Source organism: Neovison vison, chromosome 11 (genome assembly GCF_020171115.1).
Source record: "Neovison vison isolate M4711 chromosome 11, ASM_NN_V1, whole genome shotgun sequence".
NCBI lineage: Eukaryota > Metazoa > Chordata > Mammalia > Carnivora > Mustelidae > Neogale > Neogale vison.
In genome coordinates, this window is record NC_058101.1 from 151,416,718 (window position 1) to 151,538,613 (window position 121,896).

General features: G+C 44.9%; 2 protein-coding genes across 4 annotated transcripts; one reads left to right on the forward strand and one right to left on the reverse strand.

Moving 5' to 3' along the window:
• The first annotated feature begins 44,814 nt into the window (after positions 1-44,814).
• On the forward strand, positions 44,815-68,173 carry PNOC (prepronociceptin). The gene is made up of 4 exons (XM_044268058.1): positions 44,815-44,844; positions 54,400-54,549; positions 64,684-65,134; positions 67,938-68,173. The coding sequence occupies exons 2-3, from the start codon at positions 54,424-54,426 to the stop codon at positions 65,083-65,085; spliced, it is 528 nt and encodes a 175-aa protein (XP_044123993.1). The 5' UTR covers positions 44,815-44,844; positions 54,400-54,423; the 3' UTR covers positions 65,086-65,134; positions 67,938-68,173.
• A 1,791-nt stretch (positions 68,174-69,964) lies between these two features.
• On the reverse strand, positions 69,965-113,794 carry ZNF395 (zinc finger protein 395). 3 transcript variants are annotated; one of them, XM_044225014.1, is made up of 10 exons: positions 113,779-113,794; positions 85,296-85,542; positions 83,471-83,703; positions 81,532-81,641; positions 77,699-77,934; positions 77,120-77,220; positions 76,148-76,427; positions 74,665-74,757; positions 73,750-73,853; positions 69,965-73,525 (listed from the first exon to the last, which is right to left on the reverse strand). In XM_044225014.1, the coding sequence occupies exons 2-10, from the start codon at positions 85,527-85,529 to the stop codon at positions 73,414-73,416; spliced, it is 1,503 nt and encodes a 500-aa protein (XP_044080949.1). In that variant the 5' UTR covers positions 85,530-85,542; positions 113,779-113,794; the 3' UTR covers positions 69,965-73,413. The 3 variants fall into 3 exon arrangements, with proteins under 3 accessions (XP_044080949.1, XP_044080951.1, XP_044080950.1); XM_044225016.1 differs by lacking the exon at positions 113,779-113,794 and adding an exon at positions 113,537-113,564; XM_044225015.1 differs by lacking the exon at positions 113,779-113,794 and adding an exon at positions 113,374-113,425.
• Between the last annotated feature and the right edge of the window lie 8,102 nt (positions 113,795-121,896).

Here is a 121,896-nt window from a genome sequence, read left to right on the forward strand (position 1 = left end):
TAGTGTTTACATTATTGTTTTCACCTCTATTTTGATGCTTCATTGAACCACTCCCAAGCCATCCATCCTTCTTGGTAAACTAGGAAAATACAACATATTTTAAAGTACAAATACTCCTTTGAATGTTGGTTTTACTGTTTCCAACTGGTTTTGATATAAAATGTTCTTCTATTCTTCACTCCACTGGTTTTCCAGATACTGCAATACAAATTAACTATGATGGGGGTTCCTGGGTGACTCAGTGGGTTAGGCCTCTGCCTTCGGCTCAGGTCATGATCTCAGGGTCCTGGGATCGAGCCCCACATCGGGTTCTCTGCTCAGCAGGGAGCCTGCTTCCCTCTCTCTCTCTCTCTGCCTGACTCTCTGACTACTTGCAATCTCTCTCTGTGTCAAATAAATAAATAAAATCTTTTTTTTAAAAAACTAAATATGATGAATGCAAAAAAACTCAACAAATGTATATAATAACATACCAATGACATGTAAATATATAGACCTAGAAGAACTGAAATCTATTCACTGAAATGTTATAAGAGATGAAATCACAAAATACCACCCATATACAACCTTTGAGAAGGTGAACAATAATGCAGTAAGGTGTCAGTTAAAATCATAAGTGGGCTTATAAATTTGTAAAAAACATATGAATAATATGGCCCACTATTTTTCCCTTTGAAAAAAAATCCCTATTAATCACATGACAGCTGAGCAGGGATCACAATAATCTATAGATCTGGCTCCCCTTTTGATCATTCAGATTACTAAATCAATCATGTTTGTTCCATTTTTTTCAGGTATTCTGTTCACTTTCTTCAGTTTAGATTAATTTTATCATTCCAGAAAATCTTTTTTGGCTCTTTGAACATTCCTTTGCAATATAGTCTAATATCGCCTTAAGACTTATATAATTTCTTTAAATCTCTTGTTTCTTCCTGAGTTTTAATAAGAACCAAGTCAGGCTTTGGCCAGATTTGTCTTCAAGCTACTGAGCCCCTTAAGTAATTTAGGGGCTTTCTTTGTCTATTTGTATCACTTAAAGCAGGTTAGGATATTGGGCTCTTGCCGGCAGTGGGGAGCTGGCTGCTTAGGAAGGAACCAGTTCTTCTGCATGGCTGAGCCAAATGGCCTGGCATGCTGGGACATCTTTTAAGGAGGGCATATGTTATAATGAGCACTGGGTGTTATATGCAAATACTGAATCACTGAACTCTACATACATACATACATACATACATACATACATACATTCTTTATCAGGCATTCTCCTTGTTTCTAAAATTTAAAAATAAATTTAAAATTTTTTCTAAGATTTATTTATTTAGAGAGAGAGGGAGAGAGAGAGTGTGTGTGTGAGCAGGGGGAGGGGCAAAGGGAGAGGGAAAGAGAGAATCTCAAGCAGACTCCCTGCTCAACATGGAGCCTGACGCAGGGCTTGATCTCACCACCCTGAGACCATGACCTGAGCAAAATCAAGAGTCAAATGCTCAACTGACTGAGCCACCCAGGCACCTCTTGATTGAGGCACCTGAGGAGGTACCCAATTTCTCAGAAACTACAGGAGGTAGAGTCCTCACACAACTACGTGGAGAGAAAGCAGTTCAACCAGGAAAAAAGTTCCCTTTGAAGAAGACAAGGATTGATGGAACCAGCAGTCTAAGCCCTTTGGATCAGTGGGCTCAGGCTTTGCTTTAGCTAGAAAGTCTTTCTCACAAGCCCTTCAGCTTTTCTCCAATATTGCAAATAATAGTGTCCCTACCCATACTTTTTCCCATACTCAGGGCTCCAGATGTGTTTGGGATTCCCCTCCGGGGTCCAGAAGTGAAACACAATTTTCTTATTAGTTGATGATCCCAGCAGAGAGAAGGGGACAAAGGGTCATAAAAGTGCACTCCAGCCAACATCTTTCCAGAGTCTTCTGCATCCCATCTTATTTCCATGGAATTTATCTTTCAAATGGTCTCCAGAGACATTTGTCTAACACCTAAAAACACACCCTGATGGAACCCTTCATGATATTCCATCAGCCACAGACAAGGTGCAAGCTCTAGTTTCATTCCACCAAATACGGATACATATTTACACCTGAATAGGATAGAACTGCTTATAGTTCCAACACCAATGTAGTCTTATTGATGCTGTTATATCTCACTTCCAAGTTTTCTTTTATCTCAAGATTAGCTCCGGTGTCACCTCTAAAAAGCTGTCCATAAACCTCCAGTTTGGCTTGAATATTCTTCACGAGTACTCTCACAGCACTTCGTAAATGCCCCTCTCATCATGTTTCCCTCACACCGTACTGAACTTCAGTTGCACTGTCTCCTTCTAAGCTGTTAGCTCCTCAAGATGGAGGGCTTTGTCTTATTCATTTATGTATTTCCAGTGCCTAGCATAATGCTGGCCACTTGGTATGTCCACAAAATATTATTTGTTGTGCTAAACAGTTTCCAGCTGACTGAAATTTCTACTTTTTTTTAAGATTTTATTTATTTATTTCAGAGAGAGAAAGCACAATTTGGGGAAACAGGCTGAGGGAGAAGGAGAAGCAGACTCCCTGCTGAGCAAGGGGCCCGATGTGGGGCTCAGTCCCAGGACCCTGAGGTCATGACCTGAGCCAAAGGCAGACATTTAACTGACTAAGCCACCCAGGTCCCCCTCTGTTGTTTGTTGTTTTTTGTTTTGTTTTGTTTTGTTTTACAATCCTCCCACAAATGTTCCATGATTACTGCTATAGATCAAATTTTTGTACCCCCCAAAATTCATATATTTGAAACCTGATCCCCAGTATAATAGCATTAGAAGGTGGGGCTTTTGGGAAGGGATTAGGTCATGAAGGCAGAGTACTCATGAATGGGATTAGCACCATTATTAGAGAGATCCCAGTGAGTTTCCTTGTCCCTACGGCCAGATGAAGACATAGCAAGACTGTTACCTATTAACCTGGAAACTGTTTCTCACAAGACACTGAATCTCCTTGTGCCTTGATCTTGGACTTCTAGCTTCCAGGACTGTGAGAAATAAATTTCTGTTGTTTATAAGCCATCCAGTCTATGATATTCTATTATAGCAGCCCTACAGGACTAAAACAATTACTTAATGAATTAAATAAATGTATTTAATGTGAAGCTCACATGATAATAAATAATTTTCTATTATTTTACATGTAATGTTAGATTTCAAGAGCCATTTGAGATTGGACTATTACTCCAGTTTCTGCATATGAATATTTTGGCCAAAATGAAACCAGACAGCATATCCAATACTTGACATTTGTTCATCTAGACCAGAAGAACTCATTCATATTGTCAATCTCACAAAATTCTATAACAAACCATGTGAAGTAAGCCAATACATGCTATCAGCAGTGAATGACTCTCAGTCCGGCAAAACACTTGGCTGCTTTGCCAGAGGATTCCTTCAACCAGACCACAGTGTCAGTTTCTCTGAATATTCCACATTTTTCAGTCCATTACAGTACACTATTCTTGAAACCCCTTTTTTCCAGCCTGATTAACAACTGCCACATCACCACCATATAATTTCCATGACCTGTCTCCTATAGGGAATTAGATTTGTCATTAATTCTCATTGTTCACTCATGCTGAGGTGAAAGCAACTTGGGGAAAAAAAAAACAACACTTTAGAAGAGAATATTCATTTCCTAAGTCTGAAGGAGAGAAAGAAAGAAAAGCAGCATAGAGTGAATTTTAAAACTTAACCAAGAGGATAGATTTTATATCAGCATGATGAAGAGCTACCATATTATTCTCTGATTTTTCAAAAGATGAGGATTCAGCAGTATAGACACCACCACTGCAGGCCATTGTCAGAGAATATAATCTTGAATCACATACTCAGACCCTTTTAGAAAGCCTTGTTAAGAGATGTGATGTTTAAAGAAGGCTTAGAGTCATCCAAAGCTAACTTCAGTCTACCTATTGTTCAGGTCAAACCAGCAAAAGGCTTTCTACTCGGCACCCATTAACCTGAGCTACAGAATCATCTTCACTGAAGTGCGCTTAAGTGTTTTAACATCAACTATTATTGAGCATCATTACAAGAGGTGTTATATGAAATGTGATTCTTCTTTTTGTTAAAATCTTGTTATTAAGGAAATTATTCAACTTTTCTAGTAACAATGACAACAATAAAAACCCTGTATGAGAGGGCGCCTGGGTGGCACAGTGGGTTAAGCCGCTGCCTTCGGCTCAGGTCATGATCTCAGGGTCCTGGGATCGAGTGCCACGTCGGGCTCTCTGCTCAGCAGGGAGCCTGCTTCCTCCTATCTCTCTCTGCCTGCGTCTCTGCCTACTTGTGATCTCTCTCTCTGTCAAATAAATAAACAATAAAAACCCTGTATGAAGCCTGAGAAATTCATGAACCAGAGAAGACTAGAGAAACCAGATCCCCAAATTCAATGTGATATTCAAGATTGAAACAGAACAAAAAAAAAGAAAAGAAAAGATACTAGGAAAGTTAGGAAACTTGGAACTTGTTAGTTCAAGATTGAAACAGAACAAAAAAAAAAAAGAAAGAAAGAAAAGATACTAGGAAAGTTAGGAAACTTGGAAAGTTGGTGAAACCCAAATAAACTCTGGAGTTTAGTAAATAGTTATGTACTGTGAAAATGAATATAGGAAATCTCATTTAAAATGGAGTCAAGACGTGGATGGAACTGGAAGGAATTAGGCTTAGCGAAATAAGTCAATCAGAGAAAGACAAGTGTCATATGATCTCCCTGATATGAGGAAGTGGAGATACAACATGACGGGTTTAGGGGATAGGAAAAGAATAAATGAAACAAGATGGGATCGAGAAAGAGACAAACTGTAAGAGACTCTTACTGTCACAAAACAAACTGAGGGTGACCAGGGGGAGTTGGGTAGGGAGAGAGTGGTGGGGTTGTGGACATTGGGGAGGGTATGTGCTATGGTGGGTGTGAAGTGTGTAAACTGGGTGATTCACAGACCTGTACCCCTGGGGCTAATAATACATTATATGTTTATTTAAAATTTTTTAATATTTTAAAAATAAATAAATAAATAAAATGGAGTCAAGAGGCGAGGAAGGGGAGCTCTCACACCTTTCTACACGTTGCAGCCCTTTGCAGACTCAACAGGAAGAAGTCTATGTTTTACTATCCCACGGGAGGAAGGAAGATTTTCTCCTTGCCTGGCAATAGCCCAGCCAATGAAGAAATTTCACAACTCAGCCAATGAGAAGCTGCTATACTTCAAGCTCCTAGTTTATGCCAAAGAATTTTTTGTTTATAGCAGCCCCTCCCAACATCCCCATTTCCTCTATAGAAGGACATCCTCTTTTGTCCTTTGGACTTGCCCGTGGTTTTTGCTATAGCTTGCTTTTCCTGAACTGCAGTTCCTCTGCTATTCCCAAATAAACCCATTTTGCTGGTAAAACAGCTGGATGTTTTGCTTTTACCAAATAATGGTATCAGAGCCTCCAGAAAAGATCCCCCAACAACTCTGAGGCCAGTGAGCAAAGAGGTGGCAGTATCCACTGAGCCCACTGAGTTCACTTCCTTCTCATAGACTCTTAAATTTGAGGATAATTTTTCTTCTGAATTCAAGCCCTGACCTCTTCGCATCTAAGCTCTCCAGGCTTTATTTTCGGACCTGTTTTGGGGACAGGGGAGGGTGGGAAATTAAGGGTGTTGTCTTTTTTGTGAGTACTCATTTCACACTGTCCTGACTCCTTTGGAATCAGGCTGTTCCCACTGGAATGCTTGCATTTGGCCCAAATGCTTTGGAATCAGGCTGTTCTATTGGAATTATGCTGATATTTGGCTTCACTCCCTCGGAGCCAGGCTGTTTAGTTTTTCTTTTGCTCTAGAGAAAAACCCTGGGAAACCCTAGAGAAAATCCCAGACATCTAAATGCTCTGAGGGCATCCCCCTTCAGGGACATTTGACCAGCTTTATGTTTGAAAACAATGGTCTCTCCTCATGTTCATACTTAACTAAATGGACCAACTCGGCTAAAGATGATTTAGAACTTAAATGACCATTATGGGGAACTTTTGATCTTCCCAAACTTGATTTTCTCAAAATTAAATTAGAAAGCTCCAAAATTTTAACAATGTTTATTTTTCCGATCCAAGAGCATGGAATGGTCTTCCATCTTTTTGTGTCTTCTTCAATTTCTTTCATGAGTGTTCTGTAGTTCCTCGAGTACAGATCCTTTACCTCTTTGGTTAGGTTTATTCCCAGGTATCTTATGGTTCTTGGTGCTATAGTAAATGGAATCAATTCTCTAATTTCCCTTTCTGTATTTTCATTGTTAGTGTATAAGAAAGCCACTGATTTCTGCACATTTACTTTGTATCCTGCCACGTTGCTGAATTGCTGTATGAGTTCTAGTAGTTTGGGGGTGGAGTCTTTTGGATTTTCCATATAAAGAATCAAGTCATCTGCAAAGAGAGAGAGTTTGACTTCTTCATTACCAATTTGGATACCTTTTATTTCCCTTTGTTGTCTGATTGCTGTTGCTAGGACTTCTAATACTATGTTGAACAAGAGTGGTGAAAGTGGGCATCCTTGTCGTATTCCTGATCTCAACAGGAAGGATACAAGCTTTTTCCCATTGAGGATGATATTTGCTGTGGGTCTTTCATAGATAGATTTGATGAAGTTCAGGAATGTTCCCTCTATCCCTATACTTTGAAGGTTTTAAACAGGAATGGATGCTGGATTTTGTCAAATGCTTTTTCTGCATCAATTGAGAGGACCATGTGGTTCTTCTCTCTTCTCATATTAATTTGTTGTATCACATTGATTGATTTGCGAATGTTGAACCATCCTTGTAGCCCAGGGATGAATCCCACTTGGTCATGGTGGATAATCTTTTTAATGTGCTGTTGGATCCTGTTTGCTAGGATCTTGTTGAGAATCTTAGCATCCATATTCATCAATGATATTGGTCTGAAACTCTCCTTTTTGGTAGGGTCTTTGCCTGGTTTGGGGATCAGGGTAATGCTGGCTTCATAGAAAGAGTCAGGAAGTTTTCCTTCTGCTTCAATTTTTTGAAACAGCTTCAGGAGAATAGGTGTTATTTCTTCTTTGAAAGTTTGGTAGAATTCCCCAGGGAATCTGTCAGGTCCTGGGCTCTTGTTTTTTGGGAGGTTTTTGATCACTGCTTCAATCTCATTACTAGATATTGGTCTATTCAGGTTGTCAATTTCTTCCTGATTCAATTTTGGGAGTTTATAGTTTTCCAAGAATGCATCCATTTCATCTGGGTTGCTTAGCTTATTGGCATATAACTGTTGATAATAACTTCTGATGATTGTTTCTACTTCCTTGGTGTTTGTTGTGATCTCTCCCTTTTCATTCATAATTTTATGTATTTGAGCTTTCTCTCTTTTCTTTTGGATTAATGTTGCCAATGGTTTATTGATCCTATTGATTCTTTCAAAAAACCAGCTTCTAGTTTCATTGATACGTTCTACTGTATCTCTGGTTTCTACCTCATCGATCTCAGCTCTAATCTTGATTATTTCCCTTCTTATGTGTGGAGTTGGTTTGATTTGTTGTTGATTCTCCAGTTCTTTAAGGTGTAGAGACAGCTGCTATGTTCTGGATTTTTCAATTTTTTTTTAAGATTTTATTTATTATTTTTTTGACAGAGAGATCACAAGTAGGCAGAGAAGCAGGCAGAGAGAGAGGGAGAAGCAGGCTCCCCGCTGAGCAGAGAGCCCGATGCGGGGCTCGATTCCAGGACCCTGGGATCATGACGTGAGCCGAAAGCAGAGGGCTTAACCCACTGAGCCACCCAGGTGCCCCTGGATTTTTCAATTTTTTTGAGGGAGGCTTGGATGGCTATGTATTTCCCCCTTAGGACCGCCTTTGCTGTATCCCATAGGTTTTAGATTGAAGTGTCTTCATTGTCATTGGTTTCCATGAATTGTTTCAGTTCTTTCTTGATCTCCTGGTTGATCCAAGCATTCTTAAGCAAGGTGGTCTTTAGCTTCCAGGTGTTTGAGTTCCTTCGGAAACATTGTTAAAATGTCTATACTGCCTAGAGCAATCTATACTTTTAATGCTATTCTGATCAAAATTCCACCGGTATTCTTCAAAGAGCTGGAGCAAAGAATCCTAAAATTTGTATGGAATCAGAAGAGACCCCGAATTGCTAAGGAAATGTTGAAAAACAAAAATAAAACTGGGGGCATCACATTACCTGATTTCAAGCTTTACTACAAAGCTGTGATCACCAAGACAGCATGGTACTGGCATAAAAACAGACACATAGACCAGTGGAACGGAGTAGAGAGCCCAGATATGGTCCCTCAACTCTATGGTCAAATAATCTTCGACAAAACAGGAAAAAATGTACAGTGGAAAAAAGACAGTCTCTTCAATAAATGGTGCTGGGAAAACTGGGCAGCTATATGTAGAATGAAACTTGACCATTCCCTTACACTGTACACAAAGATAAACTCAAAATGGATAAAAGACCTCAATGTGAGAAAGGAATCCATCAGAATCCTAGAGGAGAACATAGGCAGTAATCTCTTCTATATCAGCCACAGCAACTTCTTCCAAGATATGTCTCCAAAGGCAAAGGAAACAAAAGCGAAGATGAACTTTTGGGACTTCATCAAAATCAAAAGCTTCTGCACAGCAAAGAAAACTGTCAAAAAAAACAAAGAGGCAACCCACGGAATGGGAGAAGATATTTGCAAATGACAGTACAGACAAAAGGTTGATATACAGGATCTATAATGAACTCCTCAAACTCAACACACACAAAACAGACAATCATATCAAAAAATGGGCAGAAGATATGGACAGACACTTCTCCAGTAAAGACATGCAAATGGCTATCAGACACATGAAAAAGTGTTCATCATCACTAGTCATCAGGGAAATTCAAATTAAAACTACATTGAGATATCACCTTACACCAGTTAGAATGGCCAAAATTAGCAAGACAGGAAGCAACATGTGTTGGAGGGGATGTGGAGAAAGGGGAACCCTCTTCCACTGTTGGTGGGAATGCAAGTTGGTGCAGCCACTTTGGAGAACAGTGTGGAGATTCCTCAAGAAATTAAAAATAGAACTTCCCTATGACCTTGCCATTGCACTCCTAGGTATTTACCCCAAAGATACGGATGTCGTGAAAAGAAGGGCCATCTGTACCCCAATGTTTATAGCAGCAATGGCCACGGTCGCCAAACTGTGGAAAGAACCAAGATGCCCTTCAACGGACGAATGGATAAGGAAGATGTGGTCCATATACACTATGGAGTATTATGCCTCTATCAGAAAGGATGAATACCCAACTTTTGTAGCAACAAGGACAGGACCGGCAGAGATTATGCTGAGTGAAGTAAGTCAAGCAGAGAGAGTCAATTATCATATGGTTTCACTTATTTGTGGAGCATAACAAAAAGCATGGAGGACATGGGGAGTTAGAGAGAAGAGGGTTGGGGTAAATTGGAAGGGGAGGTGAATCATGAGAGATTATGGACTCTGAAAAACAAACTGAGGGGTTTGAAGTGGAGCAGGGGTGGGAGGTCGGGTACCAGGTGGTGGGTATTATAGAGGGCACAGATTGCATGGAGCACTGGGTGTGGTGAAAAAATAATGATACTGTTATGCTGAAAATAAATAAATGGAAAAGAAAAAAAAAAGAAAGCTCCAAAATTAAACACACGCACACCACACACACACACACACACACACACACTCTAAAAGGGATGCCTATTTTTATTGGTACATTGGTACATGCCTATTTTATTTGTACAAATATTTTCAGGATTTTAAATTGCCTCTTTGCAAAATACTATTTCTAAATTAACTGAGACAAATAAATAATCCAAAAAAAGTCAAGGGCGACCTGGATGACTCAGTTGGTTAAACAGCTGACTCTTGATTTTGGCTCCAGTCATGATCTCAGGGCCCTGAGATAGAGCCCTGTGTTGGGCTCCATATTCAATGCATAGTCTGCTTGAGATTCTCTCTCTTCCTCTCCCTTCGCCACTATTCCTGTTCTCTCTATATATTAAATAAATAAATAAATAAATGCTAAGAAGAAGAAGGAGGAGGAGGAGAAGAAGTAGTCATCATCAAAATGGCTCCTGAGGCCTTCCCCCTTCCCTCCAGCAGTCATCCTGTACTCACACCCCATCTCTGATGCCACTTTCTCTGTTTCCTCTGCACTGTCCCACTTCTTCTATAACCCCACTCCTTCATTCTAATCCTTTCACCAAACTTCCCTTTTCCTCCAAAATTCGCTCGGCTTCCTCTTTTCCTGAACCCATTAAAACATGTTCCTTTAGAGTTAAGTCTTCTGCGGATCCAAATAAATCCCAAACTTGTCCTCCCTGGACTAAAGCTGAACTTTAAGTCATCAAGAGTGTCCAAAGGTAACTAAAGACACCCACAGGTCTGCTGAAGAATTCAGCATAGTCAAACTTACCAACATGGTTTCTTAGAGTATATTAATTAGTCCACATGCTTATTCGTAAGGGTCAGGTCAAACATCAGATGAAATTAGCCCCAGTGGGAATATCCTCAAAGGGATTTAAAGAAAATGACCCCTAACTTTTGGCAAGATGCTAGAACACTTGCCAGAAATCTCCAGCAAGCAATTAACATTACCTTGCCCTAAGCCTTGATTGAAACAAAATTCAGGCTTGGACACAAAAGCCTGATGAAGCTTTCATGACAATTACAAATCTAGTCTTCCTTTCAATGTTGAATTCCCTGTGGTAGCTTAGGTCTCTGTCTATTGAGAGGCTAAACCAGGATCTTTGTCTTTTAGTTAAAAGGAAATTCTATCCACTCCAGATTTAGTTAATTTGACAAATCACCCTACCCACACCCTAGATGATTCAACTAAAAGGGAGACCCCAAAATTCTTAATTTTCAATTCTGGCAAATGGAGACCCCAAATAGAGCCAAAAACCTCATGGTCTCCACCATTATTGCAAAAACCACCAGGACAATGGGGAAAAGATTTTTACCAAGTTAAGTGCTCCAGGAGCCTTCAACCCTTAGCCTTTGCAACATCCTCCTAATTCCCAACGATGAAGTCTGAGGAAAAACAAGAGCTTTTCCCAATCTTCCATTTTAATCAACTTGGAGAAAGAACTCTCCAGATTGGGAATTAATCTCTCTCCTATCTCTTGGTGTCTTACTGACACTGGAGCTATATTTTTGGTGCTCAACCTAACTTCTACAAAGCAACCCCTGCGTTGCAGTACTAAAATGGCCCAAAAACTGGAGTTCTCTAATAAACCTCAACAGGTTCCTGTCTCTGAACTTATTCCCTTTGGTTTATGCCCTTTGAGAGATATCCATCTTTTCCCCTTAGTTCCTCTGCCACTATTCATTTCTTGGGTCCAGATTTCTTAGAAAAATGTTGTGCTGTAACTTCTTTCTCCCAAAAGGAGGTAACAATTCTAGAATTTGACAGTAATAATCAAAATAGCCAACCAGGTGAGTTAAATGACCCCTTGACATCTTTTATTCGCTCCATCTCTGACAGCATTATGGCTGAGTCTGGAAGTACTGGTCATTTGCCCTATTAGATCAGCTACTATCCTCTTTCTGGGCAAAATCTTCAACCAATATTCAGCTGCTACTTTACTACCCCGGAAGAAGGAAAGAAGACTTTTTCCTTGCCCAGTAAAAGCCCAGGTTCTGAGAAACTGTCACAACTCAGCCAAAGAAAAGTCACTACATTTCAAACTTCTAGTCTATCCCAATGTACTTTTTGTTTATAATTACCCCACCCAATTCCCTGCTTTTACTATAGATAGTCCCAAATTGCAATTCCTCTACTAGTCCCAAATAAGCCCATTTTCCTGATAAAATAACTGGCTGTTTTACTTTTAAGGTCCACAGTACCAATGTTAATTCCTTACTTTGGGCAAATGTACCATGATTATATAAAATGTGAAAGTTGGGAGAAATTTGAGTGAGGAGACTGCAGGAACACTACCACCTCTGCAACTTTTCTGTATATCTAAAATTATTCCAAAATTAAGTTACATTAGAAAGAAAAGGCTTGGGTAAGAAGTTTTCAGTTTAAAAAAAAAAAATCTCCCAAGAGAGTTCCGTATGCTTCCTTCTTTTCTAACAATAAGTAACCACAATTTATTGTCCTTTTGTTTTTACTTTTGCTGTTCGGATGCCCAGAGCCAAATTCTATGCTGGATTACATCAGCTGCTTTAGTCCTTAGTGCTCTCATATTGTTTTCCTCATTTCCCTTTATCCTGATTTCCCTTTAATATAAGGAATAAAACCTAACCTTATAACATTTTTTAACTGATGTCATCACAAACCACTTCTAATCCTTTTAGGAAGGAGGCTTTGCATTAATTAGGGACGTAAAAATTGTCCAAAGGCAGGGAAGGAAGAGTGTGAAGGCTCAGGAAGTCATGGGTCACGATGAACAACTGAAGGGATCAGCCTCCTTTAGGCAGAAAAAAGACTCAGAGGAAAGATGATGGTTGTCGCCAAATAACTGAAAGATTGCCCTTGAAGAAAGCAGGGAAGACCATGTTTGTGTGGCACCAAAAGGCCAAACCCTAACCAATGGGGTACACATCACTAGAGGAAGACTTAGACTCAGCATAAGGAGGAACTAACAAAGCCAACCAGTGGGGGAGTAGTTAGAACCACTGCCCTACTCAAGGGTGTCTAGATTGTTTTAACAGGATCTCCTATTTTAGAAATCCTACTAAAATGCAATAGGCCTGATTCAATGGATAGCAAGACTCGAGTCTAGACCATCTGCTAGGAATTCCTCTTTGAATAGGTTAAACTAGATCTCAAAAGTTTCTTCCAGCTCCATATTCTGAGGTGATAGAAAAGTAGTTCACACTACAGTTCTGGAATGTGGAGTGAAAAAACAGAACAGTGGGTGACATTCATTAAATGCTTACTCTGTGTTGGGAGCTGATGAGTGCATTTCGAACCCACTACCTCTTTTTTTTTTTTTTTTTAAGATTTTATTTATTTATTTGACAGACAGAGATCACAAGGAGGCAGAGAGACAGGCAGAGAGAGAGGCAGAGAGAGAGGAGGAAGCAGGCTCCCTGCTGAGCAGAGAGCCCGACGCGGGGCTCGATCCCAGGACCCTGGGATCATGACCTGAGCCGAAGGCAGAGGCTTTAACCCACTGAGCCACCCAGGTGCCCCGAACCCACTACCTCTTAACCTTTCAACAACTCTTCAAGCGGGCTCAACAGGAGAGCTTACGTCTTCCTGGCCATGCCTTTTCACACTGCTGTCATCTGTAGCAGCAGCATTTGTAAGCTAGCTGCATCATGATACCCCAAAGGCTGAGTCTAAATAGTTGTGTCAGTTGGAGAGAGGTACAGGTGAGTCAAGTGACCCATTTAATCAATAGCCATGGCCTCAGCAATCAGCTTAATAACCTGTTGAGAAGACGCCAGATCTAACTGTTCAGGAAGGAAATCTTGACGTTAGCACAGCTAGCTTCAATCAGAACTTCCTTCTTTCTGTATTTGGGTTAATACTGTGTCATGCACATAGTGCAACACCCACTAGCTCTGTGACTCTGGGCCAGTCCCCTAACTTCTGTCCATCCCTCACACTCTCCAGAGGGGGGTCAGATAATTCTTCCTAGGATCCTGAATTCTAACATTATAGATGATAAATGGAGGTGAATACTTTCAGTAGCACCCAAAAATCAAACGATGAGCCAAGGATCATCTAAATGTTTTATCTTGAGGTTTAAACTTTTATTTGTAAGCGCTTGTTTGCCCATAATTTTATTGTTATCCTTAATACCCACTGAGAAGCAGTTACCAATGTCCATTTTTAACATCTGCATATTGGGGATAGGGTCCTTGTCCAGTGATTCATCCCTTCTGACCCTGGTGGGTTACCACATGGAGCTAAAGATATAATCTCTTATCATACATACAAGGGAACACTGGAAACACAGTAGCATTGGCCCTGTGGAGAATCAGGACTTTGCGAAGGGACCTTGGTCCCCAAGATGAATAGCATGTAGGACAAAAATAAATGATGCTAAAGTTTCAAGGCAGAGAGTAGTAACAATTATAATGATTTGTCCCAGAGACCCCAGATACTGTGTGGCATACAGAGATCAATCAGATACCAACCCTGTCCTCAATTACCAGCACTTCGTGAAGGAGAGAGAATAGAACCAATAAACAAAGCAAACTGGGCTACATGCAAAAATAGTGCTATGGCAGCAGAGGAGCGAAAAAAGAAAACGAATTCTGCCCAAAGAAGTTGGTCAGCTTTTTTTTTTTTTAATTTTTTTTTCCAATTTATTTATTTTCAGAAAAACATTATTCATTATTTTTTCACCACACCCAGTGCTCCATTGAATAAAGTATCATAAGAACTTGCCCTTAGAGATGGTAAGAGTTCTATAGCTGAGGTTGGAGGGAGGGAGGAAAAAGGGGGTTCTTATCTAGAGGACAAGCTATAAATTAGGACACAGAAGCAGCAAAATTAAAATTATGACTTTCTATAAGACCAGGGAGAGAAAGCATACAGGACCTATGAAGGAAAAAGTAATCTGGAGGGCTTAGTGCTTGCTAAGGAAATCAGCCACACTTGAAGGGGTTGGGGAGATGTGAAGAGGTTGTCAGCCAGAGGGGAGAAATCACAACTGTATTTTAGGAAGACTGCTCCAGACACTGTGAAGAAGTCATAATCAGAAGAAGGAATTGAGGCAGGAGCCCAGGTAGGAAGCCCTAGAGGAGTCCAAATCACATTATTAATGGACTCAATTAGAGGCAGGGCAGTGAAATTGGATATGGTTCATTACGGAGCTCTTTGGGATATTACCAGGGTTTGAGGTCCAGCTTTGAAGGTATTGATGACATTAAGCAAGAGTGGACACATTCGTGCAGCACCTCCCCTTCCCTTTTCTCCTAGCTATGTTCCACCACTTTCCCTCGTGTGCCACTCCCCTGCCCATCAGTCTTTTCCACATGTGGTCCATTCCCAAGAGGCTGCTAGAATCACGCTTCAAATGCATGTTCCCACTGGTTCAAGAACCTCAAGTGGTTCTCACTTCAACCTCTCAGATTCCTGGCAGAAAATGGAGAGGAAGGACTTCTGATTACAGTCAGAAGTGTTGTCCTATTTCATCCATGTTCTGTGCCCCCTTGGGCTTTGCTGACCGCTAAGGTACATTTTCCAGCATATATGAGTGACTGGCTGGGTCCTGCAACTGGTATTTCTTTATGTCATTTGCCTCACTCCCTTTTATCAGTCTACATTCCTCTTCCTCAAAATCCAGCCTGCAACTCACCTCCAGGAAACCTAGGATTAACATACAGATGACAATTATCAACTGGACATGCCCCCACTTTCGGCTTCCTTTCTCCCCTCCCGTCACTGAAGACCAGCCGCACTAGAGATTGCCCTTCCACCAAAAGAGACTTTTTCTACTCTCCCCAACCCGGCAGGAATCTCAGCTCCCTGAATCTCTCCCCAGCAGAACTCCCCATGCTACAGAGGCTTCCATTTCCCAAAGTCCCTGGTTTCCCCTTTATCTTCCACCTGTTCTCAGGGGAGACAGGGGACAGAATGTTCTAGGACGCCAGCCAAGGTTCCCACCTCAACTTCATTTCAACCTGACTGCCCAGAGAACTCGCAGGTCCCAGGATGACCTGCCATCCTTCCCACCAGCAACCTGCCAAAAATAGTGACGATGCCAAAGTTTCTTCAGCTAGAGGAAAGAGGATATTCAGCCACACAGAGAAAGATAAAAAACTGTAGATAAAGGGATGAAGCGCTTGAAATCACACAATGGCACAGCCATCTTTTAATTACCTTGGGAACAGGAGATAAGAATAATGGAAAGCTACAGATAATCCATTCGGTTAAAAAAAAAAAAAAAAAAACCCTTCCACATCAAATGTGCAATTTAAAGTTGATGCTTACAAGACACAAAAGAGGCCAGTGACAGGTTTTCAGGAAGTAAGTAAAATCCAAAGGGCAGGAAAGACACAAAAACGTTGTCAGTAAATGCTAAGGACAGCACACTGCACTTATTAACCACAACTCTACACCCTTTCCCATTAATGGAAGGGCTAAATCTTTTCCAAGTGTGACAAGTGGTGTCTGATCACTCCCTAGGGATTCTCTGTTCTTTAGCCACTTAACAGTCAGAGTAAATTTTCTGTGGTTCCATTTAAAACATTATTCTCCGGGGGGTATTCTAGTTTACTTTGAACAGCCAGTGACAAATATCCCCAACCAAAAGCAAAAATGCTTAATTCAACCCACCATAGGAGGCAGAAAAGTCTGCCTAGCCCAGGTAACTTTGAGCTGGGGAGTGCCTTGCTTGGAGGCTGGCTCCAACTCCTATAGGGCTCTCTCACTTTTGCAGGTGGGAAGGATAAGTCTGGGGAGAGGCAAAGACTTGCCCGGGGTCACACAACTAATGAGCAGCAAGTCTGCGCCAGGATCTGCACCAGATCTGGGTCTCTTAAATCTGAAATCACACCTAATTTAAAATAGAAGTTTCCCCTTCATTTTCTGTTCCTCCTACAACAGCCAAGGGTAGTCATGGACATGCACACCCAGACTCCCTTTCAGGAAAGACTGCTGGTCCAGTTGTGGGAAGCATGGTCGGCACACAGCCTACAGTTCTCAGTGCCTTCAGGGTCTGCCTCAGCTGTAGAAGTCCATGCCACCCAAGGTCACACCCTTCCCAGGGCAGTCTGTATCCACTAAATGAGGCAGGGTATAAAGACCAAGACATTTCTGCCTAACAGGGCCAATGCTGGTGGGCAGGATTCACTCCAGAACTTCCCAGTGAGCTTGTTAGGGTTTTATCAGACCTGCATCACACTGTGACTTCTTCCTCTGCCCAATCTGTCTTTCTTCCTTCTCTTTCACAGATGCTGGTTCCTAATAAATATCTCACACCCTGGACTCCTCTTCAGCCTCTCCTTCTGAAGCAGCCAACCTGCCCCACCTGCCTCTCCCAGCAATGCCACACTCACACTCAACTGGCAACCACCTTGTCCTTGACTTTTATTCATCCCTGACTTGCCCACCCTAATTCTTGGCTTGAGCTATAGGCCACCCATTCAGGGCAGGATTTCTTTTCCCACCCTTACCCCATGTCACCCCCTTCACCTTCAACTCCAGCTCTCGAGATTATGGTCTTCCTGCTTCCAGCCTAGGACAACTGGACAGTCTCTCTACAGGCCTCTACCCATTGACCCAAACCCATTCTGGGGCTTCCACTCACATGGGATGAGCCAGGTTCTGGGAGATGATCAGGCAGTTGTGTGTAAGTAGGCAGGTGCCCCTGTGCCTTATCGTGGGAAGCTGTAGATTACTCATATGCTGATGGTTCTTTTAGCAGTTGTGGGGTTTGCTTTAAGAGATGAGAAGTTTAAAAATTAAGCCAGGATTTTGGTGGAAAAACACAGGACTCTTGGGTGCCAATGAAGTTTGACTATGTGGATAGGGTGACCATATACCCTGATTACCTGGAACATTTCTGATCTACGCCTGTCATCACAGTATAATTATTAGTAGTATTGTTTTTCCACTCCCAAGTGTTTCTTTTTGGTGTTGCCTTTCAGTCTCAAGTGTCCCATAATGTGGTCACCCAGTACATAGGACATGTTGACTTCAGAGCAAGTCTGTCTGGCAGTCTGTCCCCTTCCCCCAATGTTAGACACACTGGGAGAAAGGGATATGGTGGTGGTGTGGGTGGTAAGGGGAAAGAACATTGTCCCAGAGCAGACTTGGGTTTGAATGACCTCTGGGCCAGGCACCAGCTGGGGACCCTATGGATGAGTTCCTTACTCTGTTGCTTTCTCTGAAAAAACTGAAGTAATAAAATATGCTCAGTGTATTATACTTGGCTGTTGAGAGTACCAAGTGAAAAAATAGATAATGCTTTGAAACAATAAGGCCCCACTGGGATGTCAAAAACGGACAAAATACCAACATAATAAATATTTGGTGAATGAATGATCGATTGACTGGCAAGAGAGAAATGTTAGGTATAATGATTATCAATATGTGGTAATGTAAACCAGCATTTTTTTAAGTCAGTGAGCCTCTTGTCAAGAGGTAGAGTCTACTTCCTCTGTCCTTGAATTGGGCTGGACTTAGGGACCCACTTCTAATGAAGAGATGGGCAAATGTGGCATTGTATGACTTCCAAGGCTAGGTCATAAAAAGTGCTTTAGCCTGGCTCTTCCTCTCTTGGGGTGCTCTTCAATCCCAGCCACTATAATGGGAGAAAACCCAAGCAAAATTGAAGAGGCCAAGTCCTCAGCCCCAGTCTCAGTCCTAACAAAAACATTAACATCCGGGCGCCTGGGTGGCTCAGTGGGTTGGGCCGCTGCCTTCAGCTCAGGTCATGATCTCAGGGTCCTGGGATCGAGTCCCGCATCGGGCTCTCTGCTCAGCGGGGAGCCTGCTTCCTCCTCTCTCTCTCTCTGCCTGCCTCTCTGCCTACTTGTGATTTCTCTCTGTCAAATAAATAAATAAAATCTTAAAAAAAAAAAAAAAAAACATTAACATCCTTCGAGATAACTCCAGCTCCAGTCACTATCTGATGGCAACCTTGTGAGGTACCCCAAGTAGGAACCACCTCCTAAGTCCAGTTAACAATAAATGATTGTTTGGGGAAGGAATGGAGGGAGGGAGGAAGGGAGAGAGGGAGGGAGGGAGGGTAAGTGGGAGGGAGGGAGAGATATGAGAAAGAAAAGAAAAAGAGAAAAAGAAACGAAAAGGGAAAAAGAAAGAGAGGGAGGAAGAGAGGGAGGAAGAACAGGAGGGAGGGAGAAAGAAAGAAATGGGCATGTGTTCTGAGTTGCCCCTCTTGATGCAGACTGCCTCCCAAGAATGTGAGAAGGGCCATAGTAGGTTTGACTCTGCCTAAGCAGCTGGAAATTATGGCCCAGACAATAGCTTCTAGGGGAGTGCCACTCAAGGCACTTGGGTTTCTGTAATAGCCAATTATGACTGTCATCTCCACATTTATCTTAATCTTTGAAATTACTTTGTCAGGCACTACCACCTCTTGGGATAATGGTTCCATAAGCTTCTTCCCTATGAAACTCTTCCAGAACTGGAAAACAAATGCACATTCAATTTATCTACCACTCCTACCATTTCAGAACTTAAAATCACATTCACTCTTAAGCTTCACCTTTGCAAGTTAAAGAGTCTAGAATCTCTCATCACATCCCCTACTGGCAAAACAGTTTGGCACCTGAAACATTCAAGGCCTGTGGAGTCCGTGTGAATTCCCAAAGAAATGGGGTATAACTTAGAAATGAATCTGTTAGTATGTGTATGGTTTTAAATGGCTTTGAAGACAGCATGTGGGTTTTTACTTTATTTAAAAGAATGAAATACAGGGACGTCTGGGTGGCTCAGTCGTTAAGCATCTGCCTTCAGCTCAGGTCATGATCCCAGGTGCTGGGATTGAGCCCCGCAACAGGCTCTGCTACCCACTCAATGGGGAGTCTGCTTTTCTGTCTCCCACTCTCCCTCTCACTCCCCCTGCTTGTGTTCCCTCTCTTGCTAACTCTCTGCCAAATAAATAAATAAAATCTTAAAAAAAAAAAAAGAATGAAACACATATTGAAGGACTAGAAAATAAATACATAATTCTCTGAACTGAATATTAAGATTCTTAGGTACAATTTTTATTACATGTCAAAAACTAATTTTGTTCCTTGGGAATATAGCTTCACAATTATAATAGAAAACACCCAGGGAATGTTTGCATGCCATCCTGCCACCCCTGCTCAAAACCTTTTGGAATTACTGTGTCATGACTTACAGGATAGAGCCCACATTACTCAAGTGGCTGGTAGCCATCATCAGCCCCCTATTTTCCAACAAAACGTCAGTTGTGATAAATCCGATCTCCTCACCAACTCCTGTTACGCAGCACTGTGTTGCCTTTCCCTGTTGTGTTTCCTAGCCCTGACCCACACAGCTGGAATTCCCCTTTCGTGTTTTTCTGAATTCTAACTATTTATGAGGATTGGTACTTTATGACTTCCTTCTTTCCTAGAGGTCTTCCAAAGATTAAAAATGGGATTTACATATTTTTTAATTACACAAAACTTATTCTAGCTTGCAATTACCATACGAAGTGTTTTATCTAAGGGCAATGTGTGTCAGATCAAATATGGGATCTTAATGATCTTATTTTTTCCTGTATTTTTGAACACATTACTATTCCATTACCTGGAATTATTGTTACTCATCATCCCTCATCATTACTCATAATTGTTCCCAACTATACTAAAAATAATCATAATTTTTACATGGGCAAATGATGGAATTGTCAAGAAAGATGAACCAGTAGTGAGGAAATCACAATCCTTCAATTTTTCTTACTGCTGAAAGAAATGTATTATCTTTCAAGGGGCATAAAAGTAGGCAGTACATACCATCTTTGTAGTCTGAATTTAGCCTTCACTGAAAACAAATGACAATTCAAAATTTTTCATTTTCTACTCTTAAAGGCAAAGAAAAGAAAATGCACAGGGGAAGACACTTCAAATAGACAACCAGAAGATGAAATGAAAAGAGACAGCAGCACTCTAGACTCTAATAAGAATAGTAAAATTTATCCTTTAAGTGAAATCTCAGACAGTGAGTCCTCAGATGGCAGTATTCTAATTCTAATGATCTTTCTCAAATTAAAGAATCAACATATGAAAATGTATTTTTTTAAGATTTATTTATTTGAGATAGAAAGTGAGTGGAGGGAGGGGCAGAGGGGAGAGAAAGAATCTCCAGCAGATTCCCTGCTGAGCACAGAACCCAACATGCGTCTCCATCCCAGACCCCAAGATCATGACCCGAGCCAAAATCAAGAATCCAATGCTTAACCAACTGAGCCAACCCAGGCACCTCTGAATGATGTATTTTTAAAGACATGATGGGAATACAGTATTTTCATCCAGTTAGTCAATCATAGGAAGGACTTCTTCATGCAATAATTTGGGACAAGTATCTGGCCTATCCCATTTTGCTAAAAGGATATGTGATAGCATTGTTTCGTTTTCAATGACATTTGTGCCTCAAAATTTACTTGCTATGAAGAGGTTTACCATGTTTGGATTCTTTTTAAAAATCTAATAAAGTTGTTTCTCACTATCCCTTTATTTTCACTTCTGTATTCACAGAATGACTTAAAAGATAAATAAGCCATTGAGCCTTCTTGATGACGACTATTTTTCCTTGTATCTTGAGAGTTCAGGTCCTGCTAGAGCTCCACCTACCTTCTGGAACCTTCCCTTCTGTTCCAGCCCACCCTGAACTTTCCCTCTCCAGAATTACTGTTCCAAGAAGCTCCTCCATTGATCGAAGGAGAGTGCAGTGAAAAAAAGTCATAGCTTCAGGGTGCAACACAATTGGATTTGAATTCTTCCTCTCACTACTTCCTATTTGCAGGAACTTAGGGAAGTTTCTTTGTGCCTCTGAACCTTGTTCTCTGAGTCTGAGAAGTAGAGGTCCTATTGCCTTCCTTGAATAGGTCTGTTTTAGCTTGCTAGGGTTGCCGTAACAAAATATCACAGACTGGCTACCTTAAAAAAGAGAAATTTATTGTCTCACAGTTCTGGAGGCTGAAAGTACAAGAGCAAAGTGGCAGCAAGGTTGGTTTCTCCTGAGGCCTCTCTCCTTGCCTTGTAGATGACCGTCTTCTCCCTGGGTCCTCACATGGCCTTTACTCCAAGGGCATGCATCTCCAATGTCTTTTCTTCTTCTTATGGGAACACCAGTCATGTTAGATCAAGGCTCCACCCTTACAACCTCATTTAATTTTAACTACCTCTTAAAAGGCCCTACCTCTAAATACGGTTACATTGTGGGTTAAGGTTTCGACATATGAACTCTGGAAAGACACACCCCATCCAGAGCAGGGTGCCATGAGAATTAGGGAATATGCCATATATTACATACCTGCTTGTAGTGTAAGCCCTGATCATGGCTTTTATTTTTTTGTAAGCTTTGACTTTGGAAGCATCTTCAGAAAACGGCTATCTCAAATAAACACATCGCCAGCCGCATGAGTAGAGGAAGAGCCAGGCCACCTCCTGCAAATGAGGCTACTTTGTTTTAGATATCTAGGTTGCTTTCAATAATTGATCATTTAGGCCACTTGCTTTTTTCTCTTCTCTCACTTTAAATTCCCACTCATACTTTAAAATCACCAATAGAGGGGCGACTGGGTGGCTCAGTGGGTTAAGCCGCTGCCTTCAGCTCAGGTCATGATCTCAGGGTCCTGGGATCGAGTCCCGCATCGGGCTCTCTGCTCAGCAGGGAGCCTGCTTCCTCCTCTCTCTCCCTCTGCCTGCCTCTCTGCCTACTTGTGATCTCTCTCTGTCAAATAAATAAATAAAATCTTTAAAAAAAAAAATCACCAATAGAAGTGAGCCTGTGAAACCCTAGGCCCCCACCCTTTACCCCAATGAAAGCTGAACCCCAGGCCCCACTCTCTCTACCTATGACCTCATTTTGTGGCCCTGGGTGTGCTATGTAATTTCCAGGTCCTGTAAATAATAAACATCTGGTTTTTTGGTTTTTTTTTTTAAGTTTCCTGATGGTTATTGCTAAAGGGCATCTTGCAATCATAATAAGAACCACAAGGGCTGGTCCAGCCACAACAGTGGTTATTGATAGGCTCAGATTAGCACACAACACTGGTACACAGAAGATGCTCGATTTAAAAGTACCTAAAAATAAATAAGTAAGCAAATAAATAAATAAATATATAATTTATATACAACATTTTCTTTACCCATTCTTCTAAGGATGGACATTTAGAGGGGTGTTATTTGCAATAGACAAAATATGGAAGTAACAACCTAAGTGTCCACCAATACATGAATGGGTAAAAAAAAAAGATGTTGTATATATAAAGTGGAATGTTACTTACCCGTAAAAAAAAGAATGCCATTTGTGACAATATGGAGGACCTATAAAGTATTAAGCTAAGTGAAATAAGTCAGACAGAGAAAGACTAATACCATATGATTTCACTTATAAATGGAACCTTTAAAAAAAAACCAAATGAATGAAAAAAAAACACACACAAAATTGAACAAACAAACAAAAAAACAGACTCTTAAATACAGAAAACAAATTGGAGGTTGTCAGAGAAATGATTGGGGGATGAGCAAAATAGATAAAGAGGGTTAAGAGGTATAAACTTTCACTTACAAAATAAATAAGTCACAGAGATGAAAGGTAGAGAAAGGAAATAGAGGCAATAATATTATAATAACATTGCATGGTGACTACACTTATCATGGTGAGCAGTGAGTTGTGTATAGAATTGCCAAACCAATACAGTGTGCACCTGAAGCTAGCATTACATGGTATGTTAATTATATTTCAATTAAAAAGAAGGGAGTGTCTAATTATCATTAAAGTTTTTTGGCTCATAGGTCAATAATTTTTTTTCAAAATCTTCAAACAAGTTGAAGTTGTAATAACTTCAAACAAGTTGAAGTTGTAATAACCATGGTTATTACAGAATCTATTCATTAGACATTCTTGTGACACTTTTTTCCCATTAACCTGCATTTGTTTCCTTACACAAATCTTTCCATGTTTGTCTCTCCTCATTCCCAGTGAGGAGAGTATAAAGTTCTGAATAGTGGGAATGATGCTTTCCACTCATTTGCTATATTAATGAATTTAACATTCTGCATACATTCAGTGCCTAATAAATGATATATCCTTGAACGTGGCTGATACATGGGTAAACACATAGTAGGTACTCAGAACATACTTGGTGATTGACTGTATCAGGGCATCAGGTTGTTTTCACATACAGGGCTCCAAGATACAGGAGACCCCCACATTTGGGGTCTGAAGAATGGGTTTAAGTCTGGACTTTGCTACTGGCTAGCATGTGACTTTAAGCATGTTACTTAACCTGACACTCCTTTGCTCACATGTAAAATGAGAACAACAGTATGTATTTGGCATGGTTGCTTTCAAGTCTAAATGAGATGATGTCTGTGAAATCACCCATCAAGGGATGTAGTGAGAGATCAGCAAATATTAGCCGAGTTTCTGAGAGCCTGTCTGAATGTGGATCCCTAGGGAGGTGAGGGGCCCAAATAAATAAAACTATTGTGCTCCCATCAGCATTTTCAAACAGGTAATACACAGTTCAGATGAAATTCAAAAGTAGGTTTGACGTGGAAAGATGGGTTGGGGATGTCCCAAAAAGGTAACAAGAGGAACACTGGCCTCAATCTTGGTGTCCTGGAATGTTAAACCTTCAGATTTTTCCAGCATCCAAGGGTATCCCTATTCCCACCAGACCCACACACATCCATGCACACTTACATACACATACATATACACACTCAACACACTCATATACTTATAGGCAGGAAGATTTGTTCTATGGGGCCTTACTCCATTTCCCATGCCCTCCATAGTCACTGGGGCCAAAGATGGGGGTAACAGATTCATGTAAAGTCATTTAGATTCTCTCTTTTGGTTGATTCCTGATCTGGGGCAAGGAACTGCAAAATAGTTCTGGAACATTTTGTGCCAGACCACACAGTGTTAAAAGATTAACAGCATTGACTCAGAACATGAAGGACTCTCACTGGCCAAATTTGGAAGCAATCTGATATCCAAAAAGAAAAATTAATGTGAGTGTTTACAATACTTTGAGGTTGGGTTTTTTTTAAGATATACATTCTAAAACACTCTTAAAGAAGAGGCAGGCTGGGAGCCTGGATGGCTCAGTGGGTTAAGTCGCTGCCTTCAGCTCAGGTCATGATCTCAGGGTCCTGGGATGGAGGCCCTCAGCGGGGAGCCTGCTTCCTCCTCTCTCTCTGCCTGCCTCCTTGGCCTGCTTGTGATCTCTGTCTGTCAAATAAATTTTTAAAAAATCCTTAAAAAAAAAAAAAAAGGCGGGCAGTGGGCAAGAGAAGGAAAATAGCAGACAGCTCTTCTTTACAAGAATGCCATTTTAATGGGACGCCTGGGTGGCTCAGTTGGTTGGACGACTGCCTTCGGCTCAGGGCGTGATCCTGGAGTCCCGGGATCGAGTCCCACATCAGGCTCCCAGCTCCATGGGGAGTCTGCTTCGCTCTCTGACCTTCTCCTCCCTCGTGCTCTCTCTCACTGTCTCTCTCTCTCAAATAAATAAAATAAAATCTTTAAAAAAAAAAAAAAAAAAAAAAAAAAAAAAAAAAAAGAATGCCATTTTAAAATAAAGAAGGAATGGTAGAAAATTATTATTTTGCAACTTCCAAAATAATAACTGATTTGGGCAAAGGTCATCAAAAAATATCTGCTAAAACTTGTAAGGACACAGTCTCAAAGTTATCACCCCACAGATTTCTTATTGATTAGAAGGTCAAAATGTATCATTACAATGGAAAGGCTTCACCAAGCCTTATTACTTATATTACTTATTATTCCTTATTACTTATATATTACTTATATTACTTATTACTATATTAACCATGTAACCAAACTTGGTATCACCAGAAGTTCCCTCCTGATGTGATAAAATAAGAAGAACACAGTATCACCTAGATAGCTATTCTACCAAAAAAAATACGTTTAATCTGAATCTAATCATGAAGAAACACCAGTCAAAACTGGAATCAAGGATATTATATATGACAACTGGACAGAATGTTTCAAAGCAATCGATATCAAGAAACACAAGAAGGCAGGATGACTGCTCTAAATTTTTAAATGACCAAAATATGCAATATAATAACTTTTATTGGATCCTTGATTTAAAAAAAAAAATTGTAGGGGCACCTGGATAGCTCAGTCAGTTAAGTATCCAACTCTCGATTTTGGCTCAGGTCCTCATCTCGGGTCCTGGGATTGAGTCCCGCATCAGACTCTGTGCTTAGCAGGGAGTCTGCTTCAGGATTCTCTCTCCCTCTGCCCTTCCCTTGCTCTCTCTTTCTCTCTCTAAAATAAATAAATATTTTTTAAAATTACAAAGGAAAATGTAGGACTCTTGGGAAATTTTTAACATATGCCAGACTTTAAATGAGGTTGTTGAATCGTGGTTAATTTTCTTAGGTCCAATTAAGATATAGTTCAAAAGACCATCTCTCCCTTAGGAGATCATGCTGAAGGATTCAGGGGAGAAGTGTCATGGTATCTACAACATACTTTCAAATGGTTCAGCCAGCCACAGACCTCTCTGGCCAGACCACCTTGAATGTACATGATTATAAATGTTTCACCCAAAAAGCAGCGTGTTTGTGTTTGGGGAAAGAGAAAGCACATGAACATAGAAAAATGTTAACAATTGATTAATTTGATAGAAGGCTTATTGTTCTGTTCTTTGCAATTTTCTATGGGTTTGAAATTTTTTTAATAATAAACGAGATCAATAACCTCTTTCTTGGGTATTTGTAACTGGGATTTAGAAATGTTAGGTCATTCTAGGTTGGTCACTTAAACCTAAAAATCGAGTTGTTGTTGTTGTTGTTGTTGTTTTTAAGAAAAAAAAATTATAGGGGCAGCTGGGTGGCTCCGTGAGTTAAGCCTCTGCCTTCATGGTCTCAGGGTCCTGGGATTGAGCCCCGCATCAGGCTCTCTGCTCAGCTGGGAGCCTGCTTCTCCCTCTCTCTCTGCCTGCCTTTCTGCCTACTTGTGATCTCTCTCTCAAATAAATAAATAAAATATTTTAAAAAGAAAAAAGATTTAAAGGACAAGTCAACCCAGAAGCTGAGGGCAGCCACCTTCTACCACATGCTTGGAAAATCAGAGAAAACAAGCCCCAATCAAAAGATGAAAGAAAGAGATGCCCAGAATGATGCTGAAAAGAGAGAGACCATGTAACCCCAAATGTAGAAAAGACAAAGATCCCTAGAGAGTTGCTCCTTGTTTCCGAAGCTTTGGTTCTTGGTCTCTGTACCCTAGAAAGCTAGCGGCAGGCCTTCCATCAGGTTCTTGGAAGTGTTTCTGTATCCGAAGTCCTCCTCTTTGTTAAAACCAATTTGAGTGGGGCGCCTGGGTGGCTCAGTGGGTTAAAGCCTCTGCCTTCGGCTCAGGTCATGGTCCCCGGGTTCTGGGATCGAGCCCCACGTCAGGCTCTCTGTTCGGCAGGGAGCCTGCTTCCTCCTCTCTCTCTCTCTCTCTCTCTGCCTGTTTCTCTGCCTGCTTGTGATCTCTGTCTGTTGAATAAATAAATAAAATCTTTAAAAAAAAAAAAAACAATTTGAGTGAGGTTTGTGAGGTTTTCTGGCACTTGTAACCAAGGTATGTGTGTGTGTGGTGGGGAGGATGTAGTACAGTTTTATTTTAATTGAACATATTTTTTTGTTGTGGTGGTAAAATACACATAACATTAATTTTATCACATACATAGCCTCCCCCACTATCAACATCCCCTACCAGAGTGATACCTTTGGTATAATCAATGAACCTACTACCCTGACACATCATAATTATCCAAATTCCGCAGTTGACTTTGAAGTTCGCTCTTGGTGTTGTATATTCTATGGGGTTAGACACATGTAAATGCTGTGCATCTGTTATTTTAGTATCATACAGAGTATCTTCACTGTCCTGAAATCCTTTGTGCTCCACCTGTTCATGCCTCCTCCTCCGTCCCAACCCCTAACAACCACTGATCTTTTCACAGTCCCCACAGTTTTGCCCTTTCCAGAATGTCTTGTAGTTGAACTCATAAAGTAAATAGCCTTTTCAGATTGGCTTCTTACACTTAGTATTAAGCATTTAAGCTTCTTACACTTAGTATTAAGCATTTAAGCTTCCTCTGTATCTTTTCATGGTTTGAATGCTTTTTTTTTTTAAGCACTGAGTAATATTCCATAATATTGTCTGGATGTGCCACATCCATTCACCTACTGAAGGGCATCTTAGCTGCTTCAGGTTTTGGCAATTATGAATAAACTTGCCATAAACATCTGTATGCAGGTTTTTGTAAGGACAGATGTTTTCAGTTGCTTTGGAGAAATACCAAAGAACACGACTGTTGCATCATATGGTAAAAGTATATTTAGTTTTGTAAGAAACCACCAACCTGTCTTCCAAATTGGCTGTATCATTTTGCATTCCCACCAGCAATGAATGAGAGTTCTTGTTGCTCCATGTCCTCACCAGCATTCGGTGATGTCAGTGTTCTGGATTTTGACCATTCCAGGAAGAATGTAGTGGCATCTCATTGTTATTTTAATCTGCATTTCATTGATGACATATGGTGTGGAACATCTTTTCATGTGCTTCTTTGCCATCTATATATCTTGGTGAGGTATCTATTGAAGTCTTTGGCTCATTTTGTAATCAGGTTGTTTGTTACCTTATTGTTGAGTTTTAAGAGTTCTTCGTATGTTACGGGTAGTAGTCCTTTATCAAATGTGTCTTTTGCAAATATTTTCTTCCATTCTGTTGCTTTTTTTCTCATTCTTGACATTGTCTTTTGCAGAAAAGAAACTTTTAGCTGTAATGAAGTCCAGCTTACCAGTTCTTTCTTTCATGGACTGTTCCTTTGTACCATAGCTAAAATGTCATCTATATATTGAAGGTCATCAAAGTTTTCTCCTTTGTTATTTTCTTGGAGTTTTATGGCTTTGTGTTTTACATTTAGGTCTACAATGGATTTTGAGTTAATTTTTGTGAAGGGTGTAAGGTCTATGTCTGCATTTATTTTTTTGCGTGCAAATGTCAAGTTATTCCAACACCGTTTGCTGAAAAGACTATCTTTGTTCCATTGTATTGCCTTTGCTTCTTTGTCAAAGATCAGTTGACTTATATCTATGTGGGTTTCCAGATGTATTTTTACTTCCGTTTTTATGGTTTTTTGGGGTATAGTCTACTTTTTTAGCATACTTTCCTTATGGAGTCAGAAAAATGACTATGTTCATTTTGGGGGAAAATACCTCTTTCTATTCCATAAGTTGTCTTTCCATCTCTGGAAATGATTGAGATAATTGTTTGTGTGATGAAACATTCATTTAGCAAACATTTCAGTATGAGAGGATACTATGTTGCTTGCAAAGACTCTGGATAGATCTTGAAGGTCTTCTCACATAACCTTAAGTATTTTCTTCCCATTTTAATATGTAAATGTTACTGTAACAGCATGAAACAAAATTTTGAAAGGAAGGAAAAATTACTATATCAATGATTTCCTTCTTCTTTCCTCCAATCCATATCTATATCATTTATCCAGTTGTAATCATCTGGCCTTCCTTTGACTTCTCTCCTCTGAATATTGTTTATTAAGTTAAAACCCTCTGCAATCTATGAATATTTGGCACATATACTGCTTTGCGTTAATCCTAAATGCCTTTTTCAAGCTTCAAGGGATCCTGCAGCCAGGATCCCATCTCAGTCTCCTCGGTGCCCAGCTCCTAGCATAGCACCTGCCCCTGAGTCCATGTTTTTTGAATGAATGAACCAGAATATGTACAGTTATGTTGGCAGGGAGGGGATGGTCCATGTGTGTTTAAACTGTGCATACACACAAAGCTATGGAATGCAAATAAGCATGTTTCCACCCCAACCCTGAGCCCTGACTCAGAGCCCTCTGGTGCCTTTTGTCTCCAAGCAGCAAGGAATCCAAGCAGAAAATTCACTATTAATGCCTCAATAAAACATTCAGGTCCTGGATGCAGCCCCATGGAGGCCGTGTGGCAGCCTGGAATACAGATGTGCTACCTCAGGGGGGAGTCCCATTCTCATTTAGTCTTATCTGTCATTAGGATAGGAACCTGAACTCCTGGGGCCTTGGCCTGGATAACTCTCACATTGATGGGCAACGTGACAAAAGAAGGCAGAGTCAAGGTTTGGCAAGCACCAGTTAGCTTCTGAAAAATTTCCTCTCCTGGCAATCTGCTCTCAGTTATGTTATTATGTGACACAAGAGGTTAATCACTTACCTTTCCCTCAGAGAAACAATTTCATTATCCTAAGCGACCAAGGGGCTTTGGATTTTTTTTAGGCACTGTGCTCTTGTGATTCAACAAGATATAATTTGCAAGCAATTCTAATGGCACCCGCTCATGTGAATGCTGGCAAAAGCTCTTTGATTGTAATGATGGCAGACAGAGATGGAAGTACCAGCTGTGTGTGTGTGTGTGAGTGTGTGTGTGAGTGTGTGGCCAGCAGAGACCCTGGGTGGGCAGAGGGCATGCAGGAGGGAGAGGTTACAACAAGGTTCTTAGGAAATGTCTTTTAACTGATGCAGAAAAATTGGACTTGGAGATCCATTATTTTATTTTACAAAGGACTAAAATAATTTTCTTTCTCAAAAAAAAAAATCTGTTTCGTGTTTTCCCCTTCCAGAGCCATGTAATGGCTTTGGAAAGATAGTCATCTTGCCTGAACAACAACACAATTTCATGAAATGGCATTCTACAATCCTTAAGCCAGGAACTGTTTGGAGAGAGGGAGGAAGAACGGGCCCTTCTCCAGTAGGCACAGGCTCAGACTGTGCCTGACTCTTAGGGCTCTGATAGTGGTGGTGAAGAGAGAGGTAAGTTGGTCTAGAAACTGGAAATGTCAAGAGATTAGGAGATTTTCATGTGGCATTATTTGCTTAAAAAAAAAATAGGAAGCTTTCAGTGTGATTGCTTGACTATTTCTATGGGGATTCTGAGGTTGCAGTCATCCACACAGAACCAGCCACATGGAGATGGACGAACACCTACTCAGAAAGATATTCTCCTGCTTTCTCCAATCACAAAGTATTTAGTGCCAGCCCTAGCTTCATACTCCCAAAAGACTGTCCTGAGCATATCACCCCTTGTGCAAAAATCTTCAATCTTTTCTGATTGTCAAGGTACCAGTTATTGAGGCCACCATTCAAGGCCTTCTGCTGTCTCTCCCAGTCTGCATGTGCAGCCCCTTCCCCTGCTTCTACAAAGACTCCCCGGCTCCAGTCCCCCGAGCCTGCCCACCGTCTCCTATATTCCACCGTCTCCTATAGTCCCCCGTCTCCACCTATCCCGATGTCAGCCATCTTTCAAGGCGCAGCTCAAATCTTCCCTGGTGGCCAGATCTCTCATGCCATTCCAGCCAACGGAGCGTCCATCACCCTTCAATGCCCACGTGGCTTTTGCCGACACTGTTACAGCCTTATACAGTTCACCCTGGAACAATACAGATTTGAACTGTTCAGGTCCACTCATACATAGGTCCACTTATATGCAGGGGTTTTTGTACAGTACAGTACCATAAATATATTTCTGTCTTCTCTATGATTTTCTTAAAAATAGTTCCTTTTCCTATCGCTTACTCTATTGAAAGGAATACCGTATGTAATCCATATCACACATAAAATATGAGCTCTTTATGCTATTAGTAAGGCTTCTGGTCAACAGGAGGCGATCAGTAGTTTTGAAAGAGTTGGAAGTTACCCGTGGATTTTCAATTCCATGAAGGGGGATGGTTGGCATCCCCACCCCCCGTGTTGTTCAATGGTCAACTCTATATCCTTTTTAGTTCTTGTAGCTCATCTTCCAAGCTAGACTGTGAGCTCTCTGAGTGCTGGGATTTTTATTGTCATTCAGTCTCTTGTCTAAGACCCTGTGCCTTGTGTGTATCAACAAGGAACTGGTGCTCAACCAATGGTGTGTGGGACGAGTTGAGCTCAGAGTGCTTGGCACTGTGCTCAATCGGAGAGAAATAGATGAGAGTATACTTGCTTCCCTTGGGTGGTTTACAGTCCTCCTGGACAGGCAAGATGTGACCCACCGCCCCCACCCCTCCAACCTCACCTCACCAGAGAACTGTGGTGGCAGGGGGAGTCACAACACAAACAGCAAATTAGAATATAAGCAACTGTCCAGAAAAACGCTATGGAAGTGAAGTTCAGGAAAGGAAAAGGCCAATTTTTTTTTAAGATTTTATTTATTTATTTGACAGAGAGAGATCACAAGTAGGCAGAGAGGCAGGCAGAGAGAGAGGATGCAGGCTCCGATGCCGGGCTCCATCCCAGGACCCTAGGATCATGACCTGAGCCAAAGGCAGAGGCTTTAACCCACTGAGCCACCCAGGTGTCCCAAAAAGGCCAATTTTTAACTAGTTATAAGAGCTAGTGGTATTTGAGGGGTGCCTGTGTGGCTCATTTGTTGAGTGTCCAGTGGCTGGCTCTTGGTTTTGGCTCAGGTCATGAACTCAGGGTCTTGGGATTGAACTGGAGTTGGGGGGTTTGGCTCTGCACTCAGTGGGGACTCTGTTTGAGGATTCTCTCTCTGCTCCCTTTCCTGCTCACACACACCCTCTCTCTCTCTCTCAGATAAATTAATAAAACTTTTTTTTTAAAAGGAGGTAGTTGTACTTGAGACAGTCTGGAGGGGTAATCATTATATTTTGTATTTGTGAGGTAACTTAGAGTTTTCAAAGTCTCTTCATTTCAATTAACTGTATAAATTTCACAGCACTGTTGTTAGGTATCACTATGCCCATTTTAAACCCCCCCCCTCCACCGTTAGAGGTTGAATCAGGCTCTCTCCACAAAAAAAAAAAAAAAAAAAAAAAAAAAATCATATGTTGAAATCCTAACCCCCAGTATTCAGAATGTGACCGTATTTGGAGATCAGGTTTTTCTAGGGGTGACTAAGGTTAAAGTCGCTAGGATGGGCCCTGATCCAATAGGGTTAGTGCCCTTGTGAGAAGAGGACATTAGGACACAGACACACACAGAGGGAAAACCATGGGGGACACAGGGAGAAAACAGCCACCTGCAAGCTGAAGAGAGAGTCCTCAGGAGGAACCAACCCTGCGGACACCTTGATTTTAGATTTCCAGCTTCCAGAACTGTGAAAAAATAAATGCCCCCACCCCCACTCCAGTCTGTAGCACTTTGCAGTGGCAGCTCTAGCGACAGCTATCCCCCCTAATGCTCAGTCTTACTGAAGCCCTGCTGTCACTTTCCTGCCCACTCAGATCCTGCTAGGAACCCTTGACATCTTAATTAACATTTCCTTCAAAACAGAAGATAAACAACATGGGCATCTTCTCCTTTTCACTTGAACGTCTGTTTAACTTCCAATCTAATCTACAATTAGTACCGTACTGTGTGCTTTCTAATTCCTAAGTTGTCTGGACTACAATAGTATATGCTGTCCAGGCCACCATTCATTAGCCTGTCTTGTCCTCCAGGACACCTCTCGAGGGCAAGGACATCCAGGCCCTTCCCTCACTCTCACCTCAACTAGCACAGCACTCGGCTGGACATTCTGAGTAGTTCAACCTATGCCAGTGAAGTATAATTGGTTGTTTGCCTTGAAATTATATTTGATTAACTTTTCATTTAAAACTTATCTCTTACTGATCACTAAAATTCAACTTTCCCTAAATAGCTCAAAAGCCCATTCATGATTGGAAGCAAAGTTGTGGAGAAATATGAGTGCTTCTTCATTTTTTTTAAAAGATTTTTATTTATTTATTTGATAGACAGAGAGAGATCACAAGAAGGCAGAGAGGCAGGCAGAGAGAGAGGGGGAAGCAGGCTCCCCGCTGAGCAGAGAGCCCGACGCGGGGCTCGATCCCAGGACCCTGAGACCATGACCCGAGCCGAAGGCAGAAGCCTAAACCACTGAGCCACCCAGGCGCCCCAGAGTGGTTCTTCATTTTAAAAATCCATTTGTCCAGGGGTACCTGGACACCTGGTGCAGTCAGTGAAGCATCCAACTCTTGGTTTTGGCTCAGGTTGTGACCTCAGGGTCGTGAGACTGAGCCCCGTGTTGGGCTCCATGCTCAGCACGGAGTCTTCTTGAGTTTCTCTCTCCCTCTCCTTCTACTCCTCCCACCCCTCTCTCAAATAAATAAATTTTAAAAATCTATTTGTCCGTTATGGACATTGGGGAGGGTATGTGCTATGGTGAGTGCTGTGAAGTGTGTAAACCTGGTGATTCACAGACCTGTACCCTTGGGGCTAAAAATACATTATATGTTTATAAAAAAATAGATATATATTAATGAATCAAATCCAACTATGTATAAAATGCCCACTATGTATTAAATAAATAAATAAACAAACAAACAACATCCATTTGTCCATAGCAACATTTTTCTAGATATGTCTCCAAAGAGAAAAGAAACAAAAGCAAATATAAACTACCCCCCAAAAAAAACACCAAAATACAAAGCTTTTGCACAACAGAGGAAATCATCAACAAATGAAAAGGCAACCTATTGAATGAATTGCTCAAGTATATTCAATAAGGGGTTAGTATCCAAAGTATATAAGGAACTTACACAACTCAACGCCAATAATAATAATAATAATAATCCAATTAGAAATAGAGAACCTGAATAGACAGTTTCCAAAGAAGGCTGATGGCCAACAGACACATGAAAAGATGCTCACTATCACTAATCATCAGGGAAATGCATTCAAAATCACAATGAGATAATACCTTACACTTATGAGAGTGTAAAAAGAGAATCAAAAAGAGAAATAACAAGAGTTAGTGAGGATGTGAAGAAAAAGGAAACCACATTGGTGGGAATGTAAACTGGTATAGCCACTATGGAGAAGAGTACAGAGTTTGGAGTGGCCAGCAGAATAACTCTTTCTGCATTGGCTTTGCCACTTCTGCCCAATAAAGCTAATATCAGGCATGTGTATATCAATATTAGCCCACTTATACAGGCTAAGGTTAATGCCCAATATTTTTCTATCTTTTCCTTTCTTCTTAGTTTCTGATCCCTCTCCCATAGTGCTTCTAATCTTATCATGGTCACTTTACCATACGTTACCCGTTCGTAGTTCAGCCTTTTCAGAATGGGTTGCCACTTTTCCATATTAGGGTGTTCTCCTTCTCAGAAGGGGTTGATACCTTCTTCTCCACGGGTGATTTGATGCCAACCAATGTCATTAGAATCACAAGCTGTAGGAAGAACTGCCACCATGGTGGTGCGCCTCCGACAACCACCCTGGATGCTCTAGGTCAGAGGCACTAATGCCGGAGGGAAAAGTTACTTTTAATGAAACATTCCGAGGAATGAACTCCTCCCTCCTGGCTGCAGATGTGTTAGGGTCCTTCATCAAACTAGCCATAAAAGATTGCAAGGAAAAGGGGAGCTCCAGCCAAGGTTTATTTAAGGAAGTGACAAATATAACAACCAATGGCACCTGGGTCTCACTAGAGAACATCTCAATAGAGACTAGCTATTACACCTGTAATCTGGAAAGGCTACACAATTGGGCAGCAGGAGGTAGAAAATTCTCTTTGTGTCTGACAGGGGGTTACTTCTTTTATAGCTTGTGATTCTAATGACATTGGTTTTTTGGGTGCTACTAAAGGTTGTTCTCCATAGGTTTTGTAGCCTAGTCCTCTGGGTCAGGCACCTCCTTAAAGTTTTTATTAGGGATGAGGATTGGTCCATCAGGTGTTTGTATTACTATTGCACCTTCTCCTTTCCAAAAGATACAGGCAGGACCTTGCCAATTCCCCTTTTGCTTTCCTTGCTGAAGTCTGTAATAACAGAATTTTTTATTATTTTGAGTTTTGTAGATATTTATTTGTTCTTGGTTGTCTGTATTCATCTGGTATATCATTAGTTCCCAAGGTGTGACATCCCCTATTCCCCCCCTATGTTTTTTATTAAGCACTATTAGTGCCAAATCTAATGCGTCCTGTAATGTCTTTGTTTGCTCTCTGAACTGATTAGTCAGTCTTTTTAATTCCTTATGCTTATTTTCTACTATGGCCTGACTTTGAGGATTCCATGGAATACCATATGTGTGTTTTATGTTTAAGTATTGACATATTCCCTCCACCTGTCTGGATGTAAAATTTGGCCCATTATCTGAGTGGATCCAGTTTACATTCCATAGTTTGTATAAATTTAATATGGCTATAGCAATGGCTTTTCCTGATTCTGAGGGCAGGATAACTGCATGCAAGTATCCTGAGGAGCTGTGACAAGCAGTAAAGATTATCTTTTCTCCCATATGCGTACAGTCTATCTGTCACAGTTGGGGGTCTACCCGGTTGATGCCTCTTATTGGATTTGCCCCCTTAATACAATCTGGGCATTGTTTAACTATTTCTTTTGCCACTGTGGTAGGAAGACCATATTTTAATTTTAAATCCCTCCAATTATTATGCCATTTTTCATGTTCTTCCTTTATTTGATTCAGGTTGTCTACCCAATTGAAGAAAATACCTGTGCTGCCAAATCCTAGTTGTTCTCTTTCTGTGTTTCTGTCTACTGTGCCTTGTTTAAGAGGCTCATGGAATAAAGGTAGGATGATTAACTGTGCTATTTTCTGTCCTAATTGTAACGAGATTCCCTTCCTTCCTCCATTTAGCAACAGAACTTGAATATCATCTCTAAACTCCTGATTAATAATTCCTCCTTGGGTTTGTAGACCTTTTGAGCCTAGGGATGATTTTTGGGTTATCCAACCCTAGTATCCTTTTGGGATCTCTATTTCTGTCTCTGTGTTTAGTTTTATAATTTCCCTAGGTAATAGAAATAAATCTTTTGGGGTACACAGATCATAGCCTATATCTTCTGGTCTTTTATCTTTAATATTTTCTCCCTCCACAACAATAGATACTAATTGGCCTGCTTCAGTGTTTCCAGGTACCCCCTTGTGTCCTGGTACCCATCCTATATACCAATTTTTCACAGCTGACGAGATTATCTCCCTCCATAAACTATCTTCTATGGTTTCTGGGTCTGGTCTAGCTCTTAAAATGGAGAAGCAGTACTTGCTATCTGTGATGATGTTAACTTGCGGACCTGAATCTTGAAAGGCCATTTTTATTGCATATTTTTCTGCTTGTTGATTCAATCCTACTATATGTTCTATTCTACTTTTCCCTGTGGATGTGACATATCCTGCCTTTGTTTGTTGTTCCTTTCTCCCTCCATCTGTATAAAAGACTTCCACATCCTCTAAAGGATCATCACTTTGGTTCGCTAGGACTTCCTTAAACATTAAGTCTGCATTTATTAGTTTGACATGGGGAAACCAGCGAAGATAATTGTTGGCTGTACCAATTTTCTAAGGTTCTTTTTTCCATGGGGAGTAGAATAATGGGTTCTACCCCTAATCTGATTTTGCAAATATTCTGAATAGCTATGGCTAATTTATCTAGGATAGATTTCCCAATATCCCTCTTTAATGATTATCTTCCAACCCATAGCATTTGTTTTTTCCCTTGCTCTTCCTGATATATTCCATAATTTATTTCCTGAGAATCCTTTACAATTTTGTAATAAACTTCCTTTTCTGGTATGTAGTAATGATATCCCTGATTTTCTGCTATCTTTTGTTGGGCATATTTTACTTCCTCTAAAGCTTTGGCTGTCCATTCCCTATGGGAGTCTAATTGCATATTGCCTCTCATTAAATTACATAAGTTTTTTATCTTTAATCCTGGTATCATGGAGCTAGCCCAATTGATCTTCCCTAATATCTTTTGCAGTTGGTTTAAAGTTGGTTTTTCCGGGATTTCCAGTTCCCATTTTTGCAATTTCCAGGTTTTAGGTTCTAATTCATACCCCATCCATTTATAGGGGGGAGTTTCTTGTAGTTTCTCCTCTGGGGTCTCAAACCCCCATTGAAGTAGCATGTCTCTAAGATTTTGCACTACCCTTTGATGCTTCTTTTTGCTTAAATCTGATCCTATTAGTAAATCATCCATGTATTGGTATAACAATATCTCGGGATGTTGTTCTCTCCAGGGCAAGAGAATATCTCTGAGGGTACCTTGATATATAGCAGGGCTGTGACTCCAACCTTGTGGGAGACAGCACCATTGGAACCTTCTGGCTGGTCCTTGATTGTTCAAGGAGGGTAGGGTGAATGCTGTGTAAGGCCTAAAATTAGGATCCAATGGGATAGTAAAGTAGGCATCTGCTATATCTAAAACCGTTATACACTTCTTTTCTGGCAACCCTGCAGGGAAGGGAATTCCCAGTTGTATTTCTTTCCCCCTTCAAATCATCTTATTAAGCTCCCTGAAATCTATTAACAGTCTGTATTTTCCTGACTTCTTTTTTTTTTTTCCTGACTTCTTTTTTATGCAAAATATGGGTGTATTCCAAGGGTTATCCCATGCTGCTTCTTCTATTTTCCCTTCCTTTAGTAACTTCTCTATGATTTCTGTAATTCCCTCTAACTTATTCTTGCTAAGAGGCCATTGTTTTATTTGGGGTCCTTTGGTAGGGTCCTTAAGTTGTACTTTGTAGGGCCTAATCTTATCTGATAAATTAGCACATATTAATTTTATCCCTAATTTCTTTAAAATATCTCTTCCTAAGAGATTCAGAGGGACTTTTCCTGCCAAGATTTTTGAAGAAATACTTTCTCCTCCTACTTGAATATTTATGGGACCATATTTTTGAAATCTTTGGAGACCCCCTACTCCAACTATGTTGACTACCTCTAAGCATGGTCCTAGATCCAATTTTCTTGCTTCCTTGTTGCTGATAATTGATGTATCTGCCCCAGTGTCTATCAGCATATGAATCTCCTTTTCATTAACATACACTGGGGTCATAGGCCTACTATTTAGGCTAAGGACAGGGAGGGATTTAGTTTGTTGGTCCTCCCCTCCTGATGGGCAGATTCGCTAGCTTGCATTACTTTCCCAGGGGACATACCCTGGGGGCGCTGCCCTTTTCCCTGTTTGCATTCCTTTTGCATGTGGACTGGTTTTCCACATTTAAAACAAGTCATTTTTTGTTGTTTCTTGGGCGCCCGACATTGCCTTGCTATGTGACCAGGTTTACCACAATTAAAACATTTTCCTCCATCTCCCCGCCCTCCTTGTTGCAGCCCCGCCTGCAGGGCTTTGGCTAGGAGAGCCATTTTGTGTTTATTAGACCCTATCTCCCTACAGGCATACATTTTGTCCTCTAAAGGATCTTCTGGTCTTAGATTTCTCATGGCTGCCTTGCAGTCCTCATTAGCATTATTTATACTTAGCTGCTGTTTTAGGTATGCCTTGATTTCCTGATCTGCTATTTTTTGATCTATTTGGCCGAATAATCTATCTATGAAATCCGGATAAGGTTCTTTTGGGCCCTGTCTGATGGATGTGGCTTTAAGAGCCCCTTTATAGACTCTGATGGCGTCCTGGAAGGCTTCAAGAATCATGTTTCTATATAGATTCCTAGCCATATTCCATTCTGGTCTGGCAGCTTCTTCATTTGTCATGTTTAGACCTCTAATTTCTGCCACAGTTAGGTGGCGAGGTCCTGCTGCACCAGGGCCCGGTGGTGGATGTATCCTCTCATATTCTTCTAGCCTCTCATTCAATTTGGCGAGCAAAAGTTCCTTTTGCCCCGAGGCCCCTGGGACTATGTCTAAAAGCCCATTCATCTCCTGCGAAGTACTACTTGCCATGATGATCCCAAAATATTGGAGAGTTGCCTGAGCAAGAAGTCCTGACTCCTGTACCTTGCCTATCCAACTGCTATAGAATCTGGGATTAAATTGTTCATATTCTTGTTGGCCATGCCTAACAACTACTGGATATGCAGCCTGGACCTTTTGATCATCCTGCTTTGGGGGATTTTTGACATCCTCATCTCCAAAGCTTGGATGACAAACCTTGTATTGCACAAGTCCCTCTGACAACTCTCTTATCTTAAATTTTTTAAGAAGACACCAAATGCAACATAAAGTTTCCAAGCAGACCTTGTATAACCCGTCTGGTTTATTTCCTTTTGCTTCCACCCATCTCTGAATTAGTTCCTCTAGTGTTTCCTCTGTCACCTCCTTAACCGGCGTCCCGGTTGCCTCAATGGCTGTCTTCAAGGCCCAGACACAGTTACCCCTGGTAACTGTCTCTTTACTCCCCAAACATTTTCTTACTCTCGACATTGCCTTGAAGACCTGCTGCAGCTGCTTCTCATCATTCTTACTTAACCCAGCCCCCATGGCTGTTTTTCCTATCCCCTCTTGGGACAGTTTCAGATCTCTGTTTCAAGATCTCGGGGAGTACTCACCACCGAGGCTTTAGAGGCTCGAAGGATGGCTCACTCTACTTTGTCTGTGTTCTCCTGCCTGGCTCGCCAACTGGGAGCTCTCAGCCACTCCCGGAGCTCCCAGGGGAGTGAGCCGGTTCGATGGTGGAAGCCAACGGGTCACACACGATAACTGAAAGCAAAAGCTGTTTATTTAGCGCGTTCCACATAATAGCTAATACAAGACAGACAACTCTAGCCGCGTAGGCTAGGGAGAGGGCCCAGAGTACTCCCGCTCGATCCCCTTCTCAGGAGCACACCATTTGGGTGCATCGACCGAGAGGAAGATCCGAGCGAGAGTGTCCCAAGAGCACACTCTGACAAGCAGAGGGCCAGTGCTGCTTATATGCAAGTTCAGTTTCTACGTCAAAGTCGCTTGCAGTTAAATTGTGGTTTGTTGTACATGCGATGCTGCTCATCTGCTGTTCGTGCGATGTTGCTTGTAGCATGTGCACCATGTCCTGGTGGCCAATCTGCGGTCAGCTATAACATCCTGTGTAACACCTCCTAGTTCATAACAGTTCTTGGAAGCTCTCTGCTTGGAAGCTCTACAACAGTGGGGTTCATGCTCACAGGACTCCCTCAGAAACCGACCTATAAATATAGGGAACAAACTGGTGGTTGCCAGAGGGGTGTGGGGTTTATGGGGGATTGGCAAAATGGGTGAAGGGGAGTGGGAGGCACAAGCTTCCAGTTACACTATTGACTATTGTCAATGGTGTTGTAATAGCGCGGTGCGGTGACAGATGCCAGCGACACTTGTGAGCACAGCGTAACCTACAGAGCTGTCCAATCACATGTTGTACAGGTGAAACTAATGTAACATTGTGTGTCCACTGTCCTTTAGAAAAAAGAAAACGTAAATACTTGAAAATTCTCTGTAGCAATGGGGACACTGTTTTTCTCTTTAGAAAAAAGTAATTAATTAATTAAAAGTCTGTTTGTGTTCAGATTGGCGGGGTTTTAGAATGTGAAGAGGGAAATAAGATGCCGGTTTCCCAGCTGGGACCCTGCTCGCGTGGTTACTAAGGAGACCAACTGGCTACAGGTACTATAATTAATCAGGGGATTCTGAGCAGCCAAACACCTGATGGTGAGAGGCTCTTTACTTTGAGAGGGGAGAATTGCTGGGTGGGTGGAGGTTCCAGGAGTTCAGTTTGGGAGCCTAGCTACGACTGCCGTCTTCCCCTTATACTCCCTCTACTGAAATTTTCAGGTGGCTGTTTTAAAAGCCCCTAAAGCAGCCTCAAAACTTACCCATCTGAATGGAATGGAGTCTAATTCTTGCAGCCACCTTAGCTTAGGTGTCTCTCCTGCAAGAGGACAGCAAGCCGGCATGAGCAGAAGGGAATGACCATGGCCTCCTGATCACTAGAGATAGGCTACATCACCTTTCCTCTCCAACGATTTTAATGAATGTATACTGACAGAAGAACAGAGGGCAGCTTGCTTCTCTAAGACCAGTTATCACACCCAAGGGAAGCCCATGGACCTGGAGGGGTCATGATCCGGGGGGCAAAGCGCCCAGGTGAAAACCTTACCTGACTGTGAGGACCATGTGGTTTGTACCCTTTCTACTTTGCTCTGGCTTTTCTGAGAGGCAAGGTTCTTATGCTCCCCCACACAGCAATGGTTGTAAATTCCCTTCCTAGACTCGTCCCTGCCCTTTCCCTCCATGCCTTATACGAGACAGCCTATCAGAATATGTGGCTTCATTTAACCCAAAGAGTACTCCCAAGTCATTTGGCAAATGACGAAAGAAAAGTTCAGAGAAGTGGTGGCTTTTAGCCCTTGCTTTTCCTTTCCCTTAGCTGCACGAGGGAGAAAAGCACTTGGCTACCAAAACTGTGGGAATGATGAGGTGCTCAAAGGCAGGTATGTCATTTAAGATGATTTCCTTACTGGATGTAACAAAAAATCAAAATCAGTGGCTTAAACAAAACATGGTAGATTAAAGTTATCAGTGGCTCAGGGGCGCCTGGGTGGCTCAATCATTTAAGCATCTGCCTGGCTCAGGTCATGATCCCAGAGTCCTGGGATGGAGCCCCCGTGTCAGGCTCCCTGCTCAGCAGAGAGTCTGCTTCTCCCTCTCCCTCTGCCCCTCCCCCCAGCTCATGCCTGCTCTCTCTCACTCTCTCTCTCAAATAAATAAAATCTTGAAAACAATAGGAAAGTTATCAATGGCTCCAGCAAACAGCCCCTGTGCAGCCACCCCCTCGGTTCTGTAACTCTGTAGTCTCCACCCAGTTTGGGTCTGGACTGTCCTTGGGACCACCTTGAGCCAGTAAATGCAGCAAAAGCAATGAGGCGCCAGCTCTGAGCTCGGGTCTTAAGGGATACTACCTTGTCTCCTTGCCTGATTGTGCTTGCTTGGGTTTGCACCTCGGCCTGGCTATGAGACCATGCCAGACCAGCCTGTTGAAGAGATACAAGAGACACGTGAAGGTGAAGAATAAGACACATGGAGAACCAAAGTGCCCCCAGCTGACTGCAGGTTCTCGGGGAAGCCAAACGGAGCCAAAAGAATCAGCCTGCTGACCCCAGCCTAAATTGCCAGTTTGCAATGTCACGAGCCAAATAAAGGATTTGCTGTTCAAGCCCCTGGCTTTGGTGTGGCTTGTTAGGAAGCAATAGCTAACTGAACCCTGGTTGATATTTGAAATAGATACCTGAAGTTTCTCTCTTTAAAAAAAAAAAAAAAAAAAACAACGTTGGAGGTCAGAAATCCAGGATTGGCGTGGCATCTGCAGACTTATGAGGGACCCAGAATCATCCTGTCTTTACGCTTCATCATCTTTCGTTCATGGCTTTCATCCTCAAAGTTGTCTCATGACCAAGAGAGCTACTAGAGCTCCAGCCATCACATTCTTATTCCCAGCAGGCAGGTCGGAGGACAAAGAAGGGGCTCCTTCTAATGGAATTGGCCCCCTTTAGAAGAGCTTTCCTGGAAGCCCCACCCAATGACTAGCAGCTTGATTCTCACTGGCTACCTTGAGCTGGGAGGAAGGCTGAGACATGGAGCCTTTCAGCAGAACACGTTGCCCCCTAGAATAAAATCAAGGGTGCTGTTTAGTAAGGAAGGATAGAGAAAGGAGTACCAGGAAGGCAACCAGGAATATCTGCCCCAGTATGTGTGAAATCAAGCTCCAAGCTTCAGATCCCCCCCGCCCATACACCAGGATGTAAAACTGACTACAAGTCATGCTAATTTCTGAGTTCATAGTGATGGCTTTGACCTGTAATAACAAAGTGTAAGCTTCGGGCAATCAAGGTCTAAGTGGAAAATCACGGGTGTGTTGGTCTCCCAGACCCTTTTGCTGTGAATCCAGATGGCAGGGAAATGTTATTCTTAGAACTTGTTGCTCTTCCCTTGAAGCAGGTGCTTTCTTACTTGCTTACTTTCTATTTTTTTTTTGATCGAGATGTAATTTACATAGCATAAAATTCACTATTTTAAAGGCCATAATTCAGTAGTTTTTAGTACATCCCCTACATTGTGCAACTCTCAGCACTATCTAATTCCAGAGCATTTCCATCACCTCCCCCTCCTAGAAAAACAACAACAACAACAAAAATCAACCCAATTTTGGGTTAGCAGTCAAGCAGTCAGAGCAGATGATTTCTTTCATCCTTCTCCGCTGATCTCAGGTCCATGAAAGAGCCAGACTTGCACCACAAGAGGGTACCTGAACTCCTTGTACAACATGGGCTCAAATCTTGGGATTCTGTAATATTTTTGCATCTTTTTGGGAGAGCCAAGGAGAAAGTCATGTTGCAATTTTCCTGGGACAAAGAGAAGCACAGCATAACCTGGGGGCGCTGGGGACCTAAGCATCGCCTGCCTGGGCTGACCGTGAACCACCTCCCCACGGGGAAGGGAAGGAGGATCGGCCCTGAGAGGTGGGGGCATCTTCAACAGCATCTGAGACTCCAAGGGAGATGACACCCTAAGGTTCGGCAGCAGCTTTGAAAGTACTCTGTTGTGACACTAGATGTTGACAGGGGATTTTTAGATTTGGTGGGTATTATTTAATGTGAAAAGGGTGAAGGGGGTGCAGAACTCATTTATTAAAGGTCTCATATGTTCCAAATACTAATAGAATCTCGTTTTTCTCCCCACAATGGTCCTGGGAGGTATCACACCCATTTTACAGAAGGAGGACCCGAGGTTCCCCAAGAGAAGTAACTTCTTCTGACAGTAGAGACAGAATTTCAGACACTTCCTTCTGAGTGTAAAGGCTCAGCGTTTTACATTGTGTCATGCTGTGAGCACCTGTGAAAGTGCCTCCTGGCGTGACCCCTGGCAAGTAAGAGCCTCTCCCCTGAATGGCCTAGTTGCTGCCGCCTGTGGCGTAGGGACAGTGGAAGGGGCTTGGCTTAGCTCAGTTCTGGGCTTCTCTGTGCCGGTGGGAGCTTGGCGTGAGATTCCCCTCCTTCTGCCCCGTCCCTCTTCTTTACTCCTCAGGCTAAAAGGTTGTTCAAGGAGACTCCATGACTGGGGTCCACCTCGTCAATTTCACCAGGAGCCTTTTTTTCTGACTGACTTGCCAGAGCTCCCCATCAGTCCTCACTGTGCCTCTGGAAGCAAAGGGAAAGCAGCTGGGGGATCCTGGCAGAAGAGAGTCCAGGTAAAGCAGGCTTGAGAATGGATGGGGGGTGTCACAGGTCTGAGCACAGAGCCAGGGTTGGGGTGGGGGGAGCAGGGAGCAGCCAGGAAGGATTGTAGGTTCTGCTGCTCACTTGATTAAGGGGGTCAGCGTGTGTATGTGTCATCGAGGTGGGCAGGGAAGGGGAGGGCTGTGCGTGGGGTGGGGGGAGGATATATACACGCTGGTGTGGCTGATACGGCAGAACCGAGCCTCCCAGCCGAAGGAGCCAGGCTACCCACAGCTCTCAGGTAGGCGGCTGCATGCGAACCCCAGCCCCAAGACAAACAGCTGGGAGCCCCGGGAAGGAACACAGCAGCCAGGGGCTCTTTCCTCACCCTCTCTCCTTTGTCCAGGGTGGATGCTGCTGGCCTCCTGGAAAATTATTTCTCCATTCCTCTTACTTTCAGTGCTCAGACAAGGGGTGGGAGGGGACGGCTGAGGTTTTTATCCTGAAGAGAGAGATGCAGAAGAAGGAGCTGAACTTGGAGATGAGAGAAAGTTTTGATTCCCCGGTTGTGGCCCTGACTATGTCGTTGTTATCTGCTGGGAAAAGGTGGATGCAGGAGTGAGATGAGGGGAGGAGCAGGCACTGGGGCAGGGGGCTTGTGCGTGATTCCTGTCTGTGGCTGACTTCCTTTCTTCCCTTGCCTCGGAGTGCAGAGTGCGTTCAGGCTGGTTTTCAGCATACCCCTGAACTTGATTTGGAGTGGGATTTTTCCGTCCTACGGGAACCCTTCTCCCTTACGCACTGAATAGAAATTGCTGGTAATGATGTGGGGGAAGTGGGACCCGGGGCGTCACGCTCGACCGGTACAGCGCGGAACGGCGGCCACTGTGTGTGAGACCCACGTAGATTTCCGCAGGGGTGACCTTGGACGTCCAGACCCTGAATTATGTGGTGGTTTCTTCTTTTTCTTTGCATGGTTCTCCTCCTGCCCATCTCTCCCACTTAAAGGTCTCTGCTGAGTCCTGCTGAATATGACGTTCAGAAGTCATCCAAACTCTCGCTCTTTCTCAGCCTCCTTTTCTGTCTCCTTTGTACGTCTCTCTCCCTCTCTCTCTCTCTCTCTCTCTCATACACACACACACAAATACTCTCTCAGTCTCTCTCTGCATATCTCGCTTCCCCTCCCTTCATTACCCATGCTTTCCTCCCCACATTTCACTCTGAACACGGGTAAGTTCTGGGGGAATTTCAAGTAAAGCAGGATGATTCGGGAGATGGACTATTTAAAGCAAGCTGCTTTGGACTTGAATACCCTGATCCTAGGCTTAAACATCTGTGTTTCGCTTCCTCGAGCAGCCCATAATTGCCCCAATTATAACCAATAACATTGTTCGGCAGACTAACAAAAGATGAGCTTTGCATGGCATTCGCCAGCAAGCCTAAACCGGAGTTTTCAACATAGATGGGGGGGAAAGTAACTGCCTGGCTTCTTATCAAAACCTCCCAAAGAAATTGCTGCTCTTTCTCACTGCCTGTGGGTAGCTGCCGCACGCACACTCCTTTTTCCCATTTATAAAGTGAGGCAGGGAAGTAGTCAATACACTTCCACTGATGCTGTGATACCTTGAACAGAAAGGATCAGTGTTCTTCTGGGCTTGCTGAGTCCTCTGCAGGCGAGGGTGCCTGGAGAGACCATCCTCAACCACCATCTCAGTAAAAGGAGCAGCTTCCACCAGCCCATGTGTGCTGCCCAGTCGAGGGTCCTATGCTGCAGCCTGGGGTCTAGGGGTGCAGTTCTGTTCTCCGCGCCCCTGCTTCAGCAGCTGAAGGCTGAAGGCACTCAGGGATTCAGAGAATGCGGGAGATCTTGCATTGTCAATGAAGGGAGTCATTGCAGGATTAGGCTCAAACCCGTGCTCTCTGGAGCCGATGACAGGAGCTGTCACAAAGCCATTCTGCATTCAATCAATCCGTTATTTATCATCCACACTCCACCAGGCAGGAGAGGCGGAGGGGGGGGTGTTCTGGTGGATCAACAGAGGTGATGATAACAACCCTTTACGCTCATGCAACGATTTACGTCTTCGCGCTTTTGCACCCATTATCCCCAGCAAACAGCCCGGTGAGCTGGTGTCATTGTCTCCGCGTTGCAGGTGGTGAAACTGAAGCTGAGAGCTCGGCTCCGCACCGTGTCTGGGAGTCTGAGCCCTGGGAGGACTGAGTCCAGCCTTCCTGGCTTCTGCACACCACCCGCTCTGGGCCAAGGGTGCTCACCAGTTAATGGGGGCGAGGGTCAGACAACACAAACACAGTGAAACAATTAGAGGACAACGCAAGGTTGGGTGTAATTAAGTCCTAAATTGCATGGTCCAGACAGCGAGTGCTGGGGGAATTTGGAAGAAGGGGCACTTGCTCCTGGATTCCGGAGATTCGAACTGGGCAGTCAAGGAGGTAGAATCTGGATGGGTTGAGGGCTTCGGGGAGGGAGGTGGAAGCCAGGGCAAAGCCACAAAAGGGAATCAGCCTTGATTGAAACCTACTATGTGCCAGGAAGGGAACTAAACTTGTCCACATGTTTATTTTATGCTAACACCCCCTCCCCAACGCACACACATCCAGGCGTGGTAGGGTGTGAAGGTTAGGGTGAGTGTTCTATGCTTTTATCAACAGGGTTCAATGAGCTCCACTCCGTAGCCCCACGGCTCCTGAAGCCCAGGACAGAAATTTCGCAACTGCGTCTGGGGGAAGCTACTCATCAGACATTGTAGGAAGGGAATGGGCCCTTCTCAGGAAACAGGAGTCCTTCCGACAGCATCTTGGAGCAGTTTCAATGGCTGAGAACTCATTAAGCAAATTGGATTTTCTCGATGCTTTTATTTCAACGCCCGTAGGTGCTCCCACTCTCTATCCTGAGGGTTTCTTACTAACCAAAGACCTTGAGATCTGGGGCACACCAGTTTGGGGGGCAAGCCGATTTTCTGGGCATCTCCCTAGATAGGCTCCAATCACGTTTGGTCTTGACATTCTGTGATCTTGTGGCTTTTCAACTGTTAGTTGCTCCCTCAGCATTGCAGAAACGAGGCCTGCCCGGCTCTGAAGGGCCTGGTGTGGCAGATGAAGTGAAAGGTTTGCTCCCAAGGAGTCTAAGTCTGGGTGAAAATGTCAGTGAATCATACAGCCAAGGCTCAGAGCCAAGCTCCGCTCTTCCCACACTCATCCTGTGCTTCCTCCTCAGCCCCCATCCCCATTCATCATTTCATTCGTTCAGCCAAGAAGCACATGTGACACTCATGATAGGAGGCTTGTAGTGCTAAGTGTCAGAATGTCCTCAGCTTCGTAGGAACTCACATCCCTGCAGCTGAACGCTAACTGAACCAGTTTAGGCCCACGGTCTCCCAAAGGGGTGTGGATGCTCCTGTGATCCGCTGGGCTTTGGGAAACTGAAGCCTTGTTTTTTGTTATCTTTCCTAATTGGCACTTTAGTGGGTTTTAGAATGTATATAACTTACGAGTCAGTTGGGAATGTGTGCTCACAACTGTTTGATTGCTGGGGGCAGAAGGCTAAAGAAGTCTGGAGAGTGCTGGTCTGGATTCATGGCTCTTTGGCTTATGTGTATTTTCTAATCTTTATGAAAGAACATTCAGGGCGCCTGGGTGGCTAAGTGGGTTAAGCCGCTGCCTTCGGCTCAGGTCATGATCTCAGGGTCCTGGGATCGAGTCCCGCATCGGGCTCTCTGCTCAACAGGGAGCCTGCTTCCCCCTCTCTCTCTGCCTGCCTCTCTGCCTACTTGTGATCTCTCTCTGTCAAATAAATAAATAAATAAAATCTTTAAAAAAAAAAAAAAAAGAAAGAAAGAACATTCAGTGATTTTAATATAAAAGTAAATGAAAGCTTTTAAACATTCATTTAAATTATTTTGACCGCCTATGTGGAACCATGGGCCAGAATCAGGAAGATCAAAGTTCAGAGGGATCCCTTTCCAGCTTTGAGGCAGCCCTGACAGGAAATGTGTCTGTTGTGCCTCTCCAGGTCCTCACCTGAGCCCTGGCTACTGCCCTGAGGCCACTTCCTCAGGAAACCCTCATCTTCCCTTCCTCTTCCCTCCTCCCTTCTTGCTTCCCCTTCCCAGGACAGCACAAATATCCGGCCACTTAACAAATTAAAAATACTAACCATCTCACCCAACTGCCCCTTTCTGGAGAAGGGGAAGCTGAGGCCCAGAGAAAGAAAGGGCCTTGCTCCAGATCCCACAGGGAAACAGAGAGCAGAGGCTGGAGCCCAGGACTCTCTCTTTCTAAGCACAGGACTCTGGCTCATTCATTGCTCACCAGCACCAACCCTATTTGGTCTGTTGTAGGGGGTGCAGGACTCGCTTTGCCCTCCACCTCCTCTATGCTCGCTCCCTCTTCACAGGTGGAAATTCAGAGCAGAAGGAGAACCTTTTTGAATGTAAGTGAAAGGAGGAAAGGCCACTGAAGAAGCCTCCCTCAGTAACAGCTGGTAAACTAGCAAAATCCCATGTAGGACTCCTGTCTAAGATGAGTCAAAGAAATGAGGCGTGTAGAAGACAAACCCCTGTGCCTATGGGCAATAAGAAACTCCTTTGGGAAGGACAGGCAACAATAAGGACGTTGCAATAGGTGAGAGGGAGCCCAGAGCTCAGGATAAAGGGGGATCGTTAGGATGAACTCGCCTACCCAGAGACAGACAGCAGCAGAGATCCCAAGTGGCCTAGTGAGAGCAGGAGCTCGGGGATCAGATGGGCTTGAGGCTCCCCTCTGCCACTCTGAGTCATTACTCCTCTGTCTTCTCAACTGTAAAATGGGGATAATAGCACTTACCCCACAGGATGGAGCTTACAAAGCTATTAGCCCAGCGCCTGGCACGTCGTACTCTAAATATGAGAGTAAGGTGAGGACGGTTGAAGACAGAGACTGGCCCAGGGAGATCCCTCCAGAACTGGCCAACCGTTCTGAAGCAGAAGCAGTACGTAGAGTTTATGGTTTTCCAGAACACGCCGTTTGACGTCAGCACGTCAGAGTTTGAGTTCTGGCTCTGCTATTTATAAGCTACATGGTCTTAGCCCAGTTGCTTAACCCCTATGAACTTACGTTCCTCTCAAAAAGAAGTATGTTCTTAACCCTTGGTTCGAGGGTTGTAGAAGAATATAAAAATCTTTTGTGACTTGTAAAGAATAATATCTACACACATGGTTGCTGAAAAGAACAGAGACCACGCACATGCCTCTAGCAGGAAGGCTGTCCCTCCCCCCTTCTCCACTAAAAGCACCAAACTTAAACAGGCTTTCTCAGAGGCCATAAGATGAAACTCAATTAACTTCCAGCTTCATACGTAATCCTCCAAACAGATAAGCAACTAATTATATTGCCCTGGGAAGCAAGATTACATGCAAATAGATTAAGGCTAAAACACAGTGGTATTTTATCTCCATAAGCAACAAGGCACAATTAAATTTATGAGGTGTCATTACCAAAATAAGAGGTAATTAAACATTTCTTTATTCAATAAGAGATGTCCAGATTATAGCAGCACCACATGAAAGTGTTAGCCAAGTGTATTTCGCTTGGTTCACCAAGTGAAATACAAGCCAGGTGAAATTCAAACGTATTCTGGGCAGTTCTGTTTACTGATGGTCATTTTCTTGCAATAAACCACCTCTACCGCCTGTCCTGATCCCCATTTTGCAGTTGAGAAGACAAACACTTGCAGGTAAAATAACTCACCCAGAATCACACAGAGGGTAAAGATTAAATGTATATTTATTTATATTTATGAATATATTAATCATGAATCAATATATTAATCATGAATCAATTAGCTTCCCACCCTTCACCTTACTTGGCATTAACTGATACACAGAGCTACAAGAAAAAGCACATCGATTTCGTGGAGATTTCTTAAAAATGAAAAACTTCTACTGAGCTTCCAGAACAGTTCACCATCTAATTCAACCTAGAACACAATGGTACTCGGTGTTGTGAGGAGTACCAAAAGAACAAAATACAGTCCGCTCTGTGAGGATAATTAGATTTATTTTGAGTTTCACTTATATTGGCCTCACCAAAATATGACAGCAAAATATGGAGATAGACCTTGGAGTTAGTCCCATTTTAAGGATTCTTGGAATTGCTGAGAATAAAGAGCTTTGCATATGGATGGGTTTTAAACAAGAGATGGAGTCACTTGTTCAGAGTGAGGGGTGGAGGGACAGAGAGGGTAGGGAGGTTGGAGCCTGAAAGAGAGGTGTCCCATGGACCCGCCGGGACGGCCAAGCTAATGCCAAGTAGATTCGAGAAGTTTTGCCAAGTGCCAGACCAAGGACAGCTCACATTTTATATGCGGGAAAGCTACCAGACGCATTTTACATGCTAAATGTCCCAGGAGCTCATCTTCTTTCTTCACCTCACCCTAAAAACCCATTTACCCAGAATTTGAGATAACAAACATCAGTCAGTCCACCGGGCATTTCCTGAATGTGCAAGTAGCCGCGGTTAATGAGGTTCATGAAAAACCTCAGCCGGAGAGCATTTCATTAACAGCTGTCACAACTTATCAGCTCAGCCTACGCAAACATTATGTATTGCAATTGTGTATGAGGAAGAAACCCATCCCTCTTCTCCTAGCCTTCCCTTTCCTCTGCGACATGCAGACACTGCCACCATGTGCCCAGAGAGGGCACAGCCATGCCATTCTGGACAAACGTTACAAAAATGTCTCCCAAAGAGAAGGATTGAAATTTAGTAGGATAGGAAATGGTAAGGCAAGTCTCAAATTAAACAAAAGACATAGGCAGTCCTCCGTTTAAGACGCGTGTTTATATGGCGGCTGTTTGGAATTCAAGACGCATTTTCTCTTCAAAAGAACCTGCGTGATGAGCTTCTATAGCTTGTGTACCGACACCTATTTGACCTGCAAACTTAACATAGGACACTACTCCAACCATGCCTCACAGCCCTTTGTAACCAGGCTTCTGCTGGAGCGTGCGTGGGGCTCAGGATGAGAATGGCATCTTGCCTCACTCTGGAAGACACTGTTCCTACCCCAACCCCCTCGAACTCAACACTCACCTAAGAGACATGCTGTCAGCCCCACAGATCCTGAAGCGCCACAGATCCTGTGCCATTAGATTCCTGGGCCCTGTGAGGCCGAGGCTCCTGAACACTCCTCAACTCTTCGTGAGCTAGGAGAAGAAGAATGCTCCTGAGATACTTAGCAAACATTCTGAGCACAACTTAAGTGCCAGAAATACAGGGAACTATAGAACATGGTCTCTGCCCTTCAGAAGTCACCATCCAGCGGGACAAACAGACACAGAAGTCCAAGCTTACAGTACGATGTCACAAGTGCCATGCAAGGGACGATGACAATATCATACAGTGAAGGCTATGCTTTGAGCTCTTCCTTTTATAACCTTTTATTCAGGACTGGTTATGTGCCAGGGGCTGGCACAAACAGCCTACAAACACCAACTGCCTGCAAACACCAACACATTCATGACCATGTGAGACAAGTTCTGTGATTGTGCAAGTTTTACGGATGAGAAGCTGAGGGGTTGAGTTACGATATGGGATCTGGACCCAGTCGGTCTGTAGTGAGGAGCAGATGAGAAAATGCGAATCACAGCTCAGGGACACAGGTCTGTTGTGCCTGGTTGACAGGTCCCTGAGGCTCTCTTCCTTCCCACTGTGATGTGCTGCTTCCCCATGCCTTGAAGCAGAGGAAATTCATTCAACTCCATTCAGGGGTCAGAGCTGGCTTCCCAGAGGGGATAATTCTTGAGGTGTGTACCAGTATGAGTGGGAGACAGGTATTCTGGGCAGAAGGAAGAACGTGTGCCAAGGTTCAAAGGCATTAAGGACAGGATAGAAATGGGAACTCTCCATGATTCACTAGGACCAGAGGGGATGCCAGTGTGAACAACAGGAGACAAAGTTAGAAAATGCGGGCAGGGGCAGTCGCAGTCCCAGTGGGGTTTAAGTATGAAGTGACGTCATCAGATCTGGAGATGTCTTCTGGGAGGCCAGATCATTAGCTGGACTAATTAGAAGGTCATCACAATAACCAAGATAGGAAGTCTCAACTAAGGCACTGGCCCTTGGGATAGAGAAGAAAATGCGTATGAGAGGTTTCTTTGTATCAGGGTTTGTCTTCATTGTTCATTAGCCCTAGAACCCCCATCATCTGGAGGGTAGAGTCCAAATCCTTTGGATGGCAAACAAGGGCCAGTTCCAGCTGAGCGAAACTTCTCTTTCCACAAGGAGCTTCCCTTAGACCGTGAAGGCAGGTGGCCCTGGGACACCAGCCTGCTCACCACCCCCTCACAGGCTGTGGTCCTAACACCTCTAAGCCTTTCCAAAGGCTGTTTCCTGGGCCTCTCACATGCCCTCTTCTTTCTCCTCTTGGCAAACTGTTACTCATTCAAAACCCATCTCAAATGTCCCCTCATGGACTTAACAAACACGATTGAGTATCTTTTCATGGACAACCTCTTGGTTATGAGCTACTTGGATGACACAGAACAAAGCCAGTGGTGAATTCAACTGCAAGACCCCCTCCTTCTCTTGCCTTCTCCATCCCACGCCCATCTTCCACCGGGGATTCTCAGACTAGCATGTATCTGGATGCCCTGAGGATCCTGCTAAAAAAGCAGCTCCAACTTTTCAGGAGTTAGGTCCAGGGTTAGGTTGAGGGTTAGGACCCTACATTCTGGTCCCTTGTGATGCTAAAGCTGGTCTGTAGGCTGCATTTAACAATCAAGGCTTATTTCTCAGTAGAGTCTGATGAAAAAGCAATAAGACAATAATTTTTATTTTTCTAGGCCGGGCTCTTTGTTGAGGTAAAATTTATGCACAGTGAAATGCACAGGATTTAAATGTACAATTCCATGGGATTCAGCAAACGTACATACCCCTGTGACCCATACCTCAGTCAAGAACATTTGCAATGTTCCCAGAAAGTTCCCTTGCTCCCCTTTCCACTTAATCCTCCAAATAAAGCTGTTTCTACAGGGACACAAACCGATGAAGTCCAAGGAAATAGCTTTCTGATTCAGGAGGCTTGATCACAGAGTAAATTTAAAGAGAAGCAGGAAAAACTGTACATCTCTCAGGCAATCCCACATAAAGAATGTCAATGACTGATCTAACTAATGATGGTTGGAGCTATTATCTTCATGTCTTGGTTCATTTTTCAATAAAGAACCACACATACCCGGACCTGTGTTTTGCATGGACGAGCGTGGTGAGCACAGAGTCCCTGGGATCAGGAAGCTAGCTCACACCTCGCCCAGGAAACAGACAAAGGGCCCAGAGTGGGGAGGCTTCTGGGAAGAGCAAATTCTGGCACGCCGGTCGTCCCTGGCTGAGACAGAAGGCTGGGGGGTGGAAAGACAAAGTACACAAGTCATTCATAAATCTCACTCTCGCACGGCACTTGGCAAACCTTCCCTTACAGATCTCATGTCTTTGCAACCGCCCTGTGCCAAGACAGGTACCACCATTCCCCTTTCACAGGTATGAAAACTGAAGCTTGGAGAGACCATCTTAGGTCCCACATTGGTAAGTGGCAAAGTAAGGCCTTTAGCTCCCTGGAAACAGTTACGCAGGTTGAAGCCAGCTATGTGGCAAGGATCACAAGGGTGCTCTCCCTAGGGGCCCAGACACTAGCCTCTGCCCCCAAGGGGCAGGCTCCCTGTATCCTCGATGACTCATGTCCTTCTGGGAGGGGAATCTTGGGCTCTGGTGCTATCTCCTCTGGTGCGTCCCCCTATGTAAGGCCCCCACAGAATGGCTCTTCTAATGGCCGCCCACCCTCCCTTGTGTTTTGGCATTTTAGACCCCGGCTTCCTGCTCCTGCACCATGAAAATCCTGCTTTGTGACCTCCTGCTGCTCAGCCTCATCTCCAGTGTGTCCGGCAGCTGCCAGAAGGACTGTCTGACCTGCCGAGAGAAGCTCCGCCCGGCTCCCGACAGCTTCAGCCTTGAGGTAGGCCCTGGAGCATCCCCTTCTTCTCCTCTCTCCTTCCTCCAGACCCAGAATGAGAAGTTCCGGCCTTGCCCAGAGGTCACGTGACTCACCTGGTGTCACGTGGTCAGCAGGCCCCAGAAGCCGGGCCTCCGCATCTTCTAAGTGCACACCCTGACATCTTTCCACTTCTCCACATTCAAATAAAGGCCTGCGTGTGCTGCTATTTTGTGCCCATTATTAAAATAATGCACACTCATTTTGGAGATTTCGGCAAATTCAGAGACGCCTATAAGAAAGAAAATTACCTTTAATCCCACCTGTCAGAGAAAGAACCCTAGTTTTTTCACTTGCTGTATTATACCAGCATAATTTCCCCCACGTTATTTTACTTTAAGTTCTTTCTTTCTATGAATACGGCTTAGTTTGTTTAACTCTTCCCCTCCCGTTGAACATGTACGTTGACCTCCATTTTTGGTATTATAGGTAATTCTACAATGAATCCTAAATGTTTCCTCATACTTTAAGGTTTGAATTTGAGGTGCTAATCTGGCATTAGATTTCTTTTCACTAAATAAATTGCTTTCTCAATGCTTTCATGTCAGTCTAAATAGTTATTCCTCTATGACATTCAGTATAACTCAATTATTTTTTCTTGGCAGTCAGACTTCTTTCAAAAGATGTTGTATTTGGGGGCGCCTGGGTGGCTCAATCTTTAAGCATCTGCGTTTAGCTCAGGTCATGATCCCAAGGTCCTGAGATCGAGCCCCGCATCGGGGTCACTGCTCAGTGGGGTAGCCTGCTTCTCCCTCTCCCTCTCCCCTGATGTGTTCCCTCTCTTACTGTTTCTCTCTGTCAAATAAATAAATAAAATCTTTTTTAAAAAAGATGTCATATTTCAAACGTTTCAATCTTTTTTTTACTTTGATTTCTTTATTCATTCCTTTTTTTAATTTCTTTTTTATTTATTTTCAGCATAACAGTATTCATTATTTTTGCATCACACCCAGTGCTCCATGCAATCCATGCCCTCTATAATACCCACCACCTGGTACCCCAACCTCCCACCCCCCGCCCCTTCAAAACCCTCAGATTGTTTTTCAGAGTTCATAGTCTCTCATGGATCACCTCCCCTTCCAATTTCCCCCAACTCCCTTCTCCTCTCTATCTCTCCATGTCCTCCATGCTATTTGTTATGCTCCGCAAATAAGTGAAACCATATGATAATTGACTCTCTCTGCTTGACTTATTTCACTCAGCATAATCTCTCCCAGTCCCGTCCATGTTGCTACAAAAGTTGGGTATTCATCCTTTCTGATGGAGGCATAATACTCCATAGTGTATATGGACCACATCTTCCTTATCCATTCATCCGTTGAAGGGCATCTTGGTTCTTTCCACAGTGTGGCGACCATGGCCAATGCTGCTATAAACATTGGGGTACAGATGGCCCTTCTTTTCACAACATCTGTATCTTTGGGGTAAATACCCAGGAGTGCAATTGCAGGGTCATAGGGAAGCTCTATTTTTAAATTCTTGAGGAATCTCCACACTGTTCTCCAAAGTGGCTGCACCAACTTGCATTCCCACCAACAGTGGAAGAGGATTCCCCTTTCTCCACATCCCCTCCAACACATGTTGTTTCCTGTCTTGCTAATTTCGGCCATTCTAACTGGTGTAAGGTGATATCTCAATGTGGTTTTAATTTGAATCTCCCTGAGGGCTAGTGATGATGAACATTTTTTCATGTGTCTGATAGCCATTTGTATGTCTTCATTGGAGAAATGTCTGTTCATATCTTCTGCCCATTTTTTGATATGATTGTCTGTTTTGTGTGTGTTGAGTTTGAGGAGTTCTTTATAAATCCTGGATATCAACCTTTTGTCTGTACTGTCATTTGCAAATATCTTCTCCCATTCCGTGGGTTGCCTCTTTGTTTTCTTGACTGTTTCCTTTGCTGTGCAGAAGCTTTTGATTTTGATGAAGTCCCAAAAGTTTATTTTCACTTTTGTTTCCTTTGCCTTTGGAGACATATCTTGAAAGAAGTTGCTGTGGCTGATATCGAAGAGATTACTGCCTATGTTCTCCTCTAGGATTCTGATGTATTCTTGTCTCACATTGAGGTCTTTTACCCATTTTGAGTTCATCTTTGTGTACAGTGTAAGGGAATGGTCGAGTTTCATTCTTCTACATATAGCTGCCCAGTTTTCCCAGCACCATTTTTTGAAGAGACTGTCTTTTTTCCACTGTATATTTTTTCCTGTTTTGTTGAAGATTATTTGACCATAGAGTTGAGAGACCATATCTGGGCTCTCTACTCTGTTCCACTGGTCTATGTGTCTGTTTTTATGCCAGTACCATGCTGTCTTGGTGATCACAGCTTTGTAGTAAAACTTGAAATCAGGTAACGTAATGCCCCCCATTTTATTTTTGTTTTTCAGCATTTCCTTAGCGATTCGGGGTCTCTTCTGATTCCATACAAATTTTTGGATTATTTGCTCCAGGTTTTTGAAGAATACCGGTGAAATTTTGATCGGAATGGCATTAAAAGTATAGATTGCTCTAGGCAGTATAGACATTTTAACAATGTTTATTCTTCTGATCCAAGAGCATGGAATGGTCTTCCATCTTTTTGTGTCTTCTTCAATTTCTTTCATGAGTGTTCTGTAGTTCCTCGAGTACAGATCCTTTACCTCTTTGGTTAGGTTTATTCCCAGGTATCTTATGGTTCTTGGTGCTATAGTAAATGGAATCGATTCTCTAATTTCCCTTTCTGTATTTTCATTATTAGTGTATAAGAAAGCCACTGATTTCTGCACATTTACTTTGTATCCTGCCACGTTGCTGAATTGTATCTATGAAAGACCCACAGCAAATATCATCCTCAATGGGAAAAAGCTTGCAGCCTTCCCATTGAGATCAGGAACACGGCAAGGATGCCCACTCTCACCACTCTTGTTCAACATAGTATTAGAAGTCCTAGCAACAGCAATCAGACAACAAAGAGAAATAAAAGGTATCCAAATTGGTAATGAAGAAGTCAAACTCTCTCTCTTCACAGGTGACATGATTCTTTATATGGAAAAACCAAAAGACTCTGCCCCCAAACTACTAGAACTCATACAACAATCTTTATTTTTTTAAGACTTATTTTTAAAAGATGTTTTTATTTATTCATTTGAGAGGGAGAGCATGAGTGCAAGCAGGTATAAGGTCAGAGGGAGAAGCAGAAGCAGACTCCCAGCTGAGCTGGGAGCCCCAGTGCACGGTTCAATCCCAGGACCCCGGGATCAACACCTGAGCCCAAGGCAGCCACTTAACTGATTGAGCCACCCAGGCATCCCTCAAACTCCTCAGCCTTTAAAAACAACCAAAAGTAATGACAGTCCCTTAAGGCAAGTGTGCAAACATAGACCATACCTTCACGTGGGCTAGCTCACCAACAATGAGCATATGCAGCCCCTACAGACCCAAACACCAAGCTCTTCCCACACCTGCTCTGTGGTTTTTGAGCCTATTTTCTGAACAGTAATAACTATCACGTCATGAAGAGCATCCCCAGATAACCCATCCAAAGTTTATACTTCCTTCTCATTCATCCATTGTGGTTTTTCTGAGCATTTACTGTATGCCGAGACCAGAGCCAGGCCAAGGGATCCAAAGGTAAGCAGATGGATGGAGTTTGCAAGCGGTGGGAAAGAAGATCCCACAATCCCTCCAAGAGGGATTAATTATTGGGTGCAGGGGAAGCACAGAGCAGTAGCCCCTCCTAGACTTTCGAGGCTTTTAGAGGAACAGACATGTCTAAGGAGACCTAAGGAGTGGGAGCAAAGAGGCAGGGAGAGTGCTCCAGGGGGAGGAGGGAGGCAGGGAGCACCCAAGCAAACGCATGCATGGCCCGGAAGAAAGTGGCATGTAAGGAACTGAGAAAACAGTTTGGGGGAACACAGAAGATCCACAGGCCTTTGCTTTGCAGCTCAGAGAGGTTTAAAAGTGCATCTACAAACCACTTTTCCCTGGTCTTAGTAAACAGAGCAGACAATTTACTTCACGTGTAAACCAGTGACCAGTTGATAATCTGATAATCACCACGCTGCTCAATTCTCAATTTGCCATCTAGACGAGACGGGAAGTTATGCACAATTCTGCGTCCTCTTTCTACTTCCTGTTGGGCTCCTGTTCTTCTCCCCACTCCGTAAACACAAGTGACCCCCAAGATTCTCTCTCTCCTCCTTCATCCAATGCTCCTACTTCAAAACTCAGATTAAACTTCACCTGTGAGAACACTGTGCTGATTCTCCACTTACCCCCAATACTGCCAGCCCCTTGCTCCTTTGTATCCTCACAGATACCTGTGTCTGCTAGTCTCTCACCAAAAGGTATGAGCGTCCTTTTCTGATTGTGCTGGGGATCCACAGTGCGCGGCACAGAGCCTGACACAGAGCCGTGGAAATTGTAAGACTACCAGACCCTTAGTCTCCTAACGGGTCCATACCTTGCAGTCGCAAGAGAATCTGGAGTGTGTTTCCATCCCTCCCTACCATCTTAAATCTCTGGGGTCCAGACAACACTGACAGATACTTCTTTGAAACAGGCCAGATAATGGCCAGTTAGAGCCTCACAGTGAGGGATAAATCCTTCAAAGTGCCTGCTGACCCTCAGAGGACCTGACTGCCTGATTGTTTTGTTTCTAGTTTGTATTCGCTTTTAACCTACTTTTAAAAGTTTGGTGAGATGCCTAGAATGTTGGCAACCACATCTCTTTTCCAAATCTTACAAGCCTTTTCCAACTCTGTAAATTATGGGGGCTGGGGGAACTTAGATGTTTCAGCAAGGATCACCTTCCCAATCCCTCCACTAAATTATGTAATACTGAGCTATTCCCAGGACCCCTGACATCCTTGGCTTTATCAAGAAGTTCCATGTTTCCCGCTCCAGATCAATGGTCCAAGTATGGCTGGCTTTTTGTTAGACTATCATTCTGGTCGGTAAATGACTCATACACCCAAACCCATTGCAATGTCTTAGGCATCCTTCCTCCTCATTATGAATGGTGCTTACGCCATCGGCTTATGTTGAAACAATTAGACTCATCGAGTTATTTTAGAGACAAATGAGAAGGTAACCCTCAAGGTCTGGGAAATTAATTTACAACTTCCTGAAACTTGATTAATAGCAAAAGAAACTAACTTCTAGTGCTTTCTATCCTTCAATACATGAAAACTCTTACTAGTTGATTTGCAGTGGGAGTTCATAATGTGTTTTTCTCTTGCACTATTCATCTGCTTGCCTGCTAGTGTTAGCCCTCAGACATTTTAGCAGAACCTCCTACAGCAAGTGGCTCGCAAATATCTCTTGGTCAGAAGTGATTTGATTCTTTAGGGGCAGAAATTTGGCAATCCCGATAAGCCCCTTCTTTTCCTTCCAATGGGCTCACGTGCCTCTGTTTCCCTAATGTTCGATCCCAGACATCCAATGGCCCTTTGCTCAGTTTCCTCACAAACCCAGATTTACAGATCAATTTGGCACCAATCTGAGACTTTCCAGATGCTCATCCACGCTCTGGCTTAATATAGCAATGTCATCCGTGTGGGCTGGGAAATGTGTCCAGCTCACTTACTAGGTCATTAACCAATCTTTGAAAAGAGGCTGGTGGGTCCCTTAGACGGGAGGGTTGGGCATTAAGCTCATTTGTCCATCTGCTGCTACAAATGCTGTTGTAAATTTGGCTTCCTCGCATTTGCCCAAAACCTTCTCCTAAATCAAGAGCTGAGATGATTTTGTTCGCATCTAATTCTTCTAACAGTATGTTGAGTCTCTGTATAGCCCATGCATCTGGTTTGATCATAGATTTGCATTTTCTCTGATTGACACCTAATCTAATTACCATCTGGGCTTAGCAACCCAGGGGCTCACAGAAGATCTAATAGCTTCTAGGCTTAACAACCTCCACCTGTTCTTGTAAATGAACAGAATCGTTCCACAAGCATTTGGGGCTCCTATTTTGTGGGCAGTGGACCAAGTCTGCTCCAAGTCCATGTGAACTCCAAAGTTTTACCCTTCTTCCAGCTTTCCCTGTGCTCCCCGTGCCTTCCTGCTCTCCCCTTGACCCTGTAGAGTAGGACTCCTCCCACTCACCACTGCGGACACTTTAGGCTGGGTAATTACAGGGGGCTGACCCGCACAGTGTAGACTGTTTGCCAGCATCCCCGGCCTCTGCTCGTTGGCTAGCAGTAGCATATGCCTTCCCCCACCCACCTTATAACAACCATAAATGTCTCCAGACATTGCCAAATGTCCCCTGGGGACAAAATTGCCCCCACTAGACACCCAGGGCTTTAGAGTAATCAGCCAGTAGGACGATGATCTGAAAGCATACAAGTTGGTTCTACCTGCTTTTCTTCAAAGTATTTCAGGAGCAAGCTGAATATAGACCCAAGCAATCCTCCCTCTGAAGGAGACTTCGACCACTGTATTGCGGGATGACCCCTTCCTCCTCAGGGCAAGTTCCAAAGTAGGATTTCTCAAAGTACAGTCCAGCCTCAGACTCACCTGGGTGTTTGGTAAAAATGCCGATTCTTGGGCCCCACCCTGGACTTACTAGATGAGCATCTCCAGGAGTATAGGTTAAGGATCTGCAATCTAACAAACCAGCAGCAAGTCTTGAAGAACCCCCAGGTTTGTAGCTACCTTTGTGTTCAGGTCTGCCCTCCCCACCTACGGAAGCTGCTTCCCATTCATTCTTTCGTACCCAGTGACACTGTGGGTATGAAAAAGGGATTTCTCTACATAACTCTGCTGAGTTGGCACTGATACTAGTTCTGTCAACATCTCTGAGGAGAGTCGAAATGGAAAAGGCATGCTCACGACTTCTGTCTCAGCAGGGACCACCGTCACTACCTCTGGCTAGCCGGGGGAGCTCCACAGGGCTGCACCTTAGAAATATTGGAGAAGAAGAGTGGCACTCCCACTGGCTTCTGTCTCTTTCTCCTCTCTGGTCCGGCAGAAAACGAGCATTTTCCCCATCAGAGCTTTATGTTTTAGACTCGCAAAAACGTTACTCTTATACTCATGTGCACTGATTTGCCTTGCAAGGGCACAGAGCTCATGGAATAGGAGGTGTCCTGGGTTGGAACTCAAGACATCTGGGTTCTTGTTCAGGTAATATCTTGTCTAACGGTGTAGTTTGGGACACATTACTGAACCTCATCATAACATGAGAACAGGGACTATGTCAGTGGTTTCCAAACCTACACAGATAGCCCAGAAGTCCAAGCTTTGTAAAAATAAGTTTTAAACCCTTGTTCTAATGCCTCAGGAATTTAACTGACTCTTGAATTCTGTCTTTTTTTTTTTAATTAACACATAATGCATTATTTACTTCAGGGATACAGGTCTTTGAATCATCAGACTTACACAATTCTCAGCACTCTCCCTAGCACATACTCTCGCCAACGTCCAAAACTCTGAGGGGCGCCCTGTGGCTCAGTTTGTTAAGCGTCTGACTCTTGATTTCAGCTCAGGTCATGATCTCAGGGTCATAGGATCAAGCCCCACCTGGCATCAGGCTCCACGCTCAGCAGGGAGTCTGCTAGTCTGCCTCTCCTTCTGCCCACCGCCACTCTCACTCTCAAATAAATAAATTCTGAGAGAATTTGAATTCACACCCAGACCAAGCAGAAGAGCAGACTTAAGGGGGAGACTGTATATCACATAATTAAATCCACCTGCTAGTAAGAAGGACCTAAACTGACAGTGGCTTAAATAAGACGGAGATTTGGTTCTCGTGAGGAAGTGGGGAGGTAGACAATTCAGGGCCAGTATGACAGCTCTGCCACAATGTCCAGGTTCCTTCTCTTTCTACTTTACTTTATATGGGTGCCCCTGTCACAGGGCTTCCATCCCCTGAGTCACTTCATGACATCAAAACAGCCAATTGAGCACCAGCCAAAATGCCCACATTCTAAGCAGGAGCCTAGAGGAAGGGAAGAAAGAAGGAGAAAAGGATGCTCTCCCCAGGTAAGTCAGCCTTCTGCTTTCCCGGAAGACACGCCTGGTCACTTCCAGGTATATGTCAGCGGTCGCCTCTGGCTACAAAGGTGTTTGAGAAACTTATGTGTGGTCTTCAGGAAGAAAGCAAGCGTTCTGTTAAGAATGAAGAGGGGAGATGGGTATGGAACAGACAACTGGCAGTCTCTGCCCCAGAAGGGAATTTTTTAATTAATTAATTTATTTATTTGACAGACAGAGATCACAGGTAGGCAGATAGGCAAGCAGAGAGAATAGGAAACAGGCTCCCCGCTGAGCAGAGAGCCCAATGCGGGGCTCGATCCCAGGGACCTGGGATGATGACCTGAGCCGAAGGCAGAGGCTTAACCCACTGAGCCACTCAGGTGCCCCCAGAAGGGAATTCTTAACAAATTGCATTTAAAGTGCTAATCAGGCACTTTAGTGGACGTACCAGACAGGGATCAGGGAAGTGTCGAGTTCAATAGATGTCAGGTGCTGGACGTACAGACCTGGGATTCCCTGAAAGAAATGACCAAAATCACAGCAATGAACAGTCATCAAGGGGCAGATTGTAAAGAGAGATGAAAAGGATCTTAAAGATAGAGTCTTAGGAATACAGGAAGAAAGAGCACAAACAGTCTGAGAGGTGAATGCAGTGTTAGAGAAATTTCAGCAGGGTGTGGTCTGCATTGCCAAAGACAGCACAGTCTGAGAATGAGGGCTAATTGCATCTGGTGACTGAATTCACTGGTGGTCTTGGAGAAGGCAGTTAGTCGAAAATGAGGGCCGGAGCAGATTGCAAGGACATGAGGCAAAATGGAAGATGCTGAGAGGGAGGCATGAGTGCAGACCACATCTTGGAGAAGCTTGGCAGGGACAAAAGAGGGTCAGGGTCAGGGGTGGTAAAGAGTTGCAGGAGAAGTAGGACTGGAGGAGCCATTTTGAGGGGTTTGGTGGGACAGTTGTAAGGTGTATGATTTTGCTGCAGGCACATCACACTCCTTGGTTAGGGATCAGGTTGGAAACTTGGCCCACATTGGCATCTATGCCATTCTGATCACCAGGGTTAGGGTTTCGCTCCCCAGATAGGGGGTACCAGCCACACACACCAGTCTCCTGATGTCCCACAGCTATCCAGACAGAGCAGTAACTCTTGATGCCCTGTAAGCCAGGTAAGAGCTCCAAGGTTTGATGAAGAGCTCCATGGCTGTCCATGACAGCAAGGTCAAGTTGAAGTGGGATTTTTCATCTGGCTGAGAACAGAAACACAGAGAAGCATTTGGGGTGAAGCCAAAACAGCAATATTAAAAGAACTTGGAGGTTAGATGCTTCCAAAAGACCTAATCAGAGATAGGAATACGGGGGGCAGGGCCAAGGTCAAGACCATTCAGGAGGGGCATGGAAACATCATGGTCAGCCTCTTGGTCTAGACTAGAAGTGGGAGACACTTGCAGAGACAGAGCAGCACTAGAAGTTGCCAGGGGCCAGGCAGGTCCACTGAATAGCATCTGTTGGCCCCTCTTCCCCAGCTAAACCTTAATGCCAACCTGCCTACCTTCCAAAGTGTCTTGAGCCTCGTTTTCCATAACTGAAACCCAGGTAATGATAACTAGTGTATGTGGGCTGAAAGTGAACAACACAGGGTTCATCTTAACATGGTGATCTTAAAATACCATGCAGATTTAAGTACACGCTTTGACATCTGCACCTTCTTAAATCAACTGGCCTCTCTCAAGCCTGGTAAGAGAACAAAATAAAATCCTTCTTTATGGGTGACCCTCGTGAGTTGTGCTTGGCTCCAAAAACTTAGCTAGGGCTCTAACTGGTGTAGCTTGGGGTACTCATTCTGCATTGACTTTCTGTGTCACCTGGGTAAATTAATCTCACCTCTCTGAGCCCTGAGTTTCTTCATTTGTGAAATGACAGAGCTGAGGCAGATAGTTTTCTGTATCTCTGCAACTCTGAAATTCTATGAACCTAAGTAACGCCATGTGAACGCGCTACACAGTCCTTAATAAAGAGATGCTTCAGAATCACTTGCATTGGTACTGATGCGGATTTTGTACCCAAAGGAAGGACTTTATCTCATTGCCTTGGACTAAGAGACATTCCCAATCCTTCTTTCTCCCACCTCTGTCTTTGCAGGTATGCATCCTTGAGTGTGAAGGGAAGGTCTTCAGAAGCCCACTCTGGACTCCATGCACCAAGGTCATGGCCAAGGGCTCTTGGCAGCTCAGCCCTGCTGACCCAGAGCACGTGGCAGCTGCCCTTTACCAGCCAAGCACCTCCGAGATGGAGCTGAAGCGTATGCCTCGCATTAGGAGCCTCATCCCAGCCCAGAAAGAGACAGAGCCCGGCATGGATGAGGCTGGAGACATGGAGCAGAAGCAGCTGCAGAAGAGGTTTGGGGGTTTCACCGGGGCCCGGAAGTCGGCCCGGAAGTTGGCCAACCAGAAGCGGTTCAGTGAGTTTATGAGGCAGTACCTGGTCCTGAGCATGCAGTCCAGCCAGCGCCGGCGCACCCTGAATCAGAATGGTCATGTGTAGCCAGAAGGGGAGCCCCTCCCAGCTGCACCGCGTCCCCTTCAACCCATGAGTGAGTTGGGTGTGAATGAGCTGGGGGTAAAAAGAAACCTTATATACCCAACTGTCTTAGCCTTCCTCCCATGCCTGGAAGCATGTTAGCCCCCAAATACATACACACACTGCATACTGCCTCAAGGTGTTCGGCTCCTGGGAGGCGGGGGAGGTTTATATTCACCTCCCTCCACACCCTCCCACCCGCCTCCTACCCACCCCTTCTCTAGGGAGCAAAGATTTCCTTAGCATTGTTCCTTAAGGCTGACCACTGCCATTTAGAGATTGGTTACCATGGGGATAATAGTAGCATGTTAAGATAACTAATTCCTCTATAGCTCTCCAGGAGCTCAGTTACTATGGGGACAGTTAAGTGGACTAATCTGCCTATCCAGTTGCCATAGCAACCATTCAGTTCACCTTTCTTCAGAGACCATCTCTAAGAACCTATAGCTGGACCTACCCCTAGCCATTTGCCGTCTGATTTTTGTGGCCGTGATGTTGCTATTTCACCTTCGAAGACAGATTAGCTCTCTTCTACCCTACCCCCTGTATCTCAAGGGGGCTGGATTCCACGGAAACCACTGCCCTTTCCCACTTTCCACCTGTAAAGGAGTTCTCGTTAGGACGAGGAGTTACACTTTCAGCTTTTCTCTCTTCCACTCCTCATTTGTCCATCCTGCCACCTTGCCAGTGTTCCTGAGGTCAGTGGCAACATCACTGAGCAAGGTGTGGAGAATGTGGCCCACCTGAACACGTAGTTTTAGAGCAGAGACTAAGAGATCATCATCTTTCTTCACTTCACTTCCCCAGGGGCCATTTGTGTTTATTTTTGTTTGCTTCCTTGCTTGCTTTTACTCTTCTCTCCCTCCTGTCCTTCCCCTACACCCCCCCACACCATGGGAATGCTCATACACGCCCTGTATTACAAATCAGATAAAAAACATCAAAACTCCTAATTTATTGCCCAGTCTTACAAACTTCACTTTCCCCAGCCCATCAACCTGTACAGAACGTCAAGTGGCATAAGAAACTAGCTCAGTAGAATTTTCTGAAAAATCTAAGAAAATCCCACCCATCAAACATGTGTGCTTAATTCATATATGGGAATTTGATTATCTACAGAGCCTCATACCTCTTCTTTAACTGTCTAGAAATTACCCTAATGGAAAACACTAATTAGTTGGTCAAAAACATTCCCCAAACATTACCCAAGAGGGACTTTTCCCTGACTCCGGGCATTAAAAAAAAGAAAAAAGCCTACATATGCTGTTTTATTTTGCTTCCCATATGTCAAAGGTAGCCAGATCAATAATACTCTTTAAAGCGTATCAATAAAAATGTTAATCTTTGGCACCCACAATTCAGCATAGGGACAGCCCACATAGCTCTTTGCAGGTAAGTTGGTTTGCAGAAGGCCCATTGCCAAATTCAGACATCGGTATTAAGTTGTGAGGAGAAGGCGGCCATGTGTATTTTAGCAGAATGACTAATCTCCAAAGGCCCTGAATTAATCTGCACCGTTTTTGAAGTCATACTCTTGGATCCTTAACAAGCACCCTCTTTCTTCCTAAGCCATATTTGCACAGTACCTAACACAGTATATCCTTCAGAAGCGGCATGGATTGAATTCTTTCAAATCTAAGACATTCTTTCTTCTTCAAGTGGCTCTTAAGGAACACTGAGGCTCTTGTCTAATTCCGAACCACAATTATTTTCTTTACCTAAAGACAGTTTAAAACCAGTCACATTAACAGGAATCAATTTTTAAAAAGAGAGAGAGAGATTTCAGCTTCTATTCAGACAATTGATTTTGCTAGTTTTCTATTAAACTTCCAGCTGAGAGGCAGTGAAACGTAACTGGTAACTAGCTTTTGTCTGCTGCTTTGCTAAAGATATAAAGTTCTTGATGGAACCATTGGAAACGTTAACCAGCTCATCTGGGTCTATCATTGATTTCTCTCCTTCTTCTTTCTGCAACCGTCTCTCTGTTTCCTTTTTTTGCACACATTCATGGTAGCTGAGTTCCAATAGGAATATGTACTTACGAGTCCACACCAGGCAGCTTAAACCCTGTTTTCATTCACCTACACACACACCCCAACCAGCCCTACACATGCCCAAGATGTCTCCTTATGGGGGAGCCTGATGCCAGGCTATTCTGGACTTCAGAGATAACGCAATGCCAATCTATACTTGGAAGGCTGCAGGAAGTGGGGCCTCCTAACACAGAAATAGGATAAGAACCCTACTCAGAAGGTGTAATGATGTGTTAGGAAGGAGGGACATTGACATGCAGGTCCAGTCCTAGACAGAACTGTGCAAGGGGGTGTCTAGTTCCTGTCCCTTTCCCTGTTCCTTTTCTACTCTATCCTCTGCCCCACACCTTGGCCCTTCCCGACAGTGGAAAGTGAGCAAATTCATTCACAGTGAGGAACTGGTGAAATCTGGTTTACAGAGACAGGTAAGAGCTATAAATGAGGACACTATTTAGCCTCAAGAAATGAAATTACTGCATATGGATTCCAAAAACCAGGGATCAGAGAGCTGTTTCTGGACATGGACAGCTGTTTCTGGCCTCTGCTATGCCTTTCAAGTCCCAGCTCACAGAGCTTCTCTTTATTTTGTGAGTCCTGCCCGTAGACTTGAGGCCAGAAAAATCAGGTATATAGAGGAAGTTAGGGAACCCTACTTGCTGCTTTGAAAGCTCTTTATTTGGTTGATAAGCTTTTCATTGCCTCCTTGCTATTGTTCAGGCAAATAGTATTGAAAAGTCAGAGAAACTATTGGGTTTGTCATTTTAATCATTTCTGTCTCCCCAGGTGTCCAAGTGATCCCCAAAACAGCATGTCTCCAGCCCCAGACCTGCCAGTTGGGAATCGGGACTCCTTTCCCAAGGCACTGAGGCAGGCTTTGCCTCCTGGTCCCCGTTCCCGCCCCCAGGGCGGAGAACCTCCCCGTCCAACCCCTACTCCCCCGCACCCCCCCATGGCATGTTTCATGACAACCTTGTTGCTACATCAGAGTGTATTTTTGTAATTCCTGCAGCTAACATATAAATGACCCCATCTTTCCTTCTCACTCCCCTTTCTTCTTCCAGGGGTGGGTCAAAGGAATAGGAAATCAAGCCTGGGGTTTTGACTTGTCACTGCCGTAACTTGTTTGTAAAAGAGTTGTTCTTTTGGACAGTTTGTTTTAAACAGATATTTCTCCATTAAACTTCTACTGAGCAAATGGTTAATAAACTGGCTGGCTGTTTTTAAGTGAGGTAACTGAGAAGCCCAGACTCCAGACACGCCATCAGAACTGCCTCTCTTGGGAAGGAGAGGCAAAAAGTACATGGCCCTGCTTGATATAAAAGCACGATGGGGCAAGAACACAGAAGCCTAAACGCCCTGACTGTTCTGCGTCTCGGGATCCAAGTGCGGGATCAGCACCACTGTTGGGGCAGCACCCCACTTCTGACTCAGGAGGGATTTGCATTTTTAATAAGTACCAGGTGATGCAGATCTTGCTGGTTTGGGGCCACTGGGTGGAGACACAAGGAAAGGGGCAGAGCTTAGAAGAGCTTGCTGGTATCATTTTTATCTCCCAACATGTTAAGGTATTGTCAGGCAAAGAAACACACCCAGAAAGGGTAAGCAAGGAGTGTCAAACGTCTTCGGTGTAGACCACGCGATGGAAAACCAGTAAGGGAGGGTAAGGAGCTCTTCCGGGAAGCTGGGGAGTCCTGGTGAGGGGGTTTAGTTACTACTGGAACCAAGAGGAATTGTAGCTCCATTCCCCCCGCCCCAGGCCCTGTAGCCATTCAGACACTGTGTGCTGCAGGAATGGCCTGGAGATGCAATACCCCAACTTCTCTCCCCCTGGCCCTTCAAACTCCAGTCTGGTCTCACCTGTTGGTCAAACCCAACTGGAAGCTGGCAAGTTTAGAGTGTATGCATGCAGTCATCAAGGAGCCTGGGAGGTGCCAATGCAGCATGTGCAGCCGGAAGTCACCACAGATGTAGAGAGGCTTGGGCAAACTGCAGCTCAGTAATGGATTCTACTGGGACTTTTCTGGGCGGTGGCGGGGCAAGGAAAAGGGGGCAGAAAGAAGCCCTCTGCTCTACCACAAGGTAAGGGGAAGAAGGCCAGAAGAGCACCCCCACACCAGGTTTATCAGCTGCTGGGGCTTGAGTGACATAATCCAGTGCTCGGGTCTGGGGGCACATCATTCTCACCATCAGGCCCTGTTAGGGGTCCCTAGGTCCCACTCCCAGAAACGCTTGGGTCCTGGAAGCTACATACAGCTGTCCCCGTACAGCAAGGATGGGATGTTACTTTCTGCTTCCCACCCAGACCAGCTTTATTTAGCCCTTTGGGCCATCACTGGACACGGACCGATGAACTCAGGGAGTGCCCCGTGCTGCTCCCTGTGGTTAGAACCCACCCCATAAGCAGAATGTGACTTTTTCCAAAGTCATCAACAAGCTGAGGAACACAGCCAAGAACATATTCTCCACTGTCCTGTAGTACAAGCAGTACAGAAAAAGGACTACTGCCTGAGCTACAAATCTTAGTGCCTTTATTTCCCAGTCTATGACCTTGGGTAAGTTCTTTAGCCTCTGTGCCTTCCTCTTCTCATCTGTAAAATGGAAATAATGGAAGCACCTCTTTCATTGGGCTATTCGGGTAAGCACTTGGTTATTCACACAAGCACTTGGCCTGGGCCCCTCCCCGGTAATGGTCCCTGTTATTGTAAGCTAGTGAATGTGTACGCTTGGTCCAAATGCCATCATTTGTTTACCACCAACAGAATTCTTATCCTTTATAGAGGGAGGGGGCAGAGGGACAGGCACACATTAAATCAGACAATGTACCATTTTATTCCTTATAAAATATATTTCATATTGTTGCTGTAAAAACATTACATTTCACATTTTTTAAAAAATTTTTTTTAACAGTAAAAATAATACTTGGAAGACAGCTGGGGGAAAAGGCGCCAATAAGACAAATTCACAGACGGGATTTATCTCCCTCTTCTTTTTTTTTTTTCTTTTGGCCCCTGGTAAGGTCAGAACCTGGGAGGACCCGAAGGTAACAGGACAGATTTCTTCAAACAAATGAAAGTTTTCCAAATCCAAATTAATAATGTCCTCCAAGGCGTCACACTACAGGCCTACTACCACAATGTGGATATAGCACAAGAACGCACTCTGAAATTACAAAACTGCTTTCACTGCCAGCTTAAAAGCCACGTAATTAAATCCAAGCTATTTTCCTCACCAGTCAGGCCATGAGCTTTGCCCCTGTGATCTTCACTGGACCACAGACATCGTTCACGGGACTCAGCACTGAGTGAGTACAGTGCAGCGTCCGTATCATTAAGGCTGTCCAAAGCAGACTCCAAAGGTAATTCCAAGAAATACTCGGAAGAGGGTAACATCCCTGGAATAAATGGTTTCCCCAAATCACTTCTTTGGAAATCAGTCCTGTTAGTTCCAACTGCGTATCTGTGGAACCTTCCCTCCTGTCAGAGTCTGCGGCCCCCAGGTGGGCTGGGAAGTAGGGAGAAACACAGAGATGAAGAAAACAGGCACAGTCGCTGATCGGTTCACAAGCCACCCCCAACCTCCGGGAAGAAACAACTGGGGCAACCCCAAGGACAGACCCCATGTCAAGGACCAACACCATAGCCACAAGATGGAGGAGTGGGAGGACAGAGGCTGGAGGCAGCCACCACCACCGAAAAGGAGAGAGGAGACAGGAATAGGAAAAGCTATACCAAAATAAAACATTAAAACACAAAAATCAAACAAACAAAAAAACCCTCAGTTTTTAAACTGTTTCATCCATTTTTTTTTCTTTCTCTCTTCCTTTGCTGCCTCGGGCACCCACGTCAGGAGAAGCCTGCCTTACTTAGAGGAAATCTTTACATCCAGTTATAGCTCCACAGTCCAAACTGAGGGGGGAAAGGAAAACAGCTTTTCTAAAGATGAGACTGAGCAAGAGCTGTGATGAAGGAGGGAGGGGAAGACTGCTCGGCAGAGTCCTCGAGTATCAAACGCTCCCTCCCCTCACTGGTAAGATCTGAAGATGGACACTGAGGGGAGGGAATGGAAGCGAGGGGTCAGGACAAGCAACAACCTGCCGTCAGCTTTTAATTCTCAGGGAGGTGGAAGGGACAGGAAGGAGAACCCTGGGCTGCCTCTTGCTGGCCTGGTCTCGGGCTTTAGAGACAGATTCCACATACTTTTTTTTTTTTTTTTTTAACTAAATTATAAAAACATACCCCATCACCACCAAAGACACCCCATGGGTGTCTTTCCCTCCATCACCAAAGCCGGGCCACTCACTCATCACACCATCCTGCCTCTAAGGTTGGCAAGTTTGCTAACACTCAGGGTGTCACAGATTGTCAAGTGCCCGCACAATTCCCACACGAAGTGGCCAAAGGAGCCTCGAAAGCCAGGGAGTTGCACCTGGGAGAAGACGACAGCCTCAGTGACACCCAGGGGATGGACGCTGCTGCCCATCCACAGGACAGGGGCCTTGGTGGGATTCCTGAGCCCCTGACCTCTGGGATGCAGGAGCAGCGCTGATGCCCCGGGGCAGGTGGCACCAGGTGGCCAGCTCTTGCAGGCCCCAGAACTCCCAAACAAATCTTCAAAGAAAGTGGAGCTCCCAAACAGAACATACCCTCCCCCTGAGGGCTAAGCATGTCTGATCTCAATTAAGCACAGGTGGGAGGGCACTGAACTCCCCACCTACATCTCCCTTCACATCAACCAGAATAGCTTTGCTAATTTACTTCGCAAATCCCAATGCAGACTCCTCTCAGTCCCTGAGGGCTCCAGAAACCACAAGTGCTAAAGCCCAGAAGCTGCTAATCTGACCCCATCTCACCAGAGTTCCTCAGGGCTCCTTCCCTCTCCCCCCTGCAGGCAAGAAACGGTGCTCAGCAGATAACCTGAGAAGGTTACTCGGGATCAAACCGGGCTTCCCATCAACAGAGGGATTAGAAGGACACAGATAAAAATCCAGAAGCTGCGGACACTGATGGGAGAGTTGTCCTTCCTACTTGTCACCTCACGAGGGAAACTGGATTCTCCTCGAAGAATGATCTGGAACCTGCCAACTCCCTCTCCATCTCTGGGACAAGCCGCCACCTACCTTTCTACCTCTTCTTGTCTCTTCCCTCCCCCCACACCACCCCTAACCGCAGCCTTGGGAGGAAACAGGACAATCCCTGGGAAAACCAGACAGAGGAACCTGTGCAGGGCATGCCAAAGGGGGCCTCTTCCCCCAGCGGAAGGAAACTTTAATCAGATAAAAGGCTCTGAATGCACGGGGAAAAGAACACAAAGTGTTTCAGAGGTGTCATGTCCATAACTGGAGGCAGGAACGTCAAGAGGGAGTTCATTTACTCAGGTAACAGCAGAGGGCATTCACAGATCCTGAAACCCTCCAGCTTTTCCTCAAGGAAAGAGGGGGAAATGGTCAAGGTAGTTAGTGTTTAACTGCCACATTTTCGAAAAGTGAATTCATACAGCCTTTTGGCTCAGCTATCTGGGGACAGTCTTTAAAAACCTACTAGTCTGGGCTTTGAGAAGAAGCCATACAGTATCTGTTGGGAAACAACCCAACAGTTGAGGGACCCCAGGTTCAAATCGTTGTCATCAAGAAAGGGTTTTCCTTTTACTTCCATGGAAGCCACTCGGTGAGAACAGGCTCTCCCTTCTCCCAGATTTGGGGGGAGAAGAGGGGCCGGCTGCACCTTAAAAAGTGCACAGATTCCACCCCCCACCCCCACTCCCCCCACCCTACCCATGACAGGTCCTGCTCTTGGACTCATCAGCCAGAAATTTTTTTTAAGAAAAGTAAATCCATCTTGCTCACAGTCCCTTCAGGAAGAGTTGAGAAAGCAAAGACTTTACCAACTCAGCAGGAAATGGAATGAGCTGTTCTGTCTTTTGAGACATGCAAACTAATCCCCTAAAGAGAGACGTGGAAAGAGAGGGTAATTAATTCTTTGGTCTCTGGTTCACTGCAGAATACCCTTGGTCAGTTTTGGCTCTCTTCCTATTTTGGCGTGGGGGTTATTTTCCTTTCTTCTTTTAAAAACTAAAATGTTCCCAAAAAGGGTGAGGGGGTGGGAAATGTTTTAACAACTGAACCTTAGCCAACAGAGCCCAAACTCCCCATGTCCACTCTTCATCTTTTAGGTTTCTGCCCAGGGCTTGTGACGCAGCTGTCTTTTGTCATCTGGCTGCCATTTGGGGCAGGGTGCGAAGAGGACAGGCCGGTGGGACAGGTTCAGTCCAGGAAGCGCTGGCAGGCCTTCTTCCAGCGGCAGGCCGTGCACCACTGGTCCCGGTGCTCGATGCCATACACTTTCCGGCACTTCTTAGCCTCCCCGCGGGCTTTCCTGTCACAAAAGAGTCAGGAGGGTACAGACACGCCCTCCTGGTTAAGACCTGGGGCACAGCTGGAGGAGCAAAAGCCTCTCCCCACCCAAGTGCGTCCCCGGGCCACCTCCCCCACTGCAGGGAATAAACCCCGAACCTCAGAGACTCCATCGGTGGGCTTGCAGCAGGCAGGGTGGGGATGGATGCCAGGAGGGTGGCCTCGGGAGCCAACGGGCTCACTCACCTGGCACTGCTCGGGGCCCGGGGTGGAGAAGTAACAATCAGGTGAGATTTCACTGCCGGTGGTGGCTGCTGGGGCTCACTGAAGCTTAGCGACCGGCTCCGGACCTGGGCGCAGAAGAGAGAGGCTGTCAGCTCAGGCCGGGACAGGAGGGCAGGACTGAAAGGGGAGAGAACCATGCCACTGGGCCATCAGTCACACCTGCCAAGCCCTTCTTGAATGCCTTCTCTGTAAGATACTCCAGGTGGAGGTGGGCAGGGGCCCGGCAGGGAGGAATGCAGGCAGAGTGAGGGGTGGGCCTTCAAGCCACACTTTCCATACAGCAGGCGCCTTGGACAGGCGAGTCCCCTGACCTGGCCACCCGGCGGGCTGCTCCTGAGCTGACTTCCATGGAGTCACATGTGGAGAACAAAGGAGGGCCCAGAATGCCTCAAGGGTGGACCTTCAGGCATTCAGGTTCCACAGTGTCTCCTAGGAGACACTGAAGACTACGACCCACCAGGGGCAGCTCAGAAGGACTTCGGGTTGATTTTAGTTCAGCAACCTAAGGCCATGGCCCACCGCATGCAGGGCCCCGACGAGCTCCCATCTTCTGTCTTGCCTACCCTCATCCTCTCCAGCTTCCCCACATTCTCTACCTTCTTCTCTTCTGCCCACTAAAACCTTAACTAGCACCCACAGATACCCAAGGTTCAGCAGGGCGCTGACCCCAGACTGCTTAATCTGGGTTCTCTGCACACACCCGCCTTGCGCCTCCTAAGAGGGGCTGTGAGCCACTGGGGAGTGCAAAGCAAGGGGAGAGTGCATGAAGGCCTTCAAGAAGTTTGGGTGCTGGAGGCTCATGGTGGAGGGAATGGCCTCAGGCTTGCTCTGGGGTCCCCAGGGCGTGCCCATGGGCTCAGAGACAAGCATACTCACCGGAGAGAGGGAGGAGGCCGTGGAGGGGGCGGCAGCCCAGCTAATACTGGTGTAGATGTGTGGTGACACAGGGATCTGGAAGGACGGCAGGGCCTATTGGAGACAAGAACGGGTCAGGCTTGGGCCACCTGGGCAGAGCTCGAGTCCACCTGCACTCCCTGTAACTTCCCGGGCCACAGCAGAGCATGGGCCTCCAAGCGGACAATACCAGGATGCACCTGAACCCTCTGCCCAAGAAACAGAGAGAGAGAGAGAAAGCGCACAACAAGCCCAAGTCCGCGAGCTATTCTCCTTAGTCCCAGGCTCCAAGTGTTTTTTTGGACTCGTTCTCTCAGAGTGGGTCTTTGTGCCAGCCTCGGACTGAATCATCAGCATGAACTAGTGTCTCCGCCCGCTCACCTATCAAGAACATGGTACAGGCAGGTGCCCAGAAGAAGTCCGCACACCTCCTGACTCCATGTGGTAGTGCCACACGAAGTGTATGGTGTCCCTGGGCAGCCACCGGAAGGAGCAACACGCCGCCGGGCGCCCAGGTTTGGGTCTGCTCATAAAAGCCCCAGCCACCGTCTCAAGGTCCCAGCTCGACGGTCAGCCAGCTGTGCAAAGGGCCCCCTCACCCCGGCCACATGTGAACTAGGCCAGCAGCCACTCGTTCTAATGAGAGCTGGCCCATCGTGTAAAGGCTTTCTGACTGAAAGCACGGCTTTTTAACTACTAACTTGTAAGTCAGCCTAGAGTCTGATAAAACCAAGCTGCAGGCAGAAAAGGATTTTTTTTTTAATGGCACAAAGCAAGCTGTGCATTCACCTAGTATCAACTCACCTAGTATCAACTATGTGTCGTAAAGGTCACCATACGTGTCACCTCTCTGTGACAACGTGCCCACCCACATAGGCACAACAGCTTGGTTCTTCCTGAACCCAGGAATCTCTCCTGCCTCTCATAAGGTACTCTATTTATTATAATTAATTAGACTTATTCATTTCTCTCTCCAGCTAAACCATGCACTTCACAAGGTCTGGGACTATGTTTTATTCTATTTGAAAAGCTAAGCCCAATGCTTGACACACAGCAGGTATTAAAAAAAAAATGGAATCCGGACTGTTTGTTAACATCATGCCATTTTAGGAGCTAGGGATTTACTATGGGAAATCCAACTACATGACTCCATCCCCTTGTATAACTAGTGATGTAACAACTCCCCAGTTCACGTCCATCGACCTGGCTACTCAGGCATTCAGCCAGATTTCAGGTCATAGTCACGAGAGCCACCAATGGAGAGCTCTGGAATTCCCACATTTATTGAGTGTGAAGTCATTTTCCTTTGCTTCTTTGTAGAAGCTAGAGATTGGCCATTTAGACAAGGCCTCTGCCTTAGACCCTGGTGGTCAGTGTTCTGTGATCAGACTGGCCAGTGACAGGTCAGACACAGAACAGCTTCCCAGCCACGAGGCCGAGCTCCCCGTGTGCCCCAGCCCCACACCTGGTACGCATGGTCAGCCTGAATGTGCCAGAAGGAGCCAGGAGCTGACTTGCTGAGAGCACCAGAGGGCAGGTAAGACTCCAGGCCAGGGTGTTCTGGGCCTGAGGACTGGGTTTTTGCAGGAGGTGGTGGAAGGAGTGCGAGGGGTGGGCTGGTCATGCCAGGGGTGGGAGCTGGGTCGGCTGTGGTGGCACCAGCAGCAGCAGCTTCCTCCTTCATCTGCACCTCTGTGTAGTAGAAATCCTCCTCCCGCTTGAACTGGTCTGAGTCCACGGTATCTCTGTGAGGGAGGGAGACATGGGGATGGTCAGTTCAGACACAGCAGCCCAAGAGGGAGGAATGCCTGCTCAGGCAGACCCAACCAAGTCAGGGAAGGAGCCCCACTGCTGATGGGGCATCCCAGAGGAGTGTGCCCTGTTCTTCCTGACACGTAAGGCTCCCCCTCTCGCAGAACGTGTAGACACCTCTCGTCCTGCAACAGTCAGTCATCTGGCTCTGCCATGAGCCTCTCTGTCCCCTGCATGTGGTCACACTCTGTCCTCAAAGGAAGGGCTATGGGTCTGCTTCCACTGCCATGAGCAGGCCAGGCTTCTGGAAGTCAGAGCTAAGGGAACCCCGGCTCCCTGGCGGGAAGCAGTTGTGGAGCCCACAGTGAAGTCTCACCAAATTACCCAATCTCTACCCAGACCTAAAACTGCCTGCTTCCTAAGGTGAGGCAGGAAGACACATCCACAAGATGGACAGAGCTCCCTCCCCAGAAGAGCATCACCATTCACTGTGAGAGGAGGGCCTTTCCTTCCCAGCAAAGATCTCTTTCCATCAGGCTATTCTGCCAGACAGAGGGGCGAGGGACAGGCACCAGGTGCTGTTCTCAGCAATGGTCTTGGAGCTGTTACTGGCTGTGGGTCATGGGGAACTGGAAAGGCAGAGGAATGCCTGAATGCGTCCCCAAGCAAGCAGGCCAACACCTACCCCAGGTGGAGGGCCTTGACATGTCGTTTGATGCCCACGATCGAGCGCAGAACTTTGCCACAGTTTGGCCAGAGGCACTTGTACATCACCTTCACGGAGTTCTAGGAGAAAGGGAGATGGGAGCGTCGGGAGAGGTCCCTCATCCTCAGCCTGTGGGGATGTCGGCCGCCCTCAAACAGAACCCACCAAAAGGCTTTAGGGAAGGGATTCTCTGGTACCAGAGACCGGACAGGCAGAGGCAGAGAGCCAGGAGCCAGGAGCCAGGAGCCAGGAATAGACGGTCCTGGGGTCAGCAGCAGCACTGGGTCTGGGGGGTTGGGGGGGGTAGTGGCGGTAAGACCCCCACTAGTGGCCTGGCACACAAGTCCTGTAGGAGGGCCACGTACAAGGCAGGGATCACAGCAGGGGTGAGAAGGGGTAGGTGCGAAAGAGGAGGAGTGTGGCCCTGAGGGCATCACAAGGGAACACAGGAGCAAAGGGAAATGAAAAGGGGCCTGCGCGGAGACCGGAGGACCCGTGGGGCGCCGCCCCTCCACAGCCGGCCCCCAGCTGCGGTCTGCCTCACGCCCCACCACATACCTTTCTTTTGCGTGGAGCCGGTTCATCCAACAGGAAAGCATCCGGGTCGGTCTCAAACCCATTATCAGTCTGGGGAGAACCAAAGGCATCCCCCAAATACTTGGGGCTGGCCTGGGGGTGGGGAGGCGAGGGAGTAGAAATGCCACTGCCAGCGCTCCAGTGCCCACTGGTGGTGCTGCTGCCGCTGTCCGACACGTCGCCGCTCTCCTTCCACGGGTCACCGGCAGCTCGCGCAGCTGACCAGAGAGAAGACAGACGGCGGTCACTCGTGATGCCCAGGCCGGGCCTCTGGCCCAGTTCTGTCGATGCCAGATTCCAACCAACAGCCCCCGTCCGAGACCATGAAATTCGAGTCTGGAGTCTGGGTTCCTGAATCCAATTCCAGGCTCTGGCTCTGCCACTCCATGGGGGACAGAGGGGATCCCCCAAAACCTCTCTTTTTTGAGCTTCCAGGAAGCTGCCCTGCTCTGTTGCTAGTGGCCATTTCCTACCAAAGCCAGGCTGGTCATCATTCACCAACCAACACACAGCAACTTTGTTTTACAGATTATTAATAAAAAGACCTAATTAAAATGTCTTACTTTGTATGTGTAAAAAAAAAAAAAAAAGCAGGGGAGGAGCCGGAGCTGGGGTGTGGGGAGGGAAAAGCCCTCCTGCACTGGGGCCTAGAAAGGTAGGTGACAACTTGCACAGACAAGTGTCCCTCGTCTCCCTGGGGACCCTTTCCCAGCAGCAGAGTCAGATGGAAAGGCCGACCTGAGGGCTCCTTGGACAGGTTTTCTGGAAAAACACCTTTTGATTATGAAAACCCAGGCAAGGACATCAAAACCTGCATGTGGAAGACAATCCTGCCAGCTCTTAGAGCCACGGGAAGTTCGACATTTACCAAAGGTGGCCACAGCCCTGTGACTCCCCTGCTCACCGGTAAATCCCACAGCTGGAGAAGGGAAAACCAACTCTGAGAGTAACTCAGAATGATCACCAACTCACGGGGAGGCCCTTCCAGCCCACATGACCCCTGCATCTGCAGACCTGCTCCCAGCACTGAGTCTGCATAGGGACAAAGGCAAAATTCTCAGCCTCCACATGGCCTGGAAATCACAAGAGAAGCAGGGGAAAGGCTGGAAAGGCTGTGACATGTGTAGGTACACAGGCCACGTCCCCCAAAGCCCCAGCTGCCAACACGGGCAGGTGTCCTACGGAGCTACCCAACCTCGGGCTCTGAGATGGACTACCACACCCCCTGGGGCCAGGTCAAAAATCCTACTACTCGGGCGCCTGGGTGGCTCAGTGGGTTAAGCCGCTGCCTTCAGCTCGGGTCATGATCTCGGGGTCCTGGGATCGAGTCCCGCGTCGGGCTCTCTGCTCGGCGGGGAGCCTGCTTCCTCCTCTCTCTCTGCCTGCCTCTCTGCCTACTTGTGATCTCTCTCTGTCAAATAAATAAAAATTAAAAAAAAAAAAAATCCTACTACTCTTCACTCATCCTGCTCCAGATTCTCAAAGGCTTCTAGGCTCATCCAGAAATCTGAAATAGACTCTCAGCATTATGTGTTTCCAATACAGGCTCTCCTCCATGTGAGAAGAAGCCCACCCAAACAGAATGGGAGGAGGAACTCTTCCTTCCCTAAGTATCTCTGTTAAGTCGCAAAGCTAGGACTTCTTAACCCCCAGTTTCAACACATACACGTTAAGGGCTTAACACAGGGTAGACTTTCAGGATGCCTGGGTGGCAGTCCATTAAGTGTCTGACTCTCGATTTCGGCTTAGGTCATGATCTCAGGTTTCAGGGATCAAGCCCCACATCCAGCTTTAGGCTCAACAGGGAGTCTGCCTGAGATTCTCTGTCTCCCTCTTCCTTAGCCCCTCCCCACCCCCAAGCTCACTCTCTTTTCACTCTGTAAAATAAGTAAATCATAAGCCAAAGAAAAAAAACAGGGTAGCCCTCTGGGGAAGAACTCAGGAGCCACCAACTGGCCAATGGGTCCAGGGCCCACACATGTCTACTCAGGAAACCTACAAGGGAAAGAAGCGTCAGGAGTGGAACGCTACGTTAGGTGAGATCAGAGCTCTAGCGAGAAAGGGTAGGTCCAACAGCAGCCAGCCACACAATACAGCTGCCTTCCCCAGAGGAATCGTTCAAACGGCTCAAATGCTGAAAACTGGCCAACTGACTTACAAAGGAAGAAAAATAGAAAACAAAACATTTAATATCATAAATTGATCTATAAGTTGTAAGACAAACAGAAATGACTCTTCCATAGATCAGTAAGATCTTCTAGGGCAAGGTTAACAGAATATTTTATCCCATGAAAACAAAGTGCTCTGCCGCAAATGCACAGTGATAAGGGTTTACAGTGAGTTTCTAAGAGAGAGTTGTCATCTCCTTGGTTCTACACACACACACACACACACACACACAGCCAGCTCTAATACAGACCACAGAGAAAATAATACAGACAACAGAGAAAACAAGTGGTTTCTGTGCAAACAGTACCCGTGACCCCAGCAAGGTACAGACCTCACCTTGCAGAAGACAGCAGTATCATTAGCTGCCAAGAAAGCCTTAACTTTTCTCCACTAACTTCGACCACAGGATCCAAAATATACTGTCATGGGAAAAAGTCTTTAACAGACGATTAAAAATGCTGGTTGAACAGGGACCTAAGAAATGAGGATCAGGTGTATCATCAGTCAGGGGTGCGTATGTTGGTGCACCACACACCCAGTTGGGACCTGGAGTCACTGATTTTCTTTCCCTTTATGACACTTTCTGACCTTCCTGCAGCTGACAAACCTCCTGGATCTCCTAAGCTTGTAAATGTCCTGAACATGTAAAATTGACTCCTTCCCTCCCCATTCTGCTTGTGCAGCTTCCAAGCACTAACAGAGCAGGTGTGCAAAGCTGACTTGCGCCACTCGTGCTGGCTGACGGCCACGACTCACTCCGGCAGCCTCAGCACTGACCACAGGCTCTGGGTGAAGAATAAGCCAGCCTCATTGCTCCTTTAAATTTACCTTCATCCAGGGCATTTCCTGATGAGGAACACCTGCAAAGGCCACTTTCCTCCTGGCATGTGCTCTGAGCAAACACGTATGTTCCCCTAAGCTTCTAAGCAGCTCGCAATTCAGTTACATGTCCCCAATGGAGACAAAGTTATTCCCTGGGAGTAAGTTAGGCCAGCCCTATAATGAATTTCAAAAAGAACTTCAGGTTCACTACCGGTCTTGTCAAACGACTAGCATTCAGCAACCCTTCTTCCTCCCGTGTTACCGATAGTGTATTTTAGGCATCAAGGCAGAAGGTTTTCTTTTAATTGAAAAATTTTCTGTGAAGTCGTACTATTGCTTTGCATTAAGCAATTCGATTTGTTCGACTTCAGCTCGTGCATTCCGGGTCCTTGGCCTATAGGCCCGCACTGATTTACAAGGCTGAAGTAGGCACTTGGAACAGGGGCGTGAATCTTCTGAGGCCACTAGGGGACCATTTGGTAAGCTTCCCCTTCGTGAACTAAATATTCCTCGACTGGCCTTGTTCAGGCCCCCACCAAAGTGCCTCGCTCACTTACTCCCATAGAAGAACTTACTCGAGCGGCCAGTGTGGCTCAGCCTCGGGCTCAATCATCTTCACAATGCACCAGGAAACTCCTCCCCAGCTGAGGAAGCTGAAGAAAAAGAATGGAAGCAGCTAACTCAATGTCACCCAGCCAGTCTGAGGAGCCAGCGAGGAGACACCCTGGCAATCCTACTGCCAGGCAATGGGCTGGTCCAAGCAGAGGCAGCGAGGGGTGGGCTTGCGCCACACCCAGTAGCCGCCAGGGGGCCCCCTTCCTCACCTGAGAAGTTGGCCTCGGCCCCAGGAGGGCTCTGCACGACGGGGCTGCAGGACAGGGACGTCAGCACCATGGCCGCCATCATCTCATCCATTTCCACCGCGTCCGACTTCCTGGATTCAAGTGGGTGAGTGCCAAAGGTTACTTCCTGACACAGCAGGGTGCGTGATGGGTTCACACTTCTGGACTGTCCCCTCCATACCCCCACTCCAATCAGCCAGTGTGCATGCTAAATAAAGCATGAAGGTCTCTCCTCATTCTTCATGAAAAATACCCATGCAGAATTGCGTATCTACTGTCAGTCAACCCCGGTGCAAGCAAATCGGTCCCAGGCCAATGTGGACACCGGGAGGCATCTGCATTCTCCCCTAAATTCATGTCAGACCTCTCACTGGGACTTAAAATCGGGAACTTTATTTGGGGGAAGAAAGAGCGGACACCATAAAATCAACCACGGGCATAAAAGATGCCTGCTGGAATTCAAAAGCACCAAAACTACCTTCCTTTCCCCATCTTCTATTTAAATTAAAGAGGGAGCAATTATACTAACCAGTTCCTTTCCCCTCCCCTGAGAAAAATGATGACATTTCTGACAGCTTCTGAACCTAGTACACAAGCCAATGAGCAAGTACACTGGAAACACTAAAATAAATCTCCTGGTGCAAATCTCAATGCTTTTGCCAGTGGAGTTCTGTAAAATTCTACGTACAATTTTTAAAAAATCCATATAAAGTTACATTATGTGGAAGTAAACTCAGAGTTGTCTATAGATTACTGCTAAAGTATGAAAAGTTACTCTGAAATAAAAATTTCTAGGTGGCTCAACTATTTCAAAGGTTTGTATGAATTCCTTCTTCACTGTTCAGATCCACTGAAATATGTGACTGGGTCTGAAGCAGTTAAACCAGGACTAGTAATAGATTAAACAAATCAGTGTCCCCTTTTTGTGTGATCTCTGAATATTTATTTCCAAAGAAGAAGAGCAAAACAATTTCTTTGTCAGCTGAATTCACAATCAACAACTACTGCTCTGGTCTGGTCTGAGGACCCAGATATATGGTTATCAGCAGTAGCCACAAACACAGAAGGAGCGGTAGAAGGGACCTAACTGCTTGCACAACCTCTAGAGAAGGCAATCTCCTCTGGCAGATTTTCCTTCTTGGTCTTAGAAGATCAATGTACACTTGAGTACCTAATACAGAAATTAGAAGCTATACATATAATCTCAGGGAAAACTGTATCATACAATTCTAAAGCAATACATTCTTCACTCATCAATGGTTTTGAATATCTAAGCCAGGGGTCAGCAATCAGTGGGCTGTGGGCCAAATGCTCCACTGCCTGTTTTTACGTGGCTCGCAAGCGAAGAATGGTACAATTTTTATATAGTTTCAAAAATCAAAAGAATTCTCTTGATATGTGACACATGGAAATTACATAAAATGACACTCTGAGTGTCCTTAAGTGACGCTTTATTGGGGCATGACCATGCCTCATGTTTACGCATCATCTATGGCTGCACTGACACGGCCACAACAGAGCTGAGCAGGCGGGACCAAGACTATTTAGCTCATTAAGCAACATGATTTTCTGCCTGGCCCACTCAGAACAAGTCTGCAGACTCCTGACTGAAGCCATTTTTTCTTGTCTTTCATCATAAAAAACTAACTTTAATTTAAGGATGAAAAGGGGCCATAATAGCCCTTAGCCTCAACTGAAGATGTACCACCCATACTCGAGTTACTGAAGGAAAAATGCTGTTCTGGAGTTGTTGTTGTTTTTTAAAGGATGCCCTCCTCTCTGTATCCCATTTGTCCAGTATCTTGACAACTAGACACCCCAAACTTTCACATTCCTTCTCAATCACAAGCAAGCCCACAACGCCATACCCCACCACCCACATAACTTTCAGAGCCCAGAGCCCAGATGCTCCCACACAAACCTCTTTGGGACATCAATGTTTCTGGAGACAGGCCTATAGGCTGGTACTGGGGTTCCCGGCTCCAGAGGAGGTGCCTGGGGCACAGAGCCCTGGGCCTCGGCCAACCACACCTCCTCCGCCTTACAGCAGATTTGTAGCTTCTGATCCGAAAGCCAGACCGTCACCTTATCCTCTGCCCAACTATGCTGCTCCACCAGTCCTGTGCACTCTTGACCGCCATACCACACATAAACCTGCAGGGGAGAAAAAGAGCAACGGGCGGTCAGTATGCAGTGATTCTGCCACCACTCGCCCCCAGTGCTAAGAGCCAGGATCCACCTGCTACAGACTGCGTCTCTGACTCATTTTTAATGCAAGCAGCTGTTCCCAGGTGCCTGCTTCCCACCTGAGCACCCAAATGGGCCACAGTAATCAGTTTCTCCCCAAACGGATCCTTATATAAACTCTCTAGAGAGAGCAAATGTGCCAGTTTCTGGACTTTTCTCTGATCTTGGAACATGTTTACAATTAAAGTTAAGATATTAACATCTTAAAATAGACTCTTACAATCATAAGATGTTTTCTGTAAGTTCCATGGTAACCAGAGAGAAAAAACCTCTAGTAGATACATAAAAGAGATAGAGAAAAGAATCAAAGCATAGACTACAAAAAAAAACAAACAAAATCAACAACTCACAAGGGAAGACAGCAAGAAAGGAAGAAAGAACAATGGAACTACAAAACAATCAGAGAATAAATAACAAAAGAGGAAGTCCTTACCTATCAATAATTACTTTAAATGTAAATGAATTAAATTCTTAACCAAATGAACTTTTGGAATATGTATCCATCCTCCTGATGACTTGCTCTGTCTTGCCCTTGAAGTGCTATGGATCTGCTGCCTGTATGTATCCCCAACTATGACCTTGAGCTGATCAACCCTGCATTTTTCCCTTCAAAGAATTCTGAGTCTACCTGGGGACAAGTTGGTAGGGATGGAAAAGTGGACCAACCACTCTTAAGGGATGCCTAGCAGTTGGCAGGTTACCTTCTATCACGGGAAGAGAGCCCTGGACAACACAAGCATCAGCAGGAGAGAGAAGGTCAAGTCTCTATTTCTGGGCCCTTAAGAAGGCAATGCACTTGGACCTACTGATTACATCAAGTACAGGGGATAACTGGGCCCTGCCACAAGGAGAGTGACCACCAGAAAAGGAAACACAAACATCGTTCTGACTAAACACATTTGCCTCCTGAAAATGTCTAAAGGGAATTCAAAGATGCAGTATTATCTCTCTCTTACAAGCCTAAGATTCTTGTTTTGTCAAGCTGGAAACGGAGGGAGACTGAGAAACAGAGCCCTTGCTGTGCTCTGAATTGAGGCTTTGAGTAGGCCTAACTCCAAAACAACAGATGCCAGAAAGCACTGTCATGGAGGAGCCCTGGGTCTATTAATGATGGCTCATTCTGGGGCACCTGGGTGGCTCAGTGGGTTAAAGCCTCTGCCTTCGGCTCAGGTCATGATCCCAAGATCCTGGGATGGAGCCCCACATCAGGCTCATTGCTCAGCAGGGTGCCTGCTTCCTCTCTCCTCTCTCTCTCTCTCTGCCGGCCTCTCTGCCTACTTGTGGTCTCTGCCTGTCAAATAAATAAATAAAATCTTTAAAAAAAAAAAAAAAGATGGCTCATTCTCTAGGGAAGCCTACTGCCCAGGGGCCCACAGGGCTGCAAGTAAAATGTCTATGCACAAACTAGTGCCTGGGAGTTTCTGGTCTGCCACTCAGGGCACTGCTGGCAGCCCCAAGAAGGAGATCACACACCTGGTCCACTTGGGGGTTCAACCTACCTTCTGCCCAGGCTGAAAGGCCACTTGCTGGAGGCCTGAGGTGCTGGGAGCCTTGAGGATTTCCTTGGGCTGCTCCTGGCAGGAAGTGTCCTTGGAGGCCAGGAAGGGCTGGGGAGCCGCCCCTTCCAGCAGCTCGGTCTGAGGCTCTGAGGGTGGGGCAGCCCCGGGGGGCCCCAACACGCGGGCTCCCAGGAGGGACCGCTTCCCAAGGCGCCGGGACAGCACACTGGCCATTCTGCTGCCTTTCCTGGGGAGGCAAAGGAGACAGAGGGTCCTTGATTCATTATCTGGAGGAATCGGGAAGCTCTCCGTACAACCCCTTGCATGCAGCAGGCATCTGCAAACATCTGTTCAAGTGAAACAGTTTAAAGCAGCTTCTCCAGTTCCTTTTCTTTTTACACAAGTAACAGCCATTCCCAGTGGGACATTTAGAAAATACTAATAAGCACAAAGAAAAATAAATTACTCAAGATGCCGTCTCCCAGAGATCCCCGATCTTCCTACAGAGCGTTCCACACCTTCTTCAATATATACATTTACATTCTTCTCTTTCTACAAAAAGGGGATCATGGTTAGGTAAACTGAATTCTCACTAAAAAGCTTCTGTAGGTTTTACCCTATCACTGAATATTATTCAATAAAAACAAAACCACACTATATTTTCTTAAGCAGGTGCATCACTGCTAACTTAACAAACCCTTTATTGTCCCTGAGGGCTGAGTCCTCTATGCTGCTGTCTCATCTGCTCTGCCTGCAGGAGCATCGTCTGAGCTCAACCTCCGCAGACACACACCAAGGATGCTTCCTTAGGTCAGGTTCCTATATATGGCATCGCTAAGTCAGAGCACAAGCACATCTGTCAGAGACTTGCAGACTCTCCAGCTTAGCTGGCTTCAAAGTTGCAAAGAGCCTCAGAAATGAGACGCTAACTCTCCTCTCCTCCTTTTACACTTGAAGAAACTAACACCGAGAGCTTAAGAGACTTGTTCACAGTAAGAAAAGTGGTTGGTGCTACAGCCTGAAGGAGATCTGGTTTCCCGACTCCAATCTGGCTCTCCTCACTGAATCAGAGTGGCCTGAAGACTCTCTCCAACAGCACCTGGCATCGGGCTACTAATGCACTAAGGGGTGACGGAACTGCAGGACCACAGCCCAGATCCAGATCAAGGAAGACTATTCCAGGCCTTGGTGGGTTCATCCCACGATAAACAGGAGCTGTTGTGAAAACCAGCACGTGTCATTTCAGGATACTCTGAGGCATCCCTGTACCCCCGATTATCAAACTGTAGAAAGCGGAAAACTGATGGTAGCACTTGCCTTCCACACTCTAAGAGAGGGAAAAGCTAGGAAGGAGATTGAAACGATGTTTCATTAGCCAACACCCTCCTGCCTCAGAGGAGGGGTTCTAAACACCCAGGCACTCAGTAAGCCCCAGGGCTGGGTGGGACCCTCAGGAGTTCTTAGGGCTGGCCACTCCTTGACCTTGATGCATCTACACCACTCCAGAAAACAAGAACTCTAGCTTCCAGATCCCTCAGTGATCTGTATCAGTCAACAAGCTGACTCGGGAAATCCTTCCCCTGACCTGCAGCCTCCCTCCTAAGGGAGGGAAAACATAGATGCAGGGAAAACATAGAGCTGCCCTCAGGCCACCTGGGCAGGACTCACTCGGAGCCTGTGGGTCCTCACCTACGAGTCACAACACTAATGTTCCCCTCACCAGCACCTTGGAGGAGCACATGAGAACAGTGCTGTACAAGATCTTTACAACCTGCCAAGTGGGACAGATATTCAAAGTAATGTTATTAGAACGAAGTCCACTCTAGTTCCAGATTCAGGGAAATGAACATTTTGGTTTTGTTTTTGTTTTTTAAAGATTTTATTTATTTGATAGAGATCACAAGTAGGCAGAGAGGCAGGTGGGGTGGGGGGAAAGCAGGCTCCCCGATGAACAGAGAGCCCGATGCGGGGCTCCATCCCAGGACACTGAGATTGTGACCTGAGCCACCCAGGCGCCCCGAAATGAACATTTTGGACACAGACTTCCACATAATTCTATAAGAGACTTAACTTTCATATTCTTAAAAAGATGACAAATGGTCCCGTTTTTTTCCCACTGGGGGTAACAAGTCCTAACTCCCAGGTCATCTGGACAGCTCATCTCTGAACACCTCTTCTTGTACATAAGACATTACTTTACACCTAACGGGGACAAGCACTTCCGGCTTTGCACTGAGCACAGGGTCCGCTTCAATTCTCTCCCTCCCTCTGTCCCTTCCCCTACTCATGCTCTAAATAAATAAATAAAATCTTTAATGTAAATATTGAGGAAAAATGTTTGGCTCATTTTTAGAAATATATTTTATTACAAACTTCAGAGAGCATGGTATCAGAATCAGACGGAATCAGATAGCATGGTATCATCACCATGATTTCCCTAGAAAGCAAAAAACAAGAAAAGGTTAGAGTCACCAGCATCCTATAGAGTTCCTGTTTAGTTGTCTGGTGACTTCATATCCAGGAACACTACTGGGAAGCTTTAACACACAAAAGAATAAAAATTTAAGGAGAAAATTCTTTACCATTAAAAAAAAAAAATGATATACCCAAGCTCACACAGTTTCAGAGAGCAGTCACCCACCTTCATCCTTGGAGCCTCAAGTCAGAAACAAGAACCTGTCACTTTCAGCTTAATTTCAGAGGGCTCCTAAAAGCTAGAGGCGAAACCGCAATGCCACTTGGAGACATCAGATGGCAGCACCCATCCGGGGAAAGAAAAAAAAATACCCAACCCTTTCCTTAACCAAAAAAAAATACAGTGGCCACCCCCACTTTCCACAGCAGGAAGTTTGAGGTTTCTACCACTGAAAATGAAGAAAGGATAGTATTTCCAAAATTCCTGGGCTTCCAGTCTTCAGATGGGGCCTGAAATACTTGGCTAACAGACTCTGACAATGTTTTTCTAAGCCTTTTTCTTTTTAAATTTAAAGAATACTTTTCCCTTGGTTTGTGAACGCTTTGCTGGATCTGTGCAAACTGGTGAACTTGTCCACTCCCAGCTCATCCTCACGTGCTTTTTTTTTTTTTTAAGATTTTATTTATTTATTTGACAGAGAGAGATCACAAGTAGGCAGAGAGGCCGGCAGAGAGAGAGGAAGGGAAGCAGGCTCCCTGCTGAGCAGAGAGCCCGATGCGGGACTCAATCCCAGGACCCTGAGATCATGACCTGAGCCGAAGGCAGCGGCTTAACACACTGAGCCACCCAGGCGCCCCTCCTCACGTGCTTTTGCTTGCATTCTCTGGCCTTTCTCCTTTAACTGGCCCAATTCCACTGAAACGCATTTTATTATCTGATTTATTTATAGGATGCCCACATCTTAATTTTTAAAAGCAGAAGAGAAAAACGGAAGGGAAACTACCTTTTAAAGTACCAAGTAGGCACTAGCTTTCACAGACTGTACTTAATTAAATCCTCAGAAATGACTTGAAAGCAACAACAGTCTTCTATTTCTGATGAGGAAACTGAGCGCCAGAGGTTAGCTTGGGGAGGCTACACAAATGGGAACCCGTGCTCTGGGTGGAGTATTTCTAATACGTGTGGGATCTCTTAAAATACAAGTCAATTACACTGCTTTTTACCTACACGGCATTTTTTTTCCTATGTCAATGAACCTCAATAGAAAAAAAAACTAGCTCTCATTCCTACAAGTCTCTCTTTTCCATTCGTTGTGCACTTTCTTTCCTTGAAAATCTCTTCTCCACTTAGCCTCCGACCTACAAAATAAAGGTCAATGCTTTAGTGTGACCCTGTTAAACAGTCCAAGCCACTGTTAATCATTTAGTGGTTCAGAAGACCTTTACAAATATACTGCCTCTCGGAGAGCAAAAAGAGGTAACATGACAATCCCAAATGTTAAGGAACATTTTACCTGAGTTTATACTGGGGATGGATAGCATGGACGTGAAGAATACAAATCTAGACTAAATACAGACGGGGCAGCATCACCTGGGGTGAATCGATGCCTCTCTTGGGTTCATCGTTATTCTCATTATTTTATGGACATGGCTTTATGCACACTATAATCAACACAGTCCCTGAGGGATTCAGAAATGACCTGAAGCACCTACACGGGTTTGTCACACAGGTGAGTGAGGGGACCAGGGTAGCTCCGGATCTACACTGACCTGCCAGGATCACCTGTGAATTTCCATCTCCAGGGAAATGGGTCCCACCTTACCTCCCAGTACACTTCTATTCATCTAACTACAGCCTCCTTCAAACCCCTCTTTCCTCATCTCTACTTCTATTCACTCCCTTTGGTTTTTTCCTAGGGAGCAATCAGTCCATATAAACAGCCATGCCATAATTTGCTATAGTATTCTAATGTAGCAAAAAGAAACCCAAGAAGCCACTACTTCAGGGTAACAGTAACAGTGTTTCAACACACAGCCCAATCCTACTTTATGAAGTTAGTAATGGAATTCCTTGAAGGAATCATAAACCTATGCTAAAAACGCCTTCCCAGCTGAAGGACAGTTTTAAAGAGCTCCTGAGCCTTTCTGCACTTCTCATCCCTGCTGCTGTCATTAATACATCGGGGGCTGCCCTTGTATTTTGGTCAATGTCCAAAAGGGGTTAACCTCAGCAAACACTTGTGATGTACTAACAGCCCTTAATGAGGACATCTGCCATCAGTTAAATTGACTGCAACAGACAGAATAGAAAACAACCCCTCTCTGTGGTTCTGAGTTGCAAATTGCTATCTGACATGTGACTGTTGCTGGACAACCACCTGTCTCAGCACGTGTGTGTGTGTGTGTGTGTGTGTGTGTGTGTGTGTGTGTACACGTGCTCATGTACAATGGCTACTCTCTCCTCCCACCCAAAGACACTGCAGCAAGCCAGGCAGTATACTTCCTGGCCTCACAGTCCACTCCTAGCCATACTTCAGGAGGCAGGTCATAAGTCAACATGATTCAACACACACCTAATGAGGCTTCTTGGGGTGTGCTGTTGTTGCTGAAAGAGAATGAAGCTTGGAATAAGACTCCCATTTGTTAAATCTCAGGTGCTTGCTGCCTGTCTAATGAACGTGGGGAGGGACACCAACCCTCTGCCAGGGACTGTGTTGATTATAGTGTGCATAAAGCCATGTCCCTACTAAACCTCAGCTTTCCATTTTATGATCTTCACTGGTAACTACTACACAGAACGACAACTTGAGTTTTTCGTTCTTTGGCTAATATTTTGTGTATCCTTCTTATTATCTTATCAGAAAGCTAATTTTTTTTCTTTTAAAGCTATAAAGTTTTTTTTTGTTTTTCTTTTTTAATCAGAAAGTGAGCACAAGCAGGGAAGCAGCAGGCAGAGGGGGAAGCAGCAGGCAGAGGGAGAAGCAGCAGGCAGAGGGAGAAGCAGGATCCAGGCTAAGGAGCCTGATGAGAGATTCAATCCCAGGACCTCAGGATCATGACCTGAGCGAAGGCAGCCGCCCAACTGGCTGAGCCACCCAGGAGTGAGTCCCGTAAATCTACAAAGTTTTAACTTGAAAATTTTCTTCAAGTGACTATCTAAGCTCATCCAAAGGTCAAAATATTGTAGCAAACCACAGCTATCATTTTACAACAGAACTTATCAGGATATAGGATTCCCAAACAATTCATTTTTCAGCAATGCTTAGCCAGGGATGACCCCTGCTGAAAGATGCCATGTGCATTTACAACATATTTATGATTATATGCAAATACGTCTATGATCCTCTTAGTCTTCTGGTCACCTTCAGCCCTAACAAAAGTAAGTTGCCATACCCCTATGTTATCACCATCCAAATGGTGCCTGGTGATTCTCAGGCTTAATTCCCCCCACCCACCCATCACCCACCACCCGAATGCCTACTCCAGAAAAAGGAAAAAAATACTCACTTCACTGGGCATACACTGACCTTTCTTTCCAGAAGCTTCTATACAGCCTGGATTTTCACAGAAACCCCTCTGAGAATAGCCAAGGGCCTCAGCTAAAACTTTTAGACCCCTCAAGTTATATTATTACACCATTCCAAAATTTTCGATTTTTTACAATCCAAGTTTAAGATATAACGCACTGAGCGTGTTAGTGCCTGACTCAATACCAACATTTCTAAATCAACTGTTTGAAAAATGACTCTGGATTCTCAGGGCATTCTAATCATCATCTTTTACTGTAGGTTTTTAAAAACTAGATTACACTCCATCTGTGTATGATGGTTTAGACCATCAGCAAAATTAAAAATTACAGACCAGCAAGACTGACAGGGACCTTAAAGGTTGCCCAGCTCCCATTCAGGGCTGGAATCCTCCCCACAGCATCCCCTCTAAGTGAGCACCCAGCCTTCCCATTATTGTTAGTAATAGATGTAACAGAATAATGGAAGGAAAAAGTAAAAGTCCCAAATAGCAGTGCTATTTTCATATTCCAGCAGATGGGCCATAGAAATAGGTCATCTGATCTGGTTACACCAAATTTTCCCTAGCAAATGCTAAATGACCCTGATCAGCAAACACTTTTGTTGGTCTGACTGCACAAAAATCATTCAGTCCAAGTCAAGGAGATCATTCTGTTTGCACAGCCAGCAGGGAACGAAAGCTGTTCTCACAGTCCTACCCAGGAACAAGTGCACTTCCCCTTCCATCACACCTAGCTCCCCATTAGCTTTCAAAACCACCGAGGTGCCTTTCATACACTGCTGTCTCCTGCATACACTGCTGGGTATTAAAACATTCTTGGGCCAGTGCCCAGCACCTGGGTGCTGGTCATCAGGAATCTGTAACAATGTCTACTAGTGCCAGGAGGACTGCATATCCCTTAGACTGTAAGCCCTTTGAGGACACAGACCAAAAAAATCCCATCAGATTGAGGATTTTTTTCTTTCTTTTTTTTTTAGGTTTAGAATTTTAAGTGGATGATATCCCTATGGGTAAGGAAAGCCCCAGATTCCAAAAATAATATGTGCCCTAAGAAATATACCTGCTGCATGCCCTAAAATGACGACAGAGTATCAAAAGCAAAGGTGGAGGTTTACTGTTAGAACTCAGTTCTGAGACTGTTGTGTTTTCTTGAAAACAGGCAGAAAATTCTATGTAAGGAAGAAGCCACAGGTAAAAACATGCTTGCGAATATGCCGTGTGAGGCAGAGAGTTTGTGTAGCACTGTTTTTGTACATGCATGGGGGGAGGGAGAGCACGCATGTGTACGTGTGTGCGTGCACTGTGGTTAAACCTGATCTGAACTGTGCTAAAACTATGTGAGCGTTCCAGAAGGAGGCGGGGAGAGGAGTGATTGCTGACTTGGCATTTTACCCAGAGCCCAGTGGGAGGAAGGAAACCAGGAGCTGAGTATCTCCTAGAGAACTAACCATTCTCTCCAGCAATTTTTTAAAAAAGCACACCTCAAACCACCAGGTGCTGTCTGAATGGCACTTGGGTTTACACTCCCTTTAACACACACATTTGCAGACTTCCTTTGCCTCCTGACCTCCCGGAAACTCAAGAAAATACAGAGGGACGATACAATCCCCATTTTATAGCTCAAAAAACTGAGATTCCTCAAGGTCATGTTATTTGTCCAAGCTAACAAGCTGTGGCATCTGTAGCTTTCCTGGATCCTCTCTGAAGTAGTTCTGTTCTTTCCACAAGCGGAGACCCAGCAGCAGGACGGGGGCTCAGGATGGAAGACTCTGGAGTTCACAGCTCCCATACCTTCCCATGGCCTTGTCTGATCCTCCTAAGACTGTGAAGAGGAAAGTGTGAGTTTCATTGGGAAGAAAGGACCTATTAGAACCATTTATGGTAACAAAAAGCACAAGCTGGCAACAAAACAACCACCCCCAAAAATATGAAACATGGAGGTGAGAATTTAAAAAGCCTAACAATCCATTAGCATAAGGCCCTGAGTAGCACACATGCCAGAAAGGAAGTCTTGCAGTAATGATGCCCAAGGTGCCAATCCCAAGACCAAAAAAAAAAAAAGGGGGGGGGGGCTTTCTGATGTTCTCCTTTAGGAAGGCAGAGAAATATACTCTCTATATATTTCTTTTTTCATTTAAGTGGTTGAAGTAGAAACTATTTGGATTTCGATAGTCATTTGAATGAATAATCACATTCCCTAAGAACAACCGACAGAAGAGGGAAAAAAGAACATTTGCAAACCATATACCTGATATGGGGTTAATATCCAAAACATTATCCAAAACATATAAAAACTCATATAACTGAACAGTGAGCAAACAAACAAAATCCTCAAATCACCTAATCAAAAATTACTAAAGTGGGCCACCTGGATGGCTCAGTGGTTTAAAGCCTCTGCCTTCAGCTCAGGTCATGATCTCAGGGTCCTGGGAACAAACTCCGGATCGGCTCTCTGCTCAGTGGGGAGCCTGCATCCTCTTCTCTCTCTCTGCTTGCTTGTGCTCTCTCTCTCTCAAATAAATGAATAAATAAAAATCTTTTTAATAAAAATGAGTAAAGGACCCAAACAGACATTTCTCCAAAGAAGATATATGGAGGTGGGGCACCTGGGTGGCTCAGTGGGTTAAGCCTCTGCCTTTGGCTCAGGTCATGGTCGCAGGGTCCTAGGATCGAGCCCCGCATTGGGCTCTGTGCTCGACAGGGAGCCTGCTACCCCCGTCTCTCTCTCTCTGCCTGCCTCTCTGCCTACTTGTGATCTCTGTTGTCAAATAAATAAATAAAATCTTAAAAAAAAAAAAAAAGACGATGACATATGGAAGGCCATGAAAAGATGGAAAGATGGTCAACGTTGCTCATCATCAGGAAAACACAAAGTAAAACCACAATGAAGTATCACCTCACACCTGTCTGAAGAGTCATCTTCCAAAAGACTAGAGGTAACCAACGCTGGCAAGGATGGGGAGAAAAGGGAGCCCTCGTGCACTGCTAGTGGGAATGTAAACTTGTACAGCCACTGGGGAAGACAGTATGGAGGTTCCTCACAAATTAAAAACAGACCTATCCTATGATCCAGGAATTCCACTGTGAGGAATTTATCCAAAGGTTAAAAAAAAAATTAACTCAAACAGATATCTGCACCCTTGTGTTCATAGCAGCATTATCTTATAGTAGCTAAGACATGGAAACAACCTAAATGTCCACTGACAGATGAATAAAGAAGATGTATATATATACTGTGGGCTATTATTCAGCCATGAAAAATGAGGAAATCCCACCATTTGCAATAACACGGACAGACCCTGAAGGCATTGTGTTAAGTGAAATAAGTCAGAGAAAGACATATAAGGTATGATCTCACTTCCACGTGGAATCTAAAATAAAAACAAGAGCAAAACAAGCAAACAAGAACTCAAGAGAAAAAGAGATCAGACCCGTGGTTATCAGAGGCAAGGGGATGGTGGGGCGGGGCATCAGAGGAAGGTAGCCAAGAGACACAAGGTCCCAGTGGAAAGAGAATTAAGTATGGGGGACGTGACGTCCCACGCAAAGGCTAGAGCCACCACTGCTGGGTGATCTACAGCAAAGGTGCTAAGAGAGTACCGTCTGAGAGTACTTATCACAAGAACACTTTTCTCCCTTTCTTCTTTCTTTTCGCTGAATCAGCATTAAGACAAATGTTAGCTGAATCCGTTGTGATCATCATTTCACAAAATACGTAAAGCAACCCATCACACTGTATACTTCTGCAGTGATGTATCTCAGCTGATCCTCAATAAAACTGGAAAAAATACTAGTCACGACAGTGGGGCTTGTAAGGAGGGTGACAGCCACCTACTGACTTGCCTCGCTGGAACCAGCATCTTAATAAAAGAGCAGCAACCCTTTCCTGTGAGGGCTGATCAGAGCACACAGGGCTTCGGGTGCCCAAGGAAGGTGCCACCTGGTCTGGGGGGTGCGCCACCAGTGTGAGACCCCAAATTAAAGATAAGAAACCATGCACATGCAGACAAGATTGGTCAACTCAGAGACACCTAACCAAGAAAGGTTAATAGGTAAGGAAAGGGACCGGGAATACCTACCCAAATACCTCTCAGGAACCCAAGGGTCATCTGGGAGGCACCAGTCTAAAATGTAAGCTAATGGGAAGTAAACTGTAATCTCAGAAATTATAAATCACAAGAAACATGTAATGTTGGCAGGACAGAATATTCTAGTAGCTGGAAGCACTTAAATCCTGAAATAGGAGCTAACACCAGAATTTGTTCTAAGACCAGAAAGGCTGACTGGCCAATGGCTACAGAGCTGTCTGGTCAGTAGGGGGAGTGCCAGGCTTCTACAGACCAACTTTTAATCCAACTTTTCCCTTTATTCCCACTCCCCCATGAACTATCAGGTTTTCTGTTTCCAGACGGGGTGGGGGGGCAGCCCCTCACCCTGTGGCTCTATTATCTTCTCCTGGGAGACTCTGCTCTGCTCTGAGAGGGGCGCACCCTCCAAAACCAGCAGGAACGCTCCCTATCCCCCAGGGGTGCCATGGCGGAGGGGGAAAGGCTGTAGGATGCTGAGGGGCTGAACACGCCTCACCAAAATGGAGAGCCAGCCCGCAGAGGAGCATTCGCTGCAGGGGCACTTCTCCAGGGAAAGAACAGATGGTAGACAGGGATATGAGAGCCGGGATATGAGAGCCAGTCACCTCCACTTGTGTGACCTGCGACACTCAGCCACCACTCTGGAGCCTCGTTTCCTGTCTCACCTGTAGACCATGAGAAACGTACCCAGAATCTGGAAGTACCCAGCACACGACAGATGTGCTCCCTTGCCCTATGCCCTTACTCTAGACCGTGTTACATTAGCTACGTTCATTATGCAACAGGCGGCTCAGAAGGCTCAGGGGTCGCTGTCGCACTGGCATCTGGGAATCGCACTCAGCAAAGGATATTCAACCAGAACCGTAATACAACTACTGACTCCAAAGGAAATCCAAAAGTAAACTACGGGTGAGCCACTGACTAATGGAAATCACAACAAAACTGATTTCAGCAGGATGAGGGGAACCCAGAAGTCCAACAGATTCCATCTGGAGGCCTGCTGGCTCCAGTGAACCACCCCAGGGATCAGGGCTTAGAGTTCAACACCCAGCCAGACAGCTCTGCCACTGCAGTTCCAAGTCAGGACCCGGGCCACTGCCCGTCGCCCACGTGACCTGCCCCCGCCCCCACCCGCTCACACACAGGCCCAAATCCCGCTCCACTCCCCCGAGCCAAAATCTCTCTTGGTGCCCTGCCCAGGGTGAATCAGGGCCTGCTGCCAAAGCTCCCCGAGGCGGAACCCAAACGGCCTCCCAGAGCACCCTCCAGCGGCAGCCTCCCCAATCTGTACCCCACCCACAGACACTTCAGTCTCGGATTCCAGTTGTCCAAGACCCAGACTCTGCCCACGCCAGGGTAGACCCACACGGGAAACACAGCACCGACTCCCCAGAGACCCAGGGAGAGGGGCACCCCAGAACACAAACAGCATTTATAAAAACATGCTGATTGCTCCACACAGGTGCCAGACTCTTAACCGACAAACTGCCCAGAACAACGAAGAAGCCCAAGCCTCAGCCCCTGCCTTTAGAGAATGTTGGGCAAACGGAGCTGCCACCTGGACCACACCTCCGGCACTTGTTCCTATAAACACTTAGTATGCTCCAGAGCAACGTTCCTATCTTTGTGCTGTATAATTAGATGAATGCATCAGAATTTGCTTATTTCAGGAAAAGGCAAAAAAACATCCAGCACTCTGACATGGAAGTCTGATTTAAAAAAAAAAAAAAAAAATGGTTTTCAGGATGAAGCTCAAGAAGTTAAATGAATGTGCATGTTAAAATTTTAAGTGTTTGACATAAGTTAATTAAGCCAAAAGAAAGTATGCTATGAATATTAAAAAAAAAAAAAAAGTCTGCTGGGTGACTGGAGGGTGAGGGAGACAGACACACTCCTCCAGAAAAAAGAAAGTCAGTCTAAGTGAAGCAAATAGAGACACCGTCAAGAAGACTGTTTAAACACATGGTGAAAAATGAACACCATCGGGGAGGGGTTTGCCCAGAGCACAACCACTCAGGGAGTACCCTTCTCCAGAGAAGGCTGTTTCGGGAGTCTTCATGCCCCAAAAATTACGTGGCTGAGGCTGGTTTCAAAGACAAAACAGAGACAGAGAAACTAGCTGAATGCGGCTTCGCCCCAGTCTTGGCTCAGGACACCGGGGTGTCCACTTGTGAATGTCTTCCCCGAAATGGACAGGTTCATGGCATCAGGCAGAGTGCTCACTGGTGAGGATGGTCTAAGCCAAAGTGACAAAATAAATGTGGATCAATCACAGAGACCAGATGGCTCACACTCATGAGTTCTGAGAGAAGTGAAGGATGAAATCAGCACTCAGTAGGCCAAGACACACAAGCCGTGGTTACATGGCGCTGGTGAGCTCCTGCCTGCTTCAAGGACGATCAAGGACGCCGCCCACGTAGCGGGCTGACAGGTAGACCACACTTAGTTGGGGGCCACCAGAGGACTAGAGCCTTTGAGGAAAAAGGCACTTCCATGTACACAAGAAACAAAACTGCGTCTAACTACATCATCAGAACTATTACAGAATAAACCAGAAAGAGAAAAACAGGGCATCTTCTCTATAACAAACAGCCTTTTGAAGACTGATGCTCCTTCTGGAAGGTTCCAATAGCCATTATTTGCCAAAGGCTTATGTGCCAGTCACTTGCTCAGCATTTCATGTACTGCATCACATTTCACCCTTCAAATAATCCCAGAGAGAAAAACCACTGTCCTCTCCATTTTACAGGTAAGGATACTGAGGCTCACACGCATTGAGTCATGTGCCCAAGGCCACAAAGCACGAAGTGACTGAACCAAGACGGGAGCTAAGATATGTCTGATTCAGATTCTGCTCTTTCTACTGTATTATACGGGAGATCTATACATCAAGGAAGAGGAGGAAGAGGCTAGACTACATGACCTCTTACAGGCTCCTTGTTAGGAAAAACTTGAGTCACCGAGAGGTTAATGTGGTGGTGGTGGTTCAGTCCGCAGAAGAGGAAATGAAATGGGCATTGTGAGAGCAAAGTGTCAAGCATGGGGCTCACTCAGCGTCAGGACTAAAATTATTATCTAACACTTATTATAAACTTGCCCAAGAGAATGCAGAGCGAAAAGAGTCAGGGTTGCAAACCAACTTGAACTTCCCAATGTGTGACTTTGGGCAAATCACCTGCCTCTCTATGTCTGTTTCCTCACTATAAAAGGAGGAAAACACTGGCTCCTACTCCAAAGATAATTTGGGGCTTTGGAGAAGCAATGCAGCTTTGTTTTCAACAGTCTCTTGGTTTTAAAGGGTCCCCAAGCTCCTCTTCCTAGAAATTCTGATTCACTGGGTCTGACAAAGCAGCCTAGGAAGAAAAGTGAAAAAATGCACCTCAGGTACTAAGCACCATCCCTTCCTTGCAGAGTACCTGATACATGATAGGCAGAAAAAAAAAAGAGAAGAAAAAAGACACTAAACTCTGAGTAGTGCTAAGCCAAACTTATGGGAAGATTAAAAGGGAAACTTTGAACAAATAGGAGGAAAAGCAGTCAGTAAATTATAACAATGACAAGGGCAATGTAATACATATAAGGAAAAAACACTCAAGGCCATGTCAAAGCTCTAGGACAATCATCAGAACCTCATAAAAGAACCTCAATGTCACTGTAGATCAGACTGTCATACTGCTGTGATCACCAAGGCCAAAAGACAGAAAGACAAACCATTTTGTCCACCACCACGGCAAGAATACTAAAAACAAACATACTACCCACCTACCTCTTCCCCATAAAATTAGAGACTCAACCCTACTGAGCACACTGGCTGCTGCCTGCCAAAAAAGACAACCTGTAAGAACAGAGGACAGTCACCTAAATGGGTTGTGTGATGGGGCAGACATGCTAAGGAGGCCAGAAAGACCAAGGCCAGGAGGGCCCTGAGATAAGGCAGGGTGCCAACTTTGTCAACAAATCCTGAAATGACAGAAGAGGTACCGTCTGCTGATGCTCAAGGGAGACCAGAGGAGGGTATGCCTCAACGCCCCAAAAGACGACTATGTAAATGCATCACTGGGTTTGGACAGGAGTTTTAATGCAACAGGGGGGTCCCCCTGGAATCAGAACCAGAACCATTTGCATTAACATCTGCATGAAGGATCTGAAGGCAAATCCCTGTGTAATACTTATAGCTGCAAAGGGCCCTGCCTCTCACCAGTGAGGTGACCAGCAGCACCAGCACGCAGGTGCCTTCAAGAGAGAGACAGCCAAGTCCTCCCTCGAGGAGGCCAAGTCCTCCTACAGGAATGGATTTGGCCTGACATGATGAATTTTCATGATTTCTAGGGAGTTCTCGGAAATCCAGAGATCATGGCAAGAAGTGTAAATAGAGAGAGATACACGTCATCCTTCTCCAAATAAAATGAAACTGTTAATAAAAGTAATACGACAGCGTTCTAGATTTTTTTTTTAAGAACGCTAAAATGCTTCCAAATGTGCCTCACCCTTGGCTTGAGCATTTAAGCCACACTTGGAATTCTAAAGATGTCACCGAGAAGAATTACAGATGCACTGAAGGTCTCCAGTTTGGAAATGAACTGGACTGAGAATTTGCCATCCAGAGTCCTAATGTGCTACACATCCAACCTGTGATTCCTCTCCACATAACCACAACCAACATGCAGACCAAAGTCCTCAGGGAGACCAGAAAGAATGAATGATGGGGCTCAGACGGGCTCTTCCCAACACCACCTGTTGTAGCCAAGCAGCCCTGACGTACAGCCGGTGGGGGCGGAGGGGTGGCCAGGGAGCCACACACGTAGCACAACTTAAACCCTGCCCTAGTCTTAGGAAACAACTGCTTCATACTAGCCGTAGCAATCAGACATGGGCGGGGCAGGGGGTGGGGAGGCACCCATATTGGTGAGAAGAAGTAAACTCTGACTTTGCAGATGACATAATACTATACACAGAAAACCCTTAGAACTCTATCAAAACTATTAGAAATTATGAATGAGTTCAATACAGTTGCAGGATACAAAATTAATACCCATAAATCAGGTATATTTCTACACACTACGAATAAAGTAGCACAGAGAAAAATTAAGAAAACAATTCCGTTTATGTCCACATTAAAAAAGAGTAAAATACCTAGGTAGAAATTCAACCAAGGAGGTGAAAGACCTGCACACTGAAAACTATTAAGATGACACAAACAAACGCAAAGATATTTCATGCTCATGGATGGGAAGAATTAATACTGTTTAAATGCCCATACTACCCAAAGCAATCTGCAGATTTGATGCAAACCCTATCAAAACACCAACAGCATTTTTTACAGACCTAAAACAAACAATACTAAAATCTGTATGGAAACATAAAAGGCTGTGAACACCAAAGCAATCTTGAGAAAGAACAAAGCTGGATGTATCATAATCCCAGATTTCAAGATATGCTACAAAGCTGCAATAAACAAAATAGTATGGTACTGACATAGAAACGGACACATAGATCAACAGAACAGAAGATAGGCCAGAAGCAAACCCAGGCTTGTTTGGTCAATTCATCTATGACAAAGGAGACAAGAATACACAATAGGGTGGACACTGAGAAGAAATTTTAAAAATAAATAAAAATTTAAAAAATAATAATACACAATAAGGAAAAGAGAGCTCTTCAATAAATGGTGCTGGGAGGAAGGTACAGCTACCTGTAAAAGAATGACCACTGGCTTACACCAAACACAGACACTCGAAATGCATTAAAGACCTTAATGTGAGACCTGAAGCCATAAAAATCCTAGAAGAGAACATGGGCAGTAATTTATTTGACACTGGCCTCAGCAATATTCTTCTAGATTTGCCTCCTGAGACAAAGGAAACAAAAGCAAAAACAAACTACTGGGACAACATCAAAATAAATGTTTCTGCACAATGATGGAAACCAATAAAATCTCTACTGAATGGGAGAAGATATTTGCAAATAACATAACCAATTGGGGTTAGTATCCAAAATACACGAAGAATTTATACAACTCAACACCACCAAAATAAATAATCTGATTAAAATTGGGCAGAGAAACTGAATCGAGATTTCTCCAAGAAGACATACAGCTGACCAACAGATACATGAAAAGATGCTCTATATCACTCATCATCAGGGAAATGCAAATCAAAACCATCATGAACTATCACCTCACATCTGTCAGAATGGCTAAAATCAGAAAGAAATTTTTAAAAAATTTTTAAAATATCAAGTAATAGATCACAAGCGTTGGTGAGGACGTAGAGAAAAAGGAACTCTCATGCACTGTTGGCAGGAATGCAAACTGGTGCAGCCGCTGTGAACAGTATGGAGTTTCCTCAAAAAATTAAAAATAGAAATACCATCTGATTCTGCTACTGGGTATTTACCCAAAGAAAATGAAAACACTAATTCGAAAATATATATGCACCCCACATTTACTGCAGCATTATTTACAGTAGTCAACATATGGACACAGCCCACGTGTCCACAGATGGATAAAGAAGATGCAGGGTACATATACAGGGAGTATTACTCAGCCATTAAAAAAAAAAAAAAATGAGGGACACCTCGGTATCTCAGTTGGCTGAGTGGCTGCCTTTGGCTCAGGTCATGATCCCAGGGTCCACGGATTGAGTCCCACATCTGAGTTTCTCTGTCTGCCCCCTCTGCCTGCCGTCCCCCCTGCTTGAGCTCTCACAAATAAACATCCTAAAAAAAAAAAAAAAAGAGAGAGAGAGAGATCTTGCCATTTGCGACAACAGAGATAGACCTAAATGGTATTATGCTATGTGAGACAAATACCATATGATTTCACTCCCCCATGGAATCTAAGAAACAAAGCAAATAAACAAAAAGCAGAATCAGATTCAAAAAAACATAGAACTGATGGGTGCCAGGGGGACAGGCAAAATGAGTGAAGGGGAATGAGAGATACAGTCTTCCAGCAATGGAATGAGTAAGTCGGGGGATGAAAAGGTATGGCAAAGGACATGAAGTCAATGTATTGTAATGGCACTGTGTGGTCACACACAGTAGCTACAGTTGCAGTACAGGGTTGTTGAATCACTACGTTATATACCTGAAACTAATACAACGCTGCATGTCAACAGGAAGGGAAGAGGAGAGCAGGAGCGAGCGAGGGAGGGAGGGAACAATCGCTTCATGTCTGAACGCACTTCAAGTATGTTCTGGCCTATAATCAGGTCTAAGCTAGGAACTGACCTTGCAATGTATCTTCCTTAAGATTTCAAATCAGAGCACCCTATTACCCAACAACTGCTTTCTCTCAGTATCTACCCTAGATGAACAAAGAGAGGCATGTGCAGCCAAGTTTACTGTAACAGCTTTATAATACGAAAGAGTTTGGAAATAACTTAAATGCCCATAAACTAGGGGAAGGTTCTCAAGACTGCGAGGTAGGAGTTAGACAAAATCAGGAAGTCCTAGATGGGCGGACAGGAAGCAATCACCAAGATGTCCTGCCGTGGGGGACAGGGGAGCCAACACGCTGAACTTGTTTTAACACAAGTACATAAAGCATCTAGTTACCAACAAACTCCTCTAACAGAGGTTAACCTCTGGAGAAGGCCTGCGAATAGGAGTGGTTGTCAAGAAGATTCTGTTTCCTCTGGGAAGTCAGCATTTGTTTTTGTTTTGTTTTGTTTTGTTTTCTACAGAGAATGTATTCATGCATTCTCTGTGACGAAAACTGCATTTAACTGTTTAAGGTTTTTTTTAAGGAGGAAGGGGGGGAGGGAGGAAGAAACTGACCCTTTTCAATACATTTCAGTAAAGTGTTGAGAGCAATTTGTATCTGAATCTGACACATGCTTTCCAGGAGGCTGAGAACTCAGCAGTGCAGGGAGTGGGCTTTGCAACACAGACCTTGTTATACTATTACAAGCCCAACACTGTAACTCCTAGGATCATTAAATTTATATGCTAGTTCAAGGAAGAGGTAGGGAAAGAGAGAAAGCATGTCAGGGGGGTTTCTGGAAACCCAAAGGGATGTCCTAGGAGCAACTGCAGTTCTAGCTGAGCATTCTGCCTCTCCAACACAGGCAACTAACACACACTAGCCAATAATGGCAGCCTCTGCCCAACCGCACACATTCCACCCTAGGCCTGGTTGTCTGTGCCTCAGACTCTTATCAGAATTCCTACCATTAATCTGGATCCTGTGGACTAATGAGGAGGACGAATTATGCATGAGCACACGAGTGCCAAAAATTACTTACTTACCAGGGCCACCTAACCATATAAACTATTGATTTTAAAACACACTCGTCCGCCTCTTCAAAGCCCTACTCAGAAAGCCAACATTTTAATATTAAGAATCTAGGAGGCAAAACTAACCAGGGTGACTGAGATCAGAGCTGTGGTACTTCTGGGGGGGGCGGCGGCAGTAATCAGGAAACAGTCACAGGGAACACGTCTGCAGTGATAGAAATGTTCTGTCTCAAAACCCATTTGTCAAAACTGATTAAACAGCATACTTAAGATCTAAGCATTCCAGTGTATGCAAATTATACCTCAATTAAAAAAAAAAAAGCTCCTCTGACACTGTTTCTCTGCTGGCTGCAGCAGAACTTTGAGCTGTCCTATCAGACATCTGAAATCTCTGTTGTGCTGTGTAAAGAGCTCGAGTACCATGGCGACAGTCACCATAAAAATAGATAACAAGATTAAAATGGATAGAGGACACATGAATTTAAGAACGGCACACCAAGAGCAATTCATTTCCAGCAGAAGAAAAATAGAAAGAGGAGAGGGAGTTTTTCATTCCGCAAGCACCAAAAAAAAAAAAAACAGCCACTGAAAGTGGTTGTTTTTACTGAAAGAGTTTTATGGCTTCCCTACACTCAAAGGACAAAAAAGGCTGTGAACGGTTATTTCTTATCATACTTTGCTTTAAAAAAAAAAAGCATACGATAGTCTAAGTGTCTCCCATACCTCCAGTAAGCAGCCCAAGGAAGAAGTTCTGAGCGATTCAACAAACCCAGCTGATGGTCCATACTCTGTGAGGCCCCAATGATACTGAGATAAAGCAGACCTTTATCATTAAGGGCAAAACATTTCCAACTTCAGTTCTAAAAAACCACGTCCTGCCTGTATTTTTTACATATACCCAAAGCTGTCATCCCCTACTTCCTGCACCCCCAAATTGCTTCACTCCATGGAAAGAGAGCACTTTCTTGCCAAATACTGATTTTTCAAGTGCCAAAATGTGAGGCTGGATCACGGGGACACAGAAATCATCTTGTGATATTCTCCAAATTTGAGATAAGCCTCCATTCTCTCTGCAGAGCTAAGAAATTCTGTTATGGGATTTACCCCTAGCACTGCCCCCCCCAACAAAATGTAACCCAAAAATATCAGGAAGAGAACCTAAAATTTTTAAATCATCATAGCAGATTCTAAATATGCCCTCTATTTAAGTAAAATTTAGGCAAAATTAAACTAAGTCAAATTTTATAGAAACGGACATTGTATTTTCTATGTGTAAGCTATTAATAAACTGAAAAAGTAAGTTTTTTAACTCAAACCACAAACATTATTGTCTGATATAAACCAAAAATGTGCATTCCTAGAAAACCTCACTCCAGATTTCTTTAAATTTGTCCCTTTGTTCTCTTTGTCCCTAAACCTAGAGAGCCGTCATGGGGCTCAGCCTGATCCCTGGGGTCAGGACAGTTTTTAATGCGCTACAGCTGGTGATAGAAATCTGCAGTGTGGGAGACGAAACAGGAAGGAGATGATCCAGGGCACTCCCAGGTCCACCACAGCCAGGTGGACAAGCCATCATTCAGTTAAAGGGCCCATCTTCATTCATTCAGTATACTGAATAAAACTGCCCAATAAACACACTGGTCTTCAACACCGTCATCTATTTTATCATTCGCCACTTCCAGCCCACCCTCACTCTTTGTTTCTGAAAGACCAAATTCAGTTTTCAGCAGTCACAACCCTGACCAACCGTGAAATGGTTCTCCTCATCCTCTCTAGAATGACCCCAGAAGGGTCTCCCAAAAGTCTGGGGACTCACTGATAAACATTTTTTAAAAGAGCTTACGTTCACTAAAATACTATGCAAGCAGAGGTGTATCCCCCTATTCCACATTATCTTTCAGCATTGACAAGTCACATAATAACCCTACGAACTGGAAAGGATTTCAGAGGTCAGCCTAATTCCTGTCCTCCTCTTCTACTGCATCCCTAATCAACAGTATTCAGCCCAAATTGAGTACCTCTGGGCTCACATCAAGCCATGAACAATAGAACAATCTCAAAACTTTCTTCCCCCCACATGATCTGCCCCTCTTCTGCATGTCTGGAGTACCAAGAGAGCTACAGTATGCTTGTCTACTCATCTGTTCATCTCCCTCTTTCAGTTAGATCACCAGCTTCAGGTCAGGGGCTGAGTCTTACTTTGTGACTCCAGTGCCTAATCCAGGGCTTGACATATAGTAGGGAGGTACTCAAGATCAGTCACTGAATAAAGCATCTACCTTTACCCGATCCTGTCCTTGAACAGTAACATGTTTTGTTTTAATAGCAGTGATCAAGAGAATGAAAAGATAAACTGGGGGGGGGGGGATAGTTGCAAAAGACGTCTGCTAAGGACTGTTATCCAGAATATACAAAGAACTCCTAAAACTCAACAATAAGAGAACCAAAATTCGATTAACAAATGGGCCAAGGAGCTTAACAGACACCTCACTAAAGAAGATACACAGATGGCAAAAAAGCACATGAAAAGACGTTGTCACAGTCATTAGGTAAATGCAAATTAAAACGAGATACCACCATACACCTATGAGAATGCCCAAAATCCAGAGCCATGATGCTACCAAAGGCTGGTGAGGGCGTGGAGCGATAGGAACTCTCATTCATTGCCGGGGGAAATGCAAAATGGTATAGCCACTTTAGAGGGCAGTTTGGAAGTTCCTTACAAAACTAAACACGCCCTTATCATATGATCTGGCAATCACACTCCTTGGTATTTACCCAAAGAAGCCAAAACATACATCCCCATGAAAACCTACAGCAGCTGCAGACGTCTATAACAGCTTTGTTCATAAAAAGTGCCAAAACTTGGAAGCAACCAAGATGCTCTTCAGGAGGTCAACAGATACACAGTAACTGTGGCCCATCCAGACAATGGATTCTTCAGTGCCATGAAGAAATGAGCTATCAAACCATTCAAAGACATGGAGGAAGTTTAAGTGCACGTTACTAAGCAAAACTAGCCTGTCTGAAAAGACTATATGCTATATGATTCCAACTATATGACCTCTCGGTAAAAGAGAAACTGTCCACAGTAAGAAGTAAATGTGGTTGCCAAGGGTTGGGGGGAGGGAGAGATAAATGGGCAAAGCACAGAGGATTTTAGGGCATAAAAATACTCTATATGATACTCAGTGGTAGATACATGTCTTTAATATATTTGTCTAAACTCAAAGAATGTACAACAACAGTAAACCCTAATGTAAACTATGGTCCTTGGGTGATTAGACATGTCAATATGAGTTCATTAATTTCAACAATGTACCACTCTGGTGGGATGTCCATAGTGGGGGAGGTTATGCATGGTTGGGGGGGGGCAGGGGGTAATGGGAAATCTCTATACCTTCTCAACTTTGCTATAAACCCAAACCTGCTCTAAAAAATACATTAAAAATACATAGCAGTGTTTTCTCCCCACTGTGCTATTAAATATACATTACAGAAAATACAAATAGTAAATTTAAAAATGCAAAAAAAGTCACTCAGCTCCATCCACCCTTCCAGTATTGGTAATTTGCTATTAGAATTAGTATATTTACTTCCAGCCATTTTCTATGTACTTTGTTTCTTTAAGATTTGAAATCATATTGTAGAGGCACCTTAACTTTTAGCAGAAACATTTGCCCATGTTATTTTAAAGGTATTCCTAAACATTGTTTTTTTTGAAGATTTATTTATTTTAGCCAGAGCATGTGAGTGGGAGGGGCAGAAGGAGAGGGAGAGAGTCTCTCAAGACGACTCTGGACCTTGAGCTCCATCTCATGACCTGACGCCAAAACCAAAAATCAGTCACTTAACCAACTGAGCCACCCACCACCCAAGCATCCCCTTAACATCACTTTTAATGGCTTCATCATATTCTATTATAAAGACATATCCATCAGAATCATTTATAGGTTACTTCCAGTCCAGTCACACTATTGGACATTTAGGCTGTTTCTAATTTTCCCTAGAGTTAAAAAAAAAACAAAAACAAAAACAAAAAAACAAGACTGTGAATAATCCCTGTGCCTAAAAATTTTATTTTATCCCTGTGGATAAAAATCATCCACATTTTGGATCTAGTGTTCACTGTGCTTCCAGAAGTAGAATTAACTTACCAGAACATATCAACAATTCAAATTTTAAAAACTACATCACACTTTATATTTATCCCCTACTCAATTTCTTTTTTAATTTGGAACTTCATTCTGGATTCCTATGAACCTTGATCTACCTCCTAAATAAGCAATCCGTCCCACCTCTGCGCCGTCAGAAAGCTGACAAACACAACTTCTGTATCCCCATCCACGACACTGGAAAAAATGTTGAATAGCTCAAGGCCAAGAATAGAACCCTGTGACGATCCTCTTCAGACCCCCTTCCAGGCTGACTCAGTGCCACTAATTAACAGTTTTTGCATATGACTGTCAAATTAATAACACCATCCAGCCCACATTCCACAGCTTATTTAATATGGACCATCATATCTTAAGAAACTGTTAAATACTTTACTAAAGCCAGAGTGCGCCAGAGCTATTCCCTCATTTCTGTCCTAGCAGCAAACCACCGTGTAAAACAAGAAAAGGGTTCAATTTGTTTGATACCATTAGGCTGACTTCTGGTTACCCTGACATCCGACAGCCACACATTTTTAAGCAAAGAGCACGTCACCTTTGGCTTCTGTTAATGTCACAACAGCAACATTTTAAATAATCAGATTGTGCAAGCTGCATAAAGCAGGGCGAACACTGTTCCGTCCCTCTCACCTGGGGAAATGCTCGGAATCACTGGTGGTTATGGACTTCCAGGGTGCACCAACTGTCCCCAAACCACAGAGACCTGAATTTACTCAACTTCAGCTGGTCTCCAAAAAGCTTAGTTTTCCAAGGGTCATCTGCACTAACATCTGGGTTTGAAACAATAATTCCGTGGTCATTTTGAATCCTGGAATATGAATCTCTGGACCACAGAGGCCTGCCCCCAGAGGTATCCTAGGAATAGGAAAATAAGAAATGACACAGCCCCTCTCTTTACTGTTCCTTTATTACTGACTCATATAACCAAAGATCCTGAGAATCTAATGTCATACAGCATTTGACAGTGGTGACTCACATCTCACCAAATTATTACCCCAACATCATTCTCGGAAGATACGTGCCAGGAGCCACCATCTACCCATGCCAGCCAGAAGCAGAAAAGTGGAGAGCTTGAAAGATCTTGGGGTCACTAGAAATTGGCCTCACAATACACAATATAGCCCAAAGCCCTAATTAGTGCCATTCCAATCATCATAAAAATATTTTCAAGTCCTAGCCAGCAGCAACTCGGCAAGTGCCGTTGATTTGCCTAAAACAAATCACTCGCACACAAATATCTCAGATTCCATCATGTCACACTCCTACCAAAATCCCCCAGTGGCCACCCAGAACCAGGACAGCCATCCCAAATTCCCTAGGTTGGCATTTAAGTCTCTTGAAAGATCAGGTCACAAACCCAAAGGCCTACAGACTAAATGTAAGGGAATGTAAAGAGACCGCACTCATGCAGAAGTGTGTGCTGGGAATATGATAATGGGGAACCACCAGGCCTGTCTCCTGTCCATAGGAGGCCACCACTACTCACTGCCTGATCTGATTCTTTAAGAGAGTCCCCAATCCAGAGGTTTTCTGCGTCGTCCCAATTTTTTAAAACCTTTGTGTACTCCAAATTATAACCCTTCTGGGCAGAACACATTCTCTGGGTCACTGGTTTATAACCCCCACACATTGATCCTAACCCACCGTTTCAGACCAGCATCTCCCCACCCTCTAATAAGAACCCTCTTTTATTCACTCTTACACACACTGTGCACATCCTAACTCCAAGCCTTTGTCCATGTTACAGAGCCCCCCAACTGTGCGGCATCATGTGACACACCAAGAGTTCATCCCAGACTTCCTTCCCGATCCCCAAAAGTGTTACCAAGCAGGGGCGCCTGGGTGGCTCAGTGGGTTGGGCCGCTGCCTTTGGCTCAGGTCATGATCTCAGGGTCCTGGGATCGAGTCCCGCATTGGGCTCTCTGTTCAGCAGTGAGCCTGCTTCCCTTCCTTTCTCTCTGCCTGCCTCTCTGCCTACTTGTCATCTCTCTCTGTCAAATAAATAAATAAAATCTTAGGAAAAAAAAAAAAAAGTGTTACCAAGCCACTCCAGCCCAAGCTGCTTGCCCCCTCCTATGAACCCTCCAGGGACTTATTTTTCACTTTGGCATTTAATCATCTTGCCTTGCTCCTTAATCATAGGTGTACCTTCTCTCTCCAACTAGCCTGTAAATGTTCAATCTCTTCCTCATGCTTCCCTCCACTTGCACTACGAACAGGAGCACTGCACACAAGCAGCTTAATAAACACTTACTAGATGTGAAAGTTCTCTGTAACTGTGTTTTCCAAACTGGGTTACATCCATGACAGAGTGGGTAAGTCAACTGAGTGGGAGACAGCAAGCATTTTTCAATGAAAAAGAAAAGAATGGGGGCACCTGGGTAGCTCAGTGGGTTAAAGCCTCGGGTCATGGGATCAAGCCCCACAACAGGCTCTCTGCTCAGCAGGGAGCCTGCTTCTCCCTCTCTCTCTGCCTGCCTCTCTGCCTACTTGTGATCTCTGCCTGTCAAATAAATAAATAAAAATCTTTAAAGAAAAGAATGGAAAATTAAAGTACCAAAGGAGATCGCACCAGACAAAAGAAAGGAGTACTTCAGGAACTTAAATTAGATTTTTACATACATGATTTACTGTACCTAGATCATGATGTAAATTTTATTTCTTAATGTAGGTCACAGATAAAACAGTGAAGAAAAAAAACAACAACAACACTACTCTTTAAAGAGTAAATTAGCTCAACCACTGCTCCATGAAATCCTTTTTGACAGTCATATACTCCCGATAAAGAAAAATATCTGATGGACGCCTCTGCCCACACAAGGCAGCTTCCCCTGCTAGCTCACTGATCCTGCATCTCAAAAAAACGAGGCGGCTCAGGAACTCTGAAGTACATTCTCCACTCCATTCTGCAACTTTTTGCAATCATCCTCTAAATTCGCCAGCCCTCAGATGTTGCAAGTTGAGGCTTGGGGAATTTGCTCGGCAAATCACCCTAAGCCACCCTTGCAACAAGAAAGCGGAATTCAGAGCTCAAGAATAAACCGGCGCCAGCTCCTCACTGCAGGTTCCTGGGAACCAGCAATGGCACAGGTTAGAACAGACCTGGCCCTGGGAGAGGCAGTCTCCCTAGGCCCCAGATTCCCTCCTTGCTCCTTGCTGGTCACCTTGCTGCTCCCCCATCTTATGGCTTCCCCCCCACACCCACCTACGAAGGGACACCAGGACTAGCCTGAAGGTCTCGGCAGAGAGCATTATTCAACTTGTTTCAAAGCCCGACAATTTCTGTGTTTAGCAAATTCCATTCTTCCCTCCCATCTCCAATCCCAAGCTGCTCTGCCAGCTTCAGGTTCAGGACCTGGCAATGTCATCTGAATGGCAATACAGAACAGAGTCTTCCAATTCACTCAAAAGCATCCTCCACTTGTAGGACCTACGACCTCTGACCAAGACAACATCCCACTCAGAGTGCCTTCCCTCTCCCAGCTTTGGCAGCGTGGTTTCCCACCAATCTCACAGCTTCGGTTGCTTGCAGGACACCTGTGTTTGGACGTCTTGGCAAATACGAGAAACCTCTGCAGCCTGTCAATTGCTTCTCTCCAAAACACACATTTCCGATTTAACGACAGCAGTTCCAAGGTCCTGGCATGTAATCAATTTCCACAAAGAATTAATTTCCATTCATCTCCTTCCTTCACCCTGCCCCTATCAACAGATTATTTCAACAGTAATGCTTTTCTAAAATCCACCCTCTTCTCCATCTCCAGTTATCCCAGTCCAAACTCTGAGCACTCCACAACTGTAACAGTCTACTGATTCGTCTCTGAACACTATTTTAAAAACCTTTCCAAACACCCTTTCATTACGTCACTCTCTGGCTCAAAAACCTTTCATGTCTCCCCAGTACACACAGGGTAAAGTGCAATTCCCCAGTCTGGCTTTCTAGGACTTTCACAATCTTAACCATTGTTCCTCTCCATCTTTATCTCCTGCTCAGGAAACGTTCCCTTGCCTGGCCAAGCCCATCTCCTGTCTCTCAGGAAAGCCATGTTCAATCACACCTCATGACCACCTCAAGGGTCTCGTCCTCCAGGAATACAGTGCTTGTGATTCCTGCCCACAGCCCTCTTCTCTGAGCTCCAACAGCATCTCTTCCACACTTCACATTTTGACAGCTAATTGTGCCTTATCTTAAGGTCTTATTTCACATGCTCAAGGGTTTCTGTCTCCTTCTCAAGATCATAAACTCTGGGAAGGAATCATCTCATCTATCTTTTGTATCCTCCCTCACCGAGATAAACTGTTTGAACCTACTCTCTTCTGGCACCTGTTACCTCTCCCTCTCCTGCCTTTGGGCCTTGGCCAGTCAGTTATCCTCCAACTGCCCAACTTATTTCATAACTCAGTATCCTTAATCCAGTCCCCCAACTCTAACCTGTTCTTTGAAACTCCTCCTCCCCCCAGCATTTATAATAATTTAGGCAGCCATGGCCCATTAATTTGAACTTTAGTTCTGAAATCACTTCCACCTGGTCAGCAGGATTTCTGAAGCCTTAGATTTCTTGTGTGCCTCTTATCATCTCTCCCTGAGAGACTGGCACGGTGCTGAGAACACAGCAGCCCCTCAAAAGTACCTGTGGAGTTGAACTTAATTGCTGTTTCCCTGAGTTTCAAGTTCCTTGAGACCCAGAACCTCTGTTTACACAACACCTCAGGAGGGTGTCAAAAAAGCCTTCAATACCTGTTGATCACTCACTTTCAGGCAAACTGCAGCAGGGACACTTTTCTAGAATGAGAAGTGTAAAGAAGATAGTGGCGGCCTGACATCAAGGAAACGCCTGCCTGAGGGAAACGTTCGAAAGCCACAGAGGACTGCCCAGGACTGCTTGAACTCAAGGAGGCAGTGCCACTCCACGGGCTGGCAGGTGGGCTTCTTTAGATTTCTGAGTCAATGCTAAAGTGAAGGAGCTGAGCCCTGAACTCCCAGACGGGGTTAGAAAATTCTCTTTGGAATTGTTTGCATATGACGAACTCCCAGGCCAGGCCCCCACCCGAGCACCCCACATGCCCACAGTGCCCCTTCCAATGGGCGCCAGGGGCCACCGGTGAGGAAAGGCATGGTAAACCGCCTGGAAGGAAGTGGGGGTGTACAAAAGGGGACAGAAAGGGTGGGGGGCAGCCCCGGAGCTGGAGGGTGTGTCGCGCCGCGCGTCCCGGAGCCCGGCACTCGTTCGCTCGCTCGCTCCGTGGAATGGTCAGGAACGCGCGGGGCGTCGGGAGGGCTGGGCTAGGGGCCCAGCCGGAAAGGGTCAGGGAGGGGGCAGGTCCGTCTCCGTCGGAGAGGCAACTCCGGACAAGCGCTCAAAGTTGGGGAGGGGGTTCCTCTGCGAGCGCCCGCGGCGGGCGAGAAAAACAAGGCGGCGCACGGGAGGGCGGGCGGCCACCCCCCACCCAGCCTGCGCGGGCACTTGCACTGCCGCAGCGCCCCCGCGTCCCGACCGGCCGCTAACCCGGCGGCGCCCGCCTCCCGTGCCCTCAGGCCGCCGACCCGGCCCCCGCGGGCGTGCAGAGCGTGGGAAGTTCCCGGGCCGCCCCCGTCCCCGGGCTGCAGCGCCGCGAGGTCCCCGCGCAGCTCACCTCGCCCCGCCACGAGCAGCAGCGCGGGCCGGGCAGCTCCCGTTCGGACAGCTCGGCTCGGCTCGGGGTTGCAGCTGCAGCTGCCCCCGCCCGCCCACCCGGCGCGGCCCACAGCCCCTCTCAGCTCCGGCCGCCCGCCCGCCGAGGATCCGTTCGCGCCCACCTGGCCGGCCTGCCCTCCCTCTCCGGGACACTGCGCTCACGTACGCGGCCGCGGCCACAACCCGGCCCGGATTCCCCGCCCGGGAAGGGAGCGGAGAAGCGCGCCAGCCAGCTAGCGAACGAGCGAGCCTCGGGGACACACCCCCCCCGCCCGCCCCCTTCCCCAGCCACAGACGCCGCGCGCGCACGCGGCCTGCGCGCCCCCGCCCGCCACGCGCGCACGCGGCCTCGCCACACACCCACCGCGCGCCGGGGATACACACTCCCGGCCACCCGTAGACAGTGGGCGCTCAATAAGTGCCCGAGCGACCCCTTACGCACATGCGCACTTGAACCTGACCGACTTGTGACACCCCCCCACCCCCACCCCAAAATCGGAACCGGCGGCTACAGCCCCAAACCAAACTTGAATGTTTGCCTTTTTTCAGTGAACTGCAAAACGAGCCAAAGTTTTTTTTTTGCTGTTGTTTTTCCAGGCCTGGCTCTCTGGGATGGGCTTCTCCGAGAGAGGCCGAGCTCGGCCCCAGGGCGGGAAAGGAAACCAGAGAGCTCTGGGCGCCAAGGACGGGAGTTTGGCGAGGGCGATAGAGACCCAGGCCGCGCAGCGGGCACCCGCTCCCAGCGCAAGCGAAAGCGCGAGAGGGAGGGAGCGGTGGAGCCAACCTTTCCATTTTCTTTTTGGGTTAATGGTTTCCTCTCCATTTTATGACATTTTATTCGATTTTTACCCGTTCGTAGTTGTAAAGTGAGGTGTTATTTACTCTTTCTGGAATTAAATGAAAAAAGTTAACTATTAGCTTTCAGCCCTTATGTAAACGATACCAGTTGCTTTTGGCACCGTTAGGCTCTGGCTTTTGTATAATTTGTAAAGAGCAGAACTGAAGCTGTTCCATTGTGTTGCTCTATGTTTTTGAGAGATAAGACCACAGCATTACAACAGTAATAAGGGGCCCCAGAGTCTATAGGTACGGGTAATATACATTTATATTCAAGTAAATGTAAACAATAGAAGAAATAATTCCCCTCCCCCAAAAAGTTTTAAATAGTTTTGGACATACTTGTTGCAATTCTTCAACTTGAGGTATGCCGTTTTTCTTGCAGAGAGGCAATGGGGTGTGTGCTGGAAAGGACTAAACTTTGCAGTCAGACAACCCTGGTTTGCAATCCTGATTTTACTGCCTTATCTTTATGATAGCAGATTTTTATCTCTCTGAACCTCAGCTTCTTTATCCCTAAGTTGAAAGAGAAAGCATAGGTATAGTGCCTAGCTCATACCCAATAAGCAATAAATATTGTTTCCTTTCCCCCTTCTCCCACCAATTACATAGAAAAAAATATCTAAGTAGAATCAAATTCTTATAGGACATACATTTCCAACTGCGGGCGATTGTGCCCCCAGGACACATTAGCAAGGTCTGGATACAATTGGGCTGGGGGAGGAGCGCTACTTGATAGGTACAAGCCAACTGTGCGGCTAAGTACCCTGAACACAGGAGAGCCCCCACACAACAAAGAATTACCTGGTCTAAGATGTCAGGAGTACCACTGTTGAGAAATCCTGCTGTAGCAGAGTTCTGCTCTCAAACAGTTCGCCAAAGACTGATTCTACCTTTCAACCCTCATCCTCAAGGAGACATTCTTGTTTTGCATTTAAAAGAACAAGAATGAAGCCACCGTGGGGATCACAGCAATTCCATTAAGGCTCTGAAAACCTTTCCTTAACATGAAAATTCAGATTCGAATTTTACATTTAATTATTAAAAGAGTAGTTTAGTTAATTAACAAGAATGTATACTCCCTTATTCTTAAGGTATTTTATATATTACGTATTACTGTGGTTTATAAATAGTTTAATGTTCTTCTTTCCCTTTTCCCTCCAACAGTGGGTGTTCGCTCACTGTATATTCATTCACCTCTCTGCTAAGTTCCTCGCCTACCCTGACGTTTGTAATATAGTCCCTGCCCTCAAGGAACATATAGCCTGGTTGAAAGTGGATTCAGGCACATGAAACAATTAAGGAACAATACAAGATAGCACATAATTAAGCTTTAATTGCAGGACCCAGACTCAGGTGGTTCAGATGAAAGGGAAGTGAGGTCAGCAGCAACAGCCCAACACTGCCTACGTGGCTGAGGTGTTCTGTGAACGTTTATTGAATAATATGAAATAGTGAAAGCTTTTTACGCTAGGTAGGACTTCAGCTAGCATATAAACTGCATGACAGTGCTTAAACTGCTAGTTTTTGTAAAGAGATGTTGATGCTGGGCTGAGTTTATTTTTCTTAAAACATCTAGTTCAAACTTGTAACCAAACCTCTGTTATTTCCCCAGATGACTGAGCTTTAATAAAACGGAAACAATCATTTATTTGACAAATATGTGAGTTCCTGCTGTGTGCAAAGTGAACCAAAAGAATCTCTTAAGTTTGAACAGAACCCATTGCTTATGCTGTTTGAGAGGAGCTTGTGAACCCAGGCCAGCAGAAGGCAGGAGCCCTCTCAACTGCACGCATACTCCTTGCCACTGCAGGTACATACTTGCACAGTATGCATTCCAGAGTTTCTCATATTAACGCAGACTCAGAGTGAATCTCCCATCACAAACAGCCATTACCAAACACACACCCAGCACTCAGCACCCTCACAAAGAATCCAGGCCTTTTGTCCTAAAGACACCCTGAATAGCACACATATTACACAAAGCAAACTGTAGAAAGACTGACTTGTTGGTTTGCTGCCTTGGCTCCCCTATGACTAGAGCTTGCCCTTTCTGGAGGCTTTTCCATCCTAGAACTGCCCTTCACCTTGCTTCCTCCCATACTCTAGCCTCCTATTACAATGCAGGCATCTTGTACCTCTTTTCCATTAAATCATTAGCTTCTTGGAAAGCATCTCCCATTAGCTGAGGTTAAGCAAAGCAGACCCAGGCTCTGCCTCTTACTATATGGACATGTTTATAGGTGATTTTTAGGGCAGTTTGAGTCTGAGATTGCCACTATCCCCAATCCCCTGATGGAACTGCTCCCAGTCTGGCTGCCAACTCCCCCCACCCTTCCACCCCAACTCCCCCACCCCCTGCACCCCCAAACCCAATTCATTCTTTATTGTGGCCTCTTTCCTCTGCTTGAAACTCTTCAAAGGCTTCCCATAGCTTTTATAATAAAGTCCAGGCAATTCTCATTCAGATCCTTCATGGTGAGCCTCCTTATTAATTGTCCACCCACTACCTGCCCCCATGTTTCTGCCCCGTTCACTCTGCACTCCGAACATGCCACACAGAACTTTGGTCCTCTGCTTGAACAGACTTTTTCTTTACTTGATACAAACTCTTTTCTCTGCCTAGACCACTCTCCACCCCCCTCTCACCTCTTTACCTATTCCTACTCATTCTTCAGGAATCAACTTAGATACCCCTTTCTCGAGCCTCCAAGACAGAAACAGTTGTCTCCCCTTTGTGTCCAATAGCATTCTATACTTTCCCCCATTGCACTCTACTGAGATCTCCTTTCTCTTGTCCTAATACCCTATCAGACTCAACATTCTATGAGGCCAAAGAACAAGTCTTGTTCTCCATTGAATACCCAACATTTGGCACAGTGCCTGGCATGTAGTAGGCACTTGCTAAATAAACATTGATTAAAAAAAAAAAACATTGATTAATAGTGAATTGCTAGTTGGACTGGGGGACTGACATGATCTATTCCATCCATGGTCTGGGCAATCCCTGGTTCAAAACATGCCCCAGATGCTTGTAGATTCCAGGGCTGGTGAAGACTTTGTAACCATTTATTTAGAACAGGATGAGGCCTATGGAATGAACTGAGTCCTCAGATGCTACTCCCACCAGAGCCTAATTTTATAAATAATTTGGCCTTGGGACACCTGGGTGGCTCAGTTGGTTAAGCAGCTGCCTTCGGCTCAGGTCATGATCCCAGCGTTCTGGGATCGAGTCCCACATCGGGCTCCTGGCTCGGCAGGGAGCCTGCTTCTCTCTCTGCCTCTGCCTGCCTCTCTGTCTGCCTGTGCTCGCTCTCTCTCCCTCTCTCTCTGACAAATAAATAAATAAAATCTTTTTAAAAAATAAATAAATAATTTGGCCTCCTGAGCTCCAGACTCTTGTCACCAATTAATTACCTACATGACATCTCCATTTGGGTGTCTACTCGTATCTCAAATGTACCATGTCCAAAACCAGACTTCTGATTTCCCTCCAAAATCTCCTTCTCCCCATCTCAGTAAATGCCAATTCCATTTTTGTCCGTTGCTCAGGAAACAAACACACAAAAACTTGGAGTCATCCTTAACTCCTTACTTTTTCTCATGTTCCACATCTAATCCACCAGAAAATCCTGTTGGTTCTGTCTATGAAATATACCCAGAATCTGGTTCTGTCCCCCCATATCCAGCACTACTCCCCCAGCCAGACCACTACTTCCCTGATCTGGTCTTCCACAAGAGGCTCCTATCTGGTCTCCCTGCTTTTTCTCTCGTCTCTTTATTCAACACCATGGCAGCTAGAGTGATCCTTTTAAGACCTAAGTCAGTTCGTATCACTGTTCTGTGCAAAATCTTCAGTGGCTCCCCACCTCCTTCACTATAAGGTCCTAAGGTCCTACCTAGTCTTGCCCCCAGTCAACCATCTGGCCCCACTGCCTACCACTCTTCCCTGGCTCACTTGGTGCCAGCTACATTGGCTCTTGCTGTTCTTCCAAATCAACCTTTCCAAGGCTATTCCTTTGGGTTGGAATGGATCTTCCTCCAAATCCCCATACAACCTGCTCCATCACTTGATTCAGGTCCCTGCTCAAATGCACCCATCTGAGAAAGACAGTCTCTGGCTAACCTATCTAAAATAGCACCACCCACCCATCCCTTCCACCTGCTTTAGTTTTCTTCCTAGCACTTGTCATCACCTGACAGCCTGTCTCTATCCCCTCAGCTATAGGTTTAAGGATAGTAGAGAGTATTTTTTCTCTATATTTTCCTGCTGTATCCCCCAGCTTCTAGAACAGTGTCTAGCATATAATCAACATTCAGGAAATAACCATGAAAAACTTTTTTAAAATTTTAAAAATTAAAAAAAAAAAAAGGAATCATGAATTCAGTCTGGTTAGACTACCAAAAAGTTACCCCTGAACCAGGTCCCTGTCCACTGCGTTAGTCCCAATCTACGTTAGTCCCAATGAATCCCTCCAGAATTTAGCTGTCCTACAGCAGGGCATCAGGATCCCAATTGCCCAATTTACACTAGGGACTTCTAGTACCTCTACCATACAGGGTTCTAGATCCCCACTGCTTCTCATCCACTTACACTAGGGACTTTAGTACATTTACGATACAGGGTTCTTTTCTTTCTTTCTTTCTTTCTTTATTTTTAAGATTTTATTTATTTATTTATTTATTTGACGGAGATTACAAGTAGGCAGAGAGGCAAGCAGAGAGAGAGGAGGAAGCCCCGCAGAGCAGACAGCCCGATGCAGGGCTAGATCCCAGGACCCTGGGATCATGGCCCAAGCCGAAGGCAGAGGCTTAACCCACTGAGCCACCTAGGCGCCCCTATGATACAGGGTTCTAAGCACAGCTTGCGTATCACAACCTCAGACCAGGCTATGAAAAGGATAATACTGCTAATTCTGCATTTGTAACAAACCTTATGCTTTTCTTTTAAATGAGAAAAAGCATAATATATCCCAGTGGTTAAAAACAGGCCCAGCACCTATTTTTAAAATTTTCATTCAAAAAGGCACAAGCTCAGAAGCTCCAAAGAGAAAGTAGCTTTGGGGTGTGCCTGAGGCAAGTAGTGTCTTCTCTCTGATCTACTCATCAGTAAGGCTTTCCTAGAGAAGGTAGGCTTTGCATTTCATTAAAGAGAGAGGATTGATAGGTTGCAAGGAGGTTGTTCAAAGCTTAAGGGCATCCCAGGAGGAGTTTGCTCAGATTTGCATAGCCACACTTTCCCTGCGAACTGGTTCTCACATGTGTGAAGATACCCCTGCAGATACACCCGCAGCATAAACACCCAAATCCATGCCTACTTCCCCCTAGCTCTAAAACTCTGTGAATATGAACAAGAGTACATAATCAGAAGGGGGAAAAATGAGCTAGCTTTGGGAATAGGGACCATAAAGCCCTATGACTCTGGGTATGAAAGAATGTGTAAGCCCAGGCCAGCTCTCTGTGCACATCTGGTTTTTCCTTTTATGCTTCTGTGATTTCTATGACACAGGAAATCCATTCTGGAACAACCCTGTCTGCTTTCTAGTGAGTGCATTAAAAATGGGGATTAAAAGTATGTTTATCTCACTGTTCAGAGCAGGAAGATAAAATCCAGAACAGCACCATTTCGAGAGTGGACCAACTCCAGCTTTGTCCTCCACTGCGTCCCTGGGGAGGTGCTAGCAACTGAGACCAGAGGCAGGCAAGTCTAAGGATAAAAGTTTCTGAACAGGCTGAAGACTGTCTAGACATGGCTCTCACTGTGAAGCATACCAGGTACAGGAAAATACCACCCGGTGAAAACACCCATTCCGTTCAACTCAACGAATACTATTATACACTAAATCCTGACAGAGACCTTCTCTGCCAGGCTTCCACACTATAACCTCTGTAATAATAGCCTTTTCAGAGAAAGTCCTTAAAATGGGCTGAAGCAGCCAGCTTTTCCCACCCATGGGAGAGATATCAGAGGTATTTAAGAGATAAATAACATTAGATAAGGTGGGAAAGGACAGGAGACCTTAGACTGTGAAAGTCAAGAGGACCAAGTTATACCTTGGGGTTGAGGGAGACTGAAGTCACCTCAACCCCTAGATTACAAATGTTACTAGAAAAACAGATTGGGGACAGTTGAAAGAGAGAGAGGACAGATCAACCAAAGGCAAGACCACCAGTCAGAAACAAAGAACTACAGAAAAAGGATACACTGTGAAGGCCCACCTATGCCATCCTCTATTTCATTTTCTTGGGTTCCAATCAACAACAATAATTACTTTCCTGCCCCAGGAAAGTAATTGTCATGTAACTTTGCCCTTAAGGCTTCTATTCTTAGCTACCCTGTCATGGCAGTAGAAGGGGCTGCTGGCCTTTTCTCTAGCGAACTTGCCAGAGTTTCATTTTAGTCAAGCTGTTAAAACTTCATCCCCTCAAATATATTCCATTTTGTTCACTAGCCTCACTTAAGGATTCTGCCATTCTTCCTTATTTCTCTATAGGACCAAACTCCCACCCAAGGCAGATGTGCCTGCCACAATCCAGACCAGCTAGACCATCAAGAATGGCTCAGAGCCTGTTTAAACTCCCACATGGAGGAGTGACCATGCATGAGTACCATAGTGCTTTTTTTTTTAAGATTTTATTTATTTATTGGACAGAGAGAAACACAGCAAGAGAGGGAACACAAGCAGAGGAAGAGAGAGAAGCAGGCTCCCTGCGGAGCAGGGAGCCCCATGCAGGGCTCAATCCCAGGACCCTGAGAGCATGACCTGAGCTGAAGGCAGACACTTAACAACCCAGCCCCCCCAGGCGCCCCAGGCATACCATAGTTCTTGACAAGTGAAACACAGTGGGTTTGATTTGCACCCACTCTGTATACCATGCAATGGTAGCACCATAAACCCTGGGAAATTCTAACAATTTCTACAGGGCCATACCATTGATGAGCTAACTAACCACTTCCCAGGATCTGGGGTTATCAAATGAAGGACTTTCTTTTTAAAAAGATTTTATTTATTTATTTGATAGCGTGAGAGAGCACAAGCAGGAGTAACACCAGAGAGGGGGAAGCAGACTCCGCCCTGAGCAGAGAGCCCAATGCGAGGCTCAATCCCAGGACCCCGAGATCATGATCTGAACCAAAGGCAGATGCTTCACTGACAGAGCCACCCAGGTACCCCCGAAATGACTTTTTGATTAAAAAAAAAAACACATTTTTTTTAAACTCCATACCAGGGCACCTGGGTGGCTCAGTGGGTTAAAGCCTCTGCCTTCGGCTTGGGTCTTGGGATCGAGCCCCGCATCGGCCTCTCTGCTCGGTGGGGAGCCTGCTTCCTCCTCTCTCTCTCTCTCTCTCTCTGCCTGCCTCTGTGCCTACTTGTGATCTCTGTTTGTCAAATAAATAAATAAATAAATAAAGTTTAAAAAAAGAAAAAAAAAGCAACTCCAGAAACCCACAAGCCAATCAGACAAAAGCCCCAAAAGCATGTTTCTAGAGGCATTTTAAAGGCTGCTGATTACGTTATGACAATTTCTGGCTCTTCTGAATTGAACATCAGGCACTCTTCCCTGTTTGTACCAAACACCTCCTTGTATTTGCAGTCATCACAATTTCTTAGATTTTTCATAGGTTGGCCTCCATCAACATCCA

What these genes read in the sequence shown, in the direction of transcription:
- PNOC (XM_044268058.1), top strand. Translation starts at nt 54,424, where the DNA reads ATGAAAATCCTGCTTTGTGACCTCCTGCTGCTCAGCCTCATCTCCAGT. An exon ending in CCGACAGCTTCAGCCTTGAG is followed by an intron (nt 54,550 to 64,683) that starts GTAGGCCCTGGA and finishes CTGTCTTTGCAG; the next exon opens with GTATGCATCCTTGAGTGTGA.
- ZNF395 (XM_044225014.1), bottom strand. Translation starts at nt 85,529, where the DNA reads ATGGCCAGTGTGCTGTCCCGGCGCCTTGGGAAGCGGTCCCTCCTGGGA. An exon ending in GGCCGAGGCCAACTTCTCAG is followed by an intron (nt 77,935 to 81,531) that starts GTGAGGAAGGGG and finishes CTCTCTGGTCAG; the next exon opens with CTGCGCGAGCTGCCGGTGAC. An exon ending in GTCAAGGCCCTCCACCTGGG is followed by an intron (nt 76,428 to 77,119) that starts GTAGGTGTTGGC and finishes CCTCCCTCACAG; the next exon opens with AGATACCGTGGACTCAGACC.